Source organism: Diuraphis noxia, unplaced genomic scaffold, assembly GCF_037042655.1.
Source record: "Diuraphis noxia isolate RWA-SAM2 unplaced genomic scaffold, SU_Dnox_SAM2 contig0004, whole genome shotgun sequence".
NCBI lineage: Eukaryota > Metazoa > Arthropoda > Insecta > Hemiptera > Aphididae > Diuraphis > Diuraphis noxia.
In genome coordinates, this window is record NW_028301714.1 from 10,920,910 (window position 1) to 11,040,617 (window position 119,708).

Below are 119,708 nucleotides of genomic sequence, written 5' to 3' on the forward strand. Positions count from 1 at the left end.
AATCTGTTTCGAAGGAGAACAATAAGAATAATTGATAATAGAAGCTAAGATAAAAATAAAAATATAAATAAAAATAGTAATACCTAACATATATAAATAATAATACAAATAGTTTTATATAATATAAAAGCTTAATTTTTCCCTTAGCAATTAAATAAATGTACTCACATTTTCATTATAAAAATAAAATAAATTTATAATAGATATTCAATAAAATATTAGTTACCTATGATTAATAACAATTGATTTTGAACACATTGGCGTTTTTGTTATTTAATTATTGAAATCTGAAACTATAAGTTGTATTCCTTATACCTCATATAAATATTTTACTGTTTATGGATTTATAATATGATGAATACAACTTATATTTACCTAAAGTAAATATCATAAAAAACTGAATAGAACAGTTCAAATACTATGTAATTCAATGACACACAAAATAGGTATAGATATTTACAAATTAAACTATGATCCTTATTGAATGTGTAATAAAAATAATATGTTAGCAAAAAGTATTGACTACCTTTTTGAAAATGTAATAACTTATAGTTAGGTTAAATTTCAATAAAAAAAATAATGGTATTTTAAATTAGTGTGACACGACTTTGTATTACATAGTATATTTTTGCTAGTTTTTAAGCACTCACAATCGTAGATGAATTTTCTCATAAGGTACGTATACATTTAAGTATTATATAGGTTTTAGTTTCCAATCAATTTTAAATGTCAAATATAATTTCGTTGGCTTAATTCACATAGATCGTATCTACATAATTTATCATAATAATAATATGAATATACTAATTTTTTTACCAGTTCTAAAAATCATACATCAAAGATCCTCAGACTTCTATATTATATATTAACTATAGATAAGTAACTCTGGGCATTAGTAAGTTGAAGCCGGGTTCCACCATTTTCTCGGTTTGCAAAGAGTACTCTTTATCATATATGTATTTATAGTAAATATTAATTGATGTTGTATTGTATTTTATTATTTCTAGACTTGTTATTTTTAACAAAAAAAAAAAAAAAAATATTTTATATAGCTATCATTTTGTCATTATTATTATATTTCATATTTAAAAATTATATAATTGCATTTATTCCTTATACATTTTGTGTATGCCAACCAATGTTTTGCAAGCAGATAAAATGGCAGTCGTCCCCGTGTGAGCTTCACAGATAACTGAAATGTGAATAATATAAGCAAGGTGGATTGATCAATCCACCTTGAATATAAGAGTATAACTTATCTAGTTAATATAGAAGTCTGTGCAAGGATTATTTCTAATTATCAATTTCATGGAGAATAAAATTATGAAATTGGAGATATGACCACGGTTTTAGGTATTCAATAATATCTACAACCATGGCAATACGATACATTTTTCCTTCATTTTAATTACGAACAATGAATTTAAAAATCGAAAAAATGGAATTACCTCCCATGATTGCGAATTAAGACGTCTATAAAATATACAGTTTAAATAATTTACCATAATTTATTTTACGGCCTTGTTGTTAACATATATTTTATGACACACGAGGCTTTGTTATGTTATAAATAAGTTGGTAAAATTGCATGCTTGTACAATACAACGATAACAACCAAGTTTTACTGGTACGTGCCAACCATTTATCATAATATAATTGTATTATTACATTTTATGTGCATCGTTGTTTTTAGAGATCTCATATTCAAAAACAAAAAATACTTGCGATATTTGTTTTACATTTAATATTGATGAGTGAGTCAAAATAAAATATCTATATTATATTCTTACGATTTTGGTAATTCTCAACAGGGTCAATTTCCTTAAACTTCGTTAAGATCGTTAAGAACGGTATTCGAACGGCAAGCGTTAAGTATTCGTGCAGGTAATTACTAAATCACAAAAAAATACTATTTTCTCTATTTAAATATGTTGATCATTCATTTATTATTTACACCGTTTAAAATTTTTAATGGTTCAATGTTAATGATCATCAAAGAAATACGACAAAGCATGCAAAAGCAGCTAAAGACAACCTCAATCTTCAGTAAGTTTATATTACATAATATTATTGTTATATAAGAATATTATCGCTCTAGTAAAATAGATATATTGGATAATTCTTTTAATATTGAACAATTTCATGTTTGAAAATATTGTTTTTCATATAATTTTTAATGACTTAAAATTATATTTCGGAAAAAGATATTTTACTATTATGTAAGTATTATATTTATTATATTTATTTATATCATTGTATAAGTTGTTTTACTTTCTGATTGACAACAAAAATTATTAAATTCATTTCACTGTCAATCTTTGTTACTCTCATCATATATGCTTATTGTGTCTAGTCGATACAGAATGTGTATTACGTTTAAAAAAAAAAAATTCATTTCACGAAGATATTTTTCTGAAAATATTTATACGAAAAAACGTAATTTTTAACGAATATTTAATTAGGTATAACTATTATAAGCAGTAATTTAAAGTTTAAACGAGTTATGTGGAGATTGTTTGTTCCCCAGAAAATATTGGTCTACTAACCTTATAAACAAAACTTTAAATATTAGTTATAGGTACTTATATGTGATATTCATTTAAATTTCGATTTTTACACATAAAAATTCAGAAAAAAATCTGGTTAAACATATGAAATAAATAATATAAAAAGTAAAATTTACAAAACTAATAATAATCAAAAGAGCGATTTTTTCTAAAATTCAAATAATTGTAAAAATAACCTTAATATATTTCAAGTATATGTAATCGCTGTTTAAAGTAAAATAATCACTCAATATATTATGAAATCATATATTATTATACATATATAATCGTATCGTTTTTTAGAACCATAGAATTGATCCAATTGATTTTAATTTACGATTCATTATAAGTTGAGTAAAAGTCACGATTGTATGGTCTATGTTAATAGTATGACAGATATTATGACGTTCGATCCGTACATAATATAACTCAGTAATCTAATGACAGTATGTACCTGAAAAGGTGTAACATTTAGGCTATAAAGCCTATAATACCGATTTAGTCTAACAGCTATACCTACGGACTTTGATGTTTTTTAGATTCTTTTGATTTTTTTTTAACGGTTACACGTCGTACATGGACGTCTTTAAAATATATAACACGCCTATACGTGTGTATCGTACTTCGTATGTTGTCAGGTCACCCCCATCTAATACACACATATATATACATATATATATATATTTACACATACAATATTACCACAGTAACCTTTAGTAGTCTAAATAAACCCTCTACAGCGCACTATACGTGGGTAAACAAGTGCGAAAACGTTCATGGAGAAATCCTGCTCCTACTCCTTCTCATGCGGTAGGTCCTACCACTGCTGTCCTACTTTTTTCGCAGTCTTTGCTGTGTGCCAGTATAAATATTGACGAATGCAACGCTATTTCCTTACATTATAATAATTACAACCTGTCAATCGGAACGATTGCTTTTTTCCGATCGGGTATCCTTTAAACGTCATTTTTTACGGACCAAATATAACCCAAGTTTGCAGCTTTCAGCTTAACGTCTATCTTATATAAACATAATATATAATATGTATGTTGAATATTTAGTCTATACTTTGTGTTTGTCGGGTACGAAAGGTGTGACAGCAGCACTCTTTATGAACACAGCGATGATGAGAACTGATATAATAAAATGGTAATATCATTAAAATATTATAAAAAAGTAAATGCCGTTAAAAAACTCGTAAAGTTACTAAACCGTAAAGAACAGTGTACGCATATTTTTACTTAATTAAGTGACAAACGAAGGATAACAAGTTCATTCTAGCCCCAAACGTATTTGTCCATATCATTATATAATATTATAATAAATGTTGGTATAATGATGATTTGATGATTTGCGTTATATTTTTATATTTATTATTATTTTTTAGCAATTTTGATTGACACTTTTAAAATTAAAACTAAACCGACAACCAATCATGATCATAAATCAATGGGGGCCATTAAAAAAAATAAAAATAATCAAATGTTGTAAATATCCATCCTTATTCCTTAAATTGTTTTAGAGTTTCTGTTTGTGCGTTCTCCATTCAGTATCATTGTTCACTGATTATTTATAAAAATACGCATTGTTGAATTAATTATTCATATTTGGATATTAATTTTTAATGTTTTTTTTATTTTATTTCTCTTTGAAAAAAATTATTTTATTTTTATCTTTGTCATGTCAGAGAAATACAGAATCTCTAGTAAGAAAAATAACTAAATTTAATATACACTCTAGCTAATAAATAGCTATGTAAAATACATACGACTCTTGCAGTGGTCACAATAAAATTTAGTCTAAAACATTACTTTTATCATATATTACTATTATTTTTATTATTAATACATTTTGTATTATAACTTCGAACTCTGTGTACCTACTTTTATTACAACACTTATATTACAATAGTTGGAAATGATATTCCACTATTCCATACATATAATTTGCTCTTTACTTTTTATCGTTATACTTATTTTATGATACAAATACCAATAACTAACCATTCGTATAATAACCTTTCACGAGAGTTTTTTTATAAACTATAATATATTATATTAAATAAAAACAATGAACTGAAATAGTCCCAAATAATTCATAACAAACGAACTATAATCGAACAATTAAATAGTGTTGGTCATATTTGATGACTGTGGTAACCAGTGTACACAAAATGTTTTTTTATTAGCCATTACAATTGTACTAATTAATATAGTTCTGCATTTTTGCTTAACTAAACAAGACTACAATTTAGTAATTATAAAAGCATATAATACAATGTAATTCATACGTAAATAACCGTATAATTAAGTTCTTATTTTTAAAATAAATTCGTACTTAATTACATACAATTACTTTTCTTGAGAAAAGCGTCAACTTATGTCTACTATAATCGTAGGCGAACACATGAGTGTAGCAGACTGTGCATAATAACAGCTCCTGCATAATCTTTTTCAGCATTAGAGAAATATTTTGGTTAGTCAGCAAAAATCATTATTATAAAATTACATTATAATGTTTACCATATAACAGTAAAAATATCTATTGATCATAATATATTACTTAATTTTTGACAACATTAATATTCTACTTCAATGTTTATGTATAATTTAACGTAACATTTTGATCAAAAATATCACAATTATGATTTCAAATATAAAATGAAATATGCGTACATATTTGTTTAATTAAAAATAAATAAAATAATTGATATACAAAAAGATAACATAATTAAAATAGACGAATTTCTATCCATTTCTATTACGCTTGGAGTTTGATTAATATTTATGTCATTTGTTTTTATAACGTTTTAGTAAAAACAAGATCCATAATATTTTATTAACCAACCCGTTAAAAGTTTATTTATTTTTTAATTTGAAACTTCAGTACAGCTATAATAACGAGGTTTTTAAAATATGTTCACGTTAAATGTTTCTATTTTTCATCATAACCACTGAAAATAACAATATGAATAGCCTTGCGATAAATTTTTTTTCTATTTTAAATCAAATTTCTATTGTCAAAATGTGTATTTACGCAATGATAAATTAATTTTCAATTTACTACCAAGGTACTCATATTTTACGAATTCGTTTTTTTAAATTAACTTTCAAATTAAATCTTTTATAAGCACTGTACTTTCTATAATATATAGTTTAAAATATGGGCTATAGATAAATCAAATCAGTTGCCAATTTAGGATAATATCTCTAGTTTTTTCTGCTGTGAAACTGCTAGGTTAAAAGATATAAACTATATAAAAAATTGCAGTTTCTAAAAAAGCAAATTAGTACCTAGGTATTTAAAATTAAGGGTTTATCACATAGCTTTGAATTATTAAATTTGACAAACAAAACTACAATAATTATTATTAATATTTATACACGTATCTAATTTATGTATATTACAGTGTAAATATTTGGTTTTAAGTTTTGTTTTGCGTATAATCATAACAACTATTTTATATAAATATAAATAATAAAATTATCAATATTTACTCAAAAAAAAAAAAAAAAAAAAAAAACAAGTTAATAAACCAGGATAATACAGAACGATAACATGCAGAAATATCGTTTTAAACATATACCGTCTGTTAAAGATCGCTTCGTAAATACGGTTAGGTACTTTTATATCGTATTAGTAACGAGTAGTATTTATAACGAATAATAATATTAAAAACATAATTTCACTAGGTATGTAGGTGGTGATAATTTTTATTTCAATAAATATTTTATATGATTTCAGATAATATATTTCAATTATAATCATAAATAGATTATACCTACCATTGTTTTTTGGTAGGAATGCAATTATGTTTAATTATTCATTTTTTGATTATTTCGGTAATCGAATTTCACCGATTTCTAATATTGTAACTACATTTACATTTATTTAAAAACTACTGATTATTTCAATAATTTGTGTTATACTAATTACATATATCTATTATTAAAACCCTGGCTCATGCATTTGTCTTGAAAATTAAAAGCAAACATAATTGAAAATATAACTATTTTTAAGTGGATATACAAACATGCTATGTGTGTACATATATTATTACTTATTACTTTAGTAAAGATAATACAGTGATAAAAAGTATAAGCATATTAGCTTATTTAAATATTTAGATATACATAAATAACAATAAACAGATTTCATGCAATACACATACATTTGATATTAATAAATATTTGATCTCATTTCGATATATAATATTAGTTTATTAGATATGTATATATAATATTACCTATATGGCTATATGATTAGTATATAGACCATTTTTTAATTATTGATAATAATGTGATAACAATTTTTCAATCGTAAAAAGTTCATGTGTAAAATATGTATATAAGTAATTTTGAAAAAACATATATTCAATTTTAAAATAAAATAATATATACAGTTGATAACTTATGCTAATAAATGTGCTTTAAATATATGATGGTGTAAATATACAAAATATAATCATGTAGTCTATGATATGCTCGATTAAATATGTTTTTATAAAAGAATACTTATTATTTAGGTACTTGTTATTTCATGACTATTAACAAATTATGTGTTATTAGATACTTATTACTATATATCTCGAAATGTACGATAGGCGTCCTTGCGCAATTGAAAAACGAACGCATGCGCCAAAGGGACACTGGGTGGTTCTGCTTTGGAAAAGACCGCTGAGTGTCTGAGTGTTTTGATATTCAGTCACGTTGCCGCGATGGTCTCGGCTACCCCTGTGTCGGTCAAAAAGCCAAATCGAGTACGTAATAAAAAAAAAAAATGGTTAAAAGAAAAATGGAAAAAATAAAATATATTTTTAATGTACAATGTACATAAACTTTCCCTGCTGCATAAAAACAAACAAATGCTCTTCACTAAACGCATCCTATATTGTTTTCAGATAAAACGTTATTTTAACGTCGACTTTCATTTATTGATATGTTGTTCACTGGCGATTGCCGTGTACGCGAATACTCTGAATGCTGGGTTTGTGTACGACGACAAGTAAGACAATATGAATATTATTTTTTGTTTTTTGAGAATATTTTATCATACTGTTGATTTATATATAATATAATCATTGAGCATAGAGTAAGTAACCATTACTAAGCGTATAGAATATACAAAAGTAACAACGATGTGTGACAATTATAAGTGCCATATGATTCCTTTCATTATAAAAACTACAAGGATATCGTAGTCCAATACTTAGAGAAATTGTATTTTGAAAATGTAGCATACAACAAAATTAGTTCATTTTTTTTTTTTTAAATATAATTTCTTAAATCGCATCAGTTTCTACTAAATATTATGTCAAGTCTATCCAAATTTTTTAAATCCAGTTACTTATAGATACAGTTATAATATCTTTTATTAAGAATATTATGTATAAATTGAAAAATATTCAGATTTATTATTAATAGATTTATATTATTTTTATTACTAGTTAAATAATTAAAAAATTAAATATTTTTAACACATAATTTTTTTATGTGAATTTATGTTTTACTAAGAAATAATAATAAAAAATTATTTAATGTTTTTTATGTATATCATGATGGATAGCAATTTTATTGTATTATAAATGATTAGGTTGTAATTATTACGTATTATATAGGTATACATACAATCATTAATTTAATTATTAGGAAAAATCCCTATTATACCCAAAACTACTCGAATATATTGCAAGAAGTTCGTTATAAAAAAAAATGTAATAAAGTTGTAATCATATAATAATACAGCATCCATATTTATTAAGCGTTATACATAGTATTTAATAATATATAGCTTTATTACAAATTTTGGAGTGGTGGTGTTATTTTACAACAGTTCTACAATAAATCTTTGTACTTGGAGACAATTTCAAGACACTTGCGTTTTTTTTACGTTTAAACCATAGAAATATTTGTGGTATTAGTTATAGAATTTATGGTAAGTACCTATCGTGTGGTAACATGGTAATGAGAAAAAAGCAATCGTGTAATTTTCGATTACGTTTACATTTTTTTTTTTTTTTTTTTTTTGTATTGTCATTCTCCCATTTAACTCGTTTTGTTTTTACCACTTTTTTATTTAAAAGTTTGGCGCATGTTACAGCATTATAATTTTATTGTAGCCAATGCAAAAATACTAACCGTATAACGGCAATTGCATTTGTCCTCTCGGCCACATATCGCATACAAATTGCCGCATTACAGCGATAAAATCCTATAGACCAAACTAGACGATGATAATACGAAAAGCAAATACGAAAATTATCCTAATTTTGACCCAAAATCTTGTTTAAAATAACAATAATATTAGCGTTAAATCGTAATATTCAAATCGAAGTAAAAAAACCACGGCATTATAATATCTTTGACATGTAACGTTTTAATAATAAATTAATGTATGATAATAATATTAACGCCTTTCATATTTTTTGTAGACCAAAAATTAACTAGTAATAAAAGTCATTGTACAATACTAAATCATTATAGTTTTTTTCACCTCTGAAAAATTAATCTTGTTACATCGTAAAATATACAATTTTATTATTAATGTAATTTATATAGTTATCTTATTTAATGTTATAACTATTGTTAATTTTACAACGTAAGTAACTATATACTGTATTACCTATATATTTTAGTTTCTGAGTGGAGTGATCAATGTATTGATTTTACAATGGCGTTGCATGTGCTGATTTTTAATTTTAAAAATTTTTTTTTTTGTCTATGACCTGTATACACAATCAGTAATCGAAATTATGCTTTGATTTTAAATTTTAGTATCTTCTCGAGTGGGAAATATTTTAAGATAAGAAAATATCCAGTTCAGTCCCTAAAATATCCAAATTTTCGTACTACACACATAGTCACAAATCATCCCAATCTAAATTATACATAGGGTATTAATTAATAATAATATGTATTTACAATAAATAATTTTATTTAAATAAAGTAGAACCTCTATTTAACAAATTTAAAGGTTATTTAAAAAATGTGTGAAATATAATTTTTGTTGAAAAAATTTTTTTTTTATATAAAACTCATTTTAAGTGTACAAAATGCATGAAAATAATAATACATAATATCAGTAAATAAATAAAAATAAATTTAAATTACGTATATTAAATATGTAAATTATTATAGTTTTTTATTTTTATTTTTTGTGGTCGAAGAACTTACTGATATCCTGTATTAATATTGTTGTTTTAAAATTGTATAGAATATTATTATAAAGGTTTAATGTGAATAAAAAACTTTTAAATTTCGTTCTACACACTGAATTTTTCGTACTACACAAAGTGTGTTGTACTACACACAATTTTAGGGACTGATCCAGTTAGTTGATTAGGAGAGATAAACTTTGAGATTCGCAGTAGTTTTGAAAAGCACCATGAAAAACAAAAATAAAAGGAAACGGGAATTTTTGATAAAACCGATTTTAGTTTTTTAGTGTCACTGTAAAAAAAAATCTCTGTAGAAACAAGCAATTTATAATGATTTATAATGTTTAACATTTTCGATAAACCACAACATTTTCAAAATATTTTGGATCATGTAGAATAATTTATAGGCATATGAAATTTTCAATTTTCGTAGTTTTTCTTCTATAAACGGCAATAAGATTGTATTCTTTTGGTAAAAAACATAAAAATGTAATACATGGTGCTCAATATTATTGTTAGGACAGCAGTCGACAAATATTATAAATACGTAAGCACGATTTTTTCTATAAGCGTTGACAACATTTTCAAATTTCAAATTTACCTATTATTTTTTAGTTAAAAATGTATAAAATGTTCGACTTTTATAGTTAAAATGTAAAACATGATTCTACATAAGTATAGTTAATTCTATAGCCAAAAAATATAAAAATATAAAATCACAATTTTTTTGTATTGTTATTTTAAGTTCAAATAAGCATGAAATTACGTTAAATAACCAAAAATAACGATGTTTATTTAGTTTTTTGTAATTTAAAAATGTTGTTCATGGATACTTAAACTTTTAAAGTATATAAGCATGATATGAATGATATTAATGCAATCTACAGGATACCGTATTAATAATAACAATATATTATATTCAGGGCCAACAAGTCGTCTCCACTCAAAATCATCTTTCGTATATGTATATAAGGATATTATAGCATTGAGTTCAAATTAATACCATCATTACAATAATCCACTTAAAACCTACTATATAACAGAATGCCACCCACTTACTTGATTTTTAAAGATATACAAATTAATTATATAATTCAATTTACAGGTGATACTAGTTATCCACTATGATACTCACCGATTGACCTATTGGCTCTAAAGCTTTTACATTTAAATATTACTTTATAATTAATTCCTTCCATTATTATTATTGAGTAAATAATTAATAATATCCTTTTTTTTTTTTCTATGGTATCGAGGACCGGAGAAGGAACTATGTTGCCAATACTTCTCCTCCGACCTCCAAATTAATAATATCCTGTAGAATTTATACTTTTCTAACTAATAAAAATAATTTGTGCTAAGGACCGTGGCAATATAAATGCGAACTCTTCGTTCTTAAATAAACCAATAAGTTCCACGTATAATAGTGCATTATTATATATATTATTTATACATGAACCAAACATATTAACAATAATGCAGTCATTCAAAATCTGATAACTGAAATTTTTAAATAAACTTATAGTCTAGAGACTAACCATGTTTTCAAATTCTTGAGACGTTTGGTACTGCTTAAGAAGTATCCTGTAAAGATACAAACTTCTTTTTTTTCAAAATAACAACCTTACTTTGGGACTGTAAATTATTTATTGGATATTTTTCTAAATCATTAGTGTTACAAAATCAAAGTCCAAATGAAGTAGTTTTTGAGTTATTTTACTTTGTGTACTATGGATAATTTAAAGATCCATAAAAATGGTTTTTTAATTCAGGGAAAATTTTAGTAATAATTATTAATCTATCAAATTTATCCAAGTACAATAAAATCTGTTTATCCGATATTAAAATACATTTTTGTAAAACCATTTTTAAGAACTATTATCTTTATTAAGAACATTTTAATAACTGAAAAACTATTTGTTTGGATTTGGTTTAAAAAAAAAAAAATAATATCCTCTGAATAATTTACAATTAATGTGGTGGATAGTTCTCCTTTATAACACTTATTTTTATTATTCTTATGTCACATAAGTTATGTATGAGTATAGGTACTATACATACAGTTTGTGATCATCTATAACATCTTCCTAATAAAAATAAATAAAACAAATCATTAGATTTGAATAGGTTTAATTATTGTTTTTTTTGTTTTTTTTTTTCAAAATGTATTATTATTTAATTTAAGGCACTTTATGAATAATTCAACGTGTATGAAAACTTTAACTGACTAAAAAACCAAAAGGCGTTGTAAAATTTTAAGTATTCTAGATTTGTGTAGAATATATAAAATACTTTTTTTTTTTATGCTTTGGTTGTGGAATTATTAATACACGATGATTATAATATAATTTAAACCTTGTAGTTGATGCTGTAACAAAAAAAAAAATATATATATATACTCGTGTATATATATATATGTATTATAATTTAATTTAATTTAATCTCCTTCTTATTATATTTATGATAAAATTGAATAGAATTTAAAAAAAAAAACTTTTAAATATTGAGCAATTTATAAAACGGCAATGCTTTACATTTTTATTCGAAAGTTTTGTTTAAAAACTTTCCAGCTTGGAGCTTTAAATACATTTTTTCAGAAAGTGTGAATCTTATAATGTATACACCTGTCAAAAATTCAAACAAATATAAAGATCAAATCATAAAGTTTTTTTTTTATTATTATTACTATTTTTTTTTCTTATGTGATTCACAATATTATTGTAACAGATTAATATTAACCTAAAACAAAATATTGAACTATATATCATCAGATTAGTCTAGGGTGGTATATGACATCTTATCGTTTAAATGTATATATTTTAATTTAAAAAAACACCAATCGGAAAAGTAATAAGTCTTCCTAGGTATAGGTAACTGTACTGTTTTTAGACATATAAGATGATTTATTGTTTCGCATTGTTACTCGATGCCAAAGAAATGGTGAAAAAAATGAAAAACTCTGAACATTGAAAACCAATTGAACGTTAAACCTAAGTTATAATAATAATTTCGCTTTTGCAATAATAAGAAAGTATGCGCACATGCCTATCAAAAAGAAACGTGTAAAACGTAAAGAAATGGTTTTTGTCCAATGAAAGCAATATTTTATTCTGCAGCTGGGCCCCCCCCGTTATTAAACGTCGGAACGATTTAATGACAAATTAATGTACCACTCTTCCCCTTTAGCCAACCTATTGCACAGCTGCCTATGGTGTATTTCTTTTTCTTATATTAGCCCGTATAGTTAATTGTTTTTTCCTCGTTTGTTTAAAACCCCGCGAGGCGTTGAGAATTAATGGCACGGGGCGCACAGGGACAAAACAATACGAGACGGCGCGGCGGCGACGGCGACGGTTGTGGGCCAGACGGGGAATATGATAGCGCGGAGGAGCGAAATGGAGAGGAATGGCCGAGGCGAAAAATAACGGACGAGAAAAATAAAATGAAAAAAATGTCGGTATTAATTTTAATGAGCTCTGGGGATTTACTATTAAGCCTAATGAACAAAACAAGGGAAATGTAAAGGATTATCGAGACTCATTTAGACGTATTTTTTAGAAGCCTACACCCACTAATAGCGGGTTACCGCCACTACTGCCGACTCTGCACGAGTAGGAAATTTCCATCAGTCAACAAGATGAATTCGCGTTCCTACCACGTAGACCGTGTTGGTTAGGAATAATAATAACAATGACAACAACAACTGCGGCAATGATGGCGACAACAATAACAACAACGCGACCGTAAAGTACACGGATATTATGTATTATTATGTTGTATACAGTGATAGCGCGGAGAAAATTGAATTTTTGATAAATCACTTTGAGGAGAGTACAATAATAATCATATATATTATGCGATACTTAATTGTATGCGGAAATTAGATTTTCCGTCCTTCGCGCGACGTCATAGTATCGTCACCGTCGCCTCTGCGTCGCGATCCACACTGCTATGCAGTATTCAATTGTTTTTCTCCATCGAACCCACAGTTGTAGATGGTACCCACCACCCGTGTCTCTTTCTCTTTCCACACGATAAAGTGAATAATTCATGTAAAACGTTCGCCGTTATAATATAGTACGCGTCTTGGGGTAATTGGCGTGCATTTTATGTGCGCTCTGTGTCACGAAATACACGCGAAAACCCTCCGGCCGTTTAACGCCACTATACTCAATTTCGTTTCTTTGTACTTGTTGTTTGTAATATTGCGTTTGGCGCACACCGCCCCCCGCACATCAAAATAAAATTCCCATGAACTTTTTTTGGACAAACACTTCAAACTTGGAAAAAAAAACTTTTATTATTTCCACGCAGAGTAAATAAAATAATATCTTAACCAAACCAAAGCGCAACCCCTTTCTCCGTCGACCGACACGTTTTTTTCGTCGTTGCACGTAGAACGCGCTTTGTTCGATCGAATACAAATGTGGCGGCTAATCATGAAAACGTAACTACCACCCCCATCAACGTTTTGGATATTTTCAAAGCGCGTTAATCTAATTTGATATTTTCCGAAAAGTTTGTACCACCACTAAAATGTCAACCATTGTTTTCCTTTATACGGTAATTAGCGTCGAAAACTTCCGTTACCATGTTGGTATAGTGGTTTTTTACTCATTTATGTGTCGTTATAGAAGTTTTCAAACACTACTAAACTAAACACCAAAACATCTCGGCAACGTGATTTTCAAAATTTTACAGAAAGTTTCTCTGACAGCTATTTCTCATTAATCTGTATTTCCACTATAAATGTATTTATTATTTTGACCCTCGTTCTATTATGGCATTAAATTAATTAATTAATTGCTACATCGTGTCTCTTCTACGTCTCTAGAAAGAAAACTGTAAAAGCAAAATAAAATTATCAAAATTATTTTATCGTACACTATTATAATATAGCAATATGATTATTAATATTGTCTTGGGACGAATCTAAAACAATATGTGTATAAATACAATATCGTATTATTAAAATAATCTCATCTGGTGTTTGAATTTCATTGTGTTGAAATACCATTCATTTTTGTTACGACGTTTTAATTTTTAATTTTATTTTGTAGCCGTTCTTGAATATAAGCATTAAATAATTAATTTACGTTTGAATTTTATTGAGTTATTTAATAATTAAGTGAATTGTCTCAAACTTTTACGATGTTTATTTTTATACTAATTCAGTTGACTCTGCGATAAAATAATTGTTTTAAATTTTAATCCATAGCTTCGGTCATAAAGTAAACATTCCTGTTTGTATTTTATGAGTGATCAGCAACTTATAATACTTTAATACAGTTTAATAATATTATAATAAAGTTTTTATATTTTACACATATTTTAATAAAATTATTAAATATTTTGATAAGTTTTGGATAACCTAAACTTAATTTCGGTACAAAATGTTATGCTTATTTAAAATACAATAATATCCAAAATATCTCATAAGTTTTGAAATATTATTACTAAAATAAGGGGAAGTTAATAAAATAAATTATGTATGCCAATCAAACTTGATTTTTTTTCTTGAAATATTCATACCAAGCAGTGGTGAATTCAAAATAATTTGTTTTTATGAAACTTGATAAATTCCTAAGTCGCTGAAATTTTATGATCTGTAGTCAACAAAAGAAATGTATTTTTAACAAGTATAAAAATATAATCTATAGATAAATACGAAATTTATTAATAGTATTTAATATAAAGTATTAATTCAATAGCTCTTGATATCGTATTTAAACTTTATTTTCACAAAAAAAAACTTTTATTTTTTCACCTTATATTTATTCTGAATTCATTACTAACTAATTAATTAACAACTATTATTTTTTCACAATATTAGACTTATTGCTTTTTAATTAATTATGATATAATTTTGTTTAACTTAAGATCATATAATATAATCATAATATAATTTATTAATTTCCATAATATTTTACTTCCATAGATTAGTATTCCAATGTAAACATATAACTGATTATGTTTGTAAATCTATATTATCAAAATTTAGCCCAAACAGCCGTGTATTAACCCTCAGTTATAAAACGTGATAAATATAGTTACTATGCATTAAGAAAAACCACAAAAACACGAAACAGACAATAAATTTGCGGCAAGCATTGTTGGGGGACTGTATTTAAATGCGTTTGGTGAGAAATGATTATTGAAAATTATAATGACCCCAAACAGAGAGGACATCGTGCTAATGACAGAGTCCACGTGAATGGTGTGGGCAAAGGAATACAAAGTAAATCGCATTGTATCTCGTTATGAATATCATCATTTCTTTATGGTAATGGTATTCCTGTTTGTTATTCAAGACCAGCGGTTTCCGAACCACGTTATTATTATAAGATTTGTTCGTGGCGAGGATGGGGTGAAAGTGGAAAAAAGGAAAAAGGATCGTTAACGAAGGGATTATTTTACTGGGCTCTACTGGCAGTCATTTCTCTTTGAAACTTTATTCTGCCTTTGATGTGAATATAAAAATGTATATAATACTCGTGCATACACTCGCACAGGTACATAATGCTCAGGAAATTATGTCAGTGAGTCGTTGGCCCTCATTCAAAATGTCGTAAAAGCTGCTCTTTTCCGAATACTTCCTTATAATAAATCTTTTTTTTTGTATTTTTATTTTATTTTATTATTATTATTATATAGAATTTTGTTATGTATATATAATGTTTCTAATAAAATACTTCTGTACACTAAAGATGTTATCTTGTCGGTTCTGAAAACCACGAAAACTCTTTGAAAACTTTCAGTAGCAGCCTAACCTTCAATAAAAATTTAAATGTTGTGTTCATGATAAATAAATAATAGTAATAACAAAAAGACCTAAAATATTATACGCCAACTTCCAAACGTAATTTATATGCTGCTCATGCATTTGATGATGACGAGATAACTTACTTTCGAATTATAATTTAAATAAACTTATTGTTGATCAGATTTCTTATCAAAAAAATAACAACTGTTGTGCAGACGAAATATATAATACCTCAATATTATATTTCAGTATACATTTACAAAATTACGAAACACAAAATTATAATATAATTTAATGATTTTCCATTTATATTATTCTCTCAAAGTGTTTTAAAATATTATACTTAAGAACCTGAAAGTTGGGTTATACTGTTATACATAAATCTCATGAATTCGATTATGGTTAAAAAGGAAAACAGCTATTTATAAATACTACTCGACAAAGATAAAAGGTGATAAAGATTTGAACTAAAGTCCTAACTTCCGGAAGTAATTCTATTACTTCCTTGTCCGTTAAATGGTTCTTAAAGCACTCCGTTTGTCCTGGAGATTTTTTTTTGTCAAAAACAACCATTAGGTCTTTAATCGATTGGATTTTTAACTGTATATTTTATACTTTAAGGTAAATAGTACATTTTTGTTTACATTCGTTGGCAAAAAATTAACTGGAGGATTATAAAATATATGTAAAAAAATGGAAGTTGCTCTGTTGTATAGGGGATGTTAAGTTTACCTATTCATGTAATTGATTAATGATAATAAAGTAATATTACTTTAACGGATATTGTGTTAAATTTTAATTAAATAATAAATCATTGCATCCGAAAAACGATTCTGAACAGATATTTTCTATCCACCTATTATATTACCACATTTTTTGTATTATTATATGTTGATAATTGATATTGCTATGATTAATTTCATTTTATATTGATAACAGGTTAAAATAATTTTTACCACAAATAAATCGTATGATATGTGAATTTTATGTATTATTATTGTATTATATGGTAATTGTTTTAATATGATTTCGTATAATATTACTAGCCATTATAACTTTGTATAAGTCAATACCCATGTACCGTAAAATGGTGTAAATAGGTCCATAGTATAAATGGCTAATAACTAATTTATAATATATTTTGACAGTGTATTGTGTAAAGTTAACAGTAATATACAAAGTATAAAAAAAAATTAAAATCGTTTTTTCGCGTTTAAAATTAAAATATTATAAAATTTCATCAACATTTTGAAGTTGAGATTTTTATAAAACAAATTGGGCAGTTTTAATTTTAAGATTTTTAAGATTCATTATGAGCGGCTCTTGAGAAATATTGAATTAAGCTTTTAAACCTTAGGTATTAAAATTTAAATACAAATATAAAATAATCGGGTGAATATTTTTTGTGATTTTGAGAAATTAGAAAAACAAGTTAATATGCAAAATTTAGAACATGTATTTTATTACATATGCAAGCTTTAGGCAAACGGAAAATGGTTAGTAACACACAACAAATTTAAAATATCTATAAATATTAATCACACAAAATGAAGCTGAAATATTTTTGGAATTACTTTTCAAGTACCTACAGTTATTTTTCTTTTAAACTTCATCTAAAAATTACATTAGTCAAAATTGAGTTTGCCTGAAAATTTTCATTTTTCCAAGATTTGATAATATTCAAAAAGCATACAAATTTAAATTAAATACATTTGTTGAGCAATCAATGTGTCCAAATCAAAAACATAATACAATGTTCATAGTGATATATTTTAACCATTTAATTTATTTGTTTGATTTATAGTCGAGCGATAATAGCAAATGAAGACATAAGACCGTCGACATCGGGCTCGAACCTGTGGTGGAATGACTTTTGGGGCACTCCGATGGGTACGGGAAATTCACATGGATCGTACAGACCAATCACGGTTTTAACGTACAGATTCAATTACGGGTAAATATTTATTTATTTTTTTTAACAATATTATTAGTTAATCTTGATTGATTAATCCTGTCTAAACAATAAGCATATTATCTCTAATAGGTTTATTTATATACATAGCTAGGTATATAATAATAACTTATAACGTAAATAACACATAGGTAAAATAAAAATTTAGCTAAATAATTAATATAATCATGATAAAAAAAAATTCTAAATTGTTTAAAATTTTATAATAATTTAAAATCAAAATCAATAATAGAAAATAGAAAATTCTGGGCAAAAAATACTTTTTGTATGTTATTAGATATCATTACCTATATTGATTTTTATTAGAACATAGCAGTGTTATGTCTTTCTAAAAATAGAGAACCAATATTTTTCATGACGTTATATCTATAAAAATAAATAAAAACATATATTCAATGAAAAAATCTACCTCTTCAAGTACCGGACCAACTCCTGTAGTAAAAAATGTACCCACTTTGTGAACCGGATACTAAAAGATCTCAATGATTTAAGTTATTTTTAATTTTTAATCCTCAGGAGTTACGAAAAATCAGTACTGATTTTAAAAACAAACATAATATTATTAAAACTCACGATCACATTATATAATAGGATAATACTACGAATTACTATACCTATTGTATTAGAGTGACGATGATTGCGATAAAATTAATAATTTTAAGTTTCGTTGTTATTGTCATGCACTTTGATAGGATTTATTAGTTACAAGAACTAGACTTTTCGAATAGCAAATTTCAAAGCCATTCGAGGGGTAGGGGGGAGGGTTAAGGTATTCTCCATCGCGATCATCACTATTTTTTATTTATAGTAAATTAAAATGTTTCAGCGCATTACGTGCTATTACAAGTATTTACTTTTATACAACTTATATCACGTTAATATTATTAAAAATTATTTCTATAACATAATATACATAATATTGGTGATTTTGATTTTTAACAATTTAAATAAAAATGCGAGTTAATGAATACAGTTTAAAAATTCCAATTAGAGTTAATGAGGGTATGATAAGTAGGTGATATAGTGGATAAGATTTTATATTTATTAACTAGTATTGTGCAATAATAATAAATTATGGAGAGATAGTGTCTTATGCGATTAGTGCATTTAGGACTGAGAAATAAGGGAAATATAATTTAATACTCTTAATGAATTAAGAGTTGCTATGAAGTTTGAAAAAGTATTAGAGGTTTGGTTTATGTTCATATTTTGACTGTTAGTGGCTTCTGAATATGATTTGTTTTTGGGTTGAGTGTTGAAATCGGGAGCTTTGACAGGTATAGAATTTTTGGGGCAGACTTTTTAAACGCTGAACATTCCTTGAAGTTCGCGGTGTGGTCAAAGGTACATAAAATGAATTTAGCGGGACTATTTCGGTCTTTGGTACACTCGCTCGTTTGATGGATTTCACCTCATTTGACGCATCGAGCTTAATGATTGCAGTAATTTTTTGTATGTCCGTAGGCTTGGCAGTTGTGGCATTGTGGGTGGGCCTCGTATTTTTTCGTATGGTTTTTATATTATAACTTTCGTAGGTTGGGTAAGATATGTTATGTTGTAGATATCACTAATATTTTCCTGCGGACAAAAAATGTACACGAAGAATAGCAGCAATGAGCAATCGTTTTTGTTGCTGACATTCTATATAATCTTAGCTGAGTTTCCTAGTACGGAAAAAGCAGAACCAATTTCGGTGTGTGAGGTGGAATTATGTAAATTCCTTAAGACAACCCTGAATGCGCGATGATTAGGAGAGGTGTACGAATGACTAGCTTTAGTTTCGTGTAAATAATCTATAATTGTGTTGTAACTACGGAGACCTGAGAATTGTACAATGAGATATGATCAAATAGACTTACAAGTGAAACCATTTGGTGTTTGGCGATATTTTTAGGATAGTGTTAAATCAGAAAGGTTTGTTACTTTTTTGATGTGGATGGGAGGGCCAGAGGCTCCATATTCAGTGGCGTATCTATGTATTTAAGCATAGAGGTGCACCTAATTTTTTGGGCCCCTTATAAAGTTTCAGTTGCTACTTGTTGATTAGGCCGATTAGGGGCTCAAGGGCTCTATTTATAAAACACAGCTAAAGGGCCCTGGTGCAATGCACCTCCTGCACCCCCTCTAAGTACGCCACTGTCCATATTGTGATTTTTGTAAGGCAAGCAGTCTGTATGATCATCACTATAATTAAGTAGTCCCAGGGAGTCCAGTTAGATTAAAGTCGAAAATAAACCGTAAACAAAAAGCATCACTCTCATCTTTTAAACTAAAATGTAAACAAAAAATACAATAGTAGGTATATCTTACATGATAAATAAGACTAATATATATATATATAAATTTTATAGTAATTGTTTATGATATTTTGCTACCATATGATTACCGTTTATGCGAATGTTAAAATATCATTATCATGAAATCTGAATTGTATCATAGTCAACCTGATGTGTGTTTTGTTTCTCCTTATAAACATAATATATGTTTTGTTAGTATATAGACTATAGATCCACGATATTTTTTTATTTGTTCAATGTTATAGATAGAAAAACAAATTTAATTAATTTACACCCACCAATGAGAGTTTTACATTTTTTCTTACTCAACGATTTGGATTTTAATAAGGAGGTGCTAACATTTATATGGGGTGAGGGGAATCGTGACGCCCGCTAAATTGCATCATGAACACGTTTTTATGGAAGTAATTCGCGACGCGTTTCGCAGGTTTTCGGGACTGAAGGCTATGTCGTACCACGCTACCAACGTGGCGCTCCACGGACTGGCCACCGGCCTGGTGCTGTTCGTCGCCCGTACGGTGACGAGCAAGATCGGCGCACTGATGTCCGCCACCCTGTTCGCCGTGCACCCGGTGCACGCGGACGCCGTGGCCTCGGTGGTCGGCCGGGCCGACGTGCTGTCGTGCGTGTTCTTCTTGCTGTCATTCCTGTTCTACGGCTGGCACGTGCGGGCCAGGGACAGCCACCGGCACCACGGCCAACAACAACACGGGCTCGGTGGTCGGCGGCCGCAGCCGTGCTGCGGCAAAAACGGCGACGGCCGTCCGGCGGCCGCTTACCTAGTGTTTTGCGTGCTGTTCGCGCTCCTGTCCATGCTGTCCAAGGAAAACGGCATATCCGTCATGGCTGTGTGCATAGGTTATGAACTCATGCTGCGGCTTAGATCCATCAAGAGGTGGAGCAAGGTGAGTGCGCCCGTTAATCACTAATCACATAATGTTATTTTATATTGACAAGTCAATACGTCTTGATATAATATGCAGTGGAACGATAACTCGAACTGGTTGGTGGCGAAAAAAAATTCGAGTTATCGAAAATTCGACTTACTGAAGTTCACACATCGACTTATAGAGGTTTGAGTTATCGAGGTTCCACCGTATATGAATATCAATGATGATTACAAGCGAATAAATGATTTAAAATTAAGAATTCACAATCGCAAAAAGTATCAAGTATTTAAATTTTCCGATAAAAAATAGGGAGATGTAGGTAACCAGTAGAATCATATGTGTCGAGTGTACCTCGCCATTGAATAATACGTGTAACGAACATTAATGGCCGTTGTCACACTATCCGTTTAAGGGTCCGTCAATGCCAACTGGAGATTATAGTAAATAGTTACTAGATAATATCCGAAAAATCATATAATATATGATATTTAGGTATATTAATATTAGCTTAACGATTTTCACTTGACAAGTACATTATTAATGTACGTGGTATTCGGCTATGTTTGTATACTGTAGGTCGTTAATTAAAATGACTTATTCGTGACAAGACAGTTTTCATAATTGAATTGACGATGTTACGCTAACATACGCCATAATCCTATATCAAAATTCGTCAATAGTCTTAATTAATGATGTACTTAGAATCAATATAAATTAATATTATTATGGATTACATGAAATTATAAAAAATTTCTCATCCGTATGAATCGTCATAATAATAATTAACAATTTCGTTTTTGCGTATATTAATTTATAATATACTTTTTTTTTAAATAAAATGGATATTTACAAAAAATATATTAACAAACGAGTCTTAAATCAACAACATTATGTTTGCCTCATTTTAGATTTAAATAACTGTTAGGGAGAATAATATAGTTACCTAGCTATAAAATTGTCAAATTATAAAAATGGGACATAAATTTGAGTTATAACAATCGTAAGACACTAGTTGCTGGCGAGGAATACGTTATTGAACGAATAATAATAGTTAGAAATAACAATTATGTTCTTTTATTTATTCATTTTTATAATGTTTAAAAAAATTATAATGTACCTTGAGAACATTATTTCAGAAAATATGGAAATTCTGAATGCCAAGAGTTTTTCGTGTATTACAATGGTTTATTATTTTGTCATGCATATTACATCTATATATATATATAAAAATGGAGACAAAAAATTCGAAATTGCATCAGTTGAGAACGGCTGGGCCGATTTGGCTCAATTTTTTTTTAAATGATAGAGAATGTCGGGGAGCGGGTTTATAGCATAAATTATGGACCTAACTCCCCTGAGTTAGAGATTTAGAGACAAAAACTGAGTTACACCGGTGGCGCCCTCTAGCAGATAAAAATAAAAATAAAAATCTATATATATAAAAATGGAGACAAAAATGTATAACAATTCATCAATTGAGAACGGCTGAACCGATTTCGCTCACTCTTTTTTTGTTTGGGTCGGAATTACGTGCGTTATGAATTCATTTACTCTTGTTACCTACAATTTTTTTCGATTAATTCTGCACCTTATAAATACACCCTAAAATTGACAATATTATTATTGCCTAAATATATAGGGAAAAAAACACATTGAAATTCGAAGTCGAGTTTCCAATATTTGGTTTTAAAATTCAAAATATGCAGTGGCCGTTTTTTAAAAATAAAAATAATAGTAAACATGCTATACAATATATTATGAAGACGTCACACCAGCGTGTGTTGTCTCCGTTTTACATACGTACGATACAGAAAATTTTCGTTTGCCAATTTCAATATTGTTCTATTTTGGAATTTCGGTATTAGAATAAATTGGAATATTATACAATAAATTTAGAATCAAATTTATTATCTAGAGCCTCACGCAGAATTCTATTTATAGTATTATTTTTAAGTAAGTTATGATTTTAAGAAACTGTGCATTTTAAAATAATAATAATAAATATTAATATAAACGAAAAAATAATATCAATAACATCCTAAGTTGAGCCCTAGATAATAATCTTATATTTAAATTTTATAATAGGTCAATTCACTCTTGTATTAAACTATAACAGCACGCTATTGAAACTGGAAAACGAAAATTTTCTTTTCTTCACGTCACATGTGGGTGTGCAGTCATCTTAAGCATATAATATTAATAATCCCTCCTACATGTCATATATAATATATAGATGCTGAAGTACGAGTATACAGTGCCCGGTATGGCGTGTACCCGTGTACATAATAGGTGGTATACACAGAGTATGTATATAGATGAGACGAATTCTGGCGGTATACCTATGAGCACCTAGTCGAGTTCCCTATTTATTCAATGCAAATTGTTTTCAACAGTCAATATAACCTAATGACGAAAGGCATTGTTTACAGTATAGGTATTATAATATAATGCAGGTACCGGAGTTTAATATTGACAAGTCCCCGTGTGCAGGAACCTTTGAAAGCCATGTGGTATCGCGATTCACACATATGTGATCCCCCGGACAATGTATATGCTGAGAGCGTATATACATATTCTGTTGAATATATATATATACATATATAAATTGAATGTTATGTATATTTACCAGTGTATATACGATATAATACACTGAGCGCTTTGTGCACTGCTATAGCTTCCGGTTATGAGCTGCTGCAATAACTGCTTACGGGTAGGAGTATATAGTTGTAGTATTATACGTATAATATGTAATGCTGCACCTCTATATTATATTCAAATATCGTTATCGCGTCGAAATTGTGTGTAAAAAAAAAATGTAAAATAATAATACTAAATATCGTCTGCCCGCAATACAAACGATTAGAGAGAAGGGATGAGATAACGTGAAACAGAACGATATAATATGCGGTTAGGAGCGATCGAAATTAAAAAAAAATTCTAAAAACATATATGTACCTACGTTCTACGTTAAAATCTAATCGAAGTTTTGCCTTTTAGTCCGCGCCCGATCGCGTATAATTACGCATTGAATAACGCACACGAATCGAATAAATTAAAAACTGACGCACAAGCCCGCGGTGCAGTATTATATAACAATATGCATAATATGTACCTTTATTATATACGTGAAATATAAAATCAAATCGGTGAATTACGTTCACGAATATCGCGTTAACGTCGAGTCGTACACATTTACCCTAATGACGCAGGGTCGTCGTTTCATATATTTTAGGATTATAAATTCCAAACCATCTCGGTTGTTTCGTGATCGAAATAATGAACGTCGAACTCACTCGAGAGGTTTTATTTATGTAACACCTTTAATACTATATAATAGGTAAATTATAATAGGTTATATATTATAATGATATTAAATATGGGTAAGGTAGTGGTGACGACGTCAGAAGCGTCAATATTGTATTGTTATTTATTATAAAATATTATAATAGATAGGTGCGCAATGATTATTTTTCTTCTCTTCTTCTTCTTTGGCTTTACAGTTTTTTAAGAATTTTTGCAGTGATTATTAAGTGAGATAATTATTATTTGATTTCATATTGTCATTATATATTCACGTAGTTATTACGGCCACAAAGATGGTTTGGAAAACACAATCATAGTGTTTCAATAAGACGTTAATATTAAATTAGTATTCGTATTTATTTATTAGGTATAATATTTTATAGTATCTCACAGTTATAATATGTTATCTAATATCTATACTAGGCCAATGGCTAGAGCATATGACAATAATATCACGTTAAATATGTATTATTATTATAATAATTCATTATGCCATATCTGTCATCAAACTATAAAAATTCGCCTTCCTTAATTATAACAATTTTTAAATTACAAATTTAATTATAATATATTATATATTATACGTCCTTAAATGTGGATGCTTTGCATTTATAAGTTATAACCTTATAAGCTGAATCGACATTTATTTCTTAAACAATAGGAGAATAATATTTTTATAATATTTATTCATACCAACATTCTTAGATACATGTAAAAAACAATATTTTACATCAAAATAATATATTTTAATTATTTAATACACACATTTGGTATGCATTTAATATGATTAAATAATATTTTTATAAAAAAATTAATGATAACAATAACAATTAAGTAAAGTATTTTTTCGAATAGGTAATTAATTTTTGTGAAATGTAATTCGTAAGAAATTTTGGATAGATAATCTTGACATTGTTTTAATTTATCGTTCATACCGTCAGAATGGAATTCTTTATTCGAAAACTTGTGTGTATTTTTTTTTTAATGTCAAATGAAACAACACCATTAACTTGGTGAAACAAGGCGTCCAACAAACGAAAACGAAACGTAGGTGGAAAATAACAATTCGATCAAAAACCATTATAGTCGCGCGTTCGCATTCACCTACATGCACTGTCAAACAGTCGCGGGTGGTATGTGCAGATTCGATTAGGAACTTTGCCAGCGCATATTAAACGGATATATTTTCTCTCGTTTCGAAAACACCGTCACACTGAGGGCAATATAAAAAGTTACTCTTCCACCCCTCTGGGACCACCCTCGTGCACGAAAAAAAAAATGTCGAGTGTAAATGTTTCTTAACACGAGGTTTTTTCCACCGCATAATCGAATAGGTTTGTAACGCGATATCACACACTTTAATATTCAAGTATAAAAACAAACAAGAAAAACCAATAAACAAGTTAAACACAATTTGAAGCCACCACCTGATGGATGTTTACGGAAGCTTTTCAACCATGTAACGACTTTTAAACGAGTTGTTACAAAGTGTAGTTACTCTAAAATCAGCATTCCCTCTCTCCCGTGCTCTATATTTTTTATTAAACAGTTGTATACGCGAAATCCCGTATCTATGGACTATGGTAATGAGAGCGTTTCCCAAGCGCCGGTGCCACCACCAGCCTCCAGCAATATTGTATATGGTATGGTTATGTAAATTATGATTGTAGGTACACAATATTTCAATATCAGAGATTGTACTCTATGGTTGATGCATTTTGAATTCAAACCATCGTTATTATTTTTTTTTTATGTAATTATTATTACATTCCTTTTAATTGATGGTGGGTATACATTATATCAATTACTATTTAATAAATAATTCATGACGGTATTCAACAAACTCGAAGTCTGATGGAAAATACAAATCAAGTATAGGTACATATATCGGGGTTATATTATTACAGGCTCCGATACACACGACTAACATACAGTATAAAAATGCACTGCACGTGTTATTTCGAAATTGTACAAACGACTCAAACGTGAAAATTGTTTATTTTTTTCCTTCCGTATTTCTATTATTATTATTTGTCTTGTTCCGTCTGTTCGTTTGTTTTACTAGATTTGGCCGATGGCTACAAGAAGTGGAGTAGCTTCGTAATGGAATCTGTTATTGACAGATAACTTTCACGATTGAAAAGTGAGTGTCCCGGACGTTCGTTTTTGTTTCCCAACACATGTCAGCCGAGTACGCCTTACCACCCACCGCGTGTCCCTATATTGGAATGAAAATTATTCTTTAAGAGTTTCCTACTATAATTTATCTTTTCCATCGACATAAAGTTGTCCAGGTCTATTTCCACCTTGAATTTAACACACGCTATACTTACTTATGTTGCGTTTATACCTACACAATAGCACTTCAGTTCGCAGAATTACAAGTATTTTTTTTTTGTATGTATACATCAATAAAATAACATTTGTTTTATACATGTTCAATTTTATTTTTTAAGTAGGTACAGGTGAATTTAAATTACGAGAATAACTTTAAATCTTAAGGTAAAAATCAATCAGTAGCATCCTAACACACATCTATCTTTTATTATTATTCTTGAAATATTTTTTAGATGTACATATAGTTTTTGTAATTCAATCAATATCGAGTGAAAATAACCAATAAAAAAATTGCATAATATCAGTCAATGCTGAAATTGTTGAGTTTTCTAATAATTTTGTTGTCAAGAAAGTTGTCTTCATGTGTCATATTCCTGATACTCCACGGATAAATATACCTGCATGATATTATTGTTACCATTTACAACTCAAACTTGAGTATTAACCTAACAATAAGGGTCGTGGAGATTTCTTTTTGACGTGGACCCCTCGGAAGAGAACGAGGAAAGTGATCTTTGCAATAGCGTTCGATGTTACTCAAGGATTTCGGCACTCGACTGTCAGAGTAAAATGATTTGGGGTGGAGTCGAATGAAGCCGGTCGGAGAAGGGAGCATATAAGCCGATTGAAGTGTTCTTATATACATACAAACACAGTACGTACAAATACACACACACACACACATACACACACATACACACACACATACACACACACATACGCAAACATTTATATACATCATATGATGTTGGAGAAAAATTGCCAGGAATAGTCCAGAGACATATTTCAATATAAAAGAAAGAAAAATCCCACACATACACGTTTATATATATATAAATATATTGAGTATGGAGGTACTTATATTGGTTGTGATGTGAACGGAACCGGCTTAAAGAGCTTACGTCATACATATATATTATACATGTATGTATACATGCTGGGATATGGAATTATGTAAGGATGGACATTTTTATATGGCAATACCTACATGGCTATATATTCTGCAGTAGTATGTAGTTACTTTTTTGTAGTCCGACATAATGTAATTCCTTTTTACATGCTAGTCTAGACAAAATCTTTTTTTTTTTGGAAGGATGAGTGCTTTGTGACCGATAGAAATTCTTCATTGGGATTTATAAATTGCACGTTATAATGTTATACATAGAAGAATACTACTAGCCCTTTTTCGCAACGCTGCACAATAGTCATAAACGTTCTTTTATTTTATTTAAAAATTTTTTTTTTCTAGTATCCCGAATCACTGAAAAATCTGATTTTAAACGTTAATCAAAAGTAAATTTGATATTACATAATTACTTGTAATTCGACGTTAAAGTAAACAATTATTTATATAAAGTCTATGGTAACAATTATATAATTGTTATTGATATAAGTGAAAAAAAATGGTGGGATGCAGTTCTGATATTTCTATAAGCCATGGAAATAAATTTTGCATGCACTTTTATTTCAGTATCGTATCAATCTGGAATTATATTTATAATTCTATATTAGAGTTGATACTTATTTCTCAGAATATTATGGAATTATTAATGCAGAAAAACATATTTATACAGTGTTAGTAAATATTAAATATACAGTCGTTAGCAGTACAGATTTATTATTCTAAATGCATTTTCTCTACAAAAGTGAAAAAAAAATTGTAAATATTAAAAATTGATAACCATTCGATATTTATTTTGAAAATACTACATTGTATTTATTTTATCTTTCAACAACAAATAATTTATAATTGTGCGTATTAATTATTGAAGTATAAAAAATTACTAACTACAATTACGTAGTAGGTACTATTGTCTATGGATAATGAATAAAAGTAACGGCTTTGTGCTTGTTTTTTCAAAATTGATATCAGTTATTATTGTACTTTATCACAGAAAATGATTTAAATGATTAAGTTTATTCAAATATAGGTTCATTGTATGAATTTTAATGGCAATATATTTGGAATAGTTTCCATTACTACTGAATGATGTTCTATAATATGCGAAATAATATCGATTGTAGAATTGTCTCTAAATCAAATTAACTATGATTGTTAAGTATGTTTATTTGGGATAAACATACTTAACTTGGAAGTTCAAACTTTGAAGTTCTATATTTACATAGATATTATATATTATATCGTGCAAATTTTAAATATTTAATTATAAAACCGTTTCGGAAAAGTCAAAAGCTCGAAAACGTTCGTGACGCCTATTTTAGATACATGGAGCCACAGAGATCACTTTTCAAATTTTCAATGTTAAGTTATTTTAAGAAAGTCTGTAATATAATATTATTAAAAAAAAGCAAGCTCGATTTTATAATACCCCGTCTCAATTCCATTTATAATGAATATTACTTAATCGTATCATTCAAATATAAAAACTTGACTTAAATCAAAATTTCATTACTTTAATTTTTTTTTTTCATACAAAATAAAAGTACTCTTATAATATATATTATTTACCTGACGCCAATTTAATGTTAATTTAAATTAACATTTTTATTTACACCATAAGCGCCTGCATTTTACCCCCCCCCCCCCCCCCCTCACATCATCAACTTGGTCATATTTTGTTTTCAATTTATATAATAATATGATATGGTTATTGTATAGTATTATATTAAAATAATATAATAGTATTATAATACCATATTATCTTAACCTCAAAATCGACATTTTAGTGAATATTCACTGAATAAATATAAATAATTTAGGCATTCTTATCAATTTGTATCATGTTTATCATCTCTTATCGGTACAAATAAGTTAAGCAATAAAAATAAAAACAATAACTAAAACAAAACTTCTTGAATATTAGGCAGATCAATGTTGAATGTTATAAAATACCTGCAGGTTAAGTTTTATTGGGGGTAGAAAGATTAAATTTGTCCATTTTAATGTACACCGCCTTTTTATGATTACAAAACATTAAAACGAGTTAAGTGCCAGGAGGATGTACAAAAACTTATTTGTTAAATATTGTTAGACTTGTTTTAGTTGACTCAAACGTAAATACACAGTTTTCTTAATGTATAATTTGATTTACTACCATATACTATAATATTTTATTGTTATTATTTTCTTTCTGAAGTGAATCGATTAAATATTTTATAATTTTCATTTATAAAAAATTCATAGGGGTGTTAGAATTCCTATAGGGCATTCAAAACATTGAAATTATGTGATGTGTTTTACAGGATTTAAACTCAATATCTAAGCTGTTTAAAAATAATTATGATTATTTCGTAGCACAAAATTTCAATCCAATAATTTTAATATTTTATGGATAACTGAATTCGGTAATGAACCGTTTATAATAATTATATTCTACACAACAGATAGTCAGCTTATGATAATATTAAATCCATGATAATTACAAATTAAGTTTGTCAATCAATAGATTATTGTACGGTATTATTATAGTCTGAAATCTGGATAGAGGATACGCATTTTGATAATTTTATTCATCCAACAATAAGTTATTATTAAAATCATATTATATATCAAAGTTATGTAACCACAAAAATGTATTTATAAAACTTTTACCATGGTAGTCTATAAATCTAACTGTGTTGTGATGTTTCCATTTAAATATTTTATGCAGTGTTAAGAAATTGTTTTTTTTTTTTCGTGTAAGAGAAAAAATAAAGACAACATTTGAGGAAATCCCGTCAACTCGAAAATAGTGCAGATGTGCAAAAATTATTTAATACATATTTAAAATTATATTTTTGTAATCTTTTTAAAAATATAAAACATTACCTATATGGCTATACGTATCTAAATCTAAAAACCTTTCATTTTTAAGCTTACTGTCCCCAACCATACGTAAATAATTTGCATATCTAACGTTTCGAAATAAAAAAAATCTTCAGAGTGATTCAACAATCATATTCACCCGCTATTACCCTTTAATAATGAATGTCTTATTTAAATATTGGTTTTAAGTATACTTAAACACCATATTTTAAAATAAGTACCTAGATTTGTTTATATATAACCTATTATTTGTGGATTCGTTGACGAAACAAAGGTCTTTTTTCAAATGAGAATCATTTATTATAAATTGTGAAGTAGGTAATTTTTTTAAATCGTATAGTTATATTTAATTAAAAAATGTATTGAGTTAAAATAATTTTTACACAACGTAAACACCATAAAATAAAAGAATATGAGTATTTGAAAATAATTTAGTATATAATTTTGTTTTTTTCAGAATGATAAAAATCCAAATTGTTAAACTACACGTCTTGTGTACCAATTTTTCATCAATATAAAGCCTCTGCATTTTAATATTAATATTAAGTTTAGTTTAGGCATTTGGTTGTTTTCTGTGAAAGTGATGATAACTATGGTAAGAAGCGTTTAAAAAAAATAATATTTTTACTGATTTTCACATACAAACACGTCAAGATGTAAAATAATAATAAATATTATATACATCATAAATTTGTCTTGTACACCACAAAGGCATTTACTGTTGAGGGCATAGGCGTGCACACCGAGTATGCAGGGTATGCCGCTGCATAGTCTGCGGCTTCACTTAAGGAGTCCATGTTTATCATACCAAAGCATTTTTGATAATATATCTTAATTTTATAGTGTTTTAAAAAATGTTTTTAGTTTTAAATTTTCTCGTGACCAACAAGATAATCTAAACTATTGACGTAGGTAACAACTTTATACATATGTCAAAAATTATTTAAAGACATTCAATATAGTATAAACTTAAATTTTAAAAAATAATACGTTTTGTTTTTATAAATATAATTCAATTTGAGAGCCCCTATTTTTCTTATTGCATAACCTGAGAATAATGTTTGCGCACGCCTATAGTTATTGAGGGTCAAGCAAAATTTAAAAAGAATAACATATACTTCCAGATAAAACGAGACAGGACACAAATGGAATCGTGATCTACCCTGGCCAACATTTCTATCCGTACAGTTTATTAAAGTGTTATTTTCCACCGATAAACCTTAAAAAAGAATAGTCCATCGCCTCCCTCGCTGTTCTCATCGCATCCCCTCACTGCCTAAAATAAATCGTTTACGCGTGACCGTCACAAGTAAAATGTATTATATTTTGGAAAATATAATAGGAAATTTTGACGAAAATGATTAATTATCATATCTATATTTAAGCTAACCTCGTTACCTGTAGTCAGACGAAACACGTCAATCGCTTTCTCAATATAACTACACGGCACGCGCCTGGGGTCAAGTCAAGGTAAAATTCAGGTCATCCATCTATATTATTCACTGCAGATTCCTTATTGTAATAGATGTTCAATTAATATTGACCATGTTAACGTCTCCTCTACAATTTAGTTGTTTAGAATTTATCAGATTTACTTAAAAAATGTAGTTATAATCTTTTCGTATGACAATAAATTACATAATAAAAAATAGCATGAATAATATAAATTATTCTTAGAAATAAATACTGATCCACCCGTCTCCTTTGATCTAAAGAATACATTTTCATTGTAGAACGATTAGATATGAAAATTATAATATTATGTTTTGATGGGATATTATTGAGGAGAAAGGGAAATAATGGCAATCTTTTAAATCCATTCATGTCTGTCACAGTATAACATTTTTATTTTTCTCAAAAATTGAGTTATTACATTACTAGGTATACCTGAGTGATTCGAGGTACGGTTTTGGTTGGATGAAAGACGGAATAACTTTCATGACGGTCTCTATGAAAAACAATGTTTTCGCGTTTGACGTCAATATGTTATCTATGTTTAATAGGCTCTACTTACTGTGGCTATTAGTAGAGCTTGCGCTGAATGGTTTCTCTAATCTGTACTATTATAAAAAAAAATATTAGTTATTTGTGAATAATTATAGTACATACGACGTCTAAGAGTTGTATTCAATTCGAGTATTTACGATAAACTACGTCGCTGTCTAATTTATTAAATAATGCAATAAAAATTTTTAAATTATGTTAAATTTAGGAGATAGAACAGTTGGTAATACACACATTAATAATAAAACATTTTTTTATGGACAAAATAATTTCAATATATTTTCCCGTGTAGATAATGTAGGTATGCGAGTTGACAGATATAATTTGATTTTTGTGTAGATTTAAAGCATGGTGGGTTCGGACTAGAGTTTAGATCGTATTTTATTGGCTCTTGATTTTTTATTGGAATATCACTCAAAAATTTGAGAGCATATGGACTTTCATTCTATAATCGAAGTAAAATAAAAATTACTAAATTTCGATATGGGTGAACTGTAACGTGAAAACTTGGGGGTTAGGAGGCGGATTCTTTTCGAGGCACCGCCCACCCACTCTGTCTGTAATATTGTGTAGAGTTATATATTTCAAAGTCATCGCGTGGCATCGAAATACACTTTATAACACGAGTGTAATTGTTTAATATGATAATATGTATATTGTAAACGACGGAGTACCTACATATTATGTGCGATATATATATAATATTATATACTACCATATAATATTATTATTATTATTACATTTATTTATAGATGTTTCATAAAAATAGATACATTATATCTGGGTTCATATTCAATAATCAATAATGGATAAAAAAAAAAAGGACATAGAAAGCAAAATCGGTAGGTACAACGAAATCATAACGGTCCATATCAAAAGTCATCAAAGAAGTGATGATTTGTACAACTAATTTTTGTTTCACAATAATATATTACTGCATAAAAACCTCCCCTTCTCTCTATGTTACATCACTCCACCACCAACCCAATGAACTACGTTATATTATAATAATTTTCGATTATATTGGTATAATGTATTATTATGATTATCTGCTATTATGTCGTAGTATTGGTGTGTCAAATCGTCGTGATACCTTATGGACTATATATGTTACACATGAAAAACAAAAGGTAAGATTATGATCGTCCGTATAATATGATAAAATAATAATATTGTAAACGTGTGGGAACCCTCTCCCTAACCTAACCTAACCACGTGTGAATCCCAATCATAAGCAGTTAAATATCAGTGTACGCAAAGACTTCTACTGCTTACCGTTTATAATATTGTATTATAGCCATAGTGCATTATTATATATTATTATTTAGATTCTTAATACAGTACAGCCGCTGATGGTACAGCCAATAGTCGTTCACGAGCAATTGAGCAATTAGTCCGTCGTCGCCGTATAGTGTTAAGCCAAACGTTCCATAACTGCTAATACCGTAAAACATCAAAAAAATGATTTCATTATATTTTAATACGGGACAAAGTTCAGATAGCAATAGTTAACTAATATATAACCCAAACGTGTATACAATTCGAAATGCGTTATAAGCAGACATATACATTAAGTTAAATATTAAAAGATGATAAAAATATTAAAATAAACTTTTGTTCGTTTTGCAGCATTGTATAATATTATTATATCTTATTCAATCAAAATGATAATTTATGATAATATTTTATTATGATGTAATAATATAGTGTCATAGTAATTAATATTGTTATTGCCGTGTCACATCTTAATGGTACCTATAATAACTTACTGATACTAATAATATTAACTTATAAAATACCTATTCATATTTATATTTATATTATTATAACTATTTAAGGGCAGAAAAAAAATAGAAAGATTATAATATTATGATAAAATAGTAATATTGCAATTGTGTGGGGACCACGTGTGAATCACAATCGCGACCCGGTGAATATCGGTGTTTGCGAAGATTACGGTCGCTATAACAGTTTATATTATTATATGGTGTATTTGTATATCATATTATTGTAATGCTAATGCAGTATAGCCGCTGATGGTGCAGCCTTTAGTCGTTCACGAGCGATTAGTCCGTCGCCACCGCGGTGTTCAGCCCAACGTTCCATAACCGGATAAACCCCCAACCAACCGTGTTTTGATTAAAACGCGGTAAAGCGTGCGTTAACCGAATTACATAGCGTGTTTATAATCATAATAGTAATAATAATAATACAACGTATACGATACCGAGGCGAGATGCAAGTAGGTACCTGCGTATATTCTGTATATATATATAATATATATATATTACTATACAATCTCATGTGTATGTATACATTAAACATATAAATATTTAACTTATATATGTATAATTGTATATTATGTATATAATATGTATTATATTATATCGTGTACAACAGTGGAGTAACTGTAACGCTTTGTGGCCCGGCAGCGACTATGTCAGCGGACCCTTTAAACACTACAATATAATATAGGCTTGTGTTGTGTAGGTCGGATGAAACCGAACAATTTGTTCTTTAAACTTAATTGCTTGTGCAATAGATATACTGCAGTGGGTTTTGTATTAAAAAATAGGCGTTACATTTCTGCACCTAATTCGTACTTATTCTTTTTCGGTCGGCAAAAAAACTTGCCGAGTTTTTATTTTGTGTAAAGTTATATGCCAAAAGGTGTTATATTTTTGTTTGTGTTTCACCTTGAATAAGGATTGAACGATTTTCAATTTTTATTTTTTTATTTTTTTTGTTTGATAAAAATTCATTATTTATAAATCGATAGGAATATGCTATGAACTTTTTCATGAAAATATTGTTTGATATTATACATGTTATCGTATAGAAAGGTGTAAATAAAATTGGTGTACATTCGTTGGCCGGCGTGTTGTATAGGCAATTTCGATACATAACGCGTGTAGGTGGCTTTCGAACAAGATCTCACTATAATAATAACCACACGAATTTAATATTTTATTATCAACAATAATTAAGACGTATCTATCCACCATATGCGACTATAGTTTTAAGTTTTAACAATTTAATTTAATAGCATAATATGACCTTACCACTGCAAATTCAATGGTTTCAAATTACGAGACGACGGGTGACGGTGAGTGACTTCACAGGGCCTATACCTGCACAGTGTTATACCTATGTTTTTATATCTGGTTATAGACACAGTTGTTAATAGAAATTAGAAACCATACTTCGAGGTTGAACGAATATCAATAAAAATAAATGACATAATAAGAAGGTAATCTTGTTGGTTATATGTACGAACGAATAAAGTTATTATGAACGGTTATATTTTGTTTTTATATTATGTGTACTCTGAAAGTAAGGGAAACATAAATATTAAATAGATCATCTCGTGAAATAAAATAAATAGTATCAAAATATAGCTGAACGGGAAAACATAACAAGACATAATAATACATAACAATAATAATATGTAAACGTAAATTATAGAGGTTCAAACAGCTCAAACAATATTTATATAATAATATAGTTAGGTACAATAAAATATATTTTAAGTGGTTTTTGAAACGATTGACACTCCTAATTGTCACAATAATACCATAATTTTAACTCTAAATAAAATTTGAATTGAATTCACTTAATGTTGTTGTTGGGGGCATGAATAAACAATTAAAATATTGTTGCTTAGTGCGTAAATATACTAATTAATAGTTATATACAATAGCTAGTGTAGTCAAGCAATAGTTCGCTTTTGTGGGGTAAAATAAATTCGTTTTTTCAGGTTTGTATTTTTTCATTAAACAAGCTGTAATGCGAAAAAATTGTTTTTGTAAAATTAATTATTATACTTGTTGGACCAAACATTGTTTCCTTTGAACTCGAAATTTGAGTGTTTTTAAAATTCCATAATCCATTGTTCTTCAATTTTCCGAGTCTTAAAATAATATTATGAACATGGTGAAATCAAATATGCACTCTTTCATATATTATAATTGGAAGGTAATAGGTATTGTATTATTATAGCTTTATATTATGCACATTATGTTATGTATAATATACTATATAGGTACTTATTAAAATAATTCTGAGATATATCATTTAATATACAAGCAAATATATATATATATATATGTTATTAAATTATTCGGAATCACGTGCTTTGAAGGATACATCTACTAATATATGTAAATATATACAATATCGTAAAATCTGCTCAATGATAACTATAACATCCAAACATACTATTACGCGTTATTTTAAAATAATATTTATTTTTTTTTTTATTGATCACAAAAAAACATTGACAGCAGAGGCCAATTAGTTACAGAAGGTTAAAAGATATGTATGAATAAATGTTTACAACGATATTTACAAAGATGAGTTCTAATTAGAATGGGATGAACTTTTTTTTATATATGATTGTAGTGATTGTACAATTTGGAGTGTTTAAAAAATTCAATAAATCTGAGTTATTTTTAGGATTGGGACCGAAAAATGATAAATTATTAAATTACGTATAATATATAGTTGTCTTTTTTGATAACGGGTTTTGTTTGGAATTTGATCCGTTCAGTGATATATTTAATAACTATCTTACATTTTTAATTAGTATGTAAATTGGATTTAACTAAGATTATTATAATTAATATTATTATGTGTATGTACTTATTATAAAGTTAATTATATTAAATTTCTACTTTATAAATTATTTTCGTTTATGAGAGACTTTGGACGGATAAGAGTTGCAGAAGGGGTCTTTGAAATATAAGTAAGCCAAGGTAGTAAGAGATACATCGTTTCGATATTAATTTTCGGTTCGTGTATTTTTCACACGCTCCATTCGGCCGTATCGGACGCTATTTTTAAACGCCGTTTTATTTTACGAGGTGTTTTCGTATGAAAAAAATCCTGTTTATTTACCTATTACACGCTCCGGTTATTTCAAATTAACAAAATAATAATTTATTTATATTTTATTATACCTGCCGCCACCCTTTGATTTATGAGCACCAACCATGTTAGTATAAAATAATTTATATATTTTTATATAATATCAACGATATGGTGTTTTTTATTTTTTTTCCATAAAAATTAGGACTTCAAACAATTTGAGCACTTGCAGTTTTTTTCAAACGTTACTCGCGTTTATGGTCATGTTTGGATATTTTTAGTCACATCGATAAGAATCATGTCTTACATATCTTTATGAATTTAATAAAATTATATGCAAAAGCATAAACTATTATTATACTGTGATTATTATAGATTGATTTTCTAAATCAAACCAGTTATTCAATATTTTAGATTCTGAACGGAGTGATGAATGTATTGATTTTACAATGATGTGTATTTTTTATTTTTTTTGTTTTTTTTTTTTGTGTCTGTGTACAGCATAACTAGTCGAAATAATGCTTCAATTTCAAACATTGGGGGTGGTTTCCGATGGAAAAGTGAATACCCTTGGTGCATTATAGAGATAAAAAGTAAACATTTTCCAACAGTTTTCAAACAAATCGAGAAAAACAGAATTTTTCACAAAACTAGTTTTCGAACAAATCGATGTTTTTATATGGTTGTAATACAAAAACTAATCACTGTAAATACTTTAAATTTTCTCCAAATGTATATGTTAGTGTTACCTATATACAGTTTAATTTTCAAAAATGTTTGACTTTTTTTGAGTTATTTATAGCCCACTGAAATTTTTGATTTTTATGAGAATTTTTTTTGATGTGTCGGTAAAAAAATGTTGGATGACCAAAAAAACTTGAAAACTTTATACAAGGTTTCTTATGTGTTGTTCTTATTGTAGCTAAAAAAATTAAAAATCGTTAGTCACAATTTTTTTTTATAAGCGTTTATAGTTCAAATTTTTACGAAAACGCAAACATTTGCAAATAATTTTGAAGTTGAAAAATCATAAAAATGTTTGTGTTTATAACTAAGGATTAAAAATACAACACTAAGTTTTCCGTAAGTTTTCCTTCAAGTAGCTAGAGAAAACTCGAAGCATCATTATAGGAAAAATGTTAAGTGCGTTTGAATTTTAAATTTTTATGAAATCGCGTAACGATAACGATTTATCCTCAAACCAGGTACCTATGTATATTTATGATAATATAAATTATAAGGTATTATGAATTATAATAACTACATACAATGTTTTTGGAAAAATTGATTAATCATACCTTATGCAAAATGCGTCCTAATTGAAAAATAAAATATTTGTTTCAAAATAGAATATATGACAATATTTAAATAAAATATATCCTAGACTGACAAATCATCTCCGTTCAGAATCATTTTTCGTATACAATGATACCTATCATTGCATTCAAATTTAACCTACCCTAGTCAGAGGTCCACCCCACCACCTAATGTACAGCAGAGCGACATCCAATTATCCGCTTTTTTTTATTTTATTTAAAAATTGTATTATTTAATTACTTACAAGATAATATTATACAGTGAGTATATAATAAATAAATTATCATAGATGGTATATACGAGTATTCGTTATTGACTTAATGCATATTTAAAAAAAATACCATTTAAATTTTAAAATTTAATATATTTATTGTTATTGTTATTTCTTATAAGTACACACCACATTATTTTTTAGTCCAATTATTATTATTGTATTGAATAATTGTCTGCATATAGGTACATGTACTTATTGGAAGTAATACTTTTAAGTTCAAGTAAAATTACTGTTGGAATTTTGATGATACTTTTTATATTGATAATAAAACTATTTTATGTTCAGTGTTCACCAATTATTTAAATAGTAGGTGAACATAAAATAATTTTAAAAAAAATGAATATTACCTTTATTTTATGTAGGTACCAAAAGTAACTACAGAATTTAACGGAAGTCGTCATTTGGTTTTTAATATTAAACGGAATATAAGAATATAATATTTACAATGTTTCAGTAATAAAAATATATTTTACATCGTAGCCTATTTTAGAATGGACTTTTTTTTAATTTCATGTAAAATAAGAGATTTGATCGAAAAGCAAAGTTGGAAATAATATTGCATATTATGATAAAGGAAGGTGTTGAACGATATTAAAGTTCTTGTATATACGTTTTCACGTGGTAAAGCTGATAGATGATACATCTAAGATGTATATAATATATATATTAACATACAGATACATTAATATTTTTTGTGTACGTTTAGCTAAACAGATACAAAATATTGTGCCAAATTTTCTTTAAGATATCAATCGTGGATCTCGTGTATTTCACCTAATTGTTCGATATTTATGATTAGCATATTAAACTTTTGAGTTTTTCTTGTTATAAGAAAAATAATATTTGGTATCGAAATCAATATTAACTTTTTCGATTAAGCTTGATGTGATTTCCATAATAAATATAAGACAAAAAAACTTCGACTAAACCCTTTTGAAACTAAATTGTATGCATAAGCGAGCTTATAGCACAGTTTATTCTCATAACAGCACAGTAAATAATTTATTCGATATCTTGTGTTTCCATATAGATATGTCATATGTGCGGAAATCTATATGCATGTTAGTAAGTATACAATATGTATAGAGTAGTAGTTATAGTAATACTATGACAACATTAATGCATTATATTATAATATTCCCGTAATTTTATAGGTAATTTAAATGTTGTATAGACAAATAGATAGGTACGTATACAATGTATATCCGTCAATATAAATAGAACATTTTGCACATATTGCAATGAAGCAAAATAAATGCAAACATGTAAAAGCATTTAACCCTGGAAGCTTATAATCTGTGTTAAATCTGTGTTATACTATAATGTTTACAATATCGTGTTATACGACAGGTCTCTTTTGATGTTTCAATTAAATATAATGTAATATACCGTCATCATAATACATCACATATATATTATATATATATATATGTATATTGAACTTGAAAAATTCTTAATTTCTCGTTGATTTCCACTAACATTAATATTATATAGTATATACGTTATATTATCTGATATTATTTTTGCATATTGCACATAAATGTAAAACATAATATAAAAGTATGTATCTGTAATGGTATAGGCCTATTTTACTAATTATTCAGAATGCCACCACGAGTGAAGTCGGCTCGACACGTCACCTGGTTGGGGGGGGGGGGGGGGATACAAATAAAAGAGAAAAATGTCGTACAAGATGTCGAGACAAAATTATACAGTTTCAGCTGTGTAATAAATGTTGATATGGTAATTTTCAAATCTTATACATCAGAGAGTTGTGTAGTGTGTACTCGCGTGCGATTTTATTATAATCATCGCGTTTGAACATAGCCTATGTAGATATGTAATGCGTGTCGTATACATAATATATGTATTGAATGGTCTTTAATTTATTCGAAGACAATTCGTTTTTAATAGAAATACGTAATCACATTAATTGTAAGCTAGATATGTAATTTTTTTTAACAGTGGCCTAGATTCTACGTTAACTTTACAGTTCTGGGAGATGAAATTTAAAGCGGGGTCCAGCGTATAATATACGCTAGAATAACTAAGTATAAAGATGAGTCCTTTTTATATTATTACATTGCTGACATTGACTGGGGTAAGAAGATATTTTATCGTATTTCATAACATATATATATATATATTATATGATAAAGCTGCTTTTGACGTGTTGTACAACAATTTATATAGTATTATATACGTGTATATTATTTATAGGTACTCAGACTTCTGATGCGCGAATAAAACTGCGGAGACTTTATTATTATTTTAGTTGAAATATTGGTATTATCATTTATTTTTGTTATACTACAAACCCACTGATACACACACACACACACACAATATTATCATTGTTTAAAACTTTGAAGGGTATTTAAAAAATAATCCAAATCAACAAATACGTTTAGATCTTATAAAAGTTTACAACGAGAACGTAGTGGAAAAACACTTCACATTTTTCAAATTATATCATTATATTATGTTATACTATTCATATCATATACAAAATACAAATTACACTTTAAAAATAAATAAAAACGTATTCATTACAATATTATTTATGCAAACCTGTTAAAACATCAACAAATATAAAATTACTATTGACTTTTTTTACGATATAATAATAAAAAAATATATAATACATTATATTATTGTCTATATATGAGAGTATACCATTCTACTATATTTCACTGACTCAAAATATTATATTACATTTTATGTATTATACGTGTCGTTTATTAACTCATTTCTCCGACAATTCTGAGGAATTTTTATGTTGACTTATACGTTTACGTGTTCTTATATTATATCTGTGTGTTATATACATTTATAAGATATAATATCGTGTGTATAACCGTCAAATTTCGCAGTGTCAACTCCCAAGCCACGAATTGAAACTATTTTTTTCTTTTTTTTGAAATCTCTTATAAACGACCACCCGCAAGCGTGTGTGTGTATGTTTTCACTCAGATCGAACTGACAATCCGGTATAATGCATTACGGTAATACGTCATAAAGATGATCGCAACTATGGATAAAAGGCACGCCATTAGTCATCACCGCACTGCAAAAGACGACGTAGTCCTTAATGGACATTATAGCTAGAAATGCACTCGACGATGAGCGCTTCGTATTAGGACAATATTATATATATTATATAGTAAGAGCTCTTAAACTCATCCTCTCTCACTCTCTCTCTCTCTCTCTCTCTCTCTCTCTCTCTCTCTCTCTCTATCTCTCTCTCGTCTCTTTTGGTTACTCGTGTTTTTTTCATATATAATATTTTACTTGTAAGTTTTATATCAATATATTATTATAATTACCAAACACGAAAGAAGTCTGTACCTGTGTATATTATATAATATAATTCGCATAATTATTAAATGTATTGTGCCAACAGGCGAGAGTGAAAAAATGAAACTTTGAGTGCTTTCCTACCTATATATGCACTGTACAAGTTTTCTAGTGCTGTATGAGATACCCATATATTGAATAGTGAACACTATACCGTCTATTTTTTATTTAATTACACTCTGTTGAAGACAGATAATTTTATCAATAATGTTAAATTAAATATATTATAATATACTATAATATTTAGGTGTCTAAATTAATATAGACAAAAAATAATCTCGAATTCGTCGTTTGTCACGACCCGAGTGTTTTTCGTGTAATATAAAGAAGAATATGTTTAATTTTTTCTATACCTGTTTAGCATACTTGCTACACACAGACACTGCAACTAGATGTAAAGTTTATCTCTCCCCCCCCCCCCACTGACACAACTTATTCTGTTGATGTTCGTCAAACCTTTATTGTCAAGCAAATCATTTAAAATTTAAATGATTTATTCATTCGTGCGATAGTTTATATAAATACATTTTGTGAGTTCGGGTGTATATGTATATGTATATACACTATACATGTATATTGTATATATATACTATTCTTTTATCTATATACATGGAGAATTTTCAAAGTTTTGAGAACAAGAGTTCAAAACAAGATACAAACACATTTCATTCTATCCACAGGCATTATATAGGAACTAAGATTTCATCTTAATTAAAACATCTTTAATTTCAATGTCTTGTTACTAAATACTTTCTGCTTTGCGTTTCAAAATGTTTCAACCTATTAAAACAATAACTATTTATTCATTGTCTTCGACAAACTCTTTTAAATATATATTTTTAATATGATATCACATTGTTGAAAGTGTTTATCACATATAAGACTCCTATATTTATAGGTAATTAAAATCTTTTACTTTCAAATCCGTATGTTTTCATATTTTTTTCCAACAATATTTTAATATCAATAAGTAGCTGTTGTAATTTGAATAAGTTGTTTTCATTCAGCGTAAAACGTTTATGTAACTTGCGATACTATAAATAATAACTGTTCATAGGACATTATGTTATATTAAGTGCAAAAAATAATAATATTTTATATTTCTATAGGTGTTGGGTATACAAATCGATGACACGTGTAATATTTAAATGGTATGATAATAGGAGCTCTATGTAAAAAAATGACAGTTATAATGTAACATATAATGGACAATGGTATATTATTATACCTACCGCCTATTATCGTGATTTATGACATTGGTCGTTTTATTTTTATTGTTTTCCCATTTTGAACGATTTTTGGTAAAACAATTGATTTGATTATGTTTTACACACTACAATTTAAATTTAATTGCCCAAGTATAGAAATACGTATTGTGAAATCCTGTTAATTTATAAATATTAAGTTCGAATTATTTAAATGTAATTAGTATTTTTGTGATCTGTGAGACGTCACACCACCATCGAAGTATTTTTAATATATTTGAGCCAATTCGGTCATACAAATTATGTATCATTGCTTAAAATTGCATACAAACATTATGGTATAGGCTAGAATAATAAATGTAATATTTTTAAAAGAGAGAAGCTGGTTTGACGTACGTTAGGTATATTATGTATTTAAAAGGCTAGAAGTATAAATGGGAAGTTATGTTAATTATGTTCGTATGAACATTGTTTTTATACCTATTAAAATACATTAAAAAACTGCAATAATATTTATTTTTATATTTAAAAAAATAGCTACTAAATTTTCCATTCATATCTGTCTTCGATCTAACTTCACTAAACTCAGTCTAACCATAAGTTACTTGTTCAGCTTATCTGAAAATTATATCATGTTTTTTTTTTTTATTCACACTATTATAACGTGTTTTTTCTCAATGGATTGTTGCAGGTAAATGCGTACCAGGACAACAAGATAACGTTGAAAGTGCTGGTTACCAGCACCGCGGTTATGGTTGCGGGCCGGTTGTGCGTCATGTCGGGCGCGGTGCCGTCGTTTGCGGCGTCAGACAACCCAGCGGCCAAGCACCCGGACCCGACCGTCAGGGCGCTGACGTTCTTGCACCTGCCTGTGGTCAGTGCCCGACTGCTGGTGTGGCCACAAGTGCTCAGCTACGACTGGTCGATGGACGCCGTGCCGCGGATCGAGTCGGCGGCCGACCCACGAAACGTGGTTACCGTGCTGTTCTACGCGGTTCTAGCGGCCATCGCTCGCGCTTCCGTCCGGCGGAAACGGACTGCCGTGGCCGTGGCCGCCGCCGTGTCCGTCGCCTCGTACGTGCCCGCGTCCAACGCCCTGTTCTACGTCGGCTTCGTGGTGGCCGAGCGTGTGCTGTACATACCAAGCGTCGGCTACTGCTTGTTGGTAGGCTCTTCGGCCGCCGCGCTGGCCAAGACCGCCAGTGGACGCCGGTCGGCCATCGTGTATGCCCTATACGCCGTGACGGTGGCCACCTACGGTCTGCGGACCGTGCTCAGAAACCGCGACTGGCACGACGAAGAGTCGCTCTACCGGTCCGGCATCCAAGTCAACCCACCAAAATGTAAGTGCACGTGTGTGACCTTTTCGCATCCAACTACATATGTACACATGGTTATTCAAAATGTGTCATTCGATTTCAAATGTTTATACATTTTTGGTTTTTAGTCTGAATAATATTTCAAATTTATTTAAATTTACCTCTAAAATATGTTCTAATTGGCTTCTTATGATGGTCACACAGACAACTCTAGTCCTTTCCATTGACCCTGTAAATTTTTTAATAGGGAAACGCGTATATCAACACATATCTCCAAAAAAATTAATCACATGGAGTAAGATAAGATGGCCTATAGATGCTAGGAAACCAGATGCAAAGCGCATATAAGATATTTAATTTTGAATAATAATTACCCTGTATTTTATTATCACAGTACGCCTCTACGACTCCATAACAGCAATAAATTATCCAATTATCCTGTTCACATGACCACATATCGTCCTTCACACTCCTCCGTATAATATGTCTACATTACAAAGGATTTTCGTCTCAAAGGTTTCGAAATTGTATTGTACTTGATGCAGATAGCAAAAATACAAAACTATAATAATATATTATTACATCGTATTATAATACTTATAAACATATTTTTTCACCAATTACCGTCGCGGTCAAATGATGTATATTTTTATTTAGATAGCGCGCATTCCACCGTGTTTCAATCGAATTAAACATTCGGATTACTGTTGTTTTACTAAAAGTTTAATGACATGTTTCCAGAAGACTTAAAAGCTAAAACTATACAACTTTCGATATTACAACAGAGCCGTATTTAATCCATCGAGTCATAACTATAAAGTGATCTGATGCTGTAGTATGGTAATACAATATATAGTTTTCGTATAACTAATACATACATTTATATATATGTATATGAGTATGTAATGTATTGTATACCAAAGTGTTTAAATTAATGTGCAAATTTTGAGAAAACACGTACCACAACTTAGATGTACTGTAATTGTACGCAACTCGGAGAAAAGTTATTCAATGAAAAACCATAGGCTTTCTAGAAATCTCAATTAGCCAATAAGCATATTCAAATTCAGAATACACAATATAGTGTGTCATAAAATTATATATTTTCTTCTAAAACGTTAAATATAAATTATAGGTTAAATTTTCTTTTCAAAAACTCATTAAAAGAGTCTTTTTCCCGAAATTTCTTATCTTATCTATAACGCATGTTATTATTGTTTAATTGTTGTTTTAGTTTTATGCATCCCACAATGTGTTCTCAACTAAAAGTTTAAAAACAACAATAAAAAAATTCATCCAGTATCTTTTGATTGTATATACAATATACTATACAGAGTGATTCATGAGGCGTAAAACACTCATTATTTATAAAAACTATTTACTTTTTTCAATTTTTTTTTTTTCAAAATTTTAGATCTGTGCTGCTCTAAAACTATATAAATGTTTAATATTATTCACCCTTATATTTATTAGGTAAACCGCACTATCAACTTTTAATTTTTAAATTGCAAACTATATTATCAATATCATAAATTAATAAGACTATTTTTTTAATGAATTGTCACGTTTAAATTTTCTTTTTTTGTTAATCCGTTGACGAGATATAGTCTCCCAAAGTTGTATGGTTTTGGGGTGGTGTTTGTTTATAAATGTGTTATACCATGTCAGTACCGCGGCCGCAGCAATTTGGATTTTTGTGCTCTAGCGTAAAACAAAATACACATTTCAAACAAAAATTCAGTAAGTACGATAGCTAAGCCTAAGTTGTGCCCCAAAATAGGTAAATATTTTTATACACAGGACAAACACCACCCCAATACCATCCAACTTTTGGATACTATATCTCGTCAACGGATTAACGAAAAATGAAAATTTATTTAAAAAATAGCCTTATTAATTTATGATACTTTTAATATAGGTTGCCATTTAAAAATCAAAAGTTGATAGTGGTTTATCTAATAAATATAAGTGTGAAATATTAAAAATGTATATAGTTTTAGAACAGCATGTATCTAAAATTTTGAAAAAAAGTAAATAGTTTTTATAAATAATGAGTGTTTTACGCGTCATGAATCACCCTGTATATATACTCATATGCATTGTGTAGAGCAGTCTTATAAAAGATAATTTTAAAAAAAGTATTAGATATAGTTAGGTTAGGTATTTAAGTATTTAAGTGACACTTTCACGCTTTCAAATATTAAAAATGTTTGAATGAAATGACTTTATAACTTAAAATCAATGTTGAACTGAATTTTTTAATCATTTTCTTAGTATTCATCAAAGTATTTAGCATTATATATTCAGTCGTATACAAATCACACACACACATACATACATTCATACGAAATATTTACGATCGTGACAATGAGCATTTAGAAATCTAGCATTTTAAAATTAATATTTTTCTCTTTATTAAATTTATTTTTAATTGTACAATAAAATCGATGGATTACAGTGCTTAATTTTAGCATACTATAATGCCGACCGATTATCAGCTGTAAATTTGAAACTATGTATAGGTACGTGAAAATAAACTTTCTGGAAATATTTACATTTATTGTTTATATTATAGGTATGACATACCTATACAAATATATAAATTCAAAATAAATATATATATATATTATATATGAATGTTTTAGTGACAATTTTTAATGAAATGTACAAAGTAAGAAAAAAAGAATTTTAAATACAAACCCTTTAAAAAATTATTTAAATCACGTATTTGAGTATTTGACATAATAATAATAACTATCATTTAATCAACAATCTTTATATATTAGGAAAACATTAGTAATCAATAAAATAATTATCAACTAATATTTAATGTCGTCGATGTTTATTAGATTAATAAAATAAAATAAATAATAATAATAATATTAATATAAATAGGTATTTATAAATAATACTTTATTTAAATACTTTTACTCGATAGATGTTTAAGAGTAGTCAAGAGAACATAATATCATATAAAATAGTAAAACTAAGTTTTATATACAATCATAATATTATGTATTATCTATACATGTTTGTTTGAAAAATAAGTCCATGCGGTTTATGGTATTTATGATCACTGTCAGGCGAAAAACATTACGTATTATGCGTAGGGATACGTTTTGAGATATTACCGTTTGCTGTCCCGCTGTAAGACAACAATACAATAATTTACATGTATTATATGTACAAATACATATGTAATATATATAAATATGTAAATACCTTCCGTTACGCCATTTTTTAGTCTTTACAATGTATAGTTACCGGAATATTTTTAGGGAAAAAAATACGTTCTGTTAGGATACTAACATTGCGTGTACGCCACCTGATAAACTCCTTAGTGTTTTTAATTTCGTGCCCCTTTCCATTCTTAGCGTTCCAGGCTATAAGACCATACCTATCAATCCATTGGCAACATTACAACCCTTCGATCCAGCAGCGCGCGCCTGTTTTAATTCAATCAAACGGAATAGGTTCTACTGATCGCTTCCGTTCTTTTCCCCTCTTTTTCACCGTCACTATTTCTCCCTCTTTTTTATACACACATACAGAGTCTCTCCCTCTCTCTCTCTCTCTCTCTCACACACACACACATACTCTAATTCTCATCTCGAATCTTGATTACATTTTAGCTTATGGCAATCTCGGTTCGATACTCAGCTCTCAAGGCAGAACAAACGAAGCAGAAATGGCATACCGATCCGCACTCAAACATCGGCCAAACATGGCTGACGTGCATTACAATCTGTGAGTAACAATATTTTCTAATAATTTCAGACTTTACTCTCTACACAGTCTACGCCTATCACCTTTGTCTTTATAACATAATCACACATTTGCGCGCAGATGATCACAATGATTATTATTATTGTTTGTATATGAGAAATGTCGTACTTATATTATTTATTTGTTTTTTTTTTTTCAAGAAACTGCTAAGGTTAATGCTATTTTCGAAACTCTATAAATAATATCGTTTACCGCATACCTGTCAGGCTAAAAATAAAACAATTTTTTACTTTAAATTTTGTATATATTCCGTTGCCTTGTTTCACTCGTAAAATATGTTCTGTTATTTATCGGAGGGGTGAGTTTTGTGCCAAATGTGCCGTATAACAATCACAGTCTTTATTGAAGACCGTAAAAAAATATCATTTCTTATTGTTCCTCATCTCCTTTTCGTCTACGGAACAAAACAATAAATTGAGATACGCTAGGAAAAACAATTTAATAACACACCCAAGAAGCTTATAGCTGTCCGAAAGTTGATGGCTTTTATACGCCTACTTTTGGTGAACGAGCGCGATATATATTTTTCTTTTTTTTTTTCGTTTTATCTAAAAAGAATGAAACGTCATGTTACTCACATAATGAAACTCAAGAATATAAAAAAAAAAAATGCAATAAAAACCACATTGTTTTGTAGTTTAGTGGTATAGAATGACATGTGGTCTAGAACATTGCAAGTGAAACGATCACGTTTTCGTGTGATTTGTCTTGGTTACTTTCAACCCAATTCTTTCATTTTTACCCAAATTAAAATCCTGCTGTATAAAAGTACATACATTTTTGCCATCTCTTTTGCTACAATAATATATTGAAAATCATTATTTAACATTTTTTTTTTTTTTTTTTCAATGTCGAATTAAATTACTTTTATAAAAAGCATCAATTATAAGCGTATTTAAACAAATATTTAATTACTAGCAATATAAAATTATTGATCCAAACTTTAAAAAAATTCCTTTGTTAGTTAGTCTTATTTTAATACAAAAATTTAAGATTATAGTATATTTTTCACAAAGAATTCGTAGAACAACATTCTTTATTGAAGAGGATGCAAAATATTTTCTAAAGAATTTTCTCTGAAACCGATAACTTGTATTCAATACGTTTTTCATCTTATATAGTATTAATATATTTATTGAATATATTTTTTAAATAAAATATATTGGTAAATATAAATATAACATATAATTTCCATTTAGGCTAAAAACCCGTGTTGTTGAAGCCTTAATAAACTATTAAAAAAAATTTCCATTTATTAGTTTTTATGTTAAATTAAAATTTGCTTATCTCCACTAGAATAATTTTTATGTATTTAGAATTTCCATAAATTTTTTTAAATTAAATATATAAAATAATTGATAATAAAATTGCACTTTAATACATAATATAATAATTCAAAGACCGTATAGTAAACACTAACCACAGTAATCAAACTATTTACGCCTATAGTGAATTAAAGTATTGATCGGTTAGCCTTTGGAATTTCGGTTATTAATATTTAACAAATTTAGCACTTCTCTTAACTCTTAAGTTTTTACTGTGAACTCAAGAAGACGAGTAAAAATGAAAATCATTGTCTGGAGCCGGTCTGGTGCAGTATGTTAAGCTCAAAAAATTATTATTATAACCGATAAACAAATAAAAACTTAAAAAAACCAATAATATCGATATTTGTTACTAGTTGTTGAAAATATAGTAGATAACATTGAAACATGATTTTTTTTTAATAAATACTCTCACATATTATATATTATTAAGTGCTACTCTAATGCAAATTACGATCTAACTTTCCTACTTGCAAAAATAACAATTAAGTCGTTGAAAATATATTAGGATTTCTGGTCTATGAACTGAGGATCAGGAACGTAATTTTTAAGGATGTCCGCAGTATAGTATTTTTTTAGATGTAGATTGTAGATTTGTGATTGAGTCATTTGGGCACCTTCATGCCGCTAGACATGTATCATTACACTTTTAACTTGTGTTTTTATTTAACAAACAACTATTTTATTTTAATAGGTGGGAATGGTTTTTATATATTAATTAATTTGCTTAACCGTACAACTAATACCTGGATCGCTGGTAGAACCACACGCTACAATAGATATCGCTGCATGTTTCCAATTTTTAGTTTTTCAGTAACTAATATATTTGAGCACGTTTTAGTATAGGTCACGATTGTTATTATTTTGTGTCATTATATAAATTCTATTACAAAATTGTAGAGACTAAAAAATAGTATTGTTTTCATATTAATTTATATTTTCTTCAGACGCATTTTTCTCGATTTCAGATAAGTAAGGGTATGAATTTTTTTAAATATATTATATTATTATCTAATACGTACTTAATAATCGTATCATAAGATCTATCGATCGATTTTATCCAAAAAATTAATTATGTGCATCGTGTTTGATCTATATAAATTCGTGGATTCGTCTGTTATTGATGGTCAACTTGAAACTCTACCTTTAGCATTACATTCTTCTTATCAGAAATTTCCGATATTTTAACCAGAATTGGCACTATAAAATGACCTAGTGACCACTTCTACTTATCCTCTCGTCCAAGAAGGGGCCCATGGTCGCAATTAAAACTTGCTCAATTCATTCTGAGATAATATATTGCTTAAAATTATTTGACGTTTACGCCGCATTCAATAATCAAAAAAAATTTTTTTGGCTCATTATTGTTCTACGAACGTCCGAAGAGCTTCATCATTACGATTTTCAAAAATCTTAACTGTTCAAATTTAAAAAAAAAAACTATCGATATCTACACGACCTTAATAAAATTAAACTATTATTAATCTAGTATTTTGTATTTCTCAATTACTCGAAAATTATTGATATGAAAAATACAGAACCCATAAAGTAGACCCAGTAGTGACGTCCCGAGATCAATTCCTAAAGTGGACCAAACCTCAAGTCTTATAGTAAAATTACCTAATTTTTTAAATACATACTTACTGTTTTATATTTTTATAACTTAAACAGGTATTAATATAAGGAAACAATCACCATTAAACACACATTAAGCATTGGTAGGTACATGAAACACGGAAGTTAAATTAAATTCATTTAACACCAAAATAAGCTATTATTTAACATTTTATATTCAAAACTAGAGAAATAAATTATGATTCGGTAGGTAGTAATATAATAAATTATATCAACTATACTTCATGATTGACAAAAAAATAAACTAACAAAAAACTGATCAAAATAAATTTGAATAACTTAAAGTATTTAAAGTATAACTTTTTAAAATCTCTTCATGAATTTAATACATTTCAAATATTAAATGCTCGCTAGCATGTTATATAATATATTATTTTAATGTAGCTTATAACTTGTAGCTTTCATAGTGGATATTATCTTCATAATATGTGTATCGTATATTAAATCGCTTTTTTGTTGATATAATAATTATTATATTCAAATTAAATTATTTTTCTCTGAAATTACTGTAGGCAAGGTATTTTTTAATGTTAAAATAGTTTTAACACTTATAGATAAATTAGAATGATTTTTAATTTATCAAAGTTCTCATATCTTCTAATATCTACTAATCATCTTGTTGACGACTTACAATATAAACAAGTGCTTCTTGTTAAAAAAAAAAAAATATCTAACACGTCATGGTACTTCATCAGTCGAATTAAACAATTTGAGAATTTGAAAACATTTTTTTTTTTTTCAAACATCTTTTATATTGAACAATTTATATACATATCGAATTATTATATTTTCAAACGTCTTTCCTTATTTTTCGGGGATTTTTACTTTTGATTATTCCAAAAATTCGAAAAATACGGTCAACGCAGTGGCCACGCGGATCAAAGGACCCATTGTGCGGTCAGTGAGATTCGTCTGTGGCTGGGGTCGGGAAATCGCCAATTTCGCACTTGAACTACGTTTCGAAAAGCCAATATTCGCGTTAGTTCTTGAAATCGCTTTCCACTATGGTTCGCAGATTATTAAACTACGAAACGGATTTCGTTCGCGCGCGTACACACACACAATGGCCGTGTATGTAATAATATAGTGTCGTAGTTGGGTCAACGCGTCTGACTCTGTCTCTGACTATATATCACTTCTCTGTATCTCCCTTTTTTTTTGTCTGCTTGTACATTATGTGTCTCTAAAACTGTGAAAATGAGCAAAGCGTTCATATGAACCACACAGCTTCAAACACTGATCGCCAGAAACGGTTTTGGCAAGACCGACATGCGTGTATTATTATTATTACTATAATGTCTATTTAAAATCTAAGAACCATCCTCCCGAGGTAGTCCTCTATGCGTGCAGGCTGGTACTCGCGGCATGTTATAGGTATAAAATCTTGGCAGAAATCTATAACCACAGATATAAATTTCAGCGATTCGTTACAAATGCCGCCGTTGCTTAGTATATAGTTTCTGCGCTCAGTACTATGTATATATACATATATATCACTATATATACATACACATATATACGCTTTTATAAAACATATATAAATGTGTGTGTGTGTGTGTGTGTGTGTAGTGATCGAGAAAGCAATATGTGAAAAGGAATCGTTTACGGCCGACAGTTAGGACCGATGGTGCAGATGTCACCAGGCAATAACGTCCCTCCACCAACCTCTCGCCGACCGTTTGGCGCGAGCGCATATAAAAAGAAAGCGTAATAAAATTAAGGACAAATCGGCCACCGCCGTTGGCTTGAAACCGAATTGGCGACCAAATTTCACGGTATAAATAAGCGAACGAGCGGACGCGCACTCCTTTAATATATATATATATATATATATATTAGGTACATACAATATGTATATATATGTATGTGCAATATGCTGCAACAGTGATAAATCTGATATATGTATTATACTTTGTACATTTTCGGATTATCGCTGGCAACTTCTTTTCTCCCTCCCCGGGAACGATAAATAGGAAAAATTTTATCCCCGCACGGTAACCCCGTTTCGTTGCTTTGTTTGATTCGGTCTTTCGGGATTCTTTTTTTAGCGAGAGGAAAATATAATAGCGTAGGATGCGAAACGATGCCACTGAAGTACATAATAATATAATATTATAGCCTTAAATACGTAACGCGCGCGGTGGCTGGTGGAAGGGTGAACTGCAGATGATTGAAATTATTAAATTATTGTGAGAAGACGCGTTCACCTATATACATAGGACAAAATAAAATACATAATATAAAGCATATTATATATAAGGTAGTTTTTTCAACGTCTGCCATCATATTCACCGACAGTCGTTGAAATACTGAAAAGTCGTTGGTAATAATAATTATAGTCATTATAATTATACGTCTAAATGGTTTTTTTTATATATAATTTATGTTTTATTTTGATGACAACCCCTATTATTAAAATAGCCTTTGAAAATATTGACGATCGTTATAGAATTCAGAATTACTTAAGACACATTTTACAGCTTAAATAACAATTATTTCTGAGGGCTGTATAATTTCTCATAAATGTAGGTAATCATACTCAGTACCTCTTAAACTTATAACTTTTGATAATCATCATCAACTATTCGAGACATGTGAGAGGTGCATAATATGAATAAATATTAAAACTATAATTGATACATTTAACATGCACATCAATGTTTTCATAAAAAAATATTCTAGTCTAGAGTAAAAATTTAAATAGCCAGTTAAAATGTATAAGCCTATATATACTTATAGTACCTTTATACTGATAAAAAGTATAAAACTAATCAACTATAATATAATTAACACGTCGTAATAAGCGGCACAATATTTAACATTCCCCCCCCCCCCTCAATGATCGTATTAAATACCAACTATGAACAAACAAAAAAAAAAAATGTCTGAAATACGTATTACAATTAGCGAATTCCGAACACTCCGTGTGCCTTGCGTAAAACAATAAAGTATTTAAATCCGGCAATTTCCGTTTATCGGCGTAACGCATCGCGCGACAATATTGTTATTCTCTTTGATCTCGCGACAGCTCAACTTCCCCACCGCAAAGCACATTTCGTTCGACCTTAAGACCACGATGGTGCAATATATACGATTCCGCATTCCGATACGCATTGTAGCTGCAGATATACAGGTCACCGAGTTTTCGATTACGTCGATTCAACGTAATACCTCAACGGTGAATATGACTACCGTATACTTATCCACGAGATATATGCATGATGAAAACCGTCATCGTATTTGTAAATAAAAAAATGTATTACCTATATACATAGGTATTATTATTATATATATTGTTTATAAATTGTGTACTGTGCGTCTTTACAAGTGCAAGACCCCACAGTTATATATATAGTAATAGTAGTTGTCAGGTTTAGACAGTGACTTATTCTACAATATTGTCTGAAAATAATTAAAATTTATCTACACCTAATCAAAAATAATAATTATACATTGTTCGCGGAATCGAGTGCTGTTTAATTATATACAATAACTTTAAGTTGACATTGTACATTTGTACTTGTACCTATACTATTATAATATACAACAATACTGCTGTACCTATACGTATTAGCATACATTTTTCGTAGGAATTACAGAGTGAAATATAACTTATTGGACTAAGAAACAGTTTTTTGTTTTATATAAATTATAAACCAATATTTTAGATTCTTGATCTCTTAAACATATAAATTGAATTTAACTACTCATGCATTTCAATTTTTTCTTGTGATGGGAATTAAACTGACCATTATTTTTTGAACCAATACATACCTAGCAGTTTTTATTTACACACTTATAAAAGTATAGAATCGATAAGAAATTTAAAATGCATTAGAATTTTATCATGTTTACTTGTGAAATTAATTATTCGACTTTTTGCAAATTTCTTCTATCTCTTATTCATTCTTTAAATTTGATTTTTAAATGTGAAAATTTATGAATTTTCAACGAGTGAGTATATGGAATTGAAAAAATTGATTTTTTCGAAGAAAACTTCATAACAAATTTAAAACTTTTCTGATTTTTATCGCATTATATTAGCGATTAATACGATTTTTAGTGAAGCATAATATTATATTACTTGTCGACATCAGATTTATGACATTTGTAAGGATTTGAGAGCGACCTCTTTTACACAAACGTCACGAACCAATAAAATCACTGATTACGCGTAGATAGGTGCCTACAACACATCAAACGGTTTACATAGGCAAGTAGGTATCTGCAGTTGTAAAAATATGTTTTATATTAAATAATGAACACCTCCATAATAATTGGTACCTAGGAGGTATCTATCGATAACTTCGCATTAAAATTAAACTACAAGTATTATTTCATTTTCATGTCTATTAAAACAGCTCATAACTTGTAAAAAATATTAATTAAAATTACTACAGCTATAATATAATTGCTATAATTGCTTTCATCATCAATTATTCTCATGTATATTATTATATCATACTATACTATAGTTAGTCTCGTTCGTAGTAACAATAACCTACATTGTGATATATATATATATATTATTTTACTATTTTATTATACATTCTGTGCTGTACATACAACTTATGCACTATTACATGCAACCATCGCTTAATAATATTAGTTTCGGAAACATGTGTGTTAATTGCTTTACGAAGCCAAATAATGAATCGTCCGCTGTGTAGGTTGCTAAGTTAGTAAGTTGTAACAAAACAGGTGTATATAGGTTAGGTTTATATATAAATAAATAAATGTGTAATATTGCGTAATGGATAACACCGTCGAAACGAAAATACATAGGTCGTAACAATGTTTCCCAAATTTGGATCAATAGACCCCCGGGGCGGCTCTGCAAGTACGTATGTAGCAATATTGTTATACGAGTTCTGCGTTTGAATTGAGATTTAATAATAATATCATTATACTTTTACGCTGTTAATATAGCAATGAAGATCAAACCAGTGCACCATGACTATATTACAATAATATGATAAACAAATAATATGCCGTTTGCCTGTTTGTATTATTCCCATTGGAATTCATATTAAGTTTATTGTTTGCAAACATGTTCTAACACTTTACTTCATGTATTTTTGTTTCAAATACGGTTAATCTATTATTTAAAAATAATCTATATCATTAATTTTGTTCAATTTTAAATTATTTTTATGAATATTAAACGAGTTGTAAGAAAAAAAACTTTGCTTTTCGTTGAAAGTTTACATATTCTGGTTACTTAATAAAATTTTTTTTATACATTTCGAGACCAGTTTTTATTATTTTGTTAAGTGTACAGAGTGCAGTACTACTAATATTAATTTGCTTTACTATATCGTTTGTGCAAATGAACATTCTTCAAATTAAATTTTATAATCATCAACTATTGAAAACACTCGGATCTTCAATATTATGCGACTATATATAATTAATGTATTAGTTTTTTAATAAAGCTATATATTATATAAAATTATTGGTCTTCAATAATTCTGTCGTTTTGGCAGCACATATTCATTTCCCCATGAAGACTTTTGCTAGTGTATGACATTGCACAAAATATTGCCAAAGTCGTGATGTGTGTATACTTATAAGTTATAGGTTATCTATATATCTACTATATCCTCGGATATACTACCCACCTAGCCCATACATATGGGAGCATAAAATCATTTGACTCCGTATTGCACTTTTCTAGCACATATAATATTGGCGCCTATATCCACATTGTGTGACGTAAATATTTGAATACTGTTGTCTGGTTTTAACACGACTTTTTTATTTTTATTATTCGCGATGTTGATGCTATCGGTGGATGGTGTCTGGCTGCTGCAATATGGCACAAAATACACAATGAGTTGTTATTCCGGACGACGAACGACGATCGTGATGATTAATTCGCGTGTAAAACTTTTGCCAGTGTATATAGCATGACAATAAGGGTTCCGTCGACGTGGAAGTCGCGTCGGCAGCGGTCGGGAGACTATTAAAAAAAAAAAGGTCGTTTTTCACATACCGTTTGTATCAATTTGTTTTGTCGGCGGAGCGGCGGCAGCGGTGGCGTCAAAAAGTAGACGGCACTGTCATTAAAATACAAATTACTGGACAAAACCGACAGCAGAAACGGTGTATATATTATTTTCTCTTTCCGTGCACATCATGATGTATCATATACGTACATAATACCATGTTATATGAGTTTGTATATAATGTAGAATATTTTTTTTTATTTATTTATGACACGAACAAATTTCATTTTTTTAATAACCGCATTTTGCGCGTTGAATATCCGTCTCCGTCGTATTATAGTTGCATAATACAAGCCACTGCGCTGTTTGCACTTGTATAATACAGGCACTGTACTTACTGTGCTGTACACGGCGATGACTATTGTAATAATATTATACATTATGTACACACACGTGTAACGATACGCGATAAATGCGTTGGTTTTCGCACATAATACGTTTGCTGCCTGCAGGTGTGGCGGAGACCGCACAAAGCACGGCGAATAGCGTTAATACGCTCGAAATAGTGTGTGTGCGCGTGTGTGTGTTCGCGGAGCTCGCGAAAATATATATTATGTATACATAGCGGCGAAGCGTCCTGAAAACGGCGAGTTGTGCAGTGTAAAACGAAAGATTAATGAACCGAGTAACGCATATGCCGATATTCGCACGTTACTTAAGCCGAAGCAACTGGTGCGTGCGGTGTGAATGAGTGAGCGGGTGTGCGCGTGTGTGTACGCCGCGGCGCGTTTAAGGGCTGATAAAGTATTTTCTCGTATTTTTTTCCCTCGACTTAACGCCACCGCCGCGCCGCCGCCGCGAGGTTTACGAGAACAACATCTATGCGAGTGCGCCACGAAAAAGACCGACCACTACATATATGTATAGCTGCCGCTGCTGCTGTTGTTATTGCTTTAGATTATAGACGCGATTAACCGAAACCGAACACACACACGCGCGCGCGTGCGCATGAATTAACGCGTTATTTAAGCGTGTTTTCATCGCTGTATAATATTCAAGTGAGGGTATATGTGTCTGCGAGAAAAACCGGCGGTAGTTGAAAAAATGCGTTTTCTCCGTGTTTCCTGAAGAACGGTATAAAAAATAAGTCTGGCACGATGATTTACGTGATTTGAATCGGCCTGAAACGTTAAACTGTATGTTTTGCTTCTCTCGACAATATAACGCGTAGTTTATTTAAATTCCATATAGGTTAGGCGTGGACTGTGTGTAAAAAAATGATATAAAAACGATAGGACCAGGAATCGGATGGGGAGAAGCTGCAGAAGACAGGGACTGATAGCAATATATTTTGTACTTAGCGGCATGGTCTTAAAGGCCAAAACCAAAAGAAAAAATAAGTTAGGTTTATAGGTGATACATACACGTGGCTGATATTATTTTCAAATGCGTCATAAAAACCGCCTTATTTTAGAAAAAAAAATATACCTAATAACTTCATCGATATCATCTATTATACCCAACTGTACGCATCTCCCATGAAATAAGAGGCCCGTGATTTATATACAATAATATAATTATGTGCCTAGATAGAGTTATAACTCGAATTCTATTTTTTAAATATTAAATATATTAAATAGATATTAAACTACAATATACATAAAATAAATTATAATGGATAGTGGTCCATTTGAATTCGTGTAAATACTATTATTATGTAAAATTTTCTCTATTAAACACATAATATATGTAGGTTATTTATATGTTGTTCCGATCGGGTTTTATACTTTTTAGTTTCTACAGATACCAGTCATAATATATTCATATTATTTCATAGTTTTTTATAGTATTAGCCGTTATTGATCGATTTTGATGAAAAGTAATTACCTATTTATTATAAAATACATTATATTATAATTGTGTTCATATAAATCATAAATACAAGTATACAATATACTTATAATATATCATAATACGCTTTTAACGTCACAGAAAATCAAATTATTCATCTGCGTTCCGAATTTAAAATGTTTCTTTTTTACTTTTACATACGCGGGTACAATACAGGTACCTACATTATGAATAAGTATGTATAATGCGCATTCATCATTATTAACCGTTGGTAAAATATTAACTTTAACAACAAGATAATAATACATTTCTGACTACGTTTTATTTACATAATGATGTTACTGTTGTCGTATTATAACATAATCGTAATCATATACTAACGTGTATTATAATATAACAACTAGCTAACTTAATAACATTTAACCGTGTAACACTGAAACTCGTCAAAATGTAAATGTGTTTAAAAATTAAAATATTCTACTGATATTTTATGTAGTTCATAATCTAAATAATATTAACGTACCTATTTAATGCTGATTTATACATTATATATGAGCATATGACTATAACATATACAAGCGTCAAATCAGGTGAAAAATGGTACCTAACCATTGAAAGTTGGGTATAAATGTATCTTGGTATGATACGGTTAATTGGAATTGGTTTTTTTTTCAAATTTGATTACATATTGTAACTGTAATTTATGAACATTGCGCGTAAATTATTCAATAATATTATAATATTATGTTCGACACGGAAAAAAATAAAAATAATTATTCAATATCTTTAATTGAGAATTATTTAATAATGTTCAATAAACTCAATATTTTCGTTTAGCATGGCAAACAACTGAATAATTCATGCCGTATTTTTTTCCAACATCATGCTGGTTTTCTGTGACTTTTTTACCGTCTAGCCATGCAGACAAATAATTTATCCAAAATCAATAATCGTTTTAAAATAAATACAAGCATTTCAATACATTTTTTTTATCATTATTTTTATTTAAAACCAATTTATTCTTTCATTTTACTTCAAAGCATAATATTATTGATAGGTATTTAATAGAAATATGAATATATATTATATATAGTTTAATTTATAAAATTAAAAATAAGTTATAACTGCAGTCTGCAGGTGAACATAAAGAGCAATAGTAATATTATAAAATATAAAAAAGGCGGGTAAGTCGTGGATGTCGCTCTGCTGTACAGTAGGTTACAAGTGGGTTACTGTAATGGATGGAATTAAATTTGATTCCAATGATATTCTATTATTGTATATGAAAAACGATTCTGAGCGAAGACGGTTTATCTGTCTAGGATATATTATAGATTATTAAAAAATTTCAAATCTTAGATTTAAAAAGAAAAATTTTTATGAATTTCTAGTTTAAAATAATTTGCGAATTTTCGTGATTTTCGTGATTTTTACATATGTTGTCAAAATTCAAACTTTGAATGCTTGTATAAAGAAATTGTGTCTATATATTTCTTTTATTTTTCACCTGCTATTGTAAAAATAATTATAAATTCTTAGATATAAAAGGAAAATGTTTAATGAATTTCTTGCATAAAATAATTTATGAATTTTCGTGATTTTTACGTATGTTGGCAAAATTCAAACTTTGAATGATTGTAAAAAAAAATTGTGACTATGAATTTATTTTATTTTTCAACTGCTATTTTTAAAATGTGTTAGAAGTCTTGTATTAAATTTTCAAGCTTTTCTACCGAACAAATAAATTTTTATCGATATTAATTTTTTAAAAAATTAATAATGATCGAAAATTTCAAATGCCTATGAATAGTTCAACTTAAGTCGAAATTTTTTTTAAATTGCATGGTGGATATAATATAATTATATAAACATTCGGTGAACATTCCATGTATATTGTATATATGGTCATTTGTTTTAAATAAGTTACATCAAAAACCAAAATCGATTTTGACGAAAAATGAGTGTGTAAAATTTCCTGTTTTTCTCGATTGTTTAGAAAATTATTAAGAATTTTTCATTTTTGACCCCCCAAAGTAGCAACTAGATTCACTTTCTGATCGAACGAGGTACTGAAGTCAAAAATCGAAGCACTTTTACTGCCCCAAAACGTGATGACAGACACAAAAAGAAAACACACACACACATCATGGTAAAATCAATACATTCATCGCTCCGCTTAGAATCTAATAAATGAGGCTACTCATTGAACTAAGGCAAATTCATTTAAAAATAAATTTGTAAGTCCATAAGAGTTATTATTTTAAACATAAATTTTAGTAACATCTTATGTTAACCTATTGAATAATTTAAATATTATAATAAAGAAGAAATTATTAATAAATTATATTTTATAATATTATTTTATACGTCATATACGAACCTGTTTAATGAGGACTATATATTTTTTCTTAGAAATATACAATAATAATGATAATGATAACTGTTATAATATGTAAGTATTTGTAAATTTTTATAATAATACTGTTAGTAAACATGTTTGTTTAAATATTTGAGACACTCAATTTTTAAGTACAAAAATATACAATATAGGTAATATTTTTCATATTTCTAATGTTCATTGGAGTATATTGTAAATTGTTGCGTAATTATTATTATAATTTTGTATTAATGATTTCAAAGGACAAATCATTTCTTCAGTAAGAAACGAATTTTTAACACGGGTGACGTTAAATAATTTGTTTTTTCTTGTTTCTTTGTCAATGTGTCTTAACTTTATCAATACTTAATAATTAACTTATCTCACCACGGTGAATAGCAAGATATCGCGTTGCCGTTCAACACGATCAAAACAAAAATTAATTTCCCAGACTGTCATATCGTTTCGTCTAATCATCCTGATGGTATTAGGATTAGTATTAATAACCTATTTTTCATTAATTTTTTTAATCGATTATTAGGACTTAGGAGTGGTACCGATGGCAGTAATCTTACCTTCATGCATCCAGGCCCTATTAATTATTATTTATAAAATTTCGGACTGCTGGACTGCACACTTAATTTTACTGCTTAATACAAAAATGGTATGCACTACTATCTTAGAAAAAGCAATGTATTACATAATATATAATATATGCATAACTATAAGTATAATAATTTAACGATTCAATCAAATAAAGCAACAAAATTTAGGAAATACTCATATTTTCTAGTAGCTAGCATATTGCATATTATGTAATTTTTGTTCAAAGACCATAGTGCACAAACATTCAAATCTTTGTGCGCGCTTGTACATTCATGTTGCACATTGTGTGTCGAGGACTCGAGGTGCACATAAAAAGGTGCAAGCACCTATGATTTATTGAATAAACAATTTAAAATTTTCAACTAAAGTCTAAAGGAAATCACAATATTAATTATTATTTTACTCATATCATCACAATAATGCATCTCGATTCAGTTTTTTTTCTTGTTATTTCTTGTCGTCCGTTGTGAATTTATGTTGGCATAATATTACTGTAACAGGTTATGTAAGATCGCGATGCGTCAACAACGTCTGAACCGTTGAAATATTTGCAATAGGACACGGGAAATATCGTTTTCAGAACTTACATTTTGTGGAAGGAAACAGTAGCAATCGAATATAATATAACGATGATAATAATAATAATAATTATTATTATTATTATTATTATGTACCTACCTCATGTCGCCGTCGATATTCGATTTCCGGGTTCGGACCCGTGTCGCGGAAATGGTGCGTAGGCGGTGGTCGCGTCGCACACACTATACCCACCAACCCACCCACTTACATCTGTAAACCAGATAGAAAGACGACGCTATGACATTGCAACGTACGACTTTTGTCGCGGGACTGCAATGGAGGTGGCCGTTGCAAACAGAAGATGGTGGATGTGATTTATGGTCTAAAAAGCTGCAAGAACATATAGTAAAGCCCCAGGTATGATATATACAATATATAATATATTGTACAGTATACAGTCAGTATATATATATATATATATATATATATATATATATATATATTATAATAATATACATATTATATACGATAATACACATATACATTCACCTTTCGGGCGGCGGCCTTTTACTCGGTAGCGGCGCGGAAACACGCGGTTGCAGCGGCATTGGGGTTGAAGGATATTAATTCTTGTTAAATGGCCGTGTTAAATGCCGCGGCGTGTGCTCGCGTATAATCGTTCGGTGGCAGAGAACGGTAATTGCGCGCATTTCTCGGACAACAGGTCGCCATAAATTAGAAACACTTCCGCCTGCAACGCACCACTCGCGCCCGGCCTTTTCATATACGACCGTTGCCACCCGCGATTTCTCTCTCACTGAAGCTTTATAATAAGAATAATAATAATACCTGCAGCATACCTACCACTTCCTAATTTTTTTTCCTTTTCCTGTGACCCCTCACAGTCGAAATTTTATAACAAAAGTATAATAATATTGTACTATACAGTACAACATTGTATAGGTATACCTATAACATAAAATATCCTCTATATATAGACGATTGATGACATAAAAGATGGTGCGGTCACTTGACCCAACATGGATATTATAGTAGATTATGATGTTCACATCGATGTCTCGTATCGGAAATAATTTTGACTGGTGGATAAGCTAAATTCGGTTGTTTATGCTCATAGTAGACTTTAGTAGGTAGAAAGTTAGACAGTTATAACTAGAGCCCGGAATTATATTATTTAAAAATACCCAAAATAAGATGCTAATATTCTCTTAAAAGTTGAAAATATTCTTCCCATATTCTTTAAAAATCATAATAAAATATGCCAAAAATATGCTTTTTGCTTTTTGCTAGCTATTTTTGTGTAATAATTCCATTTTTTGTCGGGCATTGTTATCTTAGATAAGTCACATATCTTATATATACTACAGTGGATTGCTGCACATTACTACGTATAGGGTATAAAAATCGTATATACGATGGACGATGGTATATAAATATATAGTATATTTTCAATATCATAACATTATAACTATTATCGGACATAATATAATTTATATTATTTACGTCCCTGCAACCAAAAATATCGAACACCTATACAAATTAATCGATATATTCTCTAATATTCTTTATTATACGAAATATTCTTTTATCTTGAAATATTCTCAAATATGCAAAAAAAACTTTTGCCATTATTACACCTGTTTCATGATTCGTAAAGATTTCGAATCCCTGTCTGACTGCATAGGCTCATAAAAAATATGCAAATGAATATAATTCCGGTCTCTAGTTATAACGCACCGATAATAATGTTACTCTTAACTATATATACTTTTTTTGAAATCGAGATTTTGTCATCAAACAATGTGTTGTCGATGTTGATGTGTACATTGTATATTATAATATATTTTAATTATATAACAATAAACTGTATTGCAAGTTAATTACTTTAAACTTAATACATACAATATCGAGTTTCGTTAATTCAAATTTTCTGTCTAATATTTTTATTTACGTGTTATAGTTGTTAATTTCATACAAACAAACACACATGTTATTACAAAATAACAAAACACAGTCAGAATATTATGCGGTATATGTATACAATAATATACGTGAGTTCGTGGCATAATAATATTATGATAATCGTCGCATCTCTGCAGTATTAATACGCATTATTATAAATTGGATTCTATATACGCGTTTCTATAATACCTATATACCTACCTATTATAATAATAGAATATGTACACGAGTTTAGCCAAAAAGTGGGCGGTTAGATTCCGGAACCGACGGGCGACGATTAAAATAAAAAGCAGCCGCGAGCTAAGTGTTTAATTCGCCTCCGGCGCCGCTCTTCTCCAACAGAGTAGGATCGTTGTTATTGTTGATTTTATTGTAATTATTGTCTGTAAAACGCGCACCCCCGCACAAAATAATCACCTGGTTTTTGAATCACGTTCATCGCGCGAACTCTATAGCATTTGGAATATTATAATGTATCATTATATTTAGTATGTATACATAATAATAGGTTTGCATAGTGCATACAAATTAAAAGTTATAATTGCATATTCTATAATATACACTTTACGGCTTTTTTATATCATCTATATTGTAATGCACATGCACACGTAATGCGTATCCACGATTGTTTGCACACGGGCACCAACAGAGGTCGCGGCGAGCGTTCGAATATTTGTGCAGATCTACCTCGTCACCCCTCCCACCATAGACGTGTTGGTGGCGCGTCACCACTTCACCAGCCGCCTATCGCGCTGCCAACCAGTTTAGTTAATCAGTTATTCAGTTGGCTCCGACCTCCGACGCTCCGACTGTACCGAGTCTATTGTCGGTCCATTGCTGGCCGTATCTTTACTCGTTGTTGGTCCTCGAGTTAGTAATTGTGTTCTTTTTACCTTTAGTGCGTACCGCCGACCAGTGTTTTGTGCCGATTCAATCGTCTTTCGAGTTTCGAAACCGTGTTTTGTTGATCACCCGCAATTGTGCGTCCCATGTCTCCGACCTACCGATCGTATGACGTAGTCTTCGCGCTACCACCACTACGAGGGTTTTCGTTGCATTTTTTGTCCATACCTAGTAAATGTACCACGGCCTTTGATATGCCATTTAATCGAGTGCGCCATCCGACCGCCGATCCATCGCGGTCCGCGATCGTTCGTGGGTGTGAATTCAGTATTCAGTATTCACGTGATTTCCACCTGGCGCCTGTGAGTCACAGGCTGTGATCCGTTGTGCGTTGAAACACTGTACGGCAATCGCCAGGAGTGCCAACAGAGGCTTTGTGGCTGTGATATTCTGTCGACGTCTCGGTTTTTTAAGTTGGCAACCTTGTAATTTGACCGCAGCGGTCCGTCAGAGATATCCGGTATCATTAAAGATGAGATAAGATATCGTGTTTGTTATTTTTAATTTTTTAACACGCAGTAGTACGCTGACCGGTGTCTGTTGTTGGACTTTTGTGATGCGTCACAGTACGGATACGCAGCAATTGTCTACCTCCACGTGTTGGACGACCGGTAGGACGCATCGATTTCGCTGGTTGGCGCGAAGACCAAGTTAGCGCCGATACAATCATTGTCCATTCCGCGGTTCGAGTTGAACGCCGCTGAGTTGTACGTGCGCTCGTTGCACCGCGTCAATAGCGTTCTCGACCTTCAACTCAACATCGTCAGTGTACACGCATGGACAGATTCAACCATTTTGGTTGGTCAATCGTCATAACCCTTCGTCGTGGCCGGTCGGTGTCGCAATGCTAAGTGAGCTGCCCGAAGTACGTGTGTTGTCTAAGACCGTCGACGTTCAACCTCTCGCCGCTGAATGGTTCGAAAAGTTGTCGCCCAGGTATAATATGGTAGGTATCATAGATCGTTGCCGTCACCGCATACGTGCACGCGTATCTCCGACGGCCACATTGCTTGCAGCGTACGACCGATTTGTTGACCGACGTGGTCTGCCGTCCGTCATTTTCAGCGATTGTGGGAGCCGATCGACAGTTACGCCTGATTATTAACAACCTGGACGGACAAGCCGCGTCGGGTGATTCGCACTCACACTGTGCATGGCATTTCAACCCGCCTAGAGAGCCCCAAATTGGTGGATTGTGGGGGGTCGTGGTGCGCTCCACGAAGAGGCTGTTGATCCGTTTTACGAGCAGTCATAACTTCTCTTACGAAGAATTCACCACCGTGTTGTGTGGAAGTGGCGCTCAATTCGTGACCACACACGCCGTTGTCGTCCGACCCGGTCGATCTGGATTGCCCGTCTCCGGGCCTCTTCCTTATTGGACGACCCTTGCTTGCCGTGCTGCCCAGGACTTCTACGAAAGATAAGTCCAGCGTCGTGAAACGGTGGAAGTTATTCCACAAAGGAAACCCGTCCAGGAACCCCGTGTTAGGCACTCATACTCTGCCCAACCTCTCCGTGTGCGTATTTTTGTGTATTGTTTTAAGAACCATTATATTCAATCTAAATGATTTTTTTTTTATGAAAAAATGTGATTTATTAACCAAAATTTAAAGTTCAAAATACGCATGAAAAAAAAATAATGAATAAAAAAAATACACAAATATATCGGAAAAAAGTACATTTATACGTCTATAATCTTAACTTATGATATAATCATAAAATTAAATATTCTTGTAAATAAACATACCTATTAATCTAAATAAAAATTTAGAAATTGAAAAAATTTTCATGTTATTTTAAATATCAAAAAATGTAAGTTACCATTCTAGATATCAAGTAATTTTAATTTAATGTTAAACAATATTTTACCGAATGTTTTGTAAATTAGTTAAATTAAAATTCTTCACACATAATCTAAATGTTACATGGGATATCAGCTGGTTATTATAATGAATAGTCTCATTTCATAGTACGGCAAAATCAATTTGTTTATATTGTATAACTCAAAAACAAATCATTGTAAATAGGTACTTGAAATTTTCACCAAATGTTTATATTAGCGTTTCTATATAAAATTAAATTTTCAAAATATTTGACTTTTCTTAAATTATTTATAAACTATTGAAATTTTATTTTTCTAAGTTTTTTTTAATGCCAATAAAAATGGCACAAATCTTTAAAATTTAATACAAGGTTCATTATAAGTAGTGTTTATCGTAGTAAAAAAAATAAATCAAAAATCGTTGGTCACAATTTTTATTTATAAGCATTTTAAGTTCAAATGTTTACGAAATATGTCAAAATCGCAAAAATTTGCATGGAATTATGAAGTTGAAAATTTATAAAATTGTTGTAATTTATACCTAAGGTGAAAAAACCCAACACGAGATTCTCTTTAACTTTTTCTTCAATTAAACGCGTTTAAAATACAGTCAAATTCGTTTATAACGATCTTCGAGGGACCTAGGGAATCTGATCGTCATAAACTCATAAACGAACTTCGTTATATCCAGATCATAAAAAAGTAACATGCTGTTTCAAAAACAGTTCTGACCTTTTGAAATTATGTTTTAGTTCTTTATTAATATTTAAGTCTCAAAACTTAAATATTATTTACATGCTTCAAAATTAAATAATTGATAAAAGTATTTTGAACTGCAGTATTTGAACTAATTTTAATTAGGTACTTCAGTATTCAGATCATATTTTAATGAGTGTAAATCGATGTTTATCAGGTAAACATTTAGTCTAATATTTTTCCTTCTATATTTCTTTTTTCATTTTTACCATTTGTATTGGAACGTTTTCTCTTCCTAGCAGTCTTAAACTTTGGACGAAGTGCTCGCGATTTGAACATCATTGAGCCTATTTGCCAATTCTGTCTCAGCTTTACATTTCAAGAGTTGATCCATTTGTTTCTTATTAAGTTTACTGTGAATTCTTTCTTCAATCGTTACTTTCGTGGTTTTAATTATTCTGATTTCTCCACGAGGACTTGTTCCAGATGGATCTGCCGATTCCGTTTCCATTGTCTCTGCCGCTGTCTATGTCGGTGCTTGGTCATCCACATTACTCTACTTGGGAGAGTAGGAAAATAACGATAATCAATATTATATTATATTCCGTCTGGCCTATTTAAGTCCCAACGATTAATTATGAAATCCCATACTTCCTTTATTGGTACATTCAATTTGAGGCGAAGATTAAGTTGATGTCTTGCATTCAAAATGTTCTTGTACTTTTCTACTCCAACGGGTCTTTTATTCCATATGCTGTATAGCATCTCGAGTGTCCTATCGGTGGTCCATTCAAATGGAACCGGAGCTGGACGAAAGTTGGTATGTTGTTCTTGTGCAATCATTTGATCATATTATGTTATGTTGTTATCAATGCAATTGAAGCAATATCTTGATTGGAAGTTTCTCCTCGTGGCTCACCTAATTCAGGTGTTTGTGTAGAGGATCTTGTTCTTTGAGACGGAACAAAAATTTTCGTTGCACATGTTTTGGTGCACCCTCAAAATATCCTGCGTTAAAAATATTCTACGTTGAAAATATGCTATATTCAAAATATCATCAATAATATTATCCCTTAATTCATATATATCTATTTCTTCTTTTTTTTTTTAATGAATTATTAATTGTAGGTAATTCAATTTTTATCGATTTTAGCAATATGTATTTCAACTTTTATATGTACATTATCGTATTATATTAAAATTAACATTATTCTTTAAATTGAAAAATTATACTTAAATAAATTACACATGATATACATAATAAAGATTTTTTTTTAATGAAAAACTATACACGCAATACCTTTTAAATACTTAAGTATAGTAACATGTTTACAGTTAAGAACCACTTATTTTAATTGTCCGCCCAACTTCTCGTAAACTTTCTTTTTTAACGGGTAGCTCACCAGATATGTATTTTTCAATTTTTGCTTCTTGAAGGCTTGCATAATTGTAATATATTTGTAAGTTCGAATAGTACATAATTACATGGCATAATATAAAAATAATTAAAATGGAACCTAACCGTTCGTTTTTATACACGTCTTTGTGCAGAATTCATTGCCTAGTATTGTAAATTACGCCCCTTAAAACTGTTTTGAACTGCAGTATTCGAACTAATTTTAATTAGGTACTTCAGTATTCAGATCATATTTTAATGAGTGTAAATCGATGTTTATCAGGTAAACATTTAGTCTAATATTTTTCCTTCTATATTTCTTTTTTCATTTTTACCATTTGTATTGGAACGTTTTCTCTTCCTAGCAGTCTTAAACTTTGGACGAAGTGCTCGCGATTTGAACATCATTGAGCCTATTTGCCAATTCTGTCTCAGCTTTACATTTCAAGAGTTGATCCATTTGTTTCTTATTAAGTTTACTGTGAATTCTTTCTTCAATCGTTACTTTCGTGGTTTTAATTATTCTGATTTCTCCACGAGGACTTGTTCCAGATGGATCTGCCGATTCCGTTTCCATTGTCTCTGCCGCTGTCTATGTCGGTGCTTGGTCATCCACATTACTCTACTTGGGAGAGTAGGAAAATAACGATAATCAATATTATATTATATTCCGTCTGGCCTATTTAAGTCCCAACGATTAATTATGAAATCCCATACTTCCTTTATTGGTACATTCAATTTGAGGCGAAGATTAAGTTGATGTCTTGCATTCAAAATGTTCTTGTACTTTTCTACTCCAACGGGTCTTTTATTCCATATGCTGTATAGCATCTCGAGTGTCCTATCGGTGGTCCATTCAAATGGAACCGGAGCTGGACGAAAGTTGGTATGTTGTTCTTGTGCAATCATTTGATCATATTATGTTATGTTGTTATCAATGCAATTGAAGCAATATCTTGATTGGAAGTTTCTCCTCGTGGCTCACCTAATTCAGGTGTTTGTGTAGAGGATCTTGTTCTTTGAGACGGAACAAAAATTTTCGTTGCACATGTTTTGGTGCACCCTCAAAATATCCTGCGTTAAAAATATTCTACGTTGAAAATATGCTATATTCAAAATATCATCAATAATATTATCCCTTAATTCATATATATCTATTTCTTCTTTTTTTTTTTAATGAATTATTAATTGTAGGTAATTCAATTTTTATCGATTTTAGCAATATGTATTTCAACTTTTATATGTACATTATCGTATTATATTAAAATTAACATTATTCTTTAAATTGAAAAATTATACTTAAATAAATTACACATGATATACATAATAAAGATTTTTTTTTAATGAAAAACTATACACGCAATACCTTTTAAATACTTAAGTATAGTAACATGTTTACAGTTAAGAACCACTTATTTTAATTGTCCGCCCAACTTCTCGTAAACTTTCTTTTTTAACGGGTAGCTCACCAGATATGTATTTTTCAATTTTTGCTTCTTGAAGGCTTGCATAATTGTAATATATTTGTAAGTTCGAATAGTACATAATTACATGGCATAATATAAAAATAATTAAAATGGAACCTAACCGTTCGTTTTTATACACGTCTTTGTGCAGAATTCATTGCCTAGTATTGTAAATTACGCCCCTTAAAACTGTTTTGAACTGCAGTATTCGAACTAATTTTAATTAGGTACTTCAGTATTCAGATCATATTTTAATGAGTGTAAATCGATGTTTATCAGGTAAACATTTAGTCTAATATTTTTCCTTCTATATTTCTTTTTTCATTTTTACCATTTGTATTGGAACGTTTTCTCTTCCTAGCAGTCTTAAACTTTGGACGAAGTGCTCGCGATTTGAACATCATTGAGCCTATTTGCCAATTCTGTCTCAGCTTTACATTTCAAGAGTTGATCCATTTGTTTCTTATTAAGTTTACTGTGAATTCTTTCTTCAATCGTTACTTTCGTGGTTTTAATTATTCTGATTTCTCCACGAGGACTTGTTCCAGATGGATCTGCCGATTCCGTTTCCATTGTCTCTGCCGCTGTCTATGTCGGTGCTTGGTCATCCACATTACTCTACTTGGGAGAGTAGGAAAATAACGATAATCAATATTATATTATATTCCGTCTGGCCTATTTAAGTCCCAACGATTAATTATGAAATCCCATACTTCCTTTATTGGTACATTCAATTTGAGGCGAAGATTAAGTTGATGTCTTGCATTCAAAATGTTCTTGTACTTTTCTACTCCAACGGGTCTTTTATTCCATATGCTGTATAGCATCTCGAGTGTCCTATCGGTGGTCCATTCAAATGGAACCGGAGCTGGACGAAAGTTGGTATGTTGTTCTTGTGCAATCATTTGATCATATTATGTTATGTTGTTATCAATGCAATTGAAGCAATATCTTGATTGGAAGTTTCTCCTCGTGGCTCACCTAATTCAGGTGTTTGTGTAGAGGATCTTGTTCTTTGAGACGGAACAAAAATTTTCGTTGCACATGTTTTGGTGCACCCTCAAAATATCCTGCGTTAAAAATATTCTACGTTGAAAATATGCTATATTCAAAATATCATCAATAATATTATCCCTTAATTCATATATATCTATTTCTTCTTTTTTTTTTTAATGAATTATTAATTGTAGGTAATTCAATTTTTATCGATTTTAGCAATATGTATTTCAACTTTTATATGTACATTATCGTATTATATTAAAATTAACATTATTCTTTAAATTGAAAAATTATACTTAAATAAATTACACATGATATACATAATAAAGATTTTTTTTTAATGAAAAACTATACACGCAATACCTTTTAAATACTTAAGTATAGTAACATGTTTACAGTTAAGAACCACTTATTTTAATTGTCCGCCCAACTTCTCGTAAACTTTCTTTTTTAACGGGTAGCTCACCAGATATGTATTTTTCAATTTTTGCTTCTTGAAGGCTTGCATAATTGTAATATATTTGTAAGTTCGAATAGTACATAATTACATGGCATAATATAAAAATAATTAAAATGGAACCTAACCGTTCGTTTTTATACACGTCTTTGTGCAGAATTCATTGCCTAGTATTGTAAATTACGCCCCTTAAAACTGTTTTGAACTGCAGTATTCGAACTAATTTTAATTAGGTACTTCAGTATTCAGATCATATTTTAATGAGTGTAAATCGATGTTTATCAGGTAAACATTTAGTCTAATATTTTTCCTTCTATATTTCTTTTTTCATTTTTACCATTTGTATTGGAACGTTTTCTCTTCCTAGCAGTCTTAAACTTTGGACGAAGTGCTCGCGATTTGAACATCATTGAGCCTATTTGCCAATTCTGTCTCAGCTTTACATTTCAAGAGTTGATCCATTTGTTTCTTATTAAGTTTACTGTGAATTCTTTCTTCAATCGTTACTTTCGTGGTTTTAATTATTCTGATTTCTCCACGAGGACTTGTTCCAGATGGATCTGCCGATTCCGTTTCCATTGTCTCTGCCGCTGTCTATGTCGGTGCTTGGTCATCCACATTACTCTACATGGCATAATATAAAAATAATTAAAATGGAACCTAACCGTTCGTTTTTATACACGTCTTTGTGCAGAATTCATTGCCTAGTATTGTAAATTACGCCCCTTAAAACTGTTACTTTTTTTTGGTAAATCATCACAATCCGTGATTCTGAAATACGGTGGTGTAACGGCGTTAATACAAGAGGACGATGATGATCGTTTTAAAATGCGAGAAGACCACAGCAGTTCACAGATAGAGATGACTGGGTGGTAGGATAGCTGAATTAGAAATGCTGTGGTCTTATATTCTAATATTAGAATTTTTAAGTTTTTATAATTTTGCTACTAAAACGCATGTCTCAAATGAACGTCCATTTTTCTTTGTGAATGGGAAAAAATATAGCATGTATTTGATCCTCCACACTCGTTAAAATCAACAAAAAAACCATTTTTACAAGTATAAACTACTATTGTCAACGACCTAACGAACAAAAAAATACTTCAATGATTTTTTTTAAGGCTGGTCAAGCTCTAAACAGCTGGCCACCCAAGTAACTGTTGCTCATACTTATCCTGGACCTTTTCAAAAAATAAAAAAACTGCTGTGCTACTCATGTCTTCAGTCCAACAGTGGCCGCAAGTATGCGTTATTGAATTACAAATGGTACCTTAACTTCTACTACAAATACTACTGTCAATTTCATAGAAGAAATGAATAAATTATTTGATCTATTGAATTCTAAATCAACAACCGGTAGTAAAGATTTAAACTATCCATTTAAAAATACTCTCAAAGAAAGAGAACATTTATTGATGATGTTGAAGAATTTTAAAAATATGCAGGTTATTAAGACAAAGATCATAGATAGAGAAACTACACAAATAGATATTACTCAACGCATGAAATTCTTGAATCAGAATCACAATTAACTTACATTTACAACTTTAGGAAGATGTTCAAATACCGCAGTATGAATTATGCACATAAATACTCTGTTTCTTAAGAACCTTTTTGGTAATCTCAGAAATCAAAATGGAAATAATATTAATCTAACACCAATTCAATTTCTTTAGGCATTCAAAAAAATATTTTTTCTTAACTACTTCAAGCATTCTGTAGGATCCAACTTTTTAGAAGATTTGGATGTAATTCTTACTTACATTGGAGATACTACTTCTCCATTAAATAATTTGTTGGCACTATTTCTTGAAAAGTCACCAATCAATTATAATTCTTTAAAAATTGGAACTACAGACTACAGAGAATTAGATTTAACACCAAGAAATGCTCTTACTTATGTTTGTGGTTATTCACTATAAAAATGTCTTGAAAAGCATACCTGTGAAACTTGTTTAAGTTGTTCTAAAAGCCAGGAGTATTTAGATGAATCATTTCTATTCACCCATTTGAAAGCGTACTAAAATGGTCAATCCACAAACTTCGGTAACTTAAATGTACCACCAGATGCGTTTTTTAATTATACTAATGAACTTGATAATTTATTCATAACAAATTTTCTCACACTGACTATTGAAAACAAATTAGGAATAAACTTAAAAAAATTAATTGATAATAACAATTGATTTACTCATCATTTTTCTAATTTAAAACTTGATTTTCAAAAAAACCTTTACCAGCGTAAAGGATTTTTCATGCTATCAAAAATATTAATAGAGATTTACCATTAGCTAATAGCTCCTAGAAAGCATAGGAAATTAGATATTCTTTCTCGTCTATAACTTTTAATTTAGACTCAATAATTTGTCGTAAAACCAAGTATTTTTACTTGTATTATATTATATACTACTTAATGACAATATTGAAATTTATTAATTTGTGAAATCTATTTTTATTTTATTATTATTATTTTTTTTTTTTCGTATAAAACTGTAAAACATATTTATAACTGATAATATTAAGTTTCAATAATTTGTTTTAAAATCTACTATTTTTATTTATATGATGTTTAAGATTTACAACTTAATGACAATATTGAGATAATGTTATATCTATTTTTTTTTTATTTTGTATACAAACTGTAAAATAAACTATTAATTGACAATATTGAGTTCCTGTGATTTGTTTTATATCTACTATTTTTATTTTTTAAGCAAAATTTACTATTTAATGACAAAATTTGAATTTTCTAATAAAATTATTATAATATGATGATGCAACATAGTTTTTTTTCTCATTAAAGGTCGCATTGTTATGTCCAACAAAAACATGGCGTCATTGATTCAGTTATTATCCTATGTTCCCTGTATATTTTATAATCAGTGTCCATTCTGATTGCCTTATTCTGAGTGTCCAGTATCATTAGATAAAAATATAAGATAATATATTATTGTGTTTTTTATTTTTAAATTCTAAACGAAGTGAGGATTGTATTGACTTTACAATTATGTATGTTTTGTGTGTGTGTGTCTGTCATCACGTTTTGGAGTAGAAATGATACTTTGATTTTTTCACTTCAGCCCCTCTTTGAAAAAGAAAATTCATCTAGTTGGTACTTTGAGGGGTCAAAAGTTTTCAAAAGCGTCAGGAAAAATCCTAAAAAAGTAACAAAAAATGGGAAGTTTTATGCACGATCAGTTTTCGACGAATTCGATTTTTTTTATTTTCCTGTAACTCAAAAACGAATTATTGTAAATACTTGAAATTTTCACTAAATGTTTATATAAGCGTTATCTATTTACTATTAAATTTTCAAAATATTTTGGACATTTTGAAGCTATTATAGACAATTGAAATTTTCGATTTTCCAAGTTCTTTTATTGTACTGTAAAATTAATCAATAATAATCACAACTTTATCACTTACGTAATCATTCTACAGCTCCGCGACTGTGCATAAACAACGATTCTTTGAATGAATTTCAATAATATTTGTGTTACTACAGGCGATGAGTGTGTATAAGACACGTGGTTACGAAGGATCACTGTATACCACAATGTTTTTAAATTATTACCGCGAAGTTAAAGTCACGTAAAAATATTACTTTCCACACATTTATATCATAATCTATAGTTCTCTCGTTTAGTGTCTTATATAGTAGGTTCAGCAATTAAGTACATAATAATATTATATTATAATACATTTCAATAAATATCATATATTTATATACTAATCTCAATGCATATTATATTATTTTTAGCCTAAATTTTATTTCCCTCTTCATTTTCCAAAAAATTAATAAATAAATATAATATTATTTAATTAACGCCAAACGACAATTACATAGTTGGTAATATAATGTATACAAGTTTTTAATAAAAATATTTGTTTAAATTGAATATATTCTGATGTGATAAATATAGTATTGTTGACATGATAAACAATCATTTTGGTTGACATTAAAACGTTTAAACTTTATAGTATTGTTTTGAATCGTTCTACCGAATTTTGTTTTATTTATTTGGCTATTATCAATAAGCGATTAGGAAATACAGTGTTGGTGAGTTGCGGCCCGGGTTTATGAAAGGTACGTACGAATTGCGGCCATACAATAATGTATATATTACAATTATTACATATATATATATAGTATATAAACATCACAATATTATGTAGGTATTTTCTAGTATAAATTGTCGTACCTACTTATATTGGTCGTAAAGAAAATAAAAATATTCATAAAATTATAGAATATAATATAATATATTAATATTATGAGATTATATTAAATAATAAATAATAAAAATAAATAAAAGTGTGATTGGTGTAATATATTATGATAATAATGTCCAAAAAAAATCAAAGCATTCATAATGTAAGTCATATACCTATGGCAGATAATACGATTAAACGATCTATATTATCTTTATCATATTGTATACAAAAATATACGTATAACTTCCCATACTTATTGAACATTTCGTTTATCGTTATTCGTTTATACGGTACATAGGTAATAGGTATATAATATATATTATATAAGTAAGGTACATTTGTAATGATAATTACTTGGGCCGCAACTCACCTATACCTAAAATATTATCGGGCCAGAATATTCACCGGTCTCCAACACCGGATACCAAAGGTCGGGCCGCAACTCACCCTCAGCCAGAAAATCATTCTCTTTTAGGCCACACCTGATGTTTTTTAATTTAACTATTTGTTTCAAAATAATTACAAATTATTATAAACAGACTTTCCACAAAACTATCGTTTATTTAAGAAGGGAATAAACTAGATGGGAATGTCTGCTATTTGAACGATGTTATTTGGGACGAGATCTGTACATGCTTAATTTATTTATTTTATGGTATTATGTAACCAAAGTATGTGATGTACACATTGAATTTTAAATAATTGTATTCACAAATATTATACATATTTGAAGTTCTTTTTTAATATTAATTCCCTTTCACAATATATTTCATATCGACTAATTTTGTTCATTCTACTTCTCATTTATTTATTTTTCCACATCGTCATGTTAATTTTTCAAAAAAGTATACATTCAAAGAATTTATTTATTTTCACATTTTAAGAAATTGTTTTTATAAGATGTATAATTGCATAATTTTGGGACGTGGGTTGTGGTGTATCAGGATTGATGAGTACCGCTTAAACATAAAGTTCAGTAATATTTTCTATAAAATATTGTTATTATTCATTGCATAATTTTGTATTGAAGAACCGATTGTACATGTTTAAGTATTAATAAATGTAATAAAATACTGAGTAATACGTCATGTTCCTAGTACCTATATTTAAATAGAAGTGTTATAACATCGTTTGGTTACAATTATTACGTAATATTGTAATGTGCTTGTAAAATCTAGAACTTGCAAAGTAGCTCGTTTCAATAATTTTCAATGAATATTTTTTTTTCCTATTGTATAATATACTATACTCATATAATACGACAATACGTGTATATGTTCTAAATAAGTTTTTGATTCAACATAATATAATATGTATTTTCGAATGAATTAATTTTATCTTAATGAGTTTTTAGACGTGTTACTTATTTTTTAACATATATATTTAACAACGAATTGGGAAAAACATAACAGCTGCAACATCATCATTCATCACCACTTCTATACACTTTAAATGTGTGTATACAATAATTAATGTTCAGATAAATTATATTTCTTCCGAATATAAACACTAAAAAACATATTATTACCTATATAAAAATAATAACTCAATATGTATTGAATAGTATCATTAAGATTTATATATAGCTGTCTTCGAACAGTATTATAAAACATAGTTTTTCAAAAATACAAAAATGTTATATAATTATAATCATAGTTCATAAGAGTTAATAGTTAATATGCATTAAAAGATAAGTCAATAAAGCATTATAAGTATAATATAAGCGCGCATTTAATGCGAAATATCTATAAAACTTGATAAAAAATTAAACTGTAAGCTGTATATAATATATTTTAAAGTTAATAAATAAAACTTATTCTACTTTTCAGTATCCCAAGGGCTTGTATTGAAATTTTAATCGAAATAACCATACATAAATAGTTTGAACTATATTTTTCTCCACCAGTAATAAAACTTTTATATTGGAATTTAGCAAATAATACTTATTACTTGATACTCGAGTGAAACGGGATATATTTTTGAAACGTAATAAAAGATGCTTTTCTATTACATTTATAAATTACAACAGTTACGTTAAGCCGTTGAGTTTCTATTGTTTAATATTGATAAAATATCGTTTAAGTATGTTTTTCAAATTTTATTTTGCTATTAATATTAGGTACACATTATTATCCACGACCAATAATGCTACTCTTTTGCGATTAATTTTATAAAATATATATGCATACATCATATATTATTACACATAAATGAAAAATGATTTATTAAACTGTTGTTATATAGATGCATAATAATTTATTAATATATGACATTGATAATATACATAATAAACATAATATAATTTGTGCTTTGATGTTTTTTTTTTTTAACGTCAAAATGTAGATTGAATATTTAACAATGAATTCAGAACAAATAGTTATTTATTCGTCGAGAATTGTCGATGTTGACTAATGATTACAATACAAGTTTAAAAAAAAAATTGTAAAATTGTAGAATTGTAGAATTTATAATTTATATCAACAGCATTTAGAAATAACTTAACGAGTAAAAGTATAGTGAAATTGTGAGTATCATTTGTATTTTATTTTAACCGTTTGCTCTATATAATCTTTAGGACAATGTACGTAAGTCATTTTCCAAATAATTTCATTATGTGTCACGAATTCGGGAAATTTGCATGTCAATGTGTTTTTAGACCTTTTAAGAAGTTTCTCTTTGAACATTATATTAAGGGACGAAAATCGTATTTGAAAGGGTTTTTGATAGTGTTGTACAAAATAAATAGCCACCGTAACTAGAACTACGGTGGAACGAACAAAAAAGTTTGGCCCGCGACTCACGTCCAAATTGCACATGAAGTTAGTTACGACAGAAAAAAATGGCGAAAATTAATTTCCTAAGGCAGAAACTTATCCGTCGACAACAGTCTAGTTGGTAACACGTATAAATTGCACGTGTACGTGTCACGTGCACAGCTTCGAACTTCTCCGGGTGGAAAGACGCGTGAGTGTGGGTGCGTTCGGAGAGTGATGCGGTGGCGGGGAGTGGAGGGGTGTCGTCGTGTAGAAAAGCGCGTAAGTCGACTGTAATTGCAATTTCATAACACCCCCAAAAAACGGCCAAACCCAAACCCAACCGGCGAAACGCTCGTATATAAATTACATAATAATTTTTGTGACGGGTGCTATACCTTGTCGTCGAGCACTTATATGATTTGCATCTATGTAAGGAATGAAGATTTATTATTACCCAGGAGAGGCGTTTTCTCTTCTTTTTCTCCTCGAAAATAACACTTATCGTTAACTGCACAACACGGGAAATTAAACACACGACGGAGGTAACTTACTATAGTAGGTGTATCAACACCTGCGATGACCCTTAACACGTTGCTCTCTCTAGCTATAATATAATATTGTCCCTATACCCTCTATAGATACGTGATAGTTAGATGACACGCAAAATTCGTTTTATGTAAGCACACTGCGTAAAAATATTACGGTTACCTATTGTTTTCCTATATCATAATATTATTACTGTGCGTGAAAATTGTAAGCGTTTCGCTCAGTTCGGTTGCAGTTTTTGTTATTATTTAAGTCAAAATGAATAAAAAAAAATAACATAATTATTAATGATTATTATATCAGCTAATATACATATTGTTTATGCCTTGGTGGATTTACGTTGTGCACAAATGTCGGGTGAGATGTATTAATACACGATTTGTGCAGCGAATAAGTAAAAATGATAATATTATACATTGCGTGCGCAATGTGTTTGTATATGTAAGTATTTAATAATAATATATATTGTATGGTATTAGGTGCCGTAACATAAAACGATACAATGTACAAACTGCTTAAATAATGTCCTTAATGAAAGGCGTTCGTTGTTTTTTTTATAAGCGAAAATTGGATGTCTTTATGCGCACCGATTAATAAGGCGCGTACGGCGGTCGTGTAATACCATAAATAACTTGCCGTTATTTAGGTGCAGCTAATACCGCGTGATTTCGCTCGTTTATTAGAAACACTAATACGGCGTGTATATACTGAAATTACGACGATATATCTTTATTATGCGTTACTACGCTTGATAAGTAATAATGCCGTTATAGGGAGGTATATCTTATGTACCTACGCACAACTGACTTCGATATCAAGCGACGTTAAATAAAAGTATTATGGTCGACACGTTTAAACACGACTAAGCCATGATGTGGATATTGAATTTTCAGACGCAATCATACTTTATGATGATCCTATAGGTCCTAAATATATCCTGAGTTAGGTCTGTGTATTGGAGTTGTATATATATACACGTCATCATGCAACCGGTCGCAACAGATTTCGAATGAATCGGTATGATCCCTATCGATCGCGGTCTCGAATCATTTTTTCACAATAATTCTCGTCGATTTATTATACGACAGTTGAACGTGTTAATGTTATGCCGAATATCTCAATGTAGTTATAGGTATAATGTATTTATATATATATATACATAAAAAACGTATACGTCTTACAAAATGTATCTATACACAATATTTTAATATAACTACGACGGTGAAGAAAATTATTATAATAATAATGATGATTATGATGATGATGATTTTGTCATTATTTTCTATTTAGTCCCTTTGACACTCCTATAACACGCTGAGTAGGTACTCTGTGAATCTCGAAGCTCTTTATATTAAGTGCCGTCGGCCACATCCGCCGCATAATATCGTTTATAAAGGTATACCTAACTATACTCGAGAAAAACGGGTGTACCTACATATTATTATACACAAGTGCTCGAGGAGGATATAATAATATAACTTCCACTTTCGGTATAATATTATATAAACGACTATCGTAATGTCCGCAAAAACACATTATATAGTACTTATAGTACTTTATGCGTATAATACATCCACCACTCTGTACAGTAATAATTTAATAATATTGAAGGTTAAGAGTAGTGGCTAAATATATTATATATAAACTATCGAACTTCGGGAGACATAGTTCGTTCGGTTGACAGGTTTTCAGGAGCGTCGTTTGTTTTCAGTGATGTGCGGGTATGGAAAGTAGAAAAAAACTAATATTTTTTGTCGAAAACCACACTACATATTAATATCATATATATATATATATATATATATATGGTACCACGTATATATTATGGTATGTAGCCTCTTGGAGAATCCGCTACCGACCACTAGAAAGAGTATATGAGTAGAGAAGCTCCTCTGTCAACGACAGACAACCGCATACTTCTCTCTCACTGTGTCTGTATCTATATGTTTCCCTCTCTAGTGGCTGAGCGAGTGTTTTTTTTTTCATTATTATTTTACCCCACTCGTCCAAAAACAAACTGCCTGTCACGTTTTCGAGAGATGCCATTCGGTCCTTATTTTTCGCTTACCCTACCGACACCGCGGATGTACGGTGGCCGGCGGGGGTATACTATTAACACAATTTATGGTAACGTTCCCTCGGTGCAGAAACTAATATGTTTCTGAAAATTAATTGAAATAATTAATTGCCAACCCCCTTAGACGACGACGTAAATGCAGCAGCGATCCACGCGATATAAAACGTTTATAAATGATTACGATTCAAAACCGAAAAATATGAACGAAACTGCCGGCGCCACTACCATCACCGCCAATAATAAGTGTATAATAATATTATCGAGTCGTATAACAAATTATAACACAATACTATTATTTATACCACTATTATACCCACGGCGTCGGGCGTATGCAAATAAAATAAAATAATTCCCATACAATATATAATATTGTCGTCTAACGTGCAGCAACGTCCCCACTATACAATAGCAGCTACATGTTATTATAATACATAATTTACTGCATAATATATACTATATTATTTACCATTTATGTAAAAGGATCTAAAGTGGTTGCAATTCTAAACCGTTTCAATTTTTTATGTGTTACAGTGGAAATCTGTTACGGAACAACAAAAATTATGACGAAGCAATTTCTAGCTACAGGTCGGCGATCAATTTCAGACCTACATTAGCGTGTAAATATATAATCTGCAGTATTAAAATAATGTTTCACATTTTGTTTTCGATTTAACTTCAACAGTTAATTACCGTATAAATTAATACACATAAACGGTTGCAATAATTTGTATATAACACAAATAGTTGGTGTAACTACTATTTCAATCATTTATTTAATCATTGATTACGTTTAAATGTGTTTATCGCAGTGGCGTATCTGAGTCTGGGCGATTGTTTGGCAGCTACTAATCGGTACACCGAAGCCGAGGCGGTCTTGAACAAATGCCTTTATCTGGACGGTTCCAGAGTGAAAGACATTAGGTCACACGTGACTGCTAAAAAGTCATGTGTGCTTCGGTTGGGCAGAATGTTTGCTACAGTTGGAAAACACCAGGAAGCAGTAAAAGTTTTCAAATCGGCCATCAAATCTGACGGGTCTTCGTCGCAGGTAAATCATTTTTACATTAATACTATATTATATAACAAGGGTGACAAATTTGCAGCTCGTATATTATTTACAAAAAACACAAAAAAAATTTTCGTATACATTAATAAAAAAAAAAAAATGTTTTTATTGTATAGATATAATTCTTAATTTGATATGTTTATCGGCTGTTAACTGTCTTTATTATTTTGGTGTGATAAAAGTACAGATTATATCAAATTATTATTATATTTTTTTTTTTTTTTACATAATAATGTATACAATCTGTACAATTATGCACAATTAGCATATTTGATAAGGGTTACATATAATACATGAGTACATGAGTAAGAAGCCACCCACTAATGGCACTTGACTGGAGGACAAATTATTTAAAATTATAAAATATATTTACGAATATTTTGGCTCTTATTGATTTCATTGAATTTATACCTATACGCTATACATAATATGTGACTCGCGATCATATTCATGCTGGCCGCCCCTGTTATATAATATATATTATAAAGACCACTGACTGCAGTTAAGACTGACTAACCACTGACTGCTGTTTTATAACACAATATATCAACGAAATGGACACGATAGCCTTAAATAATTACCAATAATGTGTTTTCTATAACATATAGAACCCACTTACAGTTATCGACACAAAAAATAATACCACTCGTACTTAAAGATATTAGATATACGCGATAACGAATTACTACGATTTGGCATGGGAAACAGCAGTTAAGACTTAAAATATAGACGTTTCTGACGCCGGAAAATAAAATATTAAATCGATAAATACGATACTATATGACGATTAGTTTAGAATTATTCTGACGGGGAATAAGATATAAACTTTATGATCAAGTCGGAACATTTCACTTGCAGGTACACTATTTATCTTTAATATGTATTATTATATTTACTACCTATTGGAAACTCGATATTTTCTTTCAGATGGGAGTGTTAAAAAATGTATAGTAATCAACCGTATATAAAAATAACCTATACACACAATAGTTATATACATATATATATTTATATACATATACGCGTATAATATATTTACCATTCCAGACGATAACCTGTGTATTGAATTACGGCGCCGATGTCATTTTTATTTTTAAAGCGTACCTATATTCGAATAACAAGTGTTAATAAAAAAACTCGCCGTAATTTAATACATCCTCGTCTATCTAATATATATATTTATACGCGTATTATATACATATAGAACATAGATAAATAATAGGGGTCGCCGTTCTGCATATCCGATATCTCAATAGTTATATACTAAAGCAGTTTAATAAACGTCATAAATAACGAGAATCCGCCAAGAAAAAAATCTATTTGTATAAAACTTAATATAATATATTTGACGGAATAGCTCTAGTTATAGTGAATACCAGCCTTCCGGGTGTCCTCAGTGTCACCTATGTCCTTTAATATACTCACGCCTAAATCCGTACACCAAATAGAATAATAATATTACATTGCAGGTACAATAATAACAATAAAGACAATTAAAATAAAATGTCACGCACTAATGCTCTATATTGGTTATAAGTTCGAATATATTATTATTAATTATCATATTATATATTCACGTCCCGAATAACGTTATATTAATATTTATATGGAGTGATTCACCATCATGCATGCTCGCCCCAATTGATTCATTTAATAATTTATACAAATTATATATTTTGAAATTTTTTAACTTAAAAACCATATTTTCAAATTCGTGATTTTTGGTGTGTCTTGTGGCAATACAAATTTCTGTTTTTCAAACAAGAACCTTAATTTTAATTTTTACAAAATATTTATATTAAGTACCTATATCAAAAAAAAAAAAAAAAACTACCATGAATTTTAATTTTGATATGTAAACATTTTCAGAAAACATAATTCATGTATTTATTTATTTTCAAGTTAGTACAAAAAAAATCTGAAGGATTTTGAATAACTGCATTATTGAAGAGGAAAAAGGAGGTGTGCATGAATGATGCTTCGTGATACAACTTATATATTGTAGTTTATTGTTACCTACTTAAGCTTTTCGCAAGGGTATCTTTCTTCACTCTGGCACTTTTAAAAGGTTATAACTTCGACGGTATAATATAAGACGTATAACTGCAATAAATGTCGAGACAATTGCCGGCCATAATATAGACGTCAACGAGGGTGCAGCGAATTCTCATTATACATGCCACCAGTTTTTTGAATATAGAAAGGCGGACTCACACGCGCGACGTGCTCGCACGTACAACAATCGTACGCCCGCACGCACAAAACACACATAAATACACGCCTACGCGTTTACGTCACTGTCGTAATGCTATATTGTACATGTATTGCAGTGCGAAGACTCTGCAGACATTTTAATTTATATCGCGATACGACCATAGACTTCAGTGACTTCAGAGTGTGTGTGTGTGTGTGTGTGTGTGTGTGTGTGTGTGTGTGTGTGTGTGTGTGTGTGTGTGTGTGTGTGTGTGTGTGTGTGTGTGTGTGTGTGTGTGTGTGTGTGTGTGTGTGTGTGTGTGTGTGTGTGTGTGTGTGTGTGTGTGTGTGTGTGTGTGTGTGTGTGTGTGTGTGTGTGTGTGTGTGTGTGTGTGTGTGTGTGTGTGTGTGTGTGTGTGTGTGTGTGTGTGTGTGTGTGTGTGTGTGTGTGTGTGTGTGTGTGTGTGTGTGTGTGTGTGTGTGTGTGTGTCTGTACATTTATTAATATGATGCTTCCTGCAAACACACACTCCACCCAAAATAGGAGAAAATACTGCACTCGGCGTTTATTATTGTTGTGGCTGGGATCTTAAATTTCGCAAGCTCCACTGGCCTATATTCCCCAGTGACTAAACGGTTATTAAGAAAATGAAAACTGGAGAGAAAAATGTACTCACGACGTCGTGTAATATCATATTATATTATATACATATATATATATATATAATTTATATAATACTCAGCTCTGTATTCCGACGGCATACGCTGTGCCGGGCACGACCGCAAACGCGATTTTATCGTCGTCGTACGTTGTAGTTAAAATAAATATTAATGATAATGATGATGATGATGATATATATAAATATAGCATTCCGTTAAAAAAAAAAAGCAAACATTAACACTTCCGTCTCGCGGCCACCTTTACGCGTTTTTCCGGTTTCTACCGACTACCCTCTGCGCAACGAATCAATTAAAAAAAAATCGATTTGTTGTATAAACGCATACAATATATCAATTATATTATTCAGATCGGTCGTATACTATAGTACCTCTATATAACACTATGCGAGATGACCGCTACTGCGTTTTCGTTACGATTTAAATGGACTAAATCGGCTTTTGACTACGTCGAAGGACTATAATACACCGGAAATAGACTGAGAATAGTTTACGGTGTATGGAGGTAATACGTGACGTGCATATTAAAATAAACATAGTGCTAAGTCCAACTTTTCGGGTGCGAATAACACGTCCGATGTTTGTCGGGTCGCGCTCGTCACTGTAATGCTATACCTATAATGTAATAGCGTTCACTTAGGCGATGCTTATAAAACGACAAACGCTACATCGGAAATCGATTTATACAATAAACACCGATCACAATAATTGCATTCATTTTATAATAATATTATAGTTAAATGCTGACACCTATAAAAAATGAAATAGTGGAGGGACACCGGACACCTATACAAAAATTACTCTACAGACTACAGGACTGGGTAAATCTGACCCGAAGACAATTTATTTTTTTATCGTTCATTAAAATATAAGCAGTTTTTATATTTAATTAATATTCATTTTTGACATTTATGATTTATTGTTTAATTTATGTTTGTAATTTTTTCTACGAATTTCAATATATTAAAATCAAGTTTCATGTGATATATATAATATAATAATAATATTAATAAATATTCTATATTAGAAGTACAGCAGTTGATTTGAGCGTAGCCACCGGAGTACCCTACAAAATGGTAGTCTTTGTACTTGGCCCATCTAAAATTTAAATACTTATAATTTATTAAGTATATAATTAATATAACTAATTGACTATTTGTTTGAAATATAATATACCTACATCACGTGCTTACATTTTCAAAAATAAATATTCTGTTTTTGAATATGAAAATACATAGAAATAATATTTGCTGTCACTTAAAAAAGCAGAAAAACGATAACAATAAAAAAATAATAAACATAATTTTTTCCAAAAATTTTGTTTTATTTAATGTATTCATAATATTATCTAAAAGAAATTTTACCAAAAAGTTCAAAATTTCCGAGAAAATGTATTGTTTATATTTTAAACATTCATACGTCATCATACTAGATAAACATATATAATTATATAAAACATAAAATGAAGTGTAAAAACATTTTTTTTTTCCAGTGAATTCGCATTTTTATAATAATAATAATAATAATAATAATAATAAAACTAATTATTATAAGTCCTTTTTATCCGTGTTCTTATTTCTCAGTTATTTGTTCTCGGAAAACGAGAGACTGCAGGATTTAAATTTCATCGGAAAATTTCCTATAGTGCGCTATTTATAGTAATAGTAATAAAAAATACCAAAGTATTGAAGACTATGCGCTCAGGTCGTTCGCCAGGGAATTCGACACCTCATACATACCCTATCGGGCTATACTATACAGTTCAATCAGAATTCGCGCGCACACCTTTTGATGATCAAATATTCGATCTTTCTCGGTTCGGGGAGTGCGATAAGAATATCAAATATAAAAGCGACCTGCGGTAAAGGCCAAAGGGGGAAAAAAATTCTCAAAGACTACCGCACCGATGTGTTACACCCCGTTTTTACTTTCCTTTCAATATTATAACCTACCGCCCTCGTCGCTGCAGTGAAACGGGAGTATTGAATATTATGGTAGCGATAACGTAAAAGTCCGTGTATATTGTATTGTATAGGTATGTAGTAGTGGTATTAGTATAGCCGCAGTCGTGGTAGTGCGGTAACGGCGACGGTGGTATAGTAGGTATAGTGAGGTGGATAAAGGACCTTTTTTTCGGGCTTGGGATTAGAAATCGACCATATATACCGACGCATATACACTCGGTGAACGTCGGGCAAAATACCTCTCTATTTTTCGGGCAGCGGCCTATTATTGGACGTAAATAAAGTAAATATCGAATAATTTATGAAGCCGCCGTGCTGCAAACGTATATAATATACTATATATGCATTATGTTATATATATATTAGAGCATGTGGTGCGTATCGAAACCACACCATATAAGGCGCCTCTACATGTACGGTCCCAATACGGACTCGGTCAGATACCGAACGAGGGTGATGGGTATAGCGGGAGATGTCGAACGGATCGACTAAAGAAGGGACGAGAAGAAGCGGCGGATAGGTTATAAGGGATCAAAATGATGTGTCTATTCATCGTTGCAGCGTCCGCCATCGCCGTGTGTGTGTGAGTGTAAAGAAGCAAAATGTATAGTAAACTTAACACACACATATTACTGTATAATGTTTGTGTGGCATCTCTCGGGCGCAGCGTACGCCCACAATATTATGTCGTAAGTATAAGGTCCTAATCCGATTGCTCTCATATACTGCGGTGGCGGTGGCCTCGGATGGCGGTTTTCTATTCACGGCCGCTGCCACCGTCGTCTTCGGATGATACACACACTACTACAGCTGCAGCTATATAGAGCATCTTTCAGTGATGGAGCTACTCCACTGCGTGACGGTGAGCGTTATTGAATTTCCCTCTGGTTGACGGTTAGGAGGTTAGGTATGTATAAACACACACGCGCACACAGCGGGGATCCAGGATCTTTCAATTGGTCTTTCTCGGGCTATATAATATTATATATATATGTATATTGTATGTACAAAAAAATATCTATATAATATTATGTGCATTCTACGAAGAAAGCTACATATTATATTAAGCGTGCGGCTCGCTCTTATTAAAAGCACATCTCAGACCTGCGAAAATTCAATATATTACATATAATATGATAACCATATAGTATATATTTTATTGTCGAGTAAACCAATTTATGGTATATCCATAATACACTACACTGCAACATATCACAATAGGACTGAAATACAGACAAAATGTGCCATCTATATACGGACCACTGTATTAGTATTATATTGTTTTGCTCACATTTATTGCTAGATAAGTTATAACAGTCCCTAAAATTGTGTGTAGTGCGACACACTTTGTGTAGTACAAAAAATTCAGTGTGTAGTACGAAATTTAAAAGTTTTTTATTCACATTAAACCTTTATAATAATATTCTATACAATTTTAAAACAACAATTACAGGATATCAGTAAGTTCTTCGACCACAAAGAATAAAAAAAAAAAACTATAATAATTTACATATTTAATATAGGTAATTTAAATTTATTTTTATTTATTTACTGATATTATGTATTATTATTTTCATGCATTTTGTACACTTAGTTTTATATAAAAAAAAATTTTTTTCAACAAAAATTCTATTTCACAAATTTTTTTAAATAACCTTTAACTTTGTTAAATAGAGGTTCTACTTTATTTAAATAAAATTATTTACTGTAAATACATATTATTATTAATTAATACTCTATGTATAATTTAGATTGGACTGATTTGTGACTATGTGTGTAGTACGAACATTTGGATATTTTAAGGACTGAGTTATAAAGAATAATATGTCGTATCATATAAGAATATCGTCTTATATATTATATTAAATAACGAAGTGAATGAAATTATTATCAAAAAAAAAAAACAGTTACTTCGAAAAAAAGTACACATTAATTTAATTTACTTTCATCAGGAAAATATAGTTTTAAACATTATTGCTAACATTAATTGTTATTAAAAAAAGTATCTGAAAGATATTATTAACCAAACGTCATTGTTCTAGAAAATAAAAAACGAATATTTCATTAATTCATAATTTTAATAAATATGTTTATAAAATAAATGTATTATACTTCAATACAATATTATTATTTAATATAAAAATATTTTTTTTATGAACAGAAGATGGATCAAAGAAAGTTATAACCCTGCTTAATACGAGCTAACAATCTGAGTAATTTTCTCTTAATATTCTGTAGTCAAAACATAAAAAATAATCAATATTTCAATCTAATTTAACTAAAACTAAAAAAAACCTACCGATCTAATTCAATTGAAAAACTTATTCTCAAGCTTGATGAAAGTCTCGAACCATTAAAAATATTACGGAAAATTCCCCAACCTAAAAAACAGCTATGGCCTGCAGCTTAAGTATACAATCAAAAACTCACTCGCAGTAATCCCGAACCTGTATCAATATTAGAATTATTTAAATCATATATATGCATCGAAATTATCAATATCATACGAACTAAATTTAAAAATTTAAGAAATAAAAACAGACTGACAAGACTTTATAACGTTCTTCGTCCTCTTCAACGATCCAATCTCTTTCTTCCAATAAAAAAATACCTTAAGTTTGAAGACTCAAAAAACTAACACCACATATTACATTTACTAGGAAAAGCCGTACAACCCGACCTCCAATCAAGTATTAATTATAAACATCATCAACTTCTTAAAAGAAATCATATAACCAGTGTCGGATCTAAAAATTATGAATCTCACCCCCCCCCCCTTCGATACAGTTCTGCATACAACTATAATAATGTAAACTATATTATGTAATTACAATGTAAATTAGAACTAATGGTCTAGTAACCGATGAATGAATATGAATAATAATTTCAAAAAAAGTGTTATCTAAATATTTTGACCTCTCGTATTTTAATACCTACCGATAAATATGTCTCTAAAAGAACATATTTTTATTGTGTACTCGTAGAACGTAGGTACCTATATACCCTGCACCAATTTAGTTTCTTTATAATATTCCTGCTCGAAACCCAATAACGTTTATCATCACTGAAACAAAGATAATATCGAATTATTTTGATTGGTTTTTCATATATTATTCGCGTTACGAAAACAATCATTGTTTATTATGCTGATGTGAAACAATCGCATTGTAAATGGTATTCAGAACGAAACAATTTGAAATTTCAATACTGTGAGAACGACAATTGCGTCGTTCGCAGCGATGAAATATTTGAAAACAACATCATCGGTAGACACCATACATGTGTAATGTATTGTAAACAACAATTCGTATATAATACCTATATATAAAATTATAAACGGCCATATAGCCGGAAGTGTATATACGGCCGTAACGCGTGGAGTTCGGTTTTTACTGCACGTAGTAAACAATATTAATGATGAAGGCAATTTTTTTGTCCAACAACAAAATAATCACTAATAATAAAATTAGTTTTATTTTAAAAATACAATGTCGCCCATTTTTTTTTCTATTTTTTTCAACTTTCTACAATAGTCCCCATATTGGAGCGGGTTTAATCGACCAAATTCACTAAAGCCGTTATTATTCATTTTTTCAAATAAAATGTCTTTTTTATCCTTTAATTTTACGATTGAGTTATCTGATATTACTAGCAACAACTATAATGACATGTGTCTGACCGTGCAGTTGTATACACATTATTTTTGCTTGGTTCATACATTTTATCATTTTTTGGTTTGCTCCAAAAACCTTTATTATATATAAACATTTTAAGATAAATACCCTTATTAAATACTTACCTATGTTTAAATATAATAAATAAAATATATTACTTTATACATAAACTCAAAACTGTAATATTTTCGACGTTTTTCGTGTTAAATTCTGTAATCAATCTTCTAGTTTTCGTCATACTTAATAATTAATATACATATTAAATTTAATTAAATGTAAACTCTGATAAATAACAATATTCTAGGAAAAGAAATAATGAATGCTATTTTGAGTTTAAGACATTTTAACTGAAATAACCCTAAATTTTCAGACACCAAAAATGTAATTTAAAGCAATGTTTTTTCGTATTTTAATAATCCAACAATTGTACTTAGTTCTGCAATTAATTTCAAACGATAATATTATGCACGTCTTATTTTGCATATAAATCACTTGAATTATATTTGGAGTCTTTCATATGTATACATATATGTTATTATTTAACTGAAGAATATTATATATATTTGGAAGGCGGGCGCAGTATAAAACGTTTACATTTTATTCAAACAAATTTCTTTTTTGGTTTCCCCTTGCATTTGATTTAATTGCATAGAATTGTATATTGTTATACAATTATAACTTTTTGAACATGTTTTATAAAAATATGTGTTATTTGTTTGTTTCTTTAATTTTATTTAATTTACCGATAAATATTAAACTTATTTTACTGAAAGATATTCACTTAACTATTATTTGCGTAATAAATACTATAATGCACCAATGCATGTATAATAGTGCATAATATATTATATAGCTGTCCATTAGGATAAATAATAAATCATTTTGCATTTTGACAAATTCCGTTGGGAAAATTTTTCATATTTTGTCTAGCCGATAAACTATAGATGCGTATAAAACGTATAAATATACTCATGATATAAATAAATACGTATACATTGTAAATACAATATATACATATTTCCCTCCGGGAATATATTATTCTGATACCTATCCAACAAAATTAACGGTTAAAATGTTGTTATTCTATAGATTAAACAATCAACTTTCCAATGATACAAATCAATTACATTAATATGATAATATTACATAGGATATTATAATAGTACATTATATTATGATATGTCTCAGTAATAAAATATTATAAATGCAATATGATAAAATATAATATATGAATTTATCTGCATGATAGTTGTTGGGGTAAATATTGTTTATATACCTTTAAGACTGTATTATTTCCCTAAATAAATTTATATATTTAAGTAAGTTTAATCACGTTGTAAATATTATCATTAATTATATATTTAATTAAACACTAATTTTATTTGTGAAATTGCGGAATAATATGAACGTAGTGTCACGTTCTAAAACTTTATAAATCATTTATTTAACAGTATCAATTTAATATCATCTTTTTGATGACATTATGCAATTATAATTTCTTTTTGATACAAAATCTCACAGCTTGACATTTAAGAGTATTATTATCATTAAAAAATAATTATACAACAGATGTAAAATAACCTAACCTTACTATATAGACGTAAAATATGAATTTCAAATTTACGGTCACTTCTAAATTTCTGGTTGTTGGCGTATTCCTAAATCGTCATCCATCCATGGAAATATTTATAATATGATCTACATAATTCATAATTTTATACCATTATTTTCAAAACAATTGAATTCCGATTATTTTTTTCAAATTACCTACGCCTCGATAATCTATAATAAACATATTATATTTATATTTATAGTTAAAATAAAAGGGGCGACGATAACGTCACGATAACGGTTCAAATGCCCAGCTATTTTATAGCAATTAACTAATTTATCGTAGGTACCTAAAGTTAATTCTAAAAGTTAACGACTCCGTAAGCTAATTAATTATACGTAGAACTACATGCCAAGTGTGCCAGTGCTCACATAAGCTAAATAAAAAAAAAATAATAATAACAATAATCATGTGCATGGTTGTGTTTTTAAATGTGTAACCCTAGTTATACATTTATAATGCAAACACTAATTATGGTAGATATTAAGTTTGAATTTTAATTTATACGCTTACTCGTTTATTTCAAGTGTAATTATAAAATTATAATATTAATAAAATGTGTACAAGTTTTACTATAATACGTTACTGTGGAATAATAATTCCATTATTATTTATTAATAAAGAACATAAATTGACAAAATATCTAAAAACGTGAAGTTGTATTTGTATTATGTTAACATAATATATAAATGTTACACAACGAGTGTAAAACGGTTATGTTTTATTATGAAAAAAAGAACAATTATTTCTAATCCGCGTAGAAATAATGTCTTGCATATTGATTTCGAAAAATATCAATCGATTATCAATAAGGTATAAATATATAAATATTACAATATTCAACACCAATTATATATTATGATAAGAAACGGTAATATTGGCACTGTTTCGAGAGCAGTCATATTTTTTATTTATATAGCACCGGCGAACATTATGAAAGGAAAGAAAAAGAAATACTGTATACCGTCTTCTCTTTCTCGTTTGAATTGATTTCAAAAGAAAAAAAACTAAAGGACAACAAAAAAACTATATGAAAATGTTATGTCGGAAAACAACTGCTTGGAATCAAATTAATTAAATATAATACAAAAGCGAATCTATTGTCTGCTTCCTCTTTTGGGGCCGGAAAACCAACTTGCAGTTTCGATTCTTTTGGAACGCATATTTTAATGGCACCTACTGTACGATGGTCTCGAGTTTTGTTAAAGATGTGGCAGGATGGGGGCGTCGCATCTTTTTGTCTTTCGCAAGAATATTTCTGCCTCTTAAACGTTGTTGTTGTTAATAATTAGAAAGAAAAAAAGAGGACGACGAAACGCGACTTGTCCTCGTCATCGTCGCCTGCACAGCACGGTTTTTGGATATAACAATAACCTGACGATTTTTTTCTTCTTTAATAAAGACGACTAACAAAAGCTGCAAGTTACAGCAATTAATCAAAATATTTTTTCCCCGCCCCACCAGTTTTTGTAAAACAAGGCCAAGTGGATGTTGTTGAGTACGTCGTCGAGTTTTCACACAACGGCCGTCTCCAAAGTTCACTCTTAAAACAATACCTACCCGGCAAGTGTTTTTGTGTTTTATATTTTTTTATTTATTTTATATTCTGTAGCCCCACTCCTTTTTCTCTTCGGTACTTTAGCTAGATCAAAACTTGTACTCGAGTAGGCTCCCGACTTCTATATTGTGCGCGAGTATGTGCAAAACAATGACCGACCGGAAAAAAACAATGTTTCTCTCTTGTAGGTACGTGTTGAAATTCTTTTGAAAGTTCAAAACTGAATAACCTTTCATACGTGCTTTTTTCACAATGTCGTGTGAACGAGAGTAGCCGTTGTGCACTCGTTTATTGTTCCACTGCACCGTGGCAAAATAGAAAACCCCCATTACCTTGACGAGCGTGCTTTGAAAATGTAAATTTTTTTTAAGTCATACATTATATAACATAATATATTACAATTCTTTATAATGTAGTGGTGATATACATATGCGGTTTCACTTAAATATGAGCGGAAGTATAGGATAGATAATGCGATAAAATCCATGTGTGGGAGGTATAAAATATTATACGTCCCGGCTAATGTAACACTAATTGGATAATTGATACAGTTTTTTTCAATAAATGCCACTGCAGAGCGTGCAATCGATTTTAAAAAGAAAAGTTGACCAAAGCAGTATAATTTTAATTAACAAAAATATATATTAAGTAACAAATCGAATTAATAACTGTAGTAATAATAAGTGATAAACTGTTTAATGATAACGTCATGTGATTATTGTCATATTGATGATTGATTAGTTATTAAATATTATGGAATTGGAATAACAATGATATTTTCTATAACTGATTATGATATTAAGGACTAATACCGGACAACAATAACCTTGTTCAACTTTCGTATGAAATCAAGTAGGTACATTGATTTTCAAAGGTAAATGTGGATCATAAAACATGACAAGTCGATATTTTTTAATGACATCAACAACGGTACATAATATAATATACATACATCATCATATTATTGTTGATGTTGAATGTTATACATAAACTATAATAATTATATAACCACGGTATTGCATTCCAACAAAAAATATAAAATTACACTTATTCATAATATATAGGTATGTAATATATTATTATATAATATATATATATATGTATATATTTTTTTTTTTTTAATCGACAACATGGCCCATTGGGTTTAAAGTGAGAAATATATATAAAGAGAAAAAAAATTTCATGAATTGTATCTATATCTAAATTAATCTAAATTTTGGTTAGAAGATTGGCGGCTGTGATGAATTGTATGGTTGGTAATGGATTGAGGATTGTTGTTCAATATTTCTGAAAGTGATGATTCGGGTAGGTTGAAGCTTGTACGGGTACTGAGTATGTTCGGCAATCGGTGAGGACGTGTTTAATGGTTACTTGAACACCGCAGGTTGTGCATATTGGAGGTTCTTCCCTGGACATTAGAAAACTGTGGGAGATTTTTGTGTGTCCTATTCTCAGTCTGGTTATTATTACTTCGAATTTTCTATGGATTTCGAAGGGAAATGTCCAATTGTCACTGTTATTTTTTATGTGGTTTAATTTTGTGTAATACGATGTCCACTTTTGATGCCATCTTTGTTGACATTCTTTTATTATAAGTATTCGTATGTCACTGGAAGAAAAGATTTTTATGGACCATGATATAGGTGATGTGATAGCATTTTTGGCGGCGAGATCAGCGAGTTCATTTTCTTTAATGTTAGAATGTCCGGGGATCCAAAAGAGTTTGATTTTGATGTTATTGTGGTATTGTAAGGTGTAGATTTTGTTCTGAATATATAATATATTATATGTACCTATATAATACATTATATTTTTAAATATAAACGAGCGTAATTGGTCCCCCTGTCAAAAGTATTTGTTCGATTTATTATGCGATTTAATATGTTAAAGCTATAAGGAATAAATTGTATTAGATTAGTTATGAAATCATACATTTTACACGATTGGTTTGTATTCGTCTTTGAATTTAAATATTTAAAAACAATACGTTATTATATAATTTAATTTAATTATATTCAATTTTAATCATTTTATAACATTTTGGTAAGTAGGTAATATGAAACTATTGTGTAGGTGTATACGAGTACAGTTTACAATATACTATAGTATGGTGTATACCACTTATGTGAATCATGCCTATTATTGGACATTGTTATTTCCTATCTCTTTTTATACCTATATATCACAATATTAACCTTTTTTCCTAATAGAATGATCGATTTCTAATAATTATTATTAAACCGTATAAAACTGCAATATAGGACACATATATAATATTATGTCAAAACTATAGAAACCTCAATTATTAAAGTAATTACTTATTTGAGTGACTGGGATATATTATTATAAAGAGTAATTACCTTACGAGAAGAGGGGAAAAATATGTCAATAACGGTCAGTCTGTAGTAGTTTATTTTATTATTATTGGCGACATTATTAAAGTTTTTTTTTTTTGTTAGAACCGTTATAAGTTAGTAACTATTACAGTTCAACAATAATTACAGATAGTGATTACACAAGACAATTAAAAATTAAATTAATATACAAGCAGTAGAAATTGGTGGCGATTAAATGATAAGTATACAAAAGATTATTAATGTGAAAATAATGATTATGATTTTGGATTCAGGGGAGATATAATTAAGGAGATACGGTATTCTTAGATAGTAATAAGTTTAAGAATGTGGATAAAAGTGAAATTAATAAGGTAATGAGGGAATTTAATTGTGTAACAAATTGAGATAAAATATTTGATACAGATTCATTATTTTAGAAATGTCTGAGTTGCTTGAAGTTGCTTCTGCGTATGTCTTGGCCCTGGATTTTTCTTTGTATCGGGTGTGCGTGGACTGGGGCTCCACTATGACTGGCAAGATCACCTTTGAGGACACTAATGGTGGTACAGATTGCGCGTGGTCTTGAGGTGGCCATTCTTATGATTCTCATGATAAGTGTTCAAAAATTTCTTTAATGGAGGACAACCTTTATAGTTCACGGTATGTGCGCCAGAACATAACGCACATTGATGCGGTTTTTCTACAACTATTTTGAAGTTAAGGAGGGAGAATAATTGGAAGATGCTCCGGCTAAAATCCATTGCTTCTAGTACAACTACGGTGAATAGTGGTAGAGTCTGTTTGCTAATTCGGTGGCGGACGTTTGGCAAACTTATGATAAAGAAGCCCAAATCCCAGAGGGCCTTCTTTATAATATCTTCAACAAGAATAGTATGGTGCAGATTGCAGATAAACGCTTTGAAAAGAGCGGATATGACACGGTGCCCACGTATGGCATTCTAAATCCAAGTCGTTGCTGTAATGGACAAGTTTACTGTAACTATCAAAATTACGAGGTTTGATAATTAGAGAGGAACCCTTGGCGGTAGCCCTAAGGCTATCAGTTCTCACCAGAGATATAAAATCTGCTTTTTGCAACGAGGAGTAGTTATATAGTAACATTACTTATTACAATTGACGATGCTGGCATGTTCGTAACCTCGACTTGTCCATCACCGGGATGTTTTGATGGTGGTGTACTATAGGTTCATGTTGAGCCGAAGGTGAGATTGTGGCAGGAGGGGAACTAAAAACCTCGGGGAGGTTGTCAACCACGGAGATGGGAGTGAACCGATTTGATGTCACATTATAAGACTTGTATCGAGATTTGACGAAAAGGAGTACCTCGACAAAATCTATTTGATTGACTTCTGTGTAGTGGAGCGGGACATGACAGACGGGTCTGCATATTATCGGGCTAACCACGTGAACATAATTGAAATATAATATAACTGATAGTAATTACATGCCCGACGTAGTGAACGTGCGTGCTCGATGGTGGACGACACAGAACTGGATTATTAAAGTTGATGCTATACATAAATACATTTCACATTTCTATTTTTTTTTTTAATTAATTATTTTTGTAAAAGGTTTAACATTATATTATATATGTACTAATGTACTATATATATATTTAATAGTATTATATTATAATCTTCATTTCATCTATATATTATGTATATATATATAATATATATATATATATTAATATTATCTTTTAATTAATTATTTTTTTAAAGGTTTAAAGTGATAGGTATTTGTTTTAAATAAATAATAATATTATGTATACCTACGTTCTTTTACGTGGTTTTTTACTGTAAAAAAATGTTGTAAATCCATTCGGATTATGTCGAACATTAATATAAGGATATGCTTTTGTAAATAATAATAATAATAATAACGTTAAAATGAATATGAAAAGGGAAACAAATACATACAGCATACTGGAATTTAAAAAACAATTAAAATCATGTAAAACGCTGTGGCATTCCTCTGCATAAAATAATATTATATGTAACAATTTAGTTTTAGTTTTCATAACATGGTTTAAACACATTTTACATTAATACTGTTGTGCAAATGACAACTTAACAAAATTGTACATACCAATTAACCCTTATTAGTTATTCGTATGCAAATATGTATCCACTTGTGGCCGGATAACATAATTTGGTTTTACAATGTATGCTATAGACAAATCATCAATAGAAACTTTCCTATTACGAGCTATGAGCATCACGTAATTCGATATATATTTAAATTTTAATATCAATAATTACTGATGCCTAACGTGAAGTTAATAATATAATATGTTAGCGTGCATTATTTTACCGAGTCTTTATATATTATACTCGTGCGTGTATAATATTATTTTACTCAAAAGTCAAAATTTTATTTAGGGAGTGGTAAAAACTTGTTTATAGGTTTATATTTTAAGAGTCTGTATTCTTAGAATATTATATACTTAATTATAATATGTACATAATAATATAAATATAAAGATAGGTGCCTAACTAGTATATTGTGCAGTTATAACATTATTAAATTGTTGTGTTGTATCATACGTCATAACATGATAAATCAATTGTTAATATTAAAACTATGAACTAGGTAAATAAACATATAATATGTAATAAGCAACAACATTTAGTATTAAGTAAGTCTTAGCACGTGTAGCAAAATATAAGTAACTAGGTTAAGCAATAATATACATTATTATAATATAACGAATAGGACTAGAAAGACGGGGGTCCTTCAATGGTGATCACTTGATGTGGTCACTGTGACACTGATGGACAAAATTGTAAACAAAGTGTCACCTTTTAATAATTATTGTGCGTGTTTAAATAGTGTACCTACGTCAAAAGCTGAATTATAATCAGAATTTGGTGGTCGTGTTACTCGATTTAGGTAACACTAGACGTTTGTGAGTAAAATGTGCTCGTCATATTATTGGTTCGTTTATTTGTGTACGTTTGAAGTTCATCGGCGTATACGACAATTGGCAACACTATTATTTAATTAACTACTGTATATAATACCTACACCCATGTTATTAATTTTTTAAGTACTAGTGTACTACTATACCTAGTGTATATAATCAATGATATTATGCATCTATCACTCCTAAATAACGTCGATCGATAAATTATATCACATGTTATACTGCATCAATCACAGTCCATGATGCGTTGTGCCGATTTAATTATACAAAGCCGAGTACATTGTAATCGAACGATGGTTTCCAAAGTTATAATAATATAATATATAATAGTACCTGCACAGTACAATACATTTTGATTTTTGACTAATATACTCTCGGGTATTTTTCTATTGTCATCGCTGCAGTCATGTATAAATATACATTACACAGAACTAAATTTATGATATTTGATTTCAGACAATGCTGTACGCCTTGGCAGACTCCCTGTCGGCGCTTGGCAGAGACGCGGAAGCCGAGCTCTACTACAGGCAACTGCTCCGGGTCAACCCAACAGACGTGTCCGCCTTCCTGACGTACGGCGATCTCTTGGCCAAAAACGTAATTGCTCAGAGTTTTTTTCTAACACATTTATACACATTACGCACACACGTGTGAGATTCAATACACTCGAAACACACGGCTGCTGTATAGCTATGGTGTGGAGAAGGTTTTCGACTCGGCATTTTATATATATCATATACGTACACAGATACCGCGGTATGCGCCAATATATAATGGTACTTCGAGCATCGTTCGATTTATCAACCCTCCCCGCGCCCCTTTCACGGATTGAATTTCACCGACGTGTATTCGTTTAATTCGTTTCCAGCCGTAACTTACCACCTGCAGACACATAATATAGGTTATAATGGTTATATATAGCTTATAGCTATGTATATAGTTCAGATAAAAATAAGCTCTCCAAACATCGCAAATTTTATAAACTTTCCACTTTAAATTGAAACTGCAGTTTCCGCACTCGACATGTGTGAAGTATTTTAACCGGTTTAAAGATTTGACGTCGCTGCTGGTTACAGACATCAAGACGCTCATCTCTCACCTGACATTTTTCTCCCATGATCTTCAGTCGAATAGTTAACCCTTAACCATAATAGTATAATATAAAATACTCAGCATGACCACATTTTATGGAAAATTAAAAATGCCTAAAACAAGCTGTAATTCTTCTAAAGGTAAACACCGATATTCTCAAAAAAATATCAACATTTTAGAAAGTAAATTTTAGCACGAGCTTTATTATTCTTTAATAAAAAACAATAATTTTTTTAAAGAGTTATATTTTTTAAAGACTTAACTTTTTGAGGGACGGCATTCCGTTTTAATATCATATTCTTCAAAAAACAATAGTTCTAGTAATTATTTGAATTAGTTAGGTATTGTAAGTAATTAATATTTAAAGTTCATATAAATGAAGTGGTGGACCAAATATTCTCCTAACCCCTACGCCACTCCACTCAAATATAAAATTAAAAGTTTATGCTGTCATTCAAAAAGAAACAAACTCAAAAAATTTCAAAAATAAAAAAAATAGTACCAGATCATTTTTTTTGCAATGAAGTCATACGTTATAATATAAACTTTCAAAAAAAAAAATGTTTCCAAATACGTTAACTCTCTTCAAGATTATGAACGATTGCTCTGAAATAATCATCTTGTATCTTATGTTTTTTTTCGAAATAACTATTACCAGTTTTTCGACAATTAACAAAAAATAGAAATTGTTCATCTCTACTATTAAAGACTTCGTGTCAGTCGTATACATTTATTTAATTTTAAAAGGTACACTTTTTTATATTATTTTTTGCTCGCGTTTACGTTATACATATTCGTTATTAATCCTTTTTCAAACGATTTGTATTGTATACGTTATATTGTTGAACCTCCATGACGGGAATACGTCTTGCAGACCAGCCGATACATTGTTGCTTAGTTCTTATACATAATACAATACATTAATATCATATATATTGTGTACTTAAATTACGCGTATAATGTATACAGCGCAGCATAATATTATTATATTATATTGTAATGCTCGCAAACACAATATGCATTCCTGTAGATTATATAGTCTTCGCCCGACTTCTTGACTATATGATACTAATAATAATGATAATGTTGGCTCCCTGAGCGCTGGCTAGTTCCTTCAACAGCGGTAAATACAAAATTTATTAACGTGCGCTCGGTGTATATTCGGTGTAAGCCGATTATACCGCCGGTGTAATGGTTTTAATTAAATTCAACGCCGCCATCGATTTTGATCTTATACATTATACGCATGCATATATTATAAATTATAATATAATAATAATACATCGTTCGTAAATATATACATGTGTGTGTGTGTGTGTTTGTGTTTATTATGTTTATATGTTCACAGTTAATGCGTATATGATAATATATATTATTTAATATTTATCATTATTGTTATATTTTATTATGCCACAATGAAATTTGAAAATGACCTTATTTTTTGCTTAAATAATATTTGCTTAATGTTGTTTAATCTTTCTTCGAACAAGAAAAAAATTATTTTTCAAGTATTCATAATAATTCTATACAACACGATATTGCCATCTTTTTTAACTATATTATTCATAGTACATGTATATTGTATATTTATTGTAATAATCTGATATTACATACCTAATGCAGTTTAAGTATAGGTACCTACCTAGTATTGGTACTAATATATATTTTATTTATAAACGTTTAGACAGGAAGATCTAAATACATAAGGTTCTACGACGTTTATAATACGACACGAATAATAATTTGGTTTATCAATTATCGATGAACAAAAAATATTACAGTTAGCATTTTAAGCTTTAGCGTAATTATTGTGAGTCTATCCGATCAGATATTACATCGTGAGTTTTAATTTAAAACCTACCAACTCTATACCTGTATTTTATTTTAAATAATGACACAAGAGGTTAGAAGGTCTCTTCTAGTAGTAGGCTTTTCTACGAGTAGAAAATTCATTAAAAATGCGTAATGTAATATGGCGAATCCTTGTTGCAGGATGGAAAAAATAGAGAATTAAAGTATTATGAGTTTAATTGAATTTTAATTTTAATTACAATTAATAAAATTTTCTTACTTTTGTTCATAGAAAATAAGAAAAATTAACTCTGGTTATATAATCTAATATAGTCTTAAACTGCAACGTCGTTGAATTAGTGCGGAATTCCTGGAGCCCTTTTCTTTTACGCCATTTATATTATAGTTTTTTGTTTGTTCAAATTAGCAAATTAGAAAATTTAAGTTAAATTAATTTTTCCCAGCACGACTCGTTTTCTGTACAGCGTGTACGTACACACAATCACGTTGTTAAGGGCGACGAGCGTCGTACTTTAGCTACCCGCAAACTCACTACAATACGGTTTAGGGTAGGTCGCGAGTAGTCGTGGTCGTGTACGCCGTACATTGCGTATTATATTATTTTGTTTCGACATGTCTACTGATAATAATAAAATAATATAAGTGTTACTGTATACTTTCTATTATCTCGACGCCGTGTAAATGCTTTTATCGTGTTTTAATATTATATATACATATATATGTCATATATTATTGTATTTTCAACTTTTAGAAGTATTAAGATGACACCAGCTATTATTTTAGGAATTATTGGTACTTTTCGATTTCACATAATATATGTTGTTTTTTTCGTAATTCAAAAAAGTACCACTGTAGAAATTTGAAATATTCATAAAATATTTACCTATATAATCATACTAGTTACGACGTGAACTAATATTAAAAATAGCTGATGTTTTTCATGGACATTGGAATTTTTTCATTATTTTAAATGTTTCTTCGATCGATGTAAGATATAACATCTGTTTCTCGGACAAAAACCTCAAAGATGGAAACGGGGTATCCATTAAGTAATATTTTCTTTATTCATGCATCATGCATATAGTATATTTTTAAATTTATAGTAATTTCTATGTAATTTAAATACATTTATTAGTAAATAATACGTAAAAAAATTCAATAATATCAAATGTTTCATGCACTAGACATTATAGTATTAATTTCCATACCATAATAACTATGTGTATTTATTATATAGGTGCCGGTCAAGTTTAGGTATCTAAATGACTACAGCCTGTTCAGGAATTAATAAGGATATATCACTAAAGTATGAATATTTCATAAATTCGTAGATACTGGTCACACGTGTATATCGATATATTATTATGCCCACTACATTCAATATACCGGTGGTCGGTTCTAAAAATCAAATCACCGTTAGTTTTCGTAGGTATATAGATGAGGTAGTGTTATTGAATACGTTTGAAATTAAAATCGTTGATGTTAACTACAAGCATATGCTATTGTTCTGATAACAATTTAAGACAATACACACACCACAACCCTTGTATATTATGCATTCGAAAATCATTTTTCCGCAGCAAGCTCTATATTTTAAATTTAAATAATATTTATCACATCCTATATAATATATATATATATATACGTACATATAAGACGCGATTGCATATAAAATGTAATAATTATTGTTGTGGCAGCGTTCAAGAGTGTCCGAGGCGGAAGAATGGTACGGCAAAGCACACCGGACTGCCCCAGACGACCCGATGGTGCGGACCAGGTACGCTGATTTCCTGTCTTCCGTTGGCAGGCTAGACGATGCGGTGGAACAATACGAGGCAGCTGCGGCGCTGGCTTCCGATGACCACGAGATCGTGGTCAAGACGGCCACGATGCTTCGCAAGATAGGCCGGACGTCCGACTCGGAAACGTACTACAGGAGGGCCGTGCGACTTTACCCTCAGGTGAGTCTGCAGATACGATTTTAAGTTTTTGGTCATTTTGTTTTTACACATTTTTACTTGAACTATACTATTGTATAATTGTACCATCGTGATATGATAAATATTTATTAAAAAATATAATTAGATATCATCACAAATAATTTAGAGATAAGCACTGTACCCACACATTTACAGCATTTATTATTCGTGTACGCGAAATTTGAAAAATTAGCGTTTACAGTTTTTCATACCCCAATCGCTACAAGAATATTCCGTTCTTGATTTCGATAAATGTTCATTCAATTTGATTATTGCTAGGAAGTATAGGTACCTTTTTTTTTATAAAACGACGGAATCAGTGTATTCTTGATGATTGGCCAACGAATTCTAAGACACATAATATTATACCGCTAATAAAAGTTATTTTTCATACCAATAAATAGTACCTCGTTGAAGGTAAAAAAAAAATGTCAACGTTCGGAGATAAGAAAACAACGTAATTTTTCATTTTTATAATAGGTATTTTTCGTCAAAAACCCAATTCAAATCCCCAGAGGGTTCAATAATTCTTAGAACGACTGTAATAACGTGAGTCTTGTAATGGTATTGGTCGACATTTTAAGAGATTTGATTCCATATAGTTCGTAGAAAGTCGCGCTGTAGTTTTTATCATAATAGATAGATTCAAACTTTAATTTTCGTTATGGAAAAACTTTTATTTATTTAAAATATAATACTATTATTATAAGATTTTAATAGTATGCATTCCTTCGGTAGGTGCATAAATGAAAAAAAATATAATTACTGACAATAAGAAAGTCGAATTATTTGCTGGGTCGAATATTGTCAAAGCATACCAGAAAAAATGAATGAAAACTTTATCTCACAATTATATATATATTTAGAGTATATATTGTCTCCCCGCTTGGACTCGAACTGCGTGATATTGACATTTTTCAAGCTCCGCCGAATTTAAATGGGAAAATTCAATCCCGGCATGGCTTACGGCTGATATTATAGGGTTAGCGCGGGAGGGATTTCATAATACACTTTGAATACAACACAACTTTATACGCACACGTTACGAGATTAAAATCATTTAAAAAAAAAAATAGGGATCTTTTTATATTATTAATTTAAATATATAATATCTAAAAACGATTAGGTAAAAGAAATATTCACACCCTCAATGAAAACCGATCATAAAAAATTAACCGAATCCACAAATCATTCGTTCTTGCGTACCATAATATCAGGTATATATATGAATATTTAATATATTATTTAAAGTTTACACAGCAGACAATCGACCTTTGATAGCTCTTATATGGCTTTCTATCTTGCTCATTTTCTGACTGCCCATATCTCTTCTAGTGTCGTGGGGGGTGCAAGTTTCCACCCTTCCCACATATTTTGGCGTATTGACTAGAAATATTCATCAATATTTTGTGAGATTACTTTCAGATGTTTAGTTTCATTTGCTTGCAATATTTCTTAAACAATATGGCAATATTTGGTATGTATTTGCACGGCCGGTTCCAAAACATTATCGGAATCCGTTGGTTCGCAAAATCCGTTCTCCTAACTTCCACGTGTCCTAAGCTCCCAAATAAAACAATTTCAATCTCTTATAGAGTTATATTATCGTGTGCACAATTTTTACAGGTTTATTGTACCCCCAATGAAATATTATTATTTATTTTCATTGGATACTTGTGCCTCGGGTATGTGATTTTCGAAGCGAAGAAGTATAAATATCCTAGGGAACTTTTAACTGGGGAACTATTAATCTAGAAAATTGTTCCCCGGGGGCATGATTTGTCTGTTATACGAAATGTTGGTTAAATAAAACTTTAAAATTCCAACTGAATTATGTGAACGGATTTCGTAGAAACAATAACAGATATAATAATATAGAGTTTTGGGACCGTGAAAATACATACTAAATAATAAATTTAAAAAATTTGAAAATAAGTATTTTTAATATATGGAGTAGAGATTAAAGTCACATACGACTCCCTTCCACCTAATGGATGATATCACGCCAAAATAAATTGCATGCAAACTCACGCTAAATATTAAAAAAATCGTTATTAACATTCCACACGTACCTAAAAGTTCAACAGATTTAAATAGCAACAACCTATCAGGTAAATTGCAGTTTATTCCATATTTTCCTGTTGAGATTCTAGAATATATACATCTTCTTGTTTGATTAATATACATATATTTGACTATTTTTCATAATCTAACGATAGTTTATAATAAACAACATAGGTAATTGACCAAAATATTATTAGGATGATATAGAGTCTATATTATAGACACATTAATGTACATTATGATGATAGTGAAAAACTGAGATACCAAAATAGAATTTGATGACAACTTTAATACTGCATGGAAGTTGAGAGTCTATTTGTTTACAATCTATTAAAGCTATACATCAGTGCAGTTCTATCGTATACCTATTATTTAACATTATAATCATAAAATAGAATTTAACCCCCTCCCCCCCACAATAATTCCCTTGATCAACGACTGGTTTCTCCCACGTGAGAATATTAATTATGTAAATATAATAGCTGCCTTTGATATCATTATAAATAATAAGAATTTCATTATGAATTCGCATATCCATTTTAATCGCGCTTAAACCGTGGACGCAGCGTTAAGCCACGCGTATAAATAACTCACGGCCACGATGCGGTGGTCCGAAAAACGCACGATTTAATACGATTAAAATGGATATGATAGAATAATATTTGATTAGCGCGCGGAAGAATAAACGATGCTGTGTCGGTCGACAATGAACCTACCTAATGATGGTTACGCGCATAAAAAATCATTTAATAACAGTTGATATAATAATGCTACCATTAACAACCTGATGGGCGTTAAGACAGATTTGGCTCGTTTAATATAGTAATATGAATATTAAATTATTTGATATTAGGTCTCTACTTTTTTTTTTCGACGATGAGCAAATAATATATATAGGTACCTACATAAATTATTTATATAATGACGTATAAAACATTATTCTGTTTCTGATCATTCAACAGGTGCCTTGGGGATTATAACATTATATATCTTGTCGAAAGTTTTTTTTCTTACGCCACGGTAAAGTAAATGTTATGTCATTTAGCTGCAGCCTCTGGGCATTATAGATTTCAGACTTCAGTTTATGATATATAATATTTATTTATTTATTATACCTAAAGGTTTAAATGACATTACCGGGAAACCGGAAAACTCGGAGAATTATATATATATATCCAAGGCACACTTTTAGAAAATATACGAGATTTTTTCGTATTATAATATTTTTTTCGATCACACTCAGTATCACATAAATAGTATCAACACTATCAACTTGGGAATTATAGTTATGTATGCTCGAGGCCCCGATACTAAAACAAATAGATTCAAGCACCTCAAATGCGCAAAATCTGTGTAAAACCACGATAAATTCAAAATGAGTTTATTTTAATAGATTACACAGTACATAGGCAAATGAGTAAATTAGATGTTAAAAACAGTTTATGCATCTATATGAGATATTTTTGTTTTTATTATATATTTAGGATTACAATTGACCGATCAACGAGATAAGCGCGTATGTTAGGTAAATTAAAAAAAATTGTCCAGGTGAGGCAAATAACTGAATACAAGATATATTTCTGTGTTACCGGATACATTTTTTCTGTTAATAACGTATTTATTAAGCATACTGAAAACAATGATGAAGCCAGAATTTGGAAGTCGTACATAATAAATTAGAAAACAAATTAAATTAATTTCAATTTTCCATAACTTTAAAACTAAGTTTGGACGCCAAATTTTGACTTGACCATCGTTTCGGCTTGTTTAACTTAGATTCGTTGTGACAAAAAAAAGAGTATCTGGTAAAATAGAAAAGTTCCGAATACAGTTCATTGAAATCAGTAAATGTGCATTTTTAGTATTTGTTATTGTTTGTTTTCAGAATATTTAATGTATAAATAGGATAATGCAGAAATATATGTACCTCAATGTGATGAAATTACTTTGTTTTATTAGTTTTATTAGTTTACGTAGTAAACGATTTTTAAAAACATTTTAACATAGCACTTATCTTATTGATATGTCTTCAACTATGAATGATTGGCTTACTTAATTTTTAAACCAATATAACACAGTATAGAAAATAGTATTTCAATATGTAAAAGATTTTTTTTTAAATTAAGACTAAGCTTCGACAGCTGGGCCATTGACTGATAGGTTGGATTTGTTCTTTAATTTTCTATTGTTAAAATATTTAACTACAGTTTAATAAACATTAGTCATTACATTATTATTATTAATGATAGTAAAAATTATACACTTTAGTTTATTTAGTAAAAAGTATAAAAGTTTGTTTGTTCGCGACGGGTCCCAGTATAAAGAGTTAATAATTATTATTTATAAAATTATAGAAATATTATTCAATAAGAATAATTTTTTATTGAGCTTCAAACGAAGGTATCAATTTTTTTTTCGTAATCAACATTAATTGTTTGATTAAATACATTTACGTTTTTTCATTAATTGCGTTTCTAGTGCATTAAATCTAAATTCAAAGCCCTAAAGACATATAGTTGTAATTTTACTGTGTCGGTGATTCCCACCAGCGACACGAATGACACAAACATTTCATCATCGTTTATTAATTGTTCTAATATGATTTCCCCGCAGGACGCGGCGAGTCACAGCAACCTGGGAGCGATACTTCACATCAACAACAAGTTGGACGAGGCAGAACGGTCGTACAAGAACGCGCTTCGACTGCAGCCGGACGACGCGACCACGTTGGCCAATCTCCAGAAACTCAGAAACGTCCATCGGCATCGGCACACGGTCAAATGATCGGTACCCCCCGATCTGTAAAATTATAATACATAACTTATAGGTACAATGTTAATCATACACGTGAATAATATACCGTGGTTATTCTCGTGGTCATCGTATCGAAGCCAATTTCCTATACCTATTATTATAATTATATGCAAATAATATTATCTTATATTCGTTACGTTATTTTCCATCATGTACACTTATACTTTTCTTCTTCGTATTATTTTCTTTTTTAACAATATTTTATAATGTTAAGTCTTTCTTTACGTTCTTTTTTTTTTTTCTCAAAACAATACTCGTTGATATTATTATTATTATATTATATGTATACAGTATACATAATACATACATTTTGTTTATCGACGTTGCGTTATTATTGTGTAGGTAGTGTTTCGATCTGTAGTTTTTTATCCTCAGAGATCAGAACTTGTACCGGCTCAAAAAATGTGTACAGTGCTTTCATACATCATCAAAGGCGTGCGCAGACTTCTATTGACCCATTTTTAAACAAACCTGGATCGGGTAGCTCAATAAAAGAAATAACTACCCAAAAACTCATAATTTAAATAGCTGGCGTATCATAATGCAAATACGAATCTTAACTCTAAACCAATAAAATAATGATGGCGAAAATCAAAAATGTATAATTTAATGAATCAAAAGTTTTTTTTTTTGTTGTTGTTGCTATCAGACTAATGGCCAGAGCTTCCGTGGTCTTTATATTTAATACAAAAAAAAAAAATATTTTATTTTTAATAGTAATATTTAAAATAAGCTATATTGTGCACAATTACAATTTATCAATAATAGATAACAATACAGTTCAAATATTATAATAACAAACCACAATGCTTAAAACTAAGTACCTACCTAAGTTCAATGGCCGCGATTTAAAGTCATGAAATAAATAGGTAATTTATAATGTTGTTCGTGCCGTTTTTAAATCTGTTGACCTGATTAGTCTCCGAATTCACCTTATTATCTACGCATCTGTGATTGGAACACATAGAATTTATTTTCACACCTTTAGACTTTAGACTTTAGACTGGTTACAAGTTAAGTGTACTCAAAATCTAGGTAGGTACTGAAAAAAAACCTATTTTTTTTCATAATTGAAAAGCTCAGTGCAATTACCAGACAAGTCCATGTGTTTTGGAAAAGTAGTTATTAACTATTTCAAATAAATCGAAAAATTATACACACATAGCTTTAAGAACTAAGTAAGTCGGTTCAATATAAACGGAAATAACATTGATTTGAATTTTGGACTTGTCTTGTTTCTTAATCTCTGTGTAAAACCCAGGCAAGTCCCCGGACTTTACCTCACTATTGCTGCATCACCGAACATTTATTACATTTATTATTTCACTTGATATAATATATGCATAATAATATTATTCACAATAATATAATATTAATGCCTATTTTTCATAATTTTCAAACTTGTTGCACGCGCGTGACTTATATTTAATACGTCGCGTGTGAGAGTATATTATTATATTTAATATTATATTCGTGTCGCTGTTTATTAAACGTTTAATTGGACAGTGTCAAACTACAAATTACGGGTTGGTGTTATAATAATATTGATAGGTAATAGAAGAAAATGGGTACTGTATTCATTTCCATATACGGCAACATCGTTTTGGTCATCAGCTGCAGCTCTGCGTACCACCAGTAAAGTGATTACTGCAGTCTAAAAAATAATCTGATTATTACTTATATTATATTATTTAGTTATAGCTATGAGGCGGATGATGGATAATTAAAATTATACGGCACGATGTGTTTTTTTAACCAGTATTCTATTGCAAGTATACTGTCAGAAATTCACGACAGGTATTGGTAGTTTTAATAAATATAGTTGAAGGCAATTTCATCAATGCCTATATACTTAATTATAATGATATTTAGACTTTTATTTCTATTTAATTCGATTATGATCATTATAAAAGTATATAAGTCATGTCTGCGTGAGTGGCGTGAAGATGCTCAGACCTCAATGGCCATTATACATCTGAATAATAATAATATGTTGTAGGTACTCCGAGTTCGCTTATTATAGATGGAATTTTTATTAAATATTGTCTATTAAATATTATTATTATTTAATATTAAATATTGTCTATTAAATATTGCAGCTACTGTCGCAGAAAGTTGTTTTCGTAAATATGTGATATGTGAACAGCTGGGTTCGCGATTATAAGTATTAATAAGTGAATACTAATTTTTATAATTTAACTAAAAATAACTGTGGCCGTGACTTATAAGAAGCCTGCGAATTTCTCGGAATTATAAGATTATAACCATTCGATGTTGTTTTTGGCCATGGCCCGAAATACTTATCATGCTACATTCAGGGCCGTATTTAGGGGGGAGTTACAGGGTACTGTTGCCCCGGGCGTCTGAGTAGGAGAAGGCGGCTAACTTTTTTATAATTTAAATTTGTATTTTGAATAATGATTAATGAGGCGTATTTTTTTTGTTGCCCCTTGCTGTCAAATTCCTAAATACGGCCCTGGCTACATTGCTATTGTACAGTGTCTAGGAATTCGTAACTCCATAACACCTGTTGTTGTTTTGAAATGGCCACGAAATTCATAATCCACATTTTCAATAGGATCTCGTGTTTTTAATATCAACTAATTAACTACCAACACATTAATTTGCCTATTCAACCATGACTACCACAAGATATTCTACTATAAAGTTCAAGAAAAATACTACTCTGGAGATGCATAGACTAACTACAATTTATTGTAAGCTTGTTTGTAAACTATTAATAACATAGTAAAAGTATAATTGGATTATCGAAACAATTTTATTGATAAATTAAAAAAAAAAACCCATATCCTCCACCGTATATATTATATTGTTATGTTAATATACATATTATTTATATCATCATAAAATAGTATAGGTACCTACTGTTGTATCTTGTATATGAGCTGTCAGGGATCCAGATGTTAGCGGTTTTGAAATAATGGACGATATACAATTTTCAACAGTAAACAAATAATGATTTAGGTGACACTACCCAATGGTATAACCCCTCACTCAAAAGAAAAGAAGAAACAGTAATAAATAGACTACGGATAGGACACACTAGAATCACACACGGTTTCCTCATGGCCAAAGAGGAACCCCCCATCTGCACAACCTGCGGAACAAATCTCACTGTCAAGCACATCATATCGGACTGCATAAAGTATAATCAAGAAAGGATCAAACACGGGATATCACACAACCTCGATGCAGCCCTTGGAGCCAATCACCAACTCAACGCAGATTTAATTATCTTCCTCGAGCAAACCAATATTTATAACCAAATCTAAACATGTAAGCAAACGCAATGTAAAAAGTAAAATAACTAATGGCTTTTGTTGCCGAAGTTGTAAATGATCAATAAAAATAAATAAAAATAAAAATAAAATAATGATTTATTTCTATTTTCTATTAATTAAAGCAACATATTAAAGTGTACAATTATAGTGTTGATATAAGTGGTGTGAAATGCTCAGGTGTTAATGGCTATAGCACAACTGTCCCTCGTACCTCATCAGATGTTTTCTGAACTTCATATAAACATGTCCTTTGATTGAGGATGTCCTTATGATGAATTTTTAATATCTATAATTAATATTAAGCTAATTCGTAACACGGTCAACAGTTCCTATTGTATACAATTTTATGGGATTACAAATTTATGAATAGTATGTGATTAAAACTATATAGTTTATTCTATTACTCGTTATGATTAATTGTTGTAATTCGTAGAATTAGCATATTATAGTAAATACGACATAGTAGGTATTATATTCCATTATTTATTAAAACCGCTTGATGAATTCGTAGAGTTTATTGCCAGCGATAGTATGAATTTTCTTTAAACTATTTGATTTACATGATTGGTAAAGTTTGATATATTGCTTTAATTTTAGAATAAACAATGAAATTAAACATACACTCTGTTAAAATTAAGTCGGCCACTGGATCATGCGACAACAAACCCGATCCGTATAGCCCGTATATAGGTAAGCGTTATTTATCTTTACACCATTACACAATTCTCGAGGGGACGCGATGAAAAATATTCATATTTTTTATTACTTTCGCAGTCCCAAATTTTATAGAGCGTATAGTCCGGGGAGTTAAAATAAGCACTGCGAACGCATACCAACAATAACGACTGCAGACTGCAGTATACGCAAACGTAATCAGAGTGAAAAAAAATCGTCTCTCGAGATTTAGGTACCCTCTCCTGCAGAATAATGTGTGGCGACGCGATGTTTCCGCAAATAATATTATACATATTATGATGATATACATAATATATAGATGTTATAGTGTTATAGTACGTCCTAAATATAACCCTTCTGTAGATTGAGGTATATAACGCGCTGCAGGTATATTATAATGCTCGTTCCTGGTTTTTGACCAGGAAAAAAAGACATATTATAATGCAGACAACTGCTGTGACGTTTTGTTTTTCCAGCGAAAAGTTTTTCGTCAATGACCGAATAAAAATAACAATTATTATAGTACTTCCCGTCTAACACGCTTGCACCTCATAACTAAAGAAGACTGCCCGACCTGTAAACTCTGTGATTAAGAACTGACGATCAAATACATCACACTAGAATGTCCAAAATTCAATAGCTCATCCAGACAAATTCTCGCGGAAAAAGCATTTGGCGAAGAAAACCCTTAAAACATAATATACATTTTTTTTCACTAACATATAGGATTAGCAAAATTAATGTAAAACAAAAAATACACTTGTACAGAATATACTCCCTCTAATGTTAATCATAATGTTTCCCCATAGGTATTTAAGACCAATATTTTGTAATTACTACAGGCTAATTACCTCAGAAGTTTAAGCATTATTAACCTAATAAATATATATATATATATATATACCTGTACTATATAGTATACAAAAACCGTATAGACGTACCTGTGTAGGACGTGTGCAGCGTAGTATAATAAAGTATTTTTCTAAGCGTGATCATCACTTTTATGTATTCCGTTGATCAGTGGCATGCTCAGGGGGGAGATAAGGGGTTATATCCCCCATTGTCTTTTTTTCCCGACCTACTGCAGAAAATAACTAATTAGTTATAGGAGCTGTTTTAGAGTTCATGACTTAATACTTTTTATTAGTTATTGACAAAAAGTTATTGTAAAATGTATTATTATTTATAATATCTCCTCCCACACTGAAAATGTCTGGGCACGCCACTGCCGTTGACGAGTGATGGCTTATAATAGTCTATATTATGACAATATAGTTGTTGAACCGCTATGTGCGTCTTGTGAGCAACACTTTCCAATTCTTTCATTACGAAATCTACACTAGACGATAATCAAAAAGAAACTATTAAAATTCAGATAAGTATTTTCATACACATAGTAGGTAATATTGTATTCATTGACATCGCTCGACATCTCAGAATGGGTGTATATTAGGTACCTACATCGTACATATAGATAATCGGATTTAACCATTAACGCAGGGATATTTATATCTTATCATTTCGGGATTCAAAGATCACATATCATTATAATATATTATTATTATAAGGTTGGTATTCAACTTGTGGAGGTACATTGATAAAATGTTTGTTTGCGAGAAAAAGTGTTGAATACCTATTTGTTTCAATTTCCGACATACGTTGTTCTTCGTACATTTCAATACTTGTTCTATCAGTAATTAAAAATAGGTACCTACCTAACAAAAATAAACAGGAAGTAATTTTTTTTTTGTGTACCTATGTGTTTAATGTTAAAAGTTTTACGAAATCCTTCGAAAACATGCATTTTATTTTATTAATCTAAAAGTCTGAAATTGCATTTCATACTCTCATATGAAAGTTTTAATTTTGGATGAAATTTATTCATTGAAATTGAAGAATATTTGCAGTTTCTTATCATATCTATACATGGCTATTTACTGTATATATAATATATAAGATTTTAAATTTTAACATGTATAACTCAGATTTTTCTAATAATTTTCTATCCTTTTCCAAATGTGAGTTGGTATAAATTCGTGTCTTACACTTTTACTGTAGTTTAAATTATTTTACAATGATTCCAATCCGACACTTTTAAGTAGGTAATTTGTTTCTCTTTTTATTACAACTGTGTTTTAGTAACTTCTGTCTAACAACATTTTTAAACACATATAGTTCACAACATGTTTTTTAATTTAAAAATAAGGGCTATATGGCTGTATCTGCCGCAGTACTGTCTATATTATACCTATATTACAACCCACATACAGTACCTACATACTAAATTGTAATGTAATTCATAAATAGTATTTTACACAGAATGTGCCTGTACCTACTTATTAAAGATTTCTACAAATTAGAATTTGTAACAACTCGATTCAATACTTTATAGGTGATCAATCCGATTTAAAACATTATGACAAAGCAGTTGTGAATTTTTTAAAGTAGATACCAAGTAATTTCAGTATTGGAAAACCTTGTTCCTCAATTTATCAAATATTAAGTTTATTTAAGACATAATAACCGTTCGCTGTTTGTCTTTTGAACCTGAGTACCTACAGCATATATCCTACTGTATAATGTTTATAGTTCATTTCTCAAATAAAAATCATTTTTCTTTGCATATTGCGAAAGTATAGCCGTATAGGTAGCAATACTTACATCAATAATTTTTTTTTTTTAATTTAGCATAGATACCTTTACCATGTGATATAAATAATCCATCAAAACCTTTAACTTATAGAATGTTCGATATGAACACAAATAGATATCAAGGAACAATTATTTCGTTTTAAATCCGACTATTTTCTGCATAATATTATAAAATAGGTACGAATATTGTTTTAGGTGCTGTAAAACAACTTTGTTGTTCGAGAAAAAGAAAACCAAAGAGATTTTACAAAGATAATAGTGTTTTTAAGTGACATATACCTACGTCTTACCTAGAGGAAAAAAAGAACTTAAAATAAGTGACCAATTTAAGTAAGGTAAATATTCTCGAGAAATATCCGAGTCGAATAAATGCACACTTCACAAAGAATTGCGTCAGGGACGCAGTCTTGTAATTTTTTGTAAATGCAGTAGGTAGGATGATATATTATATATAAATATACCTAGTGGTTACCTAGTTAGTAGTGCACCTACGTGTTAAGTACCATCGGAACTAGTAGTGAGTAATGTTTTTAATTTTGTCACTCGTTAAGTCATAACCTACACTTATTATTTTTTTATTGATTTTAGTTACATCAGCTACTAGGTCATTACCCATTAATTTTAATTTACATTGTATAAAATCGCATGTAGATATATTTTATTTATTTTTTTAATTATCCCGCAGCAACCAAGGCCATTGGGAAGGGGGTAGTACTGTAGGTTTTAGGGAACGGAAGGTTGGTTACACGTGGTCGAGAGTTTTGACAGAATTTCTATTGGGGCATCCGTAGGTTTCTGGCATGCCCCGGAATGGGGGATGGCGGCACTTGTTCTCCGTCTCTCCGAACGTGTATAGGTAAATTGAGTCCGAGATAAGTTTGGTACATTTTGAAAGCGGTAAATTGAGTCCCGGGGAAAAATAGGTAGTAGGTAAGTTGAGTCCCGGAAAAAATAAGGCAGTAGGTAATTTGAGTCCCAGGGAAAAACGATTTATATGCATTTAAAATTTGTATTTGTGATTTGTGGACATTCATTGACTGCATGTATAATATGATTTTGAAAATAGAAACATGCATTTTTATTGCATAAGAAATAATTATATAATTAATAAAAATGCAATTAAAATTCATGTTGCTATATTCAAAATCATAAACATGCAGTCAATGAATGTCCACAAATCACAAATAAAAATTTGATAGTGCACATTTTTAAATTTTAAATGCATATAAATCGTTTTTACCTGCAACTCAAATCACCTACTACCTTATTTTTTCTGGGACTCAACTTACCTACTGCCTATTTTTCCCCGGGACTCAATTTACCGAGTTTGGGTCATTGGGACTCAATTTACCAACCACGCTCTGGACACCGTGACTTGCCCGGAGAAAAATGTCGCCCGATGGTCGAGGATCGAACCCGGTCCAGCAGATATTTTATATTATAGTTATTAGATGTTATTTAAAGTTATACAAATATTTCCTTTAAGAAGTTGATTGGAGATCTGGTTGTAGCCGTCATATAGGGTTTCTTTTAGTAGATTAGGTGTGTGGTATTTATTTTTTGAATTTTCGAACTTAAACACTTATTTATTTATTTTATTAGTGATTTATTCGTCCATTTAAAATAATATCAATATAATAGATACCTATATTTAGTTAATATTTTTACCAAATGTTTTTCTGACGGAGTTTACACTGAAAATAGGCGAAGTTACATTCGCCTAATGCCCTAATAGGTAATCTATCGATCACCACTTTATCGAAGTATATTATTTGAAGGTAAATTAGGATCTGATTTAAAATTTAAATTGAATGTAGTTTTTTTTTGCGTTTTGTATCTTAGTTTCACCCCTTAAATGGATGTAAATCCATAAAAAAAATAATCTATTGAGTAAATCTATTTAAGTTAACTAATGCAGAGGTCTAAGATTTTGTAATTTAAGTACCTACAATAATTTACTCATAACTTATTATTTAGACATTTTATACATAAAAATGTTGCATATAAACGAATAGTAAAATTTGATGTTAAAATTCAACATAACACATGTGAATTTCGGGTTTTTCTAAGATAATTAAATACATCTGAATGATTAAAAATATCTTTCTTAATAATTATTGGTTCCTAAAATATTTTATGCAACATAGGTACATTTTAACTAATTTCTAAATAAGTTTTCTGCACATACCATAATGAATACTATAATTTTTTTAATTAAGTATAGGTAAATTTCAAACAGTTGTTAGTTGTACATTTGGTTTTTGTAAATGAAGAAGGTAAAATTCAACGTTATAATTCGGGTTACCTAATGTTAATTCCTAACATTTAAGGATCAGTAAAATAAATAATTATAAAAAATCATAGCATCAAAATGTACAAACTTTTTTACCATACAATGATACAGACTAAATGTATATACCTAAACAGTTCATTGGTCTAAATACATTTGGAAGGGAAATTGAAATTGCTATTATAAAATCTAGAAATAAATTCAGATGCGTGCTATTTTTAACAAACCGGGAACTAATTTGGACGTTTCGGAAAAAATTAGGATT

General features: G+C 29.7%; 1 protein-coding gene across 1 annotated transcript; it reads left to right on the forward strand.

Annotated features, from left to right (window-relative positions):
- The first annotated feature begins 7,151 nt into the window (after nucleotides 1–7,151).
- Nucleotides 7,152–110,845, forward strand: LOC107165799 (protein O-mannosyl-transferase Tmtc2-like). Its single transcript, XM_089227937.1, has 11 exons — nucleotides 7,152–7,305; nucleotides 7,447–7,550; nucleotides 18,270–18,419; nucleotides 21,162–21,639; nucleotides 44,745–45,396; nucleotides 49,005–49,119; nucleotides 83,267–83,352; nucleotides 83,545–83,783; nucleotides 101,220–101,360; nucleotides 105,365–105,628; nucleotides 110,324–110,845. Exons 1-11 carry the CDS (start codon nucleotides 7,264–7,266, stop codon nucleotides 110,492–110,494), a joined length of 2,442 nt encoding a protein of 813 aa, XP_089084063.1. The 5' UTR covers nucleotides 7,152–7,263; the 3' UTR covers nucleotides 110,495–110,845.
- Nucleotides 110,846–119,708: the final 8,863 nt, after the last annotated feature.

Bases quoted from the DNA above. Each gene is read 5' to 3' on its own strand.
- LOC107165799 (XM_089227937.1), top strand. From the start codon at position 7,264: ATGGTCTCGGCTACCCCTGTGTCGGTCAAAAAGCCAAATCGA. The intron at 7,306-7,446 runs GTACGTAATAAA...TATTGTTTTCAG, and splicing joins CGGTCAAAAAGCCAAATCGA to ATAAAACGTTATTTTAACGT. The intron at 45,397-49,004 runs GTAAGTGCACGT...ATTACATTTTAG, and splicing joins CCAAGTCAACCCACCAAAAT to CTTATGGCAATCTCGGTTCG.